The 144,179-nt window shown below is 39.7% G+C and overlaps 2 protein-coding genes across 3 annotated transcripts; both read left to right on the top strand.

Annotated features, from left to right (window-relative positions):
* Positions 1-44,840: 44,840 nt before the first annotated feature.
* Positions 44,841-62,712, top strand: LOC133563442 (ETS homologous factor-like). 2 transcript variants are annotated; one of them, XM_061917568.1, is made up of 9 exons: positions 44,841-45,006; positions 50,067-50,211; positions 50,308-50,568; positions 53,092-53,136; positions 53,222-53,263; positions 53,361-53,414; positions 53,523-53,558; positions 59,393-59,588; positions 62,212-62,712. In XM_061917568.1, exons 2-9 carry the CDS (start codon positions 50,100-50,102, stop codon positions 62,309-62,311), a joined length of 846 nt encoding a protein of 281 aa, XP_061773552.1. In that variant the 5' UTR covers positions 44,841-45,006; positions 50,067-50,099; the 3' UTR covers positions 62,312-62,712. The 2 variants fall into 2 exon arrangements, with proteins under 2 accessions (XP_061773552.1, XP_061773551.1); XM_061917567.1 differs by having other exon boundaries at positions 44,845-45,006; positions 53,219-53,263.
* A 14,350-nt stretch (positions 62,713-77,062) lies between these two features.
* On the top strand, positions 77,063-118,799 carry LOC133563443 (pyruvate dehydrogenase protein X component, mitochondrial-like). Its single transcript, XM_061917569.1, has 12 exons — positions 77,063-77,154; positions 77,253-77,428; positions 85,757-85,840; positions 88,356-88,456; positions 96,163-96,347; positions 99,633-99,731; positions 104,339-104,504; positions 105,017-105,164; positions 111,232-111,290; positions 111,369-111,527; positions 115,235-115,299; positions 117,640-118,799. Exons 2-12 carry the CDS (start codon positions 77,293-77,295, stop codon positions 117,893-117,895), a joined length of 1,458 nt encoding a protein of 485 aa, XP_061773553.1. The 5' UTR covers positions 77,063-77,154; positions 77,253-77,292; the 3' UTR covers positions 117,896-118,799.
* Positions 118,800-144,179: the final 25,380 nt, after the last annotated feature.

Below are 144,179 nucleotides of genomic sequence, written 5' to 3' on the forward strand. Positions count from 1 at the left end.
TATCAATGCGGATATCCAAATTTCTGTGGGTATCTCCAGTGTAGTGAAGCTACATTTAATTTAGAAAACCTTGTAACTAAAGGGGCATTCACGCATTGCCGGTTTAAAAAGCGGTTGGCAATTCGGCGTACTCAACCAAAGACTGTGTTAACACCAAACAAAAAACCTGGTCATCCGTCAGTCATCCACCATGAACACTGAGAACTGTGGGGGCTGACAAAAAATAAACATGGGCTGTGTTCAAAACACCTTTCACGTGTAACTAGCGCAAATCTCCGTATTTGTGCTGCAAGATCCGTGATAAAATTGTGAACCAGTCAAATTATTATTTTGGACCTTCACTACGTTAAAGTGGTAAATATATGGAGGTGGTTAAATATGGAACAATCAATGGCTCATCAATGAGCTACGGTTGATGCGGAGTAGAGGTTGGAGGACTCCACCGCCTTTCGGGGAGATTAGTGGTAATCCCAAACCAATCTGAGATGGCACCGTGTTCAAAACCAGTTGAAAAAGGCTCTCTGCCAACATCGGGACACGGTTCATGGCAATTTTAGAAACCCCATCCAATCTGGCAATGTTTGAACGCCTCTTTAGCTCACTACGTTTCCCAAGTAGCTTGTCCAACACTGTGCAGAACAACAAGAGCACCTCTCCCAAAGATACATCTTTCTTTTGCTTTTCCTGGGACTTGGACTACAAGCAAGTCTCTCAAATCCATTTAAGCGTATAGTCTCGGCAGCTCTCAGAGATGATGATGCCTAAGACACACATTTTAAGGTCTTGGTGAGCTGCGTATGACAAAACTTGGCTGTCTCTCTTTTTATGGGTTAGAGCATTTGAACCGCAGGGTCAGTCCAGCTGTGGTGCTACCATAACACTACATAAGTTGGCTACAAAGTAAACAAAAATACATCTTAATGAACCTTTTAAGCCCTATTTTCCATCCGTAGGGTGATATGGCCATGTCTAAAGAGTTAATGCAAAGGGACAAGGGGAGAAGTGGTCTGCCAGCGGGGACAATGAGAACACTAGAGCGGCTGTCACTGTTTGGTAAAACCTGGTGATCTTGCTCTGAGGTGACAGATGCTGAGGAGGTGTTAGCATACTGCCGCATTTATCACAGGGCGATAGCTGAGTGTGTACGTGGCTGTTTATACCCATCTATCTACTCCCTAAACGTAAATTAAACTAACTCTGAAGGCCTTTATGTCCGGGCCAGTTAATAAAACCGAAAGATTGATTACAATGACAGGCCATCCTTTGGGGGTTCCTTCTTTAAACTCGGACTGATTCTTGAACTCACACTCTCAGAGGTGGGTAGAGTACCCAAAAATTGTACCCAAATCGGAGTATCGTTACTTTAGAATAATATGACTCAAGTAAAAGTAAAAAAGTAGTCATCAATATAATTACTTGAGTAAGAGTGAAAGTAAGTATTCAGTGAAAAATCTACTCATGTATTGAGTAACCTGTGAGTACCCATCCATCCATCCATTTTCTACTGCTTGTCGCGCTCGGGGTCGCGGGGGGTGATGGAGCCTATCTCAGCTGAATTCGGGCGGAAGGTGGTGTACACCCTGTACAAGTCGCCGACTCATCGCAGAGCCAACACAGATAGACAGACAACATTCACACTCACATTCACACACTAGGGCCAATTTAGTGTTGCCAATCAACCTATCCCCAGGTGCATGTCTTTGGAAGTGGGAGGAAGCCGGAGTACCTTCTAATTTAATTAGTAGCTATTTTTAAATAGTTATTGGACTACAATTGTAGTTAGTGTGTATGTGGGTGGGTGTGTGCATGTACAAACCCCGTTTCCATATGAGTTGGGAAATTGTGTTGGATGTAAATATAAATGCAATACAATGATTTGCAAATCATTTTCAACCCATATTGAGTTGAATATGCTACAAAGACACTTCATAAAACCACTGTCAGTAACTACAGTTGGTCGCTACATCTGTAAGTGCAAGTTAAAACTCTACTATGCAAAGCCAAACCCATTTATCAACAATATCCTGAAACTTGGCTGGGCCCTAGCTCATCTAAGATGGACTGATGCAAAGTGGAAAAGTGTTCTGTGGTTTGACGAGTACACATTTCAAATTATATTTGGAAACAGAGGACGTGGTGTCCTCCAGAACAAGGAGGAAAATAACCATTCGGATTGTGATGGTATGGGGGTGTATTAGTGCCCAAGGCATGGGTAACTTACACCTCTGTGAAGGCACCATTATTGCTGAAAGGTCCATACGGCTTTTGGAACAACAAATATTGTCATTCAAGCAACGTTTTAATGGACGCCCCTGCTTATTTCAGCAAAACAAGTGTTATAACAGCGTTGCTTCGTGAAAAAAGAGTGCGCGTACTTTCCTGGCCCACTTGCAGTCCAGACCTGTCTCCCATCAAAAATCTGTGGCGCATTATGAAGCGTAAAATGCGACAGCGGAGACCCTGGACTGTTGAACGACTGAAGCTCTACATAAAACAAAAATGGGAAAGAATTCCACTTTCAAAGCTTCAACAATTAGTTTTCTCAGTTCCCAAACATTTATTGAGTGTTGTTAAAAGAAAAGGTGATGAAACACAGTGGTGAACATGCCCTTTCCCAACTACTTTGGCATGTGTTACAGCCATGAAATTCAAAGTTAATTATTATTTGCAAAAAAAAATAAAGCTTATGAGTTTGAACATCAAATATCTTGTGTTTGTAGTGCATTCAACTGAATATGGGTTGAAAAGGATTTGCAAATCATTGTATTCTGTTTATATTTACATCTAACACAATTTCCCAACTCATATGTAAAACATAAAATAAATATACAATTTACAGCAGCATTTTTTTTCAAGTTGAAAGTGGAACTCATGTTTGCTAAAATGTGAAAATTTCTACTGACACATATGTCAGCAATATAATTTCAGGGTATCCGCAGGGTATTAAAGTCTTAAATCCAGTAATTTGAATTCAAGGCCTTAAAATATCTAAAATGATCCCAAAATCTCATAGAAGGTCTTAAATAAAATTTTGAAAGGTTTTAAAAATCTGTGTCGATTTTTGAGGACGCTATAACATAACTACACAGCGGAACTAATTGTGCTGCACGGTCAGAATTTATGAAACACCACCAGCTATTGCTGTGCATGCGCAGCTGTGTGTTGACAGCTTAGTTAGCATAGCAGCGGAGAAAACTTAACGAAAGCCCACAGCAAAGCCAAATTACTTGTGTGAGATCGGTAAGTAAAGGTTCAACGATTTGTGTCTACTGAACGATCAATTTAATGCAGGAGTGCTCTCACTTTTTCTGCAGTCGAGCTACTTTTCAATTGACCAAGTCGAGGAGATCTACCTCATTCATATTTTTTATTTATATTTATTTATTTATGAAAGAGACATTTTTGTTAACAAGTTAATGGTGTTTAATGATCATACAAGCATGTTTAACACATCGAGATTCCTTTCTTTCATGAAAACAAGAATATAAGTTGGTGTATTACCTGATTGTGATGACTTGCATTGATTGGAATCAGACAGTGGTGTTGATAACGTCCGCATTTTCAAATAGAGGAGAAGAAAAGTCCTCCTTTCTGTCCAATACCACATGAAAGTGGTTGGATTTAGCATCTCATTTGTCCAACTTGCATAATCGTTTTTTAACACTTTGTTATGAGAGTAGCATATGTGTGTGTGGCCTTTTAATGTGTTGACAGCAGGTGAGTGACGTCAGTGAGTGTGTGGGCGAGCGAGGAGAGGGAGCGGTATCAAACTCCGTAGCTTGCTAGCTTGTGCACGCTAGCTTTCTGAGACTCTTATTTTGTTAGCACAGGTAGGATGAAACAGGTCTTTTATGGTGAAGACAGGAACTGTGCAGTCGGTCTTTAGAGTTTTGACAGCAGCTACGGCCCAAGAGTCTGTTGAAATAAAAAGTGTTTCTCTCCGTCCGTCCTGTCAGTAATTTTTTTCTTAATAATGAGCTCGCAGCCGAGAATGTTAAACAACTAACAAAAGGGAAGTGTTGGTGAAGATAGATGATTGCTCATTTTTATGTCTATTTTTTTAATGCCTGGCTTGTGATCGACTGACACACCCTCCGCGTTCGACGTAATGCCCGCCCCTGATTTAATGCATGGTTGAAAATGGTGGCGGGAAACGTATAAAGCTTTCACTACCCAGATGTACAACCATTGAGGAGGGAAGCGTTTGTAAACATAGCGGTGAAAGTGAATGGAATGATAATGTAAAAATTAAAAATATGACCGTGTCAAAAGATGCTGAAACGCCACAATCACTTGCACAACTTTACAAAAATAAACCTCAAAGGAGTGTTATGTGGGTTAAGTAACATTGACAGCCATAATATATATATATATATATATATATATATATATATATATATATATATATATATATATATATATATATATGTGTGTGTGTAGTGCCCTCCAGTGGGTTCCTCGGAGCACCGAACATCGCCGCAAGAGCCCAGATCATACTTAGAGCTCTGTTTTATTTTTTCAAAATAGTTCAGCGGGTTTCTTTCCAGCAATTGGTCTTTTTGTGTCTCTCTTGCTTTCGCTCCAGCTCCACACTCTCTCCTCCCGGCTGCTGCCTTTAAACGGAGCGACAGGTGATTAGATAACCAGGCTCAGGTGGGCCATCTACGCACCTGTCGCTGATCTCGAAGCCAGTCCTAGCACACCCCGCTTCGCTGCAGGTCCGCAGGCCACACCCCCTTCCACAATATATATATATATATATATATATTTTGTCGGTTGTTTGATATATATATATATATATATGTATATATATATATACCTGTGTATATATGTATATATACTATAAACACAAACACACCGGCCCCAGACAATTTTTTTTCTCTCAATGTGGCCCACCAAGTCAAAATAATTGCCCAGGTCTGCTTTGAACTTACTGACCTATTTCAGCTTCTATCTTCGGCGTAAACAGCCCCTTACCACCGGCTTTTTGTTTGTCAGGTAGAATGCCAGGCTCTGTTTGAATGGTGAAATGGAGTCAAACGTCACTCGTTCTTTCCTTGAATTGGTGAGTCATGTGACAGTGCTTGCTGGAAGAAGGCTCGCTGACAAATTAATACGTCTTTGCAAGCCTTAATTGACAGATTATAAGTAATTATGATATAAATACATGTAACGATATGAATGAAACTCTACGTAACGGTGTCCAAGCTGTAAGAGGGTGGGACATAACGCTGAAAATACATTGGAAAGTTAACGCTGTTTAGACATCCGTTTAAAGATTTTTCCCTTTAATATATTGATACACAATGTTGTTCCTGCTTTGTCTGCACAAGAATCAACCTTACGTTTTGATTGGACAGTTGACAGGTGTGTTTGAGCACCGCTCAGAGATCGACACAATCCTGCCCCTCAACCACCAGAATTGACAAAGTTAGTGCGAAGGAGAAAAAGTGGATGATCGAGTCAGAGAAACAAACCATTAAAACGTTGTCCTATGGTTGAACAAGCTGCAAGTGCAGTGTTTAAACAATGAACATTTATCCATAAAAATATTCAGGATATTCCACTGTTTTACTAACAGGACAGTCGAGCATTACTTTTGGTAAACATATATACATATATTGCTTGTTGTCAGTTTTGACCTCTTCCGTCTGCTGTTCAAGTACATCCATGTGCATCATAAACAAATTCCTAATGTTGTCAGGCTTTCCCCTGACAGTTTGTCTATGTTTTATTTTTTTCTTCTGCATTTGTCTGTTTCCTCTGTGTTTAGTATTTCCTGTCCTTAGTTCCTGTCTAGTGCTCTTATTTTGTCAGCTTCCTGTCTTGTTCCCTGAGTGCTGTGTTCCTCCTCAGCTGCGGTTGATTGGCACCTGGCCACACCTGTTGCCAATCAGCCCGCTCCTATTTGTACCTGCTTTGTCTTGTGTCAGTTGCTGGATCATTGTATTGTCTTTTGTATTGTCGTTGCCACATGTCGCTCTTGTCGTGTCGTTTTGTTATAGCTACTACCTGTCGTGCTACATTTTGTCCTGGTCGTTGTAGCGGTAAGCTGTTTCTGTTAGCATTAGCCATTTCCAGTTTTTCCTGTTTGCTACCCGCTAGCTTCCACGCTAGGTCCTTTTTTGTTTCTTGCTAGCTTCTATGCTAAAGACCCTTAGTTTGTTATTCCGCCCATGTGCGCGCTTTTTGTTTGTACCCTTTTGGTTTTGTTTTTGTCTTAGTATTTAATTAAATCATGTTTACTTACCAAATGCCTGCCTCCCTCCCTGCATCTTGGGGTTCAACAACAAATAACTTTGACAAATGTCTGCTTTTACAAGACATAAAAGCAGCCCAAAGTGTAACGATCTGTCACTTACTTTCTGATAGTTTTTCGTGTTTTGTACTTTATTTCCTGTTCAGTGCTCTTATTTTGTCATACTTCCTGTTTACTCCGCTGAGCACTGTTTTTGTCACACTCGCCGTTGATTGGCAGCGGTCCTCAGCTGCTGTCAATCAACATAGGTCTATTTATGTTTCACTCGAGCACTCCTCAGTGCTCGAAGTTAAAACTATGTTGGGAACATCTCCATGCAAGACTGCTTTCTGTTTATATCTTTTACTTTGATGAAATTAAAATCATCTTACCTGCTTTCTGCTCTCCTGGATTTTTGCATACTTGAGGTCACACAACTGCAGCCATGCGACATCCCAACAGTAACTTCGAGCCAGAAAATTGTGACCTCGCGAGAATCCCTGTCGGCAATCCTCAGCCGACGTTCTGGACCGCACAATTCCTGGAGGACTTGAAGGCCAGGTTTGTGCGGTCCCAGCCTACAGACGCGGACCCTCTCCCCGCGGCAACGCCACCGGCTTCGGCTCTCCGACCGGCGCGTCCCCCGCCGCCATCTTTCCTTTCGGCTCAACGGCTGGCTACGGCTCTCCGACCAGCACGTCCGCCACTTCCTGCATGCCTCGCGGCTCCCGCGGCAACGCTACCGGCTACGGCTCTCCGACCGGCGCGTCTTCCGCCGCCATCCTTCCTCTCGGCAACACTGCCGGCTACGGCTCACCGACCGGCGCGCCCGCCTCCTCCTTCACGTCTCGCGGCTCCTGCGGCTCCCTCGCCGACTGCGGCTCTCCGACCGGCACGTCCGCCGCCGCCATCCTTCCCGTCGTCTGCTGAGCTGCTTCTCCCTGCTCCTACGCAGCTTCCAGCGGCTGCTCCCCGGCTGCTCTTTTTGCCAGCTCCCGCTCTCTTTTTTGGTTCGCCGAGAGCTCCAGTGGAGCCCACAGTGAGGTCGCTTTTGTCCTCCTGCTGGGACTCGGCACGGGACGTGTCTTCGTCCCTCCTCCTGGTCCCCTCCCGCCCGTCCCTGGTTTTCGCACCGGGGGACTCCGACGAGCAGGCACGTTTTCCCGCATGTGTGAACGGTGTCTGGCAGCCACCTAGTGGAGGGGGGCCCACTATACACTGCGGTGCAGCCAGGCACACACCGCTGTCATCCCCGCCAGCGTCTCCTTCCACGGAGACATCTACGTCCCTGGCGGGCTTTCGCACAGCTCCAACGCCGGCTCCACGCCGAGCCCCAACGCCGGCTCCACGCCGAGCCCCAACGCCGGCTCCACGCCGAGCCCCAACGCCGGCTCCACGCCGAGCCCCAACGCCGGCTCCACGCCGAGCCCCAACGCCGGCTCCACGCCGAGCCCCAACGCCGGCTCCACGCCGAGCTCCAACGCCGGCACTACGCACGGTTCCAACGCCGCCAAGAGCAGCACCACGCCGGGCTTCGTCACCGCCGGCATCCGCTATTCCTCGGCCAGCATTTGCTGCTCCTCGCCCGGCGTCATCTGCCGCTTTCACGCCGCCGATGACATCTGCAACAATCACGCCTCCGATGACGTCTGCCGCTTTCACGCCGCCGATGACGTCTGCCGCTTTCACGCCGCCGATGACGTCTGCCGCTTTCACGCCGCCGATGACGTCTGCCGCTTTCACGCCGCCGATGACGTCTGCCGCTTTCACGCCGCCGATGACGTCTGCCGCTTTCACGCCGCCGATGACGTCTGCCGCTTTCACGCCGCCGATGACGTCTGCCGCTTCCACGCCGCCGATGACGTCTGCCGCTTCCACGCCGTTGATGACGTCTGCCGCTTCCACGCCGTTGATGACGTCTGCCGCTTCCACGCCGTTGATGACGTCTGCCGCTTCCATGCCGGCACCAACATCGGCTCCTCAGCCGCCTCCTGCAGAGGTATCTGTTTTGGCTGTAGCCCCCTCCGCTTTGTCTGCTGTCTCCGGGCCTGCTTCAGCGCGCCCGCCTCCACGTCAGCCGCGGATGTGGCCGTGCCCTGGGCGTCCTCCTCGCGGGATGCACTCGTCTCTTTTTCGGCCAATGATGTGGCTGTTCCGTGGCCGCCCGCCCCGCCAGTTCCAGCGGCGCTCTACGCGCCGTCGCCACCTGACTTTCCCTCGCTGGCTGCGGGGACACGAGGTTTGGCGACCTTCCACCAAATCCTCCTTCCATCCTCCCTTGCTTTGTGGACATTTTTTTCCATTTTTCTTTTCCAGGGAACATCTGGTATCTGTTCCTTGAGGGGGAGGTCCTGTAACGATCTGTCACTTACTTTCTGATAGTTTTTCGTGTTTTGTACTTTATTTCCTGTTCAGTGCTCTTATTTTGTCATACTTCCTGTTTACTCCGCTGAGCACTGTTTTTGTCACACTCGCCGTTGATTGGCAGCGGTCCTCAGCTGCTGTCAATCAACATAGGTCTATTTATGTTTCACTCGAGCACTCCTCAGTGCTCGAAGTTAAAACTATGTTGGGAACATCTCCATGCAAGACTGCTTTCTGTTTATATCTTTTACTTTGATGAAATTAAAATCATCTTACCTGCTTTCTGCTCTCCTGGATTTTTGCATACTTGAGGTCACACAACTGCAGCCATGCGACATCCCAACACAAAGTAGACACCTACAAATGTCTACTCTCCAAGGTAAATTGTAAACAATATTTTAGCGGAGACTGCGACACTTTGTTTGAGTCTTCAAACACCACAGATATACACTTATGAGTTAGAACATGGAATATAAGAATAACAAGTAGTAAAACCATTCAAAGTGTGTGAGAATTGATAGCGAAGCCTGATTTCCAGCTTATTTCTGCTCATTTATGGAAGTAAAGTGACATATTTTTCAGGGATTGCTTTTCGTTTGCAACTGATTTTTTTTTTCTCGTTTTGCATAAACAAATGATATCTGCAATAGTATTGTATTTTTAAGTTTGCTTGCAAACTGATGCTAAAGCTGCTATTAAAAACATAATGGGTCGGAATTTACTTAAATAGCACATAACATTTTAAGGTCATTTGGTGTGTCGAGTTTTGTATGAAAATAATAAAACTCAGATATCACGGTTCAGAAAACACCACCTTTTAAACTGCATGGGTGAGCAAGCACCGAGCATGTAAAAATTTGAGATATTAAAAATTAAACCCTAAAGGCAATTGGTCACAAAACATTAGTATTTTGGTCAGCTTCTACATTTTGTAGTAAGTGTGACTCTTTGTTATTGTTGGTGTTGTTTAATATGTTACAGTAGTTAAATGTGTCCCAGCATACATTACATCACATACCTGACAACTACAGTTTGGTTCAGTTCACCATATTTCCTTATCTCCCTTTATCACTATTTTTGTCCTTTGTTGCTCACTGGTAATCCTGAAAACACAAACAAAGCTGATTTAAAGAAGGTGGTGAGCCCTCACGGTCGAACTTGACTGATGTAAGCCTTTGTTTTACAAGCTACTTAACAACAGATGGTTAACTTTGAAAATTTTAAATAGCAAAATCCACACAAGTGAATTTGGGTTTGCCCGACCTGTGTGAAGTTGGCCCCCCAGCCCTCGCAAAACTCTGTTGAAATAGTCTCATTTGTTTGTGCTGGTTGGTGCAGTGAAATGGTTGTTTGCGGCATTTTTTTAAATCATATTATTTTATAGGTCAATCAAAGGTCACCTAGCCCCCCCGCCCTTCTCCAAAATAAGTCCAAATAAAGCCAAAACTTTTTGGTCTAGCTATTGTATTTTTTAAGTTATTGACTTTTTATGGTTTTTGTTATTAACATGTAATTCAGTTGTTATTACATGTAAACAGTCCTTAACTGTCAATAATAATAATAATAATAATAATGGATTAGATTTATATCGCGCTTTTCTATTGTTAGATACTCAAAGCGCTCACAGAGAAGTGGGAACCCATTATTTATTCACACCTGGTGGTGGTAAGCTACATCTGTAGCCACAGCTGCCCTGGGGTAGACTGACGGAAGCGTGGCTGCCAGTTGGCGCCTACGGCCCCTCCGACCACCACCAATCATTCATTCATCATTCATTCACCAGTGTGAGCGGCACCGGGGGCAAAGGGTGAAGTGTCCTGCCCAAGGACACAACGGCAGCGATTTGGATGTCAATAGGAGGGAAGCGAACCTGCAACCCTCAGGTTTCTGGCATGGCCGCTCTACCCACTACGCCATGCCGCCCTAAAACCACCCCAAACCAGTCCCAATCGTTTGTGCTGGTTTGTGCAGTTGAAATAGTTGTTTGTGTTGCTTTGGTTTGAGTTATTATATTTCTCTTATAGGTCCATCAAAGGTCACCCAGTCCCCCACTTTCTCCAAATCAAACATAAATAGTCTCCTTTGTTTGTGCTGGTTTGTGCAGTTGAAATTTTTTTTTGTGCTACTTTCGTTTCTGAGTTATTAAATATTTTTTCATTAGTCAATCAAAGGTTATCCAGGCCCCTCGTTCTCCAAATTAAATTCAAATTAAGCCAAAGTAGTGATTGGGGTGCTTTTGTTTTTGAGATATTACCTTTTCAAATTTCCGGAAGTGACATCATCTTGAACCTGACACAGGCGAGGCCAAAATAATCTCAAATTAAGACAACATAGTTGTAGACTTGTGCTGGTTTGTGCGGTTGAAATAATCAGTTGTGTTTATGAATTATTTACATCAAAATTTAGGATATGATGTCACAAGCGAACCGGAGTTCTACGGTTTTGAACAAAACAATGTAATTTTTGGTCCAAACAATAACACAATAGTCCCATTTGTTTGTACTATGTTTTTGTTGGTTTGTGCCATTGAAACTATGGGTTGTGTTGCCATAATTATGAATTGTTAATTACGTTACAAATAGGCATCATGAACTAAGTAAGCTTTACTACGTCTGGGGGGCAGTAGACGGACTGGTACACCTGTGGAACTGAAAGTTGTAACGCCGCTTTTGCGAGTTGTACATTTCCAGCTCTGTAGATACGACCCACAAAATTACACCTTTGGCCAATGTAAGCATGTTTAAACACTTAATGCAGAAATGCAAGGTTATATTGTCTCAACTTAACGCAAATGACCTAAAAACAAGTTAATTTGCAATGTAGTAAAATTCATTTCAGAAGTTGTATGTATTTCTTCTTAAAATAAGATCCCCCAAAAATAGCTGTTGACAGGGATCTCATCTTTTCAGTTCTCTGAAAATCAAAAGAGACCATACTCCAAAATAGCAACATAGCTACCCCAAGTGCCAGTATAAGGATGGTGCTGAGTGAACAGCTGAGAAACCAAGGCCTTGTACACTTTTCTTAAATTAAACAGACAAAATAGTGATCTGAAACTATTGGTGACACAGATTCTTCAGCTTTTCCTTCTTACGGACCAAAACATCTAGCTTTTCAATGGATCAAATTCATTTTTTAAAATATTTAATACAAAGACAAACAATATCAAGCAAAAACAAGGGAAAATACATTTTTAAAGCCTAACTCATGAACTCAAGGTATTAATGAGCACATTTGGCAGGTGGTGAAGAGTCCCTGTACATTTGGTTGTAAGAGAGCCAAGGTCTATCCATCAACGATCAGCAATTACATTAACATAAAATGCTACTGTAAGGAGTGTCACGGTCATGTCCATTTAACATGTGACCGAGCCTGCAATTAACAACACAATGGTGCTCGAATTATGTATTAAAACATAGATGACTCCCTACACACTGGCTGTTCAAAGCGTTTTTTGTCAGGAGACTTGCGTGTGCAGGTAGCCACAGAACTATGTGAGGGTAGGATGCAACCCAATATCTGAAGGGCATCACAGGCACAGAAGCTTATGGACTTTGGCCATCCAGAGCCAACTCATCTACCCAATTTGGCCGTACTGTGCAAAACAAAACAATAAAGGAATTATGTGGAATTAGGTTACAGAAATCCTGTTTATTCCTTGTAGCTGTTAAAATAGTTCATGTCACAGTGGTAGCATCAGAGACATTGGACTGGACAAGTTTTCCCTGCCACTACTGGAGTCAAACACAAATGCATGTGTACATTCAGAATCAGAATCAGAAGTACTTTATTAATCCCCAAAGGGAAATTGAGATTTTCAGCACAATCCCATTCAAGAACAGACAAACATTGCAGGGAGACAAAAAAAGGATCGCGGACAGGTCTGCCTTCTTCTGGCACCCCCTTACAAAAAAAAGGTGATAAACAGGTAAACATTGGGGAGGGAGGGAGAGTAAAAAAATAATCAGTCAGAGTCTGAACTCCAGGGAGTTGTGTCTATAGGCCTGGAGCCGCTCTGTAGGCATTGCAAGCAAATTTCAACTCCCAGGTGTTGTTTGAGTGCGTCAAATCGTAGATAAGGATTGTTGTTTTTCCAAAGCTTGTCTGTTCAAATATCCAATTTTTTCCATTTCAATAAGCCTCTCCATGATGTGATCCAACTTAAGATTCAGTTCAGAAATCGCCACAGTCTGTGATCCCATAGCTCGACCCATGCCTTCCATTGCGACAAACATGGTCTCCATGAGTGGCTGCCATCGTCTTCCAAATTTGACAGCACACCAGGGCATTGCCTTTATAAAGAAAACGAGCCTTTATAAAGAAAACAAATACGACAGCATGTTTTGATGCAAGTGGATCAGTTGTAAAAAAAAAAACTGATGAGGCCAAATTGCTCATTCGGCCATATCTTCCTGTGTCAGGATGTTCTGACATGGCACAGCAGTCTACCAGTCATGCAAATGCTGTCATCAGAAAGGTGCAATAAATACCTGGGAGCACAATTTACACAAGAGTATGTCGCCATTCCAGGTGACAAAGTTGAAGAATAGGAAAAAGTGGATGCATGTGCTCAGAACCAGACTGACGCCAGACAGTAGGCTGATGGAGATCGTGATAACATTTACTTCCTTCCTGAGATTATTTCCCATATAATAACACTTGAAAGTTACTTACCACTCTGGACAGGAATAATGGTGCCACTTATCACTTATTCCACAGCACCAGCATCACTGCAAGTTCAGCCGCTGTTGAAGCAGAGTTCAAAAACATAAAACATGAACGCTTACCTATAGGGTGGATCGTTTTATTGTTCGCCTTCTTTCCTTCATAAAAGGAAACATGTGGATTTGTTCTGCTAAAAAAAAAAAAAAAGACGATGATTCCGTTGACCCTGCATTCACTGTAGAAGAGAAGAGACCAAAGGATGCTTAACCCTGTGAAGAGTCTGATGCTGCCACAAACCCACACCCAACAGTTGAAGATGCCATGGAAAACTGGAAAGGCCAAGTATTTCCACACAAAACAAGGAAAATGAGTTCTCCCTTTATCCCAAAATGGCCGCAAGTCGAAAAAGAGTAAAGCTGCCATTGCTAAAAAATGGAAACCAAAAGCAGCCTCTTAAAGTCGACAAATCAAAAGTCTCTGAACAATGTACTAATATGACCCCCTTCATGAAACTCTTCAAACTTAAAGTGTTTCCAAATTACAAAGAAGAAGAACCACGATTAACATTCTGAATGTATTTCATCCATCCATTTGTTTTCTAGGTAATCTTAATTATCTCACCTTGTGAAATATAACTTACTTCAGTCATTATTATGTATGCATTTATGTATTTTTTATGTTATTACTTATGGAGTGTATTGTGAATAAATTGAAAACAGGAAGTGAAAAAAAGTTTTAGCAACTGTTATGTAAAAGAAAAGGGGTAAGCCTAAATATGCTCTGCTGTTTCCTACTCCTTTTCGAACATGTTGAATAGAGAAACTTGAAATTGTGATCTATCATGTTGCATGCTTGCATGTCCAAAATAAACACAAACTCTACTCGACTCTCGGTTGCTGATATATGTTAAAGGTTTTCAAATCTCTTGTATAACCTTTTTTTTTTATCGTTTCAATATCAATCCAGTTCCAATCAGTTGAAATCTTGGATTTACATTTTTTCCAAACAAAGTGGGAAATAAACAAAAGACGCACTCAAAAGGAGTGCTACACAACAGTACCATGAAGGAGCCAAGTCAGGCAATTGAGCGTGAAGCCAGCGGGAAAGATGATGATAAGGGAGCAGAGCGACAGGAATCGTCCTTGGAGCTGAGTGAACCATAGGCAGTGCAAAAGAAGGCAGACAGGCAGTGGAGAGAAACACCACATCCATGTCTTCCCTTACAGAAAAGATAAGTCCCGGGAATGCTTTAATTTATTTTGTGGAAATTTGGGCACCCGCAAAGTGGGGACCCACTGACACAGGAGCCTTTGTTTGTTTACTTACTGCTAAATGGCAAGTTGTCCCATATGGTCACTATTTTATTCAAAAACAAACTTGCAATAAAAAACAAATGTATCATGAACCATAAGAGTTTTTGTTAAATTAAAGCCAATAATGCAATTTTTGTGGTCCCCTTTATTTAGAAAAGTATCAACATATTGGTTTTGGGACAAAAACTAGTGTGGGCTTATTGTTTTTGCACACAGCAATATACAATATTATACAATATGCAGTAACATATTGTATGATTTTCATTCTATTATTTTGTCAAAATTATTTAGGAAAAGTGGTAAAAAACTATTTTTTTATTACTTGTACATGTACTGTTAATATCAGCTTCCTCTCTCTATTAACATGTTTTATCTACACTTCTGTTAATATATGATAATCACTTATTCTTCTGTTTAAGTACTTTTCATTAGTTTTGGAGGATACCACAAATTTGGGTATCAATCCCATAACAAGTAGTTACAGGATCATACATTGGTCATATTCAAAGTGCTCATAGGGACATATTTCCTGAGTTTATAAACATAATAAAGATGCTGTGATGGCAAAAAATATCGATGTAATCATAGTAGTATTGACAAGATACGCTCCTGTACTTGGTATCATTACAGTGGATTTCAGGTGTAGATACTCTATGGCGTTTGTTTACATTTTGACAGCGGTGAGCTACGGTGTGTAGTGAAACATGTTTAGCAATTCCTCGTCCTGCAGGGATGATACTTGTAAGAAACTTACTTTCTTTTTCGTCATGGAGGCGAGGACTAGTGATTTAGAAGTAGGCTAAAAAAAACTGACTCTGTTTAAGCACCTCTTCCTGAGGGTGTTTCAGTGTTATAAATTCACCTTTATCGTTAGTTTTTAAGCCAAAATGCGTCCGTTCTGCCTTTTCTTTAAACACACGGTGTCTGCTTGTAAGTACTCAGTGATAGTGCACTTCGAACATTCTAGTCCGCTCGTAAACCAGCAATAACATGACGTGACGACGGCAGGGATGCGGGGGGATCGCGGACCGGTACTTTTCAGAGGCGGTATAGTACCGAAAATGATTAATTAGTATGGCGGGACAATACTAATATCGGTATACCGTACAACTATAGACCACACAACTTTGAGGTATCTGTCACACTTAAAGGGGAATATCATCACCAAACCTTTGCAAGCGTCAATATATACCTTGATGTGGCAGAAAAAAGACCATATATTTTTTTAACCGATTTCCGAACTCTAAATGGGTGAATTTTGGCGAATTAAACGCCTTTCTGTTTATCAGTCTCGTAGCGATGACGTCAGAACGTGACGTCACTGGGGTAATACACCCGCCATTTTCATTTTCAACACATTACAAACACCAGGACTCAGCTCTGTTATTTTCCGTTTTTTCGACTATTTTTTGGAACCTTGGAGACATCATGCCTCGTCGGTGTGTTGTCGGAGGGTGTAAAAACACTAACAGGGAGGGATTCAAGTTGCACCACTGGCAACAAATCTTCCGCCAGACCCCCATTGAATGTGCCAGAGTGTCTGCACATTTTACCGGCTATGCTAAGGCAGACATGGCACAGAGATGTATGGATAACCTGCAGATGCATTTGCAACGCTTAAGTCAACTAAATCACAAAGGTGAGTTTTGTTGATGTTGTTGACTTATGTGCTAAACAGACATATTTGGTCGCAGCATGACTGCCAGCTAATCGATGCTAACATGCTACGCTAATCGATGCTAACATGCTATTTACGCTAGCTGTATGTACATTTGAAACTAGATACCCACATTTAATGCGAAACAAACACTTACCAATCGACATATTTAAGTTGCTCCAGTGTCACAAGATGCGAAAGTCCTGATCGTTTGGTCTGCACATTTTACCGGCGATGCTAATAAGGCAGCCATGCTATGGGCCACTTTATTAGGTACACCCATGCTATGGTCGAATAGCGTCAATAGCTATTTGCTCAATAGCTTCAGTTTCTTCTTCAATTTCGTTTTCGCTATCTGCCTCCATACTCCGACCATCTGTTTCAATACATGCGTAATCTGTTGAATCGCTTAAACCGCTGAAATCCGAGTCTGAATCCGAGCTAATGTCGCTATATCTTGCTGTGGTAACCGCTATATTGTTTGTATTGGCAGCCCTGTATGACGTCACAGGGAAATGGACAGTCGCATCGCAAATAGCGAAAATCAAGAACTTTAAAGGTTTTTTTAGGGATATTCCGGGAGGTGTAAAATTTTGAAAAAAACTTCGAAAAATAAAACAAGCCACTGGGAACTGATTTTTATTGTTTTTAACCCTTTTGAAATTGTGATAATGTTCCCCTTTAAAAAATATTGACATGTGAAGCCCACTTTAAGTCCTTGGTAGAGATACTAAACTTCATGCTTGTTAGAAATTTTGGACACAACCTACATAAATGGTTGCTTCATATTACAAATCTAAGGGGATGAAATTGTATAAAATCTGCCGAGATGACAGATGAAAAATTATTCTCCCTTTAGTGAGACTGACTGTAACAAAATTGTGTTTTAATATGATGTCAGAACGTATTTCACCATGAAATATCTCCTCTACGCTTATTGATATGTTGTTAAGAAAAAGCCTCGGCCATAAGAACTACCACCATCTGGACCACCAGGAAGAAAAATGAAATGATATTAAGCTTTAATCACCCTCTATTGTAACCTTCATTTCTTTTCATTTTCCCTTCATTGGATTAGAGAATCGATTCATCACTTCAGGGTGGAGAGTCGCAGCTTCATGACTTTACCTCCGCCATGCTTCCTCCTTCCACCATTATTCCTCCACCTTTATCAGAGAGCGTGTGAACAGAAGCCCAGTGAAGACGGGCAGAGCACATGCAGGCAGCGGAGGAAGTTAATTCCTGCTGTCTCACCTCATCGCTTTCTTCATTTTAGTCTGATTAGCTCCAATAACGTATCTTAGAAGTTTCAGCTGTTCAAAAGGCAGAGTGAGTGAAAGGGGACGAGCGAGAGGGGCATGATGGGGAAGAATACATCCTTTCATTCACAGCTCTTCCGCATCATTAATCCTTACTTTCTTGCAATCTTGACAATTTTATCATGGTGGTGGTAGAGGAAGGTGATTTTGGTAGTTATTAATTGTGTATGTAGTTCTCCACACAAACCCTTCTATTATGACTTTGGGAATATCAAAATGGATGCAGGTACTCTGGGAAGCAGTTTAAGATAAAAGGTAAATTACACCAGAATCAGAAGTACCGTATTTCCTTGAATTGCCGCCGGAACGCTAATTAATTTAAAACCTCTTCTCACTCCTGCGCTTACCAAAGGCATGCGGTAAAAGTAAGCATGCGCTAATTATGTTAAAACCTCTTCTCACTCCGCCACTTACCAAAGGCATGCAGTAAAAATTTGAGTGTGATGTAAGCTTGGACCTTAAATCATACTGAATAGCTCTTAATCTTCCCTTTATGCGATTTCAAATTAACGGTATGGAAATCAGCCTCTTCCATTTTGAAAATGATGACAGGGGAAGTGTCCCTCGTGACCTCACGAGTTTGACCAGGCGGTAATACTAAGCATGCGCTAATTATTTTGGGAAACGAGTTTGACCCGGCAGTAATTCAAGGCAGTCGCATACTATATGCCCTGCGGCAATTCAAGGAAATACGGTACTTTAATAATCCCCGAGGTGAAATTAAGATTTTCAGCACAATTCCATTCAAGAGCAGACAAACATTACAGGGAGACAGAACAGGATCACTCACGGGTCTGCCAACTTCCGGAGCTCTTTACAAAAAAAGTGAGAAACAGGTAAACAACGGGGAGGAGGAAGGTGACTTAAAAACAAAAAATAAGATTATATTTTCAGTCCAAGCCTAGGCCCCTGGAGAGGGGGTTCAGACTGTGTCTAAGGGGAAAAAAACTCATAGCTATAGCATATATAAACAGTGTGAAAGACAGTGTAAAGTACCATATTTTCTGGACCATAAGGTGCATTGGATTATAAGAAGCACTGCCGATGAGCGGGACTACTCAGGACTTTTTTCTTACAAAAGGTGCACCGGATTATAAGGCGCATTAAAATGGTCTTATTTACGTGGCTCACCTTCAGCAGCATCTTCTCCCCGTCATCTTTGTTGTAGCGGTGTAGCGTGCAAGGACGGTAGTGGAAGAAGTGTCAAAAGATGGAGCTAGCTGTTTTAATGACATTCACACTTTACTTGGATCAACAACGGAGCAGCATCTCCTCATCTGTGGCTCACTACTGCAACAACTCCGGAAATGTGTCCCGTGAAAAAACGTCTCAGGTCAGATGTGGACATGGCCACACGAACTGATTGATCTCAGGTCAGATGTGGACATGGCCACAAGAACAGATTGATCCCAGGTCAGATGTGCGACTACCCATAATAATTGATCCCAAGTCAGATGTGCACCTGGCCTAAATAACTGATTGATCTCAGGTCAGATGTGGACATGGCCACAAGAACTGATTGATCTCAGGTCAGATGTGGACATGGCCAAAAGAGCTGATTGAGCCCAGGTCAGATGTGCACCTGCCCATAATAACTGATCCCAGGTCAGATGTGCACCTGCCCATTATAACTGATCCCAGGTCAGATGTGCACCTGCCCATAATAACTGATCCCAGGTCGGATGTGCACCTGCCCATAATAACTGATCCCAGGTCAGATGTGCACCTGCCCATAATAACTGATCTCAGGTCATATGTGGACATGGGCCACAAGAACTGATCTCAGGTCAGATGTGGACATGGCCACAAGAACTGATTGATCTCAGGTCAGATGTGGACATGGCCAAAAGAACTGATTGAGCCCAGGTCAGATGTGCACCTGACCATAATAACTGATCCCAGGTCAGATGTGCACCTGCCCATTATAACTGATCCCAGGTCAGATGTGCACCTGCCCATAATAACTGATCCCAGGTCGGATGTGCACCTGCCCATAATAACTGATCCCAGGTCAGATGTGCACCTGCCCATAATAACTGATCTCAGGTCATATGTGGACATGGGCCACAAGAACTGATCTCAGGTCAGATGCGGACATGGCCACAAGAACTGTTTCCAGGCCAGCTGTGCACCTGCCCAAAAGAACTGATCCCAGGTCAGATGTGCACCGGGCCACAATAACTTTTTCCTGGCCAGCTGTGCACCTGCCCAAAAGAACTGATCCCAGGTCAGATGTGCACCGGGCCACAAGAACTGATCCCAGGTCAGATGTGCACCTGCCCATAATAACTGATCCCAGGTCATATGTGGACATGGGCCATAAGAACTGATCTCTGGTCAGATGTGGACATGGACCACAACAACTGTTTCCAGGCCAGCTGTGCAAATGCCCAAAATAACTGATCCCAGGTCAGATGTGCACCTGCCCACAATAACTGATCCCAGGTCAGATGTGCACCTGCCCATAATAACTGATCCCAGGTCAGATGTGGACATTGCCACAAGAATTGATTGATCCCAGGTCAGATGTGGACATGGCCACAAGAACTGAAGGAGTGTAGCCTCCTGAGGAAGTACAGCCTGCTCTGTCCTTTCCTAGTACTGTAAGAGTCATGTTGGTATGTGACATTTACAATAAATTTGGCAGAGCAGAGGTCAATGTGTGTGTGTGTGTGTGTGTGTGTGTGTGAGGAAGGAAGGGATGGTGTGTTGTTCATGTATGCCCATGTGTAGGATGAGGCTCTTTGCAGTTACACAGTAAAAAATAGTGGCTCTGACTGGCCCTTATCCAACTGGAGTAGGGAGAAGAGGGGTTGGATTTCTCTTTTTCCCCTCGCATGTTGTGCTTTGAAATGCCTATGCAAGCTATTACCAAACAGAATGTTTTATTCTAGAAATCAACCAGATTTATTTTAAAGCACACTTGGTGGAATGTAGGGGTCAGTTGTAGTTGTTTACTCTGAACATGAAGCCACAAGGGCTGCTACATACAAATTGTTGCATGTTTTTTTTCCCATTAAGTTTAAAGGGTGAGTTTGTCATAGCAACCGGCATTGGTAGCCACCTGCCTTTTGTAGACACTTTTGCTCTTTCCCTTGAGTTCTCTCTGTAGACGGGTTTGAGAAAATCTTAAGGAAAATGCAAAAATCTATACTGTTCTGTCATCCTCATACTGCTGCCGAGGTGGCATCATATTTACATAAAGGCTGAAGATTGTGTCGTTGTCATGTGGCATATTCATTCATCAACTTTAAAACATTGAAATGTGTTTATTTCTTTGTCCTTGCATCTGTGTGACAGTTTTACTCGTATTCGTATAATAGCTGACATGTGAGTTATTACTTTTTGTCCGGCACAAACACTTATGAGTTCTGAAATATTAGAGGTTTTCCACGAGCAGATCAAAAACTCTCTGACAGCATCACAAAGTACTTCGACAATATCTCGAAACAGCTTTAGATGGATGCAACATACTTATAGGACCTGATCTAAAGGTTTCCCTGTGCTAAAAAACGCGCAAAGCTGATCTAGTAATCCTGGTGTGCATTTAGGATTGCATCTCTTAAACGAGCAAAATTGCGAGCGCAACCATTCAGCGTTTATGTCTTCATGTATGTGCGGAATATATGCTGATTATTAGAATGCATGAGATAGTAGGAGATTCAGATTAAAATAATCATTACAACTCAACGCCAAAAAAACGGAAATGCTGATTATCGGTCCTGCTAGACACCGAACTCTATTTAATAATACAACTCTAACATTTGACAACCAATTAATTAAACAAGGCGACACGGTAAAGAATCTAGGTGTTATCTTTGACCCAACTCTCTCCTTTGAGTCACACATTAAAAGCGTTACTAAAACGGCCTTCTTTCATCTTCGTAATATCGCTAAAATTCGCTCCATTCTGTCCCCTAAAAACGCTGAGATCATTATCCATGCGTTTGTTACGTCTCGCCTCGATTACTGTAACGTATTATTTTGGGGTCTCCCCATGTCTAGCATTAAAAGATTACAGTTGGTACAAAATGCGGCTGCTAGACTTTTGACAAGAACAAGAAAGTTTGATCACATTACGCCTGTACTGTATATACCTTTATATACATATATACATACATATATACCTGTACTGGCTCACCTGCACTGGCTTCCTGTGCACTTAAGATGTGACTTTAAGGTTTTACTACTTACGTATAAAATACTACACGGTCTAGCTCCATCCTATCTTGCCGATTGTATTGTACCATATGTCCCGGCAAGAAATCTGCGTTCAAAGGACTCCGGCTTATTAGTGATTCCCAAAGCCCAAAAAAGTCTGCGGGCTATAGAGCGTTTTCCGTTCGGGCTCCAGTACTCTGGAATGCCCTCCCGGTAACTGTTCGAGATGCCACCTCAGTAGAAGCATTTAAGTCTCACCTTAAAACTCATTTGTATACTCTAGCCTTTAAATAGACTCCCTTTTTAGACCAGTTGATCTGCCGTTTCTTTTCTTTTTCTTCTATGTCCCACTCTCCCTTGTGGAGGGGGTCCGGTCCGATCCGGTGGCCATGTACTGCTTGCCTGTGTATCGGCTGGGGACATCTCTGCGCTGCTGATCCGCCTCCGCTTGGGATGGTTTCCTACTGGCTCCGCTGTGAACGGGACTCTCGCTGCTGTGTTGGATCCACTTTGGACTGGACTCTCGCGACTGTGTTGGATCCATTGTGGATTGAACTTTCACAGTATCATGTTAGACCCGCTCGACATCCATTGCTTTCCTCCTCTCCAAGGTTCTCATAGTCATTATTGTCACCGACGTCCCACTGGGTGTGAGTTTTCCTTGCCCTTATGTGGGCCTACCGAGGATGTCGTGGTGGTTTGTGCAGCCCTTTGAGACACTAGTGATTTAGGGCTATATAAGTAAACATTGATTGATTGATTACTCACAATGTGATTTATCTAGCCTTAAACAGTTTTGGGTCGGCTATTGCGTCTAAATGCAAATGGAACATATGCACAAAAAGCTGCACGGTGGACAGAAGGAGGCAATCAGTGCAACAACTAACAAGGGAGAGAAAAATGTTTTGTCTGCATGTTGATATTTGATGTATTTCTGTCATAAATACTAATATTTCTGTGATGATGTGGTGTCCACAGTGTACTCCGCCTTCTGCACAAATGCAGCTGAGATTGGCTCCGGCGACCCCCCGCCACCCCAAAAAGGAACAAGCGGTAGAAAAATGGCTGGCTGGCTGAAATACAAATATTTGACATACTGTCCGTCCAGCAATTCCATTTTTCAGTGTAATGATGACTTTAAAGGCCTACTGAAACCCACTACTACCGACCACGCAGTCTGATAGTTTATACATCAATGATGAAATATTAACATTGCAACACATGCCAATACGGCCTTTTTAGTTTACTAAATTACAATTTTGAATTTCCCGGGAGTTTCGTCTTGAAAACGTTGTGTAATGATGACGTGTACGCAAGACGTCACGGGTTTTTAGGAAGTATGAGCGCTGCACAGACACACAGCTAAAAGTCGTCTGCTTTAAAGGCATAATTACACAGTATTTTGAACATCTGTGTTGCTAATTCTTTTGCAATTTGTTCAATTAATATTGGAGAAGTCACTGTAGAAAGATGGAGTTGGGAAGCTTTAGCCTTTGGCCACACAAACACACGGTGATTCCTTGTTTAAAATTCCTGGAGGTGAAACTTTACTATGGATCAGAGCGCCGTCAAGCAAACATTAATCACGACGGAATGTCAACCAGCAGGTTTCGGTGAGAAAATTGTGGTAAAAAGTCGCTTCTTACCGGAGAAAAGCTGAGCTTTTGCCGTCCATAAAGCTGCCGTCGACTTCCCTGAGACATTGGCGTCAAGACACCCGTGGACGTACACCTCCGACTATCAGGTACTATTTAACTCACTAAATACTAGCAACACAATAGAAAGATAAGGGATTTCCCAGAATTAACCTAGTAAATGTCTCTAAAAACATTGGAATCCGTCCCAATGAAATCATGTTTTTGTTTTTTTAACTTATTCTTATTTATTTATTTATTCTAGTCTGTCGCTATCAATATCCTCAAACACAAATCTTTCATCCTCGCTCAAATTAATGGGGAAATTGTCGTTTTCTCGGTCCGAATAGCACTTTTTGTTGGAGGCTCCCATTAAAATCATTGGGAATATGTGAGGAGACATCACACTTGTGACGTCATCATGTGCGACTTCCGGTAAAGGCAGGGCTTTTCTCTTAGCACCGAAAGTTGCGAACTTTATCGTGGATGTTCTCTACTAAATCCTTTCAGCAAAAATATGGCAATATCGCAAAATTATCAAGTATGACACATAGAATGGATCTGCTATCCCCGTTTGAATAAGAAAATCTCATTTCAGTAGGCCTTTAAGGCTGTTTTGGAGCCAGGCAACACCAAAAGAAAAATCAATATATCCAATATAAAAAAATGTCCAGCAACTTGGTCATTCCAGGGCAGCATCGCAATTTTTTCCCAGCGTCTCTGAGCGCACCTTAAGTATGCTAAATGTTGGTTCTGTCGTAAAACAAACCGAAGGAGTGCTTCTATATTTCCAAAAAAAGGTGGTACAGAGTAAAGTTATGTACGACATGTTCCACAACATTGCAAAACACTACAGGTTGGAACATGGGGCCATATTGCGTATATGTTGGACTATAAGACGAACTCAAAATCCTTTCATTTTCTCAAAAATGGACAGTGCGCCTCATAACCCAGTGCGCCTAATGAACGGAATAATTTTGGTTGTGCTTACCGACCTCAAAGCTATTTTATTTGGTACATGGTGTTATTATAAGTGTGACCATTAGAAAGCTGTCACACATAGGAGATGATGCCAGTAAACAACACCAAAACTTTAAATGTTCCGTTGAGAATATAGAAGATTACACACGGCCGGCGCTAAAATATTTTAGAACAACTTTGGTAAGCTATGAATCTGCACCGTTTGATGGATTGTCGGCGCATTACAGATACTGTAGTCAGACGTACTCTTCATCATACGGGTATTATTATGGTATGTGTATAAGCACCGCAAATTGGCACCAATTAGCAGACATTATCTGGCATTTTTTTGCAATTTTATCCAAAAACAACTTTTTTTTTTACCTTCTGGTAGCTGATGTGTATTTGGGATCTGCATAAGTCTTGAAAATTTTCTCGCGTCCGCCTTTGCAGTATGAGCAGACCCCGTTGTTCATTTACTGTTAATATCTGCTTACCTTTTCTTTTAACATGTTCTATCTACACTTCTGTTAAAATATAATAATCACTTATTATGGTTGAACCTTTAATAGCGCGTTTTCTACCTTCAAGGTACTCAAAGTGCTTTGACACTATTTCCACATTCACCCATTCATACACACATTCACACACTGATGGCGGGTGCTGCCATGCAAGGCCCTAACCACGACCAACCAGGAGCAAGGGTGAAGTGTCTTGCTCAAGGACACAACGGACGTGGCTAGGTTGGTAGACGGTGGGGATTGAACCAGGAACCCTCAGGTTGCTGGCACGGCCACTCTCCCAACCGCGCCACACCGTTCCTGTTATTATTCTTCTGTTGTTTGGATGTTTTACATTAGTTTTGGATGATACCACAAATGTGGGTATTAATCCGATACCAAGTCGTTACAGGATCATACATTGGTCATATTCAAAGTCCTTATGTGTCCAGGGACATATTTCCTGACTTTATAAACATAATATAAATTGGAAAAAAAAGAAAAAAGAAAATGTGATGCCAAAGAATATCGACGTAATCATAGTTGTATCGACTTTATACAGGCCTGTACTTGGTATTAATAGAGTGGATGTCAGGTGTAGATTTACCAATGGCATTTGTTTACATTGTGACTCTGGTGAGCTACGGTGTGTAGTGAAGTATATTTAGCTATTCCTCGTCCTGCAGGGATGATACTTGTAAGAAACTTCGTTGTTTGTCGTTACTGAGGCGTGGATTAGTGAATTAGAAATCGCTAGAACACTGCCGACTGGGACTGGATGTTAGCCGCTAGCTAGCGAGCCATGTCTTAAAGCACCTCTTCCGGTGGGCGTTTTAGTGGTATAACTTCACCTTTATCGTTATTTTTTTAAGCCAAAATGCGTCCTGACGTGACGACGACGGGGGGTGCTTTGGGTAGGGGTAGGGTTTTGTACTGGCGGTATAGTATCGAATTATTCATTAGTGCTGCGGTACTATACTAATACCGGTATGCCTTCCAACCCTATGTGTGAGTAAGAAGTTCAACTTTAGTGCAGAACCAAATTATTCTTATACAGTACAGCATATGCAAATGTTTTTTTTTCCCACTTATGTTAAGAATATTGACACACTAATGTATTTGTGAGTCCTGCCCATGAGTTCGAACTGTACACTAAAACATCAGCTTCTCTGTTTACATTCGGATGCTGGTTCATATTTGTGTTCCATTCTAACATTAATGTCCAAAAAGAGTACTCTGCTGTTTTCTCCAAAGCCATGCAAAGAAATCCTTCTTTCACCGACATGTAATTCATGAAAATGTATTACAGAAACCTGTGAGGTTAGTAGCGTCCCCATGCATTGCTTCCCAAAAAACATTCCTTCACACCTTGTCACCATACAATGAATGCGTGTGTATACAATAGAACAGAGGCAGTCAGTATATGGGGCAACAGTGTCACCTACTGGTGATTAGATGTCTACTTTAAGTGCTTTCAAGTGCAGGTAAAGATGCATTTTTTTGCAAACTTTAATGCCATGCTTTAACACACATATTACAGGGTTCGTACTCCCTTTCCATGGCTAAATTCAAGTACTTTTCAAGGACTTTCAAGATCAATTTTACCAGTTTTTCCAGTACCCTTGCAAAAGGCAAAAACCAGTGTGAATCAATCCATAGCCTTGTTGTTTGAGGTCACCAAATGCTGCCTGTAGGAAAAGTAGGGAAAATCTGCTAAAACCTAAGCCTAACATTGAGCCAGCAGTTATCATTAACTGAATGGGGCATAGAAAATAAAGCATTGTTTCTGTAGACTATTCAATGTCATTGCTGCTTGCAAACATGTCTCCATTTGTGTTGTTTTTCAAATTTCTTGTTCTTTTTCTATCTTACAGCACTCAATGACATCGAACAGCACGGATTGATTCCCACCGCATTTGTGTTTGTAAACTGCTTAATGTGATATAAATACACGCACCCTCAAAATGTCAATTTCACTCATTTTATAACAAAACTGTTACACATTAATATATGATAATAAATTAAAGGAAAATATTTAGTTTGTTTCACAACACCTTAGTCACCTGTCATTAAGCATATCTAGCCTTATAACTGTGGCCACGATAACACATCGATTTTTAGTTGAGGGAAGATTTAAACATTGTAATTTATCAATGACAAACACTCGATTTTTTTTCTTTCATAGCTCGTAATAACTGTCCGTAACTAACATGTAATCTAGCGCTGATGTAACAGTTTAGGTATGTACCAACAGGTTAGAAAACAAAACTTAACTAACGTTAGTTAACCTGTAGGGCATCTATGTGGCTTACCTTTCATATGACTCAATTTGGTTCACGTTTTATCCAAAGTTTGTATTTTTCATTTTCAATCCAATGTTCATTAAAAAATGACAACATCCCGGCATAATGAACCGATGTACCACTGTCCTCTTAGGGGCGACACCATGACAACAACCTAATGTAAGGGATCGTGCAAAGCCAACAGATCAAACGTGTAGCTTTCATTTTTAAGGAAACTTTTCCATCAATCCATCCATCATCTTCCGCTTATCCGAGGTCGGGTCGCGGGCGCAGCAGCCTAAGCAGGGAAACCCAGACTTCCCTCTCTCCAGCCACTTCGTCTAGCTCTTCCCGGGGGATCCCGAGGCGTTCCCAGGCCAGCCGGGAGACATAGTTTTCCCAACGTGTCCTGGGTCTGCCCCGTGGCCTTCTACCCGTTGGACGTGCCCTAAACACCTCCCTAGGGAGGCGTTCGGGTGGCATCCTGACCCGATGCCCGAGCCACCTCATCTGGCTCCTCTTGATATGGAGGAGCAGCGGCTTTATTTTGAGGTCCTCTCGGATGGCAGAGCTTCTCACCCTATCTCTAAGGGAGAGCCCCGCCACCCGGCGGAGGAAACTCATTTCGGCCGCTTGTACCCGTGATTTTATCCTTTCGGTCATGACCCAAAGCTCGTGACGATAGGTGAGGATGGGAACGTAGATCGACCGGTAAATTGAGAGCTTTGCCTTACGGCTCAGCACCTTCTTCACCACAACGGATCGGTACAAAGTCTGCATTACTGAAGACGCCGCACCGATCCGCCTGTCGATCTCGCGATCCACTCTTCCGTCACTCGTGAACAAGACTCCTAGGTACTTGAACTCCTCCACTTGAGGCAGGGTCTCCTCCCCAACCCGGAGATGGCACTCCACCCTTTTACGGGCGAGAACCATTGACTCTGACTTGGAGGTGCTGATTCTCATTCCGGTCGCTTTCCGGAAATGTTTTAATTCTTTTCCATTTTAGAATTAACCTATTGAGTCCGACTGCGGAGAAATATGATGAACGTTTCCAAGCATTTACAAGCACTTCACCCAAAATTCTAATATTTTTCAAACCTTGTAAACACAACATTAAAATCCAAGCATTTTCAAGGTTTTTAAGCACCCATACAAACCCCGACACATGCATAAATGTCGCTAAATCAAAAAGACATGGCAAAGACAGTGTCGCAACATGGAAGCGTAGGAAATAACACAACATCATGTTTGTGAATAATTCATTTTCTTTCCTGTTAAATTTGTGGTGAAATGATCACTTGTAGCAGTAATTGACACTAATAAAATGATTTTTCCTCTTTTCCCTGTGGCTCGTATGCTAATCAAATTGTGAAGTATGAAAGATGACACCAGCGGGCGTGAGATAAGCAGCTAATGAAAGACAGGAGGCAAGTGGGACAGTAATGCACACTCTTGCTAATAAGTTCCTGTTCATTAGAGCATGCAAATGGTACCCTCCTCGCATCTTGTCCGTTTGCTCTGACTGACGGTTTTGACAGCCTGTCGTGTCAAATAGGAACTTTTGGTTGAATCTTAAAATATATTTTCACCAACTATTGTATAAGCCCCTTTTGTTATGCTATTGTTGGTCTGTGAAAGGCCTAGATGTGACTCAGTGTTTAAAAATAGAAGGCACTGTCTACAACGCCAGCAATTGGATGGCATTTTCTCGTGACTGAGTGGATCACTGCCTGACTCACAGAGAGTGGAGTTAATTTGACGGACTTTGATCTCTCTCACATTGTCTGTATCTGTTGCTCGTCACCCAGCGGACCTCTGCAGAAGTCGGGCCGAATAAGCACACAACAACAATCAGATGGGAAATGGGAAGCTGTTATCCTGTGGCAAATGACACGTTTGAGAAAAGCAAGCATCCGGAATAGGGCTTCTAATTGTGACAATAATGAAAAGTGCCTCGGTTTAGTTAACATCATGATCCGAGAAAATGTGGTCAAGAATTCAAAGTAGTACGCCAACAAATGCATCGTGGGTCCCACATTATACCCAAGAGGCAATTTAGTCTTTGAAAATAATGCAATTGTCTGCAGGAAAAGATAAGAAAATATCACCCACGTTACAACTTGGCAGCACCAGGGGCAACTTATCAGATGGCCTATTCAATACTCTTTATTACAACTGGAGCTATCTGCCTTATCAGGTAGGATTAGGGGTTTCTCAGAAATAATCACGGTAACACAGAACTACGTCATTATGTGAGACTGAGCTCTGGGCAGAAATCGAAATGACATCCCTGGGCAGCGGAAGGGACCTGTAGTCCGGAGCCAGAATGCCACGGAGCAAAAAGTTACAAGGGGGGACCTCCAACCGGCAGTTTCGACGCTCAAGGCCGAAATGTGCTCCTGTGACACGTAGCATCCGTGACTGACCCCTAGGGATGCAACAATTACACATTTCGTCAGTATGGTTATAGCATACTTGCCAATCCTCACGGATTTTCTGGGAGACTCCTGAAATTCAGCGCCTCTCCCGAAAACCTCCCGGGACATATTTTCTCCTGAAAATCACCCGAAATTCAGGCTGAGCTGGAGGCCATGCCCCCTCCAGCTCTGTGAGGACCTGAGTGACCTGTTTGAGAGCGTGTCTGCCCAATGACGTTATAACTGTAGAATGATCATGGGCGAGTTCTTGGTTTCTTATGTGGGTTTATTGTTAGGCAGTTTCATTAAGTGCTCCCAGCGCGGTAACAACACACAACAACAGCAGTCACGTTTACGTCTACCACTCTACCGTAAGGCAGTTCGTCTGCTGTAAACAGCATGTGACACTCTTAAACATGACAAAACTGCCATCTACCGTACATGCACCACAACACCTCCAGGCAACTTCAACCCTTTACTAATCCTCCTCCAATCACATCCCATCTACCCTGATTGTAAATAACCTAATGTAAATAATCTAAAGTATTTCTAATGTATATACTTGTTCTTATGCTGTCTGAACTCACTATGTTCTTTGCTCGCTGTACATATCCTACTAAGTAAGACCTACAATGTTTCAATGTCCATTTCTCTGTTGATTCAATTGTTGATGACTGAAGTACTGATATCAACCAAAGCTCCTCATCCCATCCCCCGGATTGTAAATAATTCAATGTATATACTATGATGATTTACTTGTGTGATGACTGTATTTTGCTGATAGTATATATTTGTACCATGAATTGATTAACGTGGACCCCGACTTAAACAAGATGAAAAACTTATTGCGGTGTTACCGTTTAGTGGTCAATTGTACGGAATATGTACTGTACTGTGCAATCTACTAATAAAAGTTTCAATCAATCGATCAATCTACTTTAGAAAGTGCAGTGCGCAACTGTGCACACAACAGCTGTAAATATACTCCTCCCCTCTTAACCAGGCCCCCCCCCACCCTACCGGAAATCTAATAACGAAAGTTCCTTGGGTGAATAATGTAAACTCACTACACCGGTATGTTTTAATGCTTTCATGGCAAGTTTACTGACAGATATCAGTAAGAACTTTACACTACTTTAAATGAAAAATGTCAACAGCGGAGGAGGAATGTCACATAACAATAAGATTGAGAAAAAGAAGAAGCTTATTGACTAGGGTGTAGACACGGACTACAAAGGCGGAGTGTGCAATTTTTCAGGATGTATGCAGATCCCAATTACAGATCAGCAAGTACCAGAAGGTAAGAAAAGTAGCTTTTGCATAGTATTGCGAAACAAAACACCAGATAATGTCTTACCTTATACACACACCATAATAATACTCGTATGTTTAATGCGCCGATAATCCATTAAGCGTTGCGGCTTCATATCTGACCAAAGTCATACTAAAACATTTTGACAGATTTTTGAGCGCCTATGTAATCTTCTATATTTTTTCAATGGATGTTGGTGTTGTTTACCTGAGTCAAATTGCCAACATACAATACCTCTTACCACGTATCGCTTAGGTTTCACTGCCATCTACTGGTCACACTGGGCTTCACGGTGGAAGAGGGGTTAGTGCGTCTGCCTCACAATACGGAGTTCCTGCAGTCCTGGGTTCAAATCCAGGCTCGGGATCTTTCTGTGTGGAGTTTGCATGTTCTCCCCGTGAATGCGTGGGTTCCCTCCGGGTACTCCGGCTTCCTCCCACTTCCAAAGACATGCACCTGGGGATAGGTTGATTGGCAACACTAAATTGGCCCTAGTGTGTGAATGTGAGTGTGAATGTTGTCTGTCTATCTGTGTTGGCCCTGCGATTAGGTGGCGACTTGTCCAGGGTGTACCCTGCCTTCCGCCCGATTGTAGCTGAGATAGGCGCCAGCGCCCCCCGCGACCCCGAAAGGGAATAAGCGGTAGAAAATGGATGGATCTACTGGTCACACTTATCATTACACCATGTACAAAAAAATTAAATTGCTTTGAGCTCGGTAAGCAAAACCAGAATGATTCCGAACATTAGGCACACGGGGTTTTTAGGCAAAGTGTCGAGTTTTGAGGGAAAAAAAGGATTTTAAGTGCGCCTTATAGTCCGGAAAATACGGTAATCTATTTTTTACTGTGTTAATAATTACTGGAATGCACATCATTAGATTCCATGGCATAGTGCCTTACCCCTGGTCCTTACTGCCAGCGCGACGAGGACAAAAATGTAATCACTGTCAGACTTCAAACCACCCCAACAACAGGTCAATACAATACACAGCGGACACCAGGTAGCCCGTAAAGACCAGATGAGTCGCCCGCTGGCCTGTTTTAAAAATAGCTCAAATAGCAGCACTTACCAGTGAGCTGCATCTATTTTTTTAATTGTATTTATTTACTAGCAAGCTGGTCTTGATTTGATTGACATTTTTAATTCTAAGAGAGACAAAACTCAAATAGAATTTGAAAATCCAAGAAAATATTTTAAAGACTTGGTCTTCACTTGTTTATTTTTTTTAATTTTTATTTGCTTTTTATAACTTTCAGAAAGACAATTTTAGAGAAAAAATACAACCTTAAAAATTATTTTAGGATTTTTAAACACATATACCTTTTTACTTTTTAAATTCCTTCCTCTTCTTTCCTGACAATTTAAATCAATGTTCAAGTAAAAAAAATTGTATCGTAAAGAATAATAAATACATTTTTATTTAATTGTTCATTTTAGCTTCTGTTTTTTCGACAAAGAATATTTGTGGAATATTTCTTCAAACTTATTATGATTAAAATTAAAAAAAAAATATTCTGGCAAATCTAGAAAATCTGTAGAATCAAATTTAAATCTTATTTCAAAGTCTTTTGAATTTTTTTTAAATTTTTGTTCTGGAACATCTAGTAGAAATAATGATTTGTCTTTGTTAGAAATATAGCTTGGTCCAATTTGTTATATATTCTAACAAAGTGCAGATTGGACAAAACATGTCATCAAACATATATATTTATTGTGAGGAATCATTAAGATGATCAGTGTTTCCACAAAAATAAATATAATTAATTATTAATAATAACAGAGTTAAAGATAAATTGAGCAAATTGGCTATTTCTGGCAATGTATTTAAGTGTGTATCAAACTGGTAGCCCTTTGCATTAAACAGTACCCAAAAAGTAGATCTTGGTTTCAAAAAGGTTGGTGACCCCTGGTTTAGACGGAGCAGGTATTATTTTTGTCACATATTTAATAAGCGGTGTCATCTCATCAGCAACATAACGCAGCAGCGCTCTAACAGCAGAACTAAAAGTCATCACAATGCTTCGATATCTCGCCACTGGGAAAATGCAACAGCGTAACGCTGATGTATTGTTTGTATTATTTTGTAGTTTATTGTCAAAATATACACTCTCATTGTCCACTTCAATATTTCTAAGATATTTCTTTATTCTAGAGAAGGGATTCTCTTCCGTGATTGGTCATTTCTATGGACACAGAAATGACGTGACCTGAAATTCCGTTTACTGCACTTAAGATTCAGTCCTACACTTCACTGAAAGTGTGAGTAAGACGCTTTATAACTAACTTTTAAGTGCAGCTTTCAGCGAAGAATTTCTTTACTCAATCAATCAATCAATGTTTATTTACATAGCCCCAAATCACAAATGTCTCAAAGGACTGTACAAACCACTACGACTATGAAATCCTCGGAAGAACCCACATAAGGGCAAGGAAAACTCACACCCAGTGGGCAAGGAGAACTCACACCCAGTGGGATGCCAGTGACAATGATGACTATGAGAACCTTGGAGAGGACCTCATATGTGGGCAAACCCCCCCCCCCCAGGGGACCGAAAGCAATGGATGTCGAGCGGGTCCAACATGATACTTTGAAAGTTCAAACTATAGTGGCTCCAACACAACCGCAAGAGTTCAGTTCAAAGTGGATCCAAGACAGCAGTAAGAGTCCTGTCCACAGGAAACCATCCCAAGCGGTGGCGGATCAGCAGCGTAGAGATGTCCCCAACCGATACACAGGCGAGCGGTCCATCCTGGGTCCCGACTCTGAACAGCCTGTACTTCACCCATGGCCATCGGACCGGAACCCCTCCACATGGGAGGGGGGGACAGAGAAGAAAAAGAAAAGAAGCGGCAGATCAACTGGTCTAAAAAAGAGGTCTATTTAAAGCAGGGGTGCCCACACTTTTTCTGCAGGCGAGCTACTTTTCAATTGACCAACTCGAAGGGATCTACCTCATTTATATATATCATTTATATTTATTTATTTATGAAAGAGACATTTTTGTAAACAAGTTAAATGTGTTTAATGATAATACAAGCATGTGTAACACATATAGATGTCTTTCTTTCACAAAGACAAGAATATAAGTTGGTCTATTACCTGATTCTGATGACTTGCATTGATTGGAATCAGACAGTAATGATGATAACGCCCACATTTTCAAATGGTGGAGAAAAAAAGTTGTCCTCTCTGTACAATACCACATGAAAGTGGTTGGTTTTTGGCATCTAATTCATCCAGCTTCCGTACACTTTACAAGAAAAACATTGGCGGCAAATTCCGTTGCTTGCTTGATTGACATTCACGGCACCCGAGGGTCTTGTGAGATGACGCTGGCACCTGCCAGTTCATTATTATGAAAACATGACAGAGAGGAAGGCGAGAAACACTTTTTATTTCAACAGACTTTCGCGCCGTCCCTTCCGTCAAAACTCTAAAGGCCGACAGCACATTTCCTATCTTCACAATAAAAGCCCTGCTTCATGCTGCCTGCGCTAACAAAATAAGAGTCTCGGAAAGCTGGCGTGCACAAGTGATGTGCACGCCAGCTTTCTGAGGGATCGCTTGTGCACGCCAGTTTTCCGAGACTCTGATAATGCTGATTATCGGTCCTGCTAGACACCGAACTCTATTTAATAATACAACTCTAACATTTGACAACCAAACAATTAAACAAGGCGACACGGTAAAGAATCTGGGTATTATCTTTGACCCAACTCTCTCCTTTGAGGCACACATTAAAAGCGTTACTAAAACGGCCTTCTTTCATCTCCGTAATATCGCTAAAATTCGCTCCATTCTGTCCACTAAAGACGCTGAGATCATTATCCATGCGTTTGTTACGTCTCGTCTCGATTACTGTAACGTATTATTTTCAGGTCTCCCCATGTCTAGCATTAAAAGATTACAGTTGGTACAAAATGCGGCTGCTAGACTTTTGGCTCACCTGCACTGGCTTCCTGTGCACTTAAGATGTGACTTTAAGGTTTTACTACTTACGTAGAAAATACTACACGGTCTAGCTCCATCCTATCTTGCCGATTGTATTGTACCATATGTCCCGGCAAGAAATCTGCGTTCAAAGGACTCCGGCTTATTAGTGATTCCCAAAGCCCAAAAAAAGTCTGCGGGCTATAGAGCGTTTTCCGTTCGGGCTCCAGTACTCTGGAATGCCCTCCCGGTAACAGTTCGAGACGCTACCTCAGTAGAAGCATTTAAGTCTCACCTTAAAACTCATTTGCATACTCAAGCCTTTAAATAGACTCCCTTTTTAGACCAGTTGATCTGCCGTTTCTTTTCTTTTTCTTCTATGTCCCACTCTCCCTTGTGGAGGGGGTTCGGTCCGATCCGGTGGCCATGTACTGCTTGCCTGTGTATCGGCTGGGGACATCTCTGCGCTGCTGATCCGCCTCCGCTTGGGATGGTTTCCTGCTGGCTCCGCTGTGAACGGGACTCTCGCTGCTGTGTTGGATCCGCTTTGGACTGGACTCTCGCGACTGTGTTGGATCCATTATGGATTGAACTTTCACAGTATCATGTTGGACCCGCTCGACATCCATTGCTTTCCTCCTCTCCAAGGTTCTCATAGTCATCATTGTCACCGACGTCCCACTGGGTGTGAGTTTTCCTTGCCCTTATGTGGGCCTACCGAGGATGTCGTAGTGGTTTGTGCAGCCCTTTGAGACACTAGTGATTTAGGGCTATATAAGTAAACATTGATCGATTGATTGATTGATTTGGACTCTTCCAACTTTAATGGTGCATATTGGGTTATATTAGGTGCAGTTAGTATCTGTAAACCACAAACAAACACCCATCAACATTCATGTAATTTATCTAAACAACAATATATATATATATATTATGCCTACAGATATGATCTAAGTAATGTACTAGAGACATAATATATTGCATTTTCACAATGACACATGAACTAGCCACTTTAGGAGCAGCAATGCTATCCTAAACAGGGAGATGTTAGCTCGTAGCATTCTGACAACACAGCACTAATAATATTAATAAAACACCAGTAAATGTTACACAAACACAGTGATGTCTATTAATAAACTAAAGGATTCTTACATAATAATTAACATACTCACATCATCAAGGACTAGAGCACCGATTAAACATAACAGAGAAACAAATCAGCACACATTAACACACCTCAAACGGGAAGCGGAAGTGACACCTACAGGAAGGAAGCGGAAGTGACACTGTCAAGAAATGCTTCAAAATAAAGTATTTTAAATGTAAATAACATGGAGAATTCTTAACATACAGGCTAATATCTCTCTGTTCTCCTAAACTGTATTCAAACCATACCTTAACCACACTTTATATACATGTTTGAAACAACAAAATGTGCACATAAATCCTCTGGTATGTTGTGTGCCTCTGCATATCGTATAAATAATACCAGGGCCCTTTTTTTGGTCCCAGTCCAGCCCTCTCCACGAAGATGCGCATCTTCAAATTCCTGCGTGATGCCAGTGCTCCTGTATGAATTTGAAACTTCGACTCTTTCCACAGAGACTGCATTTCACAGGAACTGCTTCTTCATATCTGGTGGATCCACCATGTCAGAAATGATGCAGTTTACAAAAAAGCAGGCGATTTCAACTGAATTAAAGAGGGGAAGGCTTCGATTCTTCAGCCATGTCGCAAGAATGGATGGCAGAGTTCAAGCCAAACAGGCTTTCATAGTGTGTGCACACCCACCACCCATAGGGGACCTGGACATCCCAGATGTCATCAACCAGGACTCTGTCGGACCTTATCGCCCTTGCTCAGGACCGCCCTGCCTTAAGACTCCTGGCCCCCACGGTCACGAGGCTTCAGTTCAGTACAGTGCTGTTTTACTACTGGGTCCTTAGGGTTTTACACTTACTATACTAACTTACAATGCCTACAGTTTATTTAACACAGACAGGAAGAAGCAATGTCTAACGTCAAATAGCCACTGAATGAATTTTTGACAGGAATATCTTTTGCTGTTAGTTTACACTGAATTGACTCAACGCTAAGCTACTGATTGTGACATATATATATATATATGTATATTCGCCCGGAATATATCCATCCGGGATTAGATTTATATTGTGCTTTTCTATTATTAGATACTCAAAGCGCTCACAGAGAAGTGGGAACCCATCATTCATTCACACCTGGTGGTGGTAAGCTACATCAGTAGCCACAGCTGCCCTGGGGTAGACTGACGGAAGCGTGGCTGCCAGTTTGCGCCTACGGCCCCTCCGACCACCACCAATCATTCATTCATCATTCATTCATTCACCGGTGTGAGCGGCACCGGGGGCAAGGGTGAAGTGTCCTGCCCAAGGACACAACGGCAGCGACTTTGATGTCCATAGGTGGGAAGCGAACCTGGAATCCTCAGGTTTCTGGCACAGCTGCTCTACCCACTACGCCATACCGCCCCTGTATATGTATATATACCCACACACACATATATATATATATATATATATATATATATATATATATATATATATATATATATATATATATATATAATTAAAAATATATATATATATATATACAAACCCTGTTTCCATATGAGTTCGGAAATTGTGTTAGATGTAAATATAAACGGAATACAATGATTTGCAAATCCTTTTCAACCCATATTCTGTTGAATATGCTACAAAGACAACATATTTGATGTTCAAACTGCAAATAATCATTAACTTTTGAATTTGATGCCAGCAACATGTGACAAAGAAGTTGGGAAAGATGGCAATAAATACTGACAAAGTTGAGGAATGCTCATCAAACACTTATTTGGAACATCCCACAGGTGTGCAGGCTAATTGGGAACAGGTGGGTGCCATGATTGGGTATAGAAACAGGTTCCCCAAAAATGCTCAGTCTTTCACAAGAAAGGATGGGGCGAGGTACACTATTTTGTGTGAGCAAATAGTCAAACAGTTTAAGAACAATGTTTCTCAAAGTGCAATTGCAAGAAATTTAGGGATTTCAACATCTACAGTCCATAATATCATCAAAAGGTTCAGAGAATCTGGAGAAATCACTCCACGTAAGCGGCATGGCCGGAAACCAACATTGAATGACCGTGACCTTCGATCCCTCAGACGGCACTGTATCAAAAACCGACATCAATCTCTAAAGGATATCACAACATGGGCTCAGGAACACTTAAGAAAACCACTGTCACTAAATACAGTTTGTCGCTACATCTGTAAGTGCAAGTTAAAGCTCTACTATGCGAAGCGAAAGCCATTCATCAACAACATCCAGAAACTGTCCAGAAACTGAGATCATAGTCATCATTGTCACCGACATCCCACTGGGTGTGAGTTTTCCTTGCCCTTATGTGGGCCTACCGAGGATGTCGTAGTGGTTCGTGTTGTGGTTTGTGCAGCCCTTTGAGACACTAGTGATTTAGGGCTATATAAGTAAACATTGATTGATTGATTGATTGATTGATTGATATAAGATGGACTGATGCAAAGTGGAAAGGTGTTCTGTGGTCTGACAAGTACACATTTCAAATTGTTTTTTTGAAATTTTCGACATCGTGTCCAAAGGGGAAGCGAAGCATCCAGACTGTTATCGACGCAAAGTTCAAAAGCCAGTATCTGTGATGTTATGGGGGTGCATTAGTGCCAAGGCATGGGTAACTTATACATCTGTGAAGGCACCATTAACGCTGAAAGGTACATACAGGTTTTGGAACAACATATGCTGCCATCTAAGCACCGTCTTTTTCATGGACGCCCCTGCTTATTTCAGCAAGACAATGCCAAGCCACATTCGTGTTAAAACAGTGTGGCTATGTAAAAAAAGAGTGCCAGTACTTTCCTGGCCCGCCTGCAGTCCGGAAATATTACAAACGCTAAAATAACATATATATATATATATATATATATATATATATATATATATATATATATATATATATATATATATATATATATATATATATATATATGTATACTTTATTCATCTTCAATAGAAATTCTCATTTGTAGTAGCTTTACAAAAGTGGGAACGCAGGGGAATACAAATGACTTGAGAGGCAGACATTGAAGATAAGGAAACAAAGCCTTATAGCCCAGTGGTTTGCAAACTTTTTTCAGTGAAGTACCCCCTGTGAAATTTTTTTGGATTCAAGTACCACCTAATCAGAGCAAAGCATTTTTGGTTGAAAAAAAGAGATAAAGAAGTAAAATACAGCACTATGTCATCAGTTTCTGATTTATTAAATGTATTAACAGTGCAAAATATTGCTCATTTGTAGTGGTCTTTCTTAAACTATTTGAAAAAAAGATATAAAAATAACTAAAAACTTGTTGAAAAATAAACAAGTGATTCAATTATAAATAAAGATTTCTACCCATAGAAGTAATCATAAACTTAAAATGCCCTCTTGGGGGATTGTAATAGAGATCCATCTGGATTCATCAACTTAATTCCAAACATTTTATCACAAAAAAAGTTATCATTAACATCAATATTTATGGAACATGTCCACAAAAAATCTAGCTGTCAACATTGAATATTGCATTGTTGCATTTCTTTTCACAGTTTATGAACTTACATTCATATGTTGTCGAAGTATCATTCAATAAATATATTTAATAAAAGATTTTTTAATTGTTGCTATTTTTTGAATATTTAAAAAAAATCTCACATACCCCTTGGCATACCTTCAAGTACCCCTAGGGGTACGCGTACCCCCATTTGAGAATTACTGTCATAGCCTATGGCAGGGGTGTCAAACTCATTTTAGATCGGGGGCCACACGGAGAAAAATCTACTCCCAAGTGGGTTGGACTGGTAAAATCATGGCACGATAACTTAAAAATAAAGACAACTTCTTTTGTTTAAAAATATTTTTAATAATAGTTTGTTTTACACCTATTTTTTATCTCGTTATTTATTTTTTCTGAATAAATTATGTGATAATGTTCATCAGTCAATTCATTGGTGTTAATTTTCAAACTATGAAGATAACAAAAATGTATCAAAATCAAATTACAGTATGTTATTCATGTAGTTTGATCATTTTCCTCAACTGATGCACTAACATCATGTGGTTTATTTTGTACATACGTAGGATCATCTACAAAGATACAAAGAATTGCTATTGCGACATCCAGTGGACACATTTAGAACAGCAGTTTTATTCATTCAAAAATTTCAGGTACATTTTTACACTTAGCAAACTTATCCTGCTGGCCGGATAAAACCTGTGTGCGGGCCTCACTGTCTCATAATGTTCACCATATCATCAGTTTTGAAATAATCATGGACCAGGGCGACAAAAACATGAAAGGAAATGATCAAAATTATTTTGCACATGACGTCACACCATGAAGCGGTGACGTATCAAGTCCGGTGATGGAAAAGTCCGTTCCAAGTATAATTAGTACAAACTGCTGATGACTCAAAAACGAATTGATATTATAGAAAATGCCTGCTCGACTAATTTTCACAAGCACAAAATCACATAAAGAGAACCTGTTAGTGAATTTTCCGTCATCTGGACGCTAAGGGTCCTTAAAACTGTTGGACACTCTCCTCCTGATGTGATGAAACACTTGTTTTGTTTAGAAAAAGTCACTGATGATCTCGGATTTGTCACACCTGACTTCCGTGCGTGCAGCAGAGGTTCAGTCCTCACACAGTGACATTTAGAAAGTGAGTGTGAATGGCTGTCTGTCTCTGTATGTCCCCAATGATTGACGGGCGTCCAGCTAAACAGACTAAGCTGTAGAAAATGGATGGATAAAATGTTGACTTTTGTTAGCACAACCTTGAATTGTTTTTTCCGCAAATCTTGCACTCTTCTGCCCTTTTTTAAAACCTTGCAAAGAACTCTGAAAAAATGTTTATCCTTTCAGCAATTTGAACGGTTCATCCAGCTGAAAACAACACAAGCATAGGGCATTTTTTCTTCGAGAAAGGCCAAATGGCGCCACGCATATTTGCCAACCTTGAGACCTCCGAATTCGGGAGATGGGGGGAGGGGTTGGCGGGGTTAGGTTGGGAAAAGTTAGCACTGCAAGGGGTTCTGGGTATTCTTCTGTTGTATTTATGTTGTGTTACGGTGCGAATGTTCTCCCGAAATCCTTTTTTTTTTTTTGTCATGAAAAAAGGAGGTTTTTGTCATGAAAAAGGGAGGTTTTTGTGGTTGGTGCACTAATTGTAAGTGTATATTGTGTTTTTTATGTTGATTTAATAAATAAATATATTTTTTTATTATTTTTTTTTTTTAAATAAAAATGAATAAAACATTCTTCTGCGGCCCGGTACCAATCGGGCCATGGTCCAATACCGGGCCATGGCCCGCTGGTTGGGGACCACTTATCTAGTGAATTTCTTTTGTGTCTAGAAATGTTGTAGAGTTGCGAAGAAGGGAGTGTAGCACCAGGGAGGAGATTCATACCACAATCATAGGGATGGTGTGGAGGTAACGACAAGGCGCGACACTTGCTAAAAACTTCTTTAAGGTTGTCGTAAGCAGTGGGCACAACGGACAAATCAAGGACTTCCTGGGTAACGACTTGCAAGGACCCTGTGCGAGGGCATTCGGACCGCAGACAGTGTGTATGACAAAAAATCTGGCAGTTTTAAATATGCTCTCATTGGTGTAAAATTCCAATCTATCAGTAGCTGTAATAATTAGTAATATCAAAATCAAATTACGGGATGATGATAATGTAATTTTCCTAATTTTCCTTAACTGATGTACTAACATGCGGTTTATTCTGTGCATATGTAGCATCATCTACAACAAAACTTGTCAATTTGGACTAATTTCATGAATTACACATGAAAATAGTCGAGGATACATGTTATTTCAACATATGTATGTGCACCCATATAATGCGTCCCCAGTCCTCTATCTTAACCGGGCCCATAGCTCCGCCCCCTCTGAAGTCAAGTGCACTACTGCGGCAGGGTATACAAAGAATTGCTATTGCGACATCCAGTGGACAAATTTAGAAAAGCAGTTTATTTCATTGAAAAATGTCAGCTAATTTTTAGACTTACCAAAATCCTCTCACGGGCCGGTTAAAACCTGTCCGCGGGCCTGATCCAGCCCACGGGCTGTACGTTTGACACCCCCTGGATTAAATCAACACGCGAAGGAGTAAAAAGCCCTTCACGGCCCACTGTAACCCTCTGGCTGGGACCTCAGAGGAAGCTGCTCATCCACATGCAGGTGGTGTGTGGAAGCCCCAAGTCCCGGACTTTGTCTACTGGTTTGCAGGGGAGGATAGTGTTAAATGCCAAGCTTCAGTCTACGAGGGAGGCAGATGGTGAACAGAACAATTATATTCAACATTGACGAAATGTGCCGAGGCGTGTGTCGAGTACTGAAGGAGCGTTTCTGTGAAGCACGTTTTGAGGCTTGCTTCTGGTCGGGTAGGAGCCGGAAATAATGAAGTGTGAAGTCTGAATGCCAGGCTGTACCACGTGACCGCTTCGGTACGAGGTTCAACAACTCATAAACCGCCCAAGCTACAGTTCGGGATCTGGATAGAGAATAAAAATTGTTTTTAAAATGCCAATAGAATCAAAGAATAACAGCACGTTTTATTGAAACTGATTAGCATCTTACATACTAAATAGGTAACCTGTAGTAAGTCTTTCAGCAGACCTCAGGAGGCATAATGGAGTGTGCCACTTGACGTGGGTTCTATTCTCGGCAACGTCACTTCTCGAATGTGTTTATCGCTGTAAATGTTGCGTTAAATATTGATTGATTGATTGATTGAAATATATATTTCAAACCTGCACAGTACAACAAAACTTCTTTTTTACATTTTGGCAGAGATAATCATGCAAGGCTTGAAAAGGGGTTGGATGAAGCAGATGCTTATAATATCCCAACCCCTCTCACTCATTCCACATTTAATAAACAGTATAATACAACAACAATACGATATAAACAAAAACAAGAAAAACTCATTGTACACTAACAATACCATAGTACCACTGTAACTATGAGACAAGACGAGACAAAACACACACACACACACACACACACACACTCTCTCTGACCATACACCTCCCTCCCATCGCTCTGTGCTGAGGGCATCACTCTCTTTCCTCCTCGTACTTCTTCAGTACTTCTTTTTTAAACAGTGTTTTTGTCATGATCCACGACTTGGATCATGCCATGTTCTGTTTTTGTTCTGTTTGTATATCACATCCTATTTGACGTCCCTAGTTTCTGGTGGCACTTCCTGTTTTGTTCTGTTGTCATAGTTACCCATTTAGTGTCACCTGCCTTCTGTTTGTCACGCGCACCTGATTTTTGATTATCTCTTTATATAAGCCTGCCCTTTTCAATCAATCAATCAATGTTTATTTATATAGCCCCAAATCACAAATGTCTCAAAGGACTGCACAAATCATTACGACTACAACATCCTCGGAAGAACCCACAAAAGGGCAAGGAAAACTCACACTGCCTCACAGTGTAATTTGCTTATGATGCAACAAGTGACGTCGCTATCCCGCATTGTGGTAAATATCTTTTGGATCTCGATTAGCTTCCATGCTATTTAGTTCATTTGTACCTATTTCACATGCTAGCGCTTTCTGTTCTTTCTAGCTCCCATGCTAGTTCAATTGGTTTTGTTTATAGTGCCTATGTTCAAGTCTTTTTGTTCCTAGTCTGTTTTTGTAGTCACAAAACAAATATAATATATTAGGCAAATATAATTTGTTGTTTAATAAATTATAATAATAATAAAAAAAACTAAGTAGCTCATTCTGTAATTTACATTTTTTAACTAGCCAACAGAAATCAATAGCTGGTTGTTGGAGAGGTTTTTGTCAAGAAAAAAAACACAACTAAAAATCCACTAAATCTCATTTGTTATGTACATCTTTGTCCAAGTTACATTACATTGTATTCTTCCTCTTTATGCCCATCCCTCAATGTGACAAAAAAACATTATTCAACCTGTTATATTATACGATTCTACTGTGTTGGTAAAACACGAACACACAGTACATATTCACACATAATACATACATAAACATTTAACACATATTTTTTTATATTTGGTTAACTTACCTAGCAAAACCATTCAGTCAAACATTTATTATGCTTTATTGCCATTGTACAAGAGCCATAACAGACTCAACAATTTAATGTGTCACACATTATGTGGTTAAGATACAGCTACTTGTAATTATATATTTAGCCAGCAGGTGGTGTCTTGGGCCGAAGCTTGCATTGAAGTGTCAGAAATTTCTGAACCAATTGGCTCAATGCCTCATGAAGCTTCATCTGCCCATCACGGTTATTTAATCATGACATGCGAAAAATAACAGCAGTGAGGCAGCACAGTCCTAAATAGGAGACTGATTGGCATAGATCGGGCATAGATGTGGGAGCCAGTACTCAGTGGATAGACAGGGGTCGTGGAACTCCAAAATAAGAGCACTGGACAGGAACTATAACACCACACAAATGGGAAAAAACAAAACAAGTCCAAACCTGTCACAAGGGTGTGACACATATTAACAATGAATAGTTTTTTTATTAATCCAAGCATATCTGATAAGTCCCTTTTTTTTAAATCAATCACAAAAAATAAAGTTAATATATGATGAGTAGGCCACAAAATGATGCTTCAGCCTACACCTTTTCAGTCCAAAAAAAAAAAAAATTCTTTTTTCATTCTTTCTTTCTGTTTCGTTTTTGATTATATATGTATACAATGTTATATAGAATAGAAAGTACTTTATTGAGCCCTTTATTGATTGATTATTGATATATTGATGCGTACACTTGACTGACATAAAGCCATTAAGCTAAACGAGTGTATGATTTCCTCACACACTCAGAAAATTCAATCCCAGCACTGAAAGGCTAAGCCAACAAAAAAAAAAAAAAAAATCAAAGTAATAAACGGTGCCAGGGGTGTGTTTGATAGATGTCAGCAAGCAACATGCAAATATCTCCCTGTCATAGAGAAAGGGAGTTACTCAATTGGATAAGCAGAAGGAAGTTAGAAGAATACAAATACCCATTGTTTTGGGGAAGCACCTGTCGTGTTTCAGCAATTTACACATTCGGGAGGCACTTCTCAGTGTAACACACTGGGAGAACTTTGATAGCACTTGTGAGTAAAGCTGCAGACCTCATCAGGCCTGGGTCCACCTGCTCTGGTAAGTTACCATGGAATTGTATATTGTTAGTGAAACCATTGAAAAAAATAGAGAGGTTTGATTCATTACTCAAATAAACATTAGCTTGACTTTTGTGTGACAACTCGAAATGAAAAAGAAAATTACAGCTCGTTTTGCTGTTTTCCCATTAGTTCAGTTTTTTGTTCATTTACAATCAGCATTGTGGAATTACCATGACAGTGTTAATACCAAATGTGTGTTTGCTTTACTATAAATAGCTAAGGGATACATATTCTACCAACCCTTTGTAATGCATTAAATTTCAAAATCAATGCACTTTGAGTTCCACTTTTACACTGTCAACACATCTAAGCAACTGGAAAACTTTTCAAAAAACAAATATGCATGTTTTCTTGACAGAAATTACACAACATTTTGTCAATACTGGTTTTAAAGCTAGTAGGCACCCAGCCAGTAAACACACTGCTATGGTCTGTAGCGCTCATCCAGTTTGGTATGATTCTCTTGGGGCAAACTGATCTTTAAGCGCCTTAACCTGATTTGCCAGATCTTTCTGTTTGTAATCACACAGGTCAAAGTGAATGAGTTTTATGAAGATGTGACCCAGATCTTAAAGCGGGTTTTGTTAAGTATAGAATTATAAAACACTCAATGCATGCCTGTTCAACAAAATCGTTCTCCTTAAAAAAAAACCTTGGCAAAATTATAAAATCCCCAGACATGGATGATGATCAATTAGTTGTTTCATTTTGTAGAAAGAGCAGATAACAGTATTTTCTTGCTTAAAGAAACACTAAAATAAATCAAGAACATGTACTGTGATAGGAAGAAAGAGTTGCATTTTTAAGAACAATTCTGAGGAAGCAATTTTAGAACCTTGAAAACCACTTGAGTACTTTGTTGCACCAACTCTGGCTTTTATAACAGCCTGCAGTCACAAGTGACGAACAGTACTCATCATAAATCTTGCTCCAACTTTCTCCGATTGCTCAGCTTTGAAGGTGGAAGTCTTTTAATGGACCATTTTCTTCACTCTCCACCACAGATTTTCAATTGGATTGTCATCTGGACTATTTTGCAGAATGTTACTTTACTTAAAGGCCTACTGAAATGAGATGTTCTTATTTAAACGGGGATAGCAGGTCCATTCTATGTGTCATACTTGATAATTTCGCGATATTGCATATTTTTGCTGAAAGGATTTAGTAGAGAAAATCGACGATAAAGTTCGGAACTTTTGGTCGATCTTAAAAAAGCCCTGCCTTTCCCGGAAGTAGTGCGCGTGACATCACAGATTGTCGGACTTCTCACATCCACCCATTGATTACAATCATGGACGCCAGCAGCGTGAGCGATTCTGACCGAGAAAGCGACAACTTCCCCATTAATTGGAGCGACGATGAAAGATTTGTGTTTGAGGATATTGATAGCGACGGACTACAAAAAAAAAACAAAAAAAAAACGACGGCATTGTGAGCGTTTCAGATGATTAGACACATGTACTAGGATAATTCTGGAAGATCCCTTATCTGCTTATTGTTTTAATAGTGTTTTAGTGAGATTTTAAAGATTGTAAAGACATACTTTGAGGTCGGATGGCTGCGTTGAACACACTGTGTCTCAGAGAGAAGCCGAGGAGCCAAGCTCACAGCTGCTGCAGAATGAGAAATAATCCACGGATGTTTTCGGTAAGATATATATCACAATTTTCCCATCCAAAAACATGCTGATTCACAACAAACAAAGAAACGCCGGCTGGGTCTCGGTGCTAAAGACAGCTGGAATCCACCGCTTTCCACCAACAGCATTGTTCTTTACAGTCTCCATTATTAAATGAACAAATTGCAAAAGATTCAGCCAAACAGAAGTCCAAAATACTGTATAATCATGCGGTTAAAGCAGACGACTTTTAGCTGCGTGTGTGCGCAGCGCTAATATTTCCTCACAGTCCGTGACATCACACGTATACGTCGTCATTCCGCGACACTTTCAACAAGAAACTCCCGGGAAATTTAAAATTGCAATTTAGTAAACTAAAAAGGCCGTATTGGCATGTGTTGCAATGTTAATATTTCATCATTGATATATAAACTATCAGACTGCAATTAAAGTTTTTTCAGTTTTTTGCAGTTTGGCAAGATGCATTATCATCCGGAAAAAACATTTCCATCGATGGAATAAAAAAATTCTACATGTCAATGTAAACTTGTGCATTTCTGAAGATGTAACAAAAGCCATCTCTCAAGTGCTATTACCTGATATGCAGACTATATCATGTATGGCAGGCCTCTTTGTAAATCTCATTGGAACGACACCAAACAAAAGTTCCAGAATCATCACCTTTCCCAGTGCAGAATCGCCATGCATCACTAAATATGAATATCATTTAGTCATGTATAGTGCAAAATTTGTTTTTGTTTTTTGGCAAATTACAACCTTGTTTTTTTCTGTTTGGATGGTAATTACAGCTTTCGTTGAGCTTTTCTCTATTTATAAACGGGAACAGCCCTTTTTTTAAAATGTTGCTTATCGTTGATAATAAAAGACATGACCGCGGATGTATTTTTTTCAATGCTTGTAAATAAGTGCGCTTACAATTGAGCCGATGGTAGTCACTCTATTTGGCCTATAAAGCCCTTAAAAAAACGTCCAACACCTCCATTAAAGTTTTATATACATGATGTAGGTATATATGTAATCTAGTAAGAGACACATTTCTTATTACATTTAATATTTTCATATTTGGCTCATTTTAAGCAAACGTGGTGCATTCATTTTAAAAACTCATCATGAAATATGAAATCCCCTTTTTTTTTCAACTTCATCACTGATTACTACTCACTGCTCACTGCAGACTTTATGAGAGCCGACAAATCAGCACTTACTGTACAAGGTCTGCTGTCGTTAAGATGCCGACTGCTGGGATAGTTCATACGTTCCCATTTAGATGAAGAATGACTAATAACCCTCGCAAAGAAAAGGGAAGTGGAACCAAGCGTCTTTTTCTGTCGTTTTTTACAATTTCGGGTCTGAATTGGCTTTCAAAGTGTACCAAGTTGTCAGATTACAACATCGTTTTTCTATCATCCAGGTGAGACGCATAATTTATGATGACATAGACATATTTGGCGCAAAGACTGGAGGGGTTCTTGAATCGAGGTTCACCTGTACCTTAAAACTTGAGTTTATTATAAACATTTACATTAGCTTTATTAAAGTGAAACATTATCACAATTTCTGAAGGGTTAAAACCAATAAAAATCAGTTCCCAGTGGCTTATTTTATTTTTCAATGTTTTTCTCAAAATTTTACCCATCACGCAATATCCCGAAAAACGGTTTCAAAGTGCCTGATTTACATCATCGCTATATCCACCCGTCTATTGTCCTGTGACGTCACCGCGTGAAGCCACCAGAAACAAACATGGCGGATAGTACAGAAAGGTATAGCATAGTAGCTCGGATTCAGACTCGGATATCAGCGGCGCAAGCGATTCAACAGATTACGCATGTATTGAAATGGATGGTTGGAGTGTGGAGGCAGGTACCGAAAACGAAATTAAAAAAGAAACAGAAGCTTTTGAGCCATATCACGACAGACAGCGGCACAGGAGGAAGCGTGGACGAAATTGGGGATCGTCTCCTAACCAACGATTGGTATGTGTTTGTTTGGCATTAAATGTGGGTGGAGGGAAAGACTGGATGCAAATATGGCTACAAATGAGGCATAATGTTGCAATAAGTACATACAGGTAGCCTAGATAGCATGTTAGCATCGATTAGTTTGCAGTCATGCGGCGACCAAATATTTCTGATTAGCTCTCCACATACTGTAAGTCAATAACATCAACAAAACTCACCTTTGTGATTTAGTTGACTTTATTGTTGGAAATGCATCTGCTTTGAGTGTGACAGGATATCCACACATTCTTGCCATCTCTGTCTTAGCATAGCTGTCGTCGGTACAGTGTGCAGAACAAACGAAGGACTTTCGCATCTTTTGGCCACTGGTGCAACTTGAATCCGTCTCTGTTAGTGTTGTTACACCCTCCGACAACACACTGACAAGGCATGATGTCTCCAAGGTACCAGAAAACAGTCGAAAAAACGGAAAACAACAGAATTGATTAACGTGGACCCTGACTTAAACGAGTTGAAAAACTTATTCGGGTGTTACCATTTAGTGGTCAATTGTACGGAATATGTACTGAACTGTGCAATCTACTAATAAAAGTATCAATCAATCAATCAAAGCTGATTTGACTTGGTGTGTGTAATGTGTTTTAGAAAATGGAGGGTCGTTTCACAACGTGACGTCACGGGTGAAAGGACATCGCTACGACAGCGAACAATTGAAAGGCGTTTAAATCGCCAAATTCACCCTTTTAGAGTTCGGAAATCGGTTAAAAAAACATGGTCTTTTTTCTGCAACATCAAGGTATATATTGACGCTTACATAGGTCTGGTGATAATGTTCCCCTTTAACACTTTTTGGGTTCTCAATGTATAAAAGTTGACATGATCATAAAATCACGGATGTGAAGTTGCAGCATATCATTCTAACTGCTTCCTAATTCACTGTTAAGCCTCAACCTATTTCAGTTTTTTTGTTATAACTGTGTTGTAAATAATTGTAGAATCCCAACTACCAAGTAATTGAACTGTTACTGTAAAAGACATGCAGTTATTAGCAAAGTAATTGCTGTGAATTTATTGAGACTTGTAACTTGTTTTATTAGTGATGCTGTAATGTTACTTCATATGTAATGTTCTATTGGCAGTTCTAATGTTTGGAACTATACCTGATTACAAAATAAAAACAAATGTATTATACTGATATTTTTTAAACCACTACATGTAAAAATAAATGTTGAGGTCAAATTAATGTCAGTCTTTTACTGTGAAACGGGGATCAATGTTTTAACATTTTCATATCTATATTTGATAAGATCTTGATGTCAGAACTTTTTGATGCCATATTGATGTTAAATGCCCACTGGGTTCCAATTTGCCTATCAGAATTACTGTAAAATGCATTGATATTTTCCGTAGCTGAAAAAATTCTGCTTTTCTTTTCAGCTAATACTCCTCTTCTCCAGCTGCACCCATGCCATGGTAAACCAGTGTTGCAGCAACAACATGAGCGTTACTCCACTTAACACCTCTTTGGACACTCAGATTACCACCTCTAACCAGTGGGCTTTGACCAGCTATCATCCAAATGGTGATACATACGACTCACACTTGCACACTCATCCTGTCCCTCTACCATGTCTTAACTGACAGAAAAAACTGGTAACTTCTTAATGTGATCTTCCAGTTCCAATTATGATGTCTGGATACAGAAGTGGTCGCCTCTGGACTCATGATTCCCAGCCTCAGTTCTGGAGTAAATACCAAGTGTGGGAGTGGCTGCAGCAGGTCATGGACATGAACCAGATTAACGCCTCCAATATCCCGTTCCAAAATTTTGATATGGATGGCCACCAGCTCTGCAAACTGACCTACCAGGACTTTGTTCGTGCAGCAGGAAGCCTGGGACCCATTCTTTTCCATGGCATAACACAGCTCAAGTGGAACGGTACGTCTACTCTGATTGTCCTTAAAGTGAAAGGAAAAAATGTGTAGAAGGAGAAAAGTCACAGAGCCAGAAAGGGGTGGTACTCTGCAATAGCATACACAATGTAGACACAAGGAATAAATACTTTTCAGGTAACCTTTGTGTGTCTCAACATGAACATTAAGTTCAATCAAGAATCCAACAAAAAGGCAACTGAATGAAGTAATGAAGTCATGAATCTCCTCGTAATGTTTAGCTTCACGAGCATCCGGTTTACTATCTATCAACCGTTTTATCTATGCCTGCTATCGAAGACATTATAAACACATTAAATGACGCAATAAGGTGCACAACAGGTTTGAATGAAAGGTCACAGTTCAAAGCAACACAACAAAAACTGTAGTTCTCGATGTCTCTCTCTCTCTCTCTCTATTGCATTCACAGTAGTACCTCAAATTACTTGGTTCTGGGATGGTGCGCCTAACTCAAAACACATCAATCTCAAATCACTTCTCCCGTTGTAATCAATTTGAAATCAATTTAATTAGTACTTGGCACGCGCTAAACAGCACACAACGTGTAATGTGTCTTTTTAAAAGAAACACTAACTTTCAGATAATACAGTTTGTATAAAAACATTATAATAGATAAATAAATAGTACTTTATTGATTCCTTCAGGAGAGTTCCCTCAGGAAAATTTTAAATTTCAGCAGCAGTGTACAGAATTGAGATATAATTTAAAATGTGGGACAAAAAAGTTTTTGAGTCTATTAATCCTGCACTGGGGCAGCACGGTGGAACAGGGGTTAGTGCATGTGCCTCACAATATGAAGATCCTGAGTAGTCCTGAGTTCAATCCCGGGCTCGGGATCTTTCTGTGTGGAGTTTGCATGTTCTCCCCGTGACTGCGTGGGTTCCCTACGGGTACTGAGGCTTCCTCCCACCTCCAAAACCATGCACCTGGGGATAGGTTCATTGGCAACACTATAATGACCTTAGTGTGTAAATGTTGTCTGTCTATCTCTGTTGGCCCTGCGAAGAGGAGGCGACTTGTCCAGGATGTCCGCATACTTAAGTATGGAGTTATTTGGACACTCGGGTTACACATAAGGGTTAGGGTTAGGGTTACTAATAAGCAATAATTCTGTGGTTATTGAGGGAAGACTCTTAGTTTATGGCTTACTGGTTGTATAACAAGGCCATGCAGAAAAAGGCATTAATAAGTACTTACTGATGACTAATTAAGAGCATATATATGACTAATTTGGATGTTAATAAGCAACTAATTATTTGTGAATATGTTTCCCCTACCAAACATGTATGTGTTCCCCATACTAAAGTGTTACCATAATATTTACTGTATTTTGATGATTGTATTCAACACCAAGACTGATTTCTTTAGTGCGTTGATTTTTCTTTCCATAGCAGCGCACAGCCAACTTCTGGCAACAAATGCGTTTTCCTAATTCCAGAAACAAACGCGTGTATGTGTTCTAGTCATGGCAAACGTGGTAAAAAACAACAAAGACAATTATATTTTGACAAATAAAAATTTACAGTCTTATATTTTTGATGATGAAAATACTGAGGATGAGCTATTCCTTATAGAAGCGAGCACGAAGGAAGGGTGAGATGTTGGAGCAGACGGAAGCAGAGAGTGAGGTGAAAGTGCTTTTAACACTAAATGTGGAACTTGGAGCCAAGCTATTTCGATATAAATGGATTGCTTACCCAAATTCAATGGGAAAAAAACATCCCCCGACAGCTGGACCAAAACGAACATCGAGTAAGCCACTATATATGTCGATCATGATACATGCAGCACGTCATGCATGTTATTGCAACTACAGTACTTTCGTCGTCTGGCTAGTTGTGTACAAACAAAACATGAATTGTGAGCTAATACTTTACAGATACGGTTTTTCAGTCAGTACAGATTGATGTTCTATTGTTGTGTTGTGTGTTACAAACTAAAACCTATTTTGTGTTGTCGTTGAAGCGAGCTTATCTCTTTCTGTAGTTAGCTTTTACGGCTAATTCTGAGGCATGCCGATGTGTTTGCTCTTACAATAACAATGTTGCTACAGTTTGGTTATCATACAGGTTACAGAATGTAAATTATGTATTGTTGACGGTTTTTGAACACATTTTTAAAGTGATTCGGAGGTAGAATTGATTGTTCCTATTAGAAGCATTGCCAGCCACCAAGAACAACCCGATTTTTTACATGTTAGAAAGCGAAAAAAAGAAAACCTTTTGTCTTCTTGTCTCTCGATAATTATGAAGGATTCCCAAAAAAGTGCAGCTATCCTTTAAGGGCATTTATAGGCAGAATAGAACGACTTCCGTAGGCTCCATTGTAAGTGGATTTTTGATCGCATTTATTTAAAATTAAGAATGCAACAAAAAAGAAAAACATCTTTTCTAGTCTTACAAAAGGCTTGTGAATGATAGTCAAAATTCCCAAAAAGTGCAGTTCCCATTTAAAAGAAAAACTCAAACTGTGATGTTTGTATTCTATGCTTTCTCTCACTACCTTGCAGGGGACTACCATGTGGAAATGAATCAACTAGAACTAAAACCAGAGAGTAAGAAAAATCAAATTGTCTCGTCTGGATACACATTGTAGTTTTCTAACAATTATTTCATTCAATGTTGTTTTTTTTACAGTAGACATTTCCTGTGCATTTTCAGATGTCAGCTATCCGCAAATAGGTACAGTAAATGTACACATCTGATCTTTGAGTCTATCTTTTTTTTTTAAATTCAAAATACATGATGAAAGTTTTGCCTTTAACTCTGTTTGGTATAGAAGTCTTTGACTCCTTGATCCCCCCTCATGTCTCACCCTCGCTTTCCAGCCCTGGTAAGAGTAAATAAATAAATATACACTTGACATGTGAATATTTTTACATGTCACATTTGTAAAGGGAAAAACAATCCAATGATGTATCTTATCTGTTTCTGTTCCAAGTGTCTTACAATCGTCCACAGCGAGCCAAAAAACACAGTAAGTAGAATACAAAAAACTTAAAGCCTCCATTTGGACCACAGTCTTGGGACACAAATCTTTAACACTTCATCAATCAGGGGTATATACCTTTTAGTTTACCCGTTTTGTCAATTTTTGGGGTTACCATAATGTTTGCATACATACCCATATACACAAATATAGTAAAGCGTTATGAAACCATAAAACCAAGGATACGCATATATGTATACAAACATACACACACACATACATGAATGAGCCCCTGCCGCAAAAAAATTAATTGAAAAAAAAAAACTACTAAGGAATGAATACGATTAAATTAGTGTGCGCCGCTACTATACCTTATAACAGGGGTCACCAACCTTTTTGAAACCAAGAGCTACTTCTTGGGTACTGATTAATGCGAAGGGCTACCAGTTTGATACACACTTAAATAAATTGCCAGAAATAGTCAATCTGCTCAATTTACCTTTAATAAATAAATCTATATATATAGAAAAATGGCTATTTCTGTCTGCCATTCCGTCGTACATTTTTTTTCCTTTTATTGAAGGTTTTTTGTAGAGAATAAATGATGAAAAAGAACACTTAATTGAACGGTTTAAAAGAGGAGAAAACACGAAAAAAAAATTTAAATACAATTTTGAAACATAGTTTATCTTCAATTTCGACTCTTTAAAAGTCAAAATTCAACCGAAAAAAATGAAGAGAAAAATTAGCTAATTTGAATCTTTTTGAAAAAAATTTAAAAAATAATTCATGGAACATCATTAGTATTTTTTCCTGATTAGGATTAATTTTTAGAATTTTGATGATATGTTTTAAAAAGGTAAAACATTGGACCAAGCTATATTTCTAACAAGGACAAATCATTATTTCTTCTAAATTTTCCAGTACAAACATTTTAAAACTAATTCAAAATACTTTGAAATAAGATTTAAATTTGATTCTACTTATTTTGTAGATTTGCCAGAATATATTTTTTTTAATTTTAATCATACGTTTGAAGAAATATTTCACAAATATTCTTCGTCGAAAAAACAGAAGCTAAAATGAAGAATTAAATTAAAATGTATTTATTATTCTTTACAATAATAAAAAAAAAATAATTGAACATTGATTTAAATTGTCAGGAAAGAAGAGGAAGGAATTTAAAAGGTAAAAAGGTATATGTGTTTAAAAATCCTAAAATCTTTTTTATGGTTGTATTTTTTCTGTAAAATTGTCTTTCTGAAAGTTTTAAGAAGGAAAGTAAAAAAATAAATGAATTTATTTAAACAAGTGAAGACCAAGTTTTTAAAATATGTTCTTGGATTTTCAAATTCTATTTGAGTTTTGTCGCTCTTGGAATTAAAAATGTCGAGCAAAGCGAGACCAGCTTGCTAGTAAATAAATAAAATTTAAAAAATAGAGCAGCTCACTGGTAAGTGCCGCTATTTGAGCTTTTTTTAGAACAGGCCAGCGGGCGACTCATCTGGTCCTTACGGGCTACCTGGTGCCCGCGGGCACTGCGTTGGTGACCCCTGCCTTATAATGTATAATGTTTAGCAAGCAAACTGAGAATTTTAAGTTGATCAACAGGGTGCGCTTAAACAATAGCATCAGCATCCAGGCTCAAGTAATCAACATGTTCCTGAAATGAATGCCAAATTTTGGTGAACTTTGCATCAGAGCCCTGAAAACAGTGCCTTATCTTTTCTAACCTCTACCATAACGATTTAAACAGTTCTGCGCTGCCAACTTTCTGGGGGCAGGTTTTTCCCCCAGTCGTCTCTCGCCAGACAGAAATAAACAAATATTCACAAAATATGAATATTCTAAATCAGTGGTTGGCAAATGGGGGTACGTGTACCCCTGTGGGTACTTGAAGGTATGCCAAGGGGTACGTGAGATTTTAAAAAAATACTCTACAAATTGCAACAATTCAAAAATCCTTTATAAATATATTTATTGAATAATACTTCAACAAAATATGAATGTAAGTTCATAAACTGTGAAAAAAAATGCAATAATGCAATGTTCATTTTTGTGGACATTTTCCATAAATATTGATGTTAAAGATTACTTTTTTTGTGAAGAAATGCCTAGAATTAAGTTGATGAATCCAGATGGATCTCTATTACAATCCCCAAAGAGGGCACTTTAAGATGATGATTACTTCTATGTGTAAAAATCTTTATTTATAATTGAATCACTTATTAATTAAGTTTTTAGTTATTTTTATATATTTTTTTCCAAATAGTTCAAGAAAGACCACTACAAATGAGCAATATTTTGCACTGTTATACAATTTAATAAATCAGAAACTAATGACATAGTGCGGTATTTTACTTTTTTTATCTCTTTTTTTAACCAGAAATGCTTTGCTCTGATTAGAGGGTACTAGAATTAAAAAAATGTTCACGGGGTAGATCACTGAAAAAAGGTTGAGAACCACTGTTCTAAATAAACAAAGTATTTCCATCGTTGGAGCATAAAAAAAACTGTTTACGTCTTCCAACCTTCTAAAATGTGTATTTTTTCAACATTATAAAATCTTGCTAAACATGAAATAACACCCATATAGTCAACTTTTTGTTTCACCCAATGTAGTAGCCTTGATTGTGTTCTACAGTGGATAGTCACCGGTAGCCCGAAGGATCCTCCAAGCATTGCTACTATGGCTGTCACCAGGCCACTACAAGACTAACCTGAACAAGTAAACATTAAAAATATTTTTAAGTAAATCAAGACCACAAAATAAAACAAATTATATTAGGAGGCATTTCCTGAAGTTTTTCTGATAGTTTTCTACAGGCCGGTTTACTACAACAGTAGAACAGAATGCTGAAATTATGGTTTATAGTTATAGTGTACCACTCCAAGATTTAAAGTACCAGTAGAGTGCAAAAACAGCTTGACTTTTTAGGGTTATTTGTGTTTCATTGTACCCATTAAATTATATCCAATTGTGTTTACAATCCACAAAGTATGTGAAAACACAGGTTAAACATCAGAAAATGCCACAAATTCAGTGAGTCATTTTGAATATTGTGCTCTGAATACCTTTGGCTATTTTCGGAGATCGACATCGCAGTAGTAATGTTTCTGCACTCTGACAATGTTATCAGATCAGTCATACTTGAAATATGCAAACGTTTGAAAGAGATGTGGTGTTTTTCATTCACAATCCTTAAATAAGACAATAACACATAAGCTTGGCTTTTTTATTCATTAGAAATCGTAAATAAAAATGCCAACAATTGATTCAACAGATCAAGGGTCCTCTGTTGTGCTCATTATATGCTCTCTAAAAACTTCAAAAACTCTCAACGATATTCAATTTACAGGCCTGAAAATGAACCATATATGAGCAATATTGTTATTGTAAGCGCCAATGAAGACATACTATTTTAGCGGCATATTGATAGCAGTGAGCTAATGCCAGCTTATGCTGCTACTGTTGACACACTGAGCCGATAGCTGCTTCAGCTTCGTCTCAAACTTGCTGAAAGTAAATTCTAGATTATAATTATCAATCGATCAATCAATCAATGTTTATTTATATAGCCCTAAATCACAAATGTCTCAAAGGACTGTACAAACCACTACGACTACGACATCCTCGGAAGAACCCACATAAGGGCAAGGAAAACTCACACCCAGTGGGCAAGGAGAATTTACACCAAGTGGGACGCCAGTGACAATGATGACTATGAGAACCTTGGAGAGGAAATGTGGGCAACCCCCCCCCCCCCCCCCCCGCACCCTCTAGGGGACCGAAAGCAATGGATGTCGAGCTCCAACACAGCCGCGAGAGTTCAGTTCAAAGCGGATCCAAGACAGCAGCGAGAGTCCCGTCCACAGGAAACCATCCCAAACGGAGTCGGATCAGCATCATAGGCCGATACACAGGCGAGCGGTCAATGCTGGGTCCCGATGAGCGGTCCATCCTGGGTCCCGACTCTGGACAGCCAGTACTTCATCCATGGTCATCTGAGCGGACCCCCTCCACAAGGGAGGGGGGGGACAGAGGAGAAAAAGAAATGAAGCGGCAGATCAACTGGTCTAAAAAGGAGGTCTATTTAAAGGCTAGCGTATACAAATGAGTTTTAAGGTGAGACTTAAATGCTTCTACTGAGGTAGCAGCTCGAACTGTTACCGGGAGGGCCTTCCAGAGTACTGGAGCCCGAACGGAAAACGCTTTATAGCCCGCAGACTTTTTTGGGGGCTTTGGAATCACTAATACAATACATATCAATTAATCCAGCTCTCACCTGATAGTAGACAAATGTGACCATGGTCCGGCCACCTCTATGAAAAATTTACGGAGGCGCTGACTACAAGACGGCCACGACTTGGAAATGTTTCCTCTCGTTCTGGGTAGTCCCTCTAAATTAGAACTGGGCTTCCATGTGCTAAAACCACAGGCGTAAGTGTTCTACAAAAACTTTGTCAACTTGACAGTCGCAACTAGGATAGTTAGCTCTGTTGTCAGCATTCAAGTCGTTAGCAATGGGGTCTTGGATTATCATTTCACATCCCTCAAGCCAAAGCTGTGTTATTGACGTCGGAGTAGTAGTCCATCAAAATAATTCATCTCGACTTTGGCCAGACAGCTGCTGTTTTTGGATGGTCTTGCTAGCTCGACGTTACGTCCCACTGTTGTCTTTTGAGACTGTTGTTGAAGATGAAGTACATCAAAAGGTTGTTCTATCAAAAGTTGGTCAAGATACAGTAGCCTAAATGTTAGCCGTTTGTGTTATTGTTTAGTAGTGGTCACTCTCAACCCAGAAACAAAAGTCCAACTTTTTTTCTTTTGATTGCCACAACAAAATAATAGCAAACAATATTTTTTTAAGTCACAATCTCACCCCTGTGTTTTTTAATGAAAAAAAAAACAAAATCTTTGAACACTCGCCTCACTCTTGTCTAAACGGCGCATTGACTTGCAGGACGGGTATACGTCTGGAGCAACAAACCACTCGCTACTTAGCTTACAATCTAGTTAGTTCACTTGCTGTCGCCTGCGTTCGCTCTCTGAGCCACATCGTTGGCGGCTGTCCACTTTGCTAATCATATTTGGATGATAACAAACTAAAGACTGTTAGTTCTGAACCAATTGTACTTCTGGAGTATTTACGGATGTAAACAGAGGTCACGGCACCAGAAGTATTTTACCTGAGGCTGTAGGCTACAGTTGTCAAATGGGAAACGTTTTCTAAGTTCTTTGCATTCATGTTATAGAATTGTACATGACATTCTCAATGACACTAATGTTTGAAAAATGATCCACTAAAAAACAAATAATTCTGTGGTACAGTACATGGGACACAAAAGTGTCAAAAAGAAATCCAAAAGAGGATGGTAATTGACAATAGATCTGGATGTAAAATATAGTGTAGAAATGCACCCGTCTTGATTTTAAAATGTGTCTTTCGAGGCGTGGCGGTACTTCATGCCAATATAAATGGTCTTTTCTTCTCAAAGGGTGCTCACAAGCCTGAAAATAAGACAAATACTGTACTGTATTACAATAAAAAACATAATTAAGACTTAATTAATCACTTAATTAAGGCCAAAACACATTAAGAAAAGATTTTGTAGAAATGTAGAAAGAAATGACTGTACATGAATTTTGTGTGGAACAACCCAAGAAACCTGACTTCAACCCCATTAAGCACATTTGACAGAAAACATAACAGCGGTTGTCAGCCAGACCCAATCTCAAATCTAGCATCAGTTACTTCTGATTAATTAATGTAACAAACACGTGTCCCAATACTTTTTGTCCTTTTAGGATATATTTTTTTACAATAAGTAATATACGTACAGTATGTACTTCTACAATACTTTTTTGCAATGCTCTGCAGATCCAAGGGGGACACACTTATGGGAATTTATCAGAGACATTCTACTGTACCCTGAACGCAACCCAGGCCTGATCAAGTGGGAGGATCGGAAAGAAGGGGTATTCCGCTTCCTAAAATCCGAAGAAGTGGCACAGCTATGGGGCAAGAAGAAAAACAACAGTAGCATGACGTACGAGAAGCTGAGCAGAGCAATGAGGTATGACAACACTGCCAAAATGATAAATAGAAAAATAAGAAATTGTGGGTTTTAAGGAGTTGGGTTGTAGTGAGCTATTACATTCAGTGGTTGTATAATTTACGTTGAAGGGGAGAACTGCGCATGGTGACTCCAAAGACTGTTTTATTATTCTCCACAGCTGAGTCAGCAGAAATATAGATACCAATTTATCATTGTTGTAAAAGTGACTAATCTCTATTTTTATTCGTGTTGTACTGCTCTTAATCCTTATCTATACACTAATGTAAATTCCAATAAAATAATTGCTCGACCCAATGAATATGCTCCCTTTAATAAAGCATTTTTTCCTGCAAATTGTATTTGACCTATTAGTAATATTTTGCAGATGCACTTTCCCCTGAGCTAGTCATCATAGGTGTAGATGCTAACTAACTATAGCAGTGCTTTGGAATGTTGAGCTGGTCTATCAACATTTTGACATGACTGATCAACCCTCAGTGTACTACCCAATGGTAGTATGGTATAATATACTCCGCACTACAGCTTCAACTTCCAAAATTACAAGTGAAAGCAAATCAAGCCACTATTCCCTTAGATTCTCAATGTCTTTCCTTGAAGGTCTCTTATCACCTCTAATCATCACATTAATATTTAACATTTTTTTGTGTGGAGACATGTGAACTGGCAAGGCAGTTTGTAGTATAGGATTTGCATGATGAAGGGTAAACTGATAAACACATCAGAAAAACTAAATCACAAAAAAGATTAAATATGTGAACTGTCTATTTAATTATACATACATGTTCTATGTTAGACAATTTTACTGACGGATCCACTGAGCATCAGACAATTCAAAGACAATGGATCAATGAATATTCTCATTCATCCAGGTCATTGTATTCTCAGGTCATTGATTTGAACTGATCTCGACTGGACTGTTGAGATTGTCTTGGAAGCAGGCTTCATTTGGTCATGCTAAGAGACCTCGATGGGACAGTTTTTGTCTAAAAGGCTATATACTTGTATCCTGCACCATTTACTCAGTTTAAAGCTGTCCTAGCTAAGGCTGGGAGCATTACCTAATGAAGCCTGCTCAGATGTCTTCTAAAATAATCTGAAAATTCATGTTGCAATCGATTCAATGCCCTAAGTGTACCATAATATTTGTATTTTTTCAAAAAGGTTGTCTTTGTCAATAATTAGTGTCAATTATATATTTTTTTCATCCATCATTTTTACTGCTGTTTTGTAGAAAACAAGTAACTATCTTCATTATTCTATATTAATAAGTACAAGTAATAAATACTTAACATCCACCGCAGGAGACATTGCAAAAATGCATTGCTGAGTCTATTGGGATTATATGTAAGTGCTTAAGGGGAAAACTGAACTTTTTCGTTCACAATCATTATGAAAGACATGACGACGAATGGATTTTTTTTTTTGTGCATTTTAAATATTAAATGAACGTAAATACAAGTCTGCTTACAGTGAAGCCAATGGGAACTCCTCTATTACGCCTATAAAACCTGATAAATAACCATTCAAAAAATGACAACAATTCCCAATTTACATTTTGTGACTTGAATAATAATTACCAAGTATGAGTGATATTGTTATCGTAAGTGCTATTGCAGACAAAGTAGTTATAGCGGTGACATAATCACTTCCTGTGGGCCGATGTTTACATCATCAAGTGGTCCGCTGTTTCCTCGCTTCCCTGCTCCCTGTAAGTTTATTGTAGATCACAAATCATGACTCTCACCTGAGAAGTAGATGGCTGAGGGTATAATCCAACAGGGTGGGACACTTTGGCAGCCATTTAAGACCTGGAACTGGTGAAAACAACACGGAAAGTTATTTTTCCCCTCTGCCCCCACCCCGTTCCTTTGCAAGGATTATGAGACATTTTTCATCTAAATGAGGGTATATTAACGTCCCAGCAGTCGGCATCTTAATGACAGCAGACCTTTTACAGTAAGTGATGTTTTATTGTCTGTTGGCTCTCATAAAATCTTCAGTGAGCAGAAATCAGTGATAAAGAAAAATAGCTAACTTTGTGATGCCTTTTTAAAATTAATGTGCCGCATATGCCTAAAATGATAAAAATATGTAAATATTAAATGTGATTATAAATGTGCCTGTTACTAAATTACATATATACTTACATCATGTACATAAAATCCTAATGGAGGTATGTAGGATGTTTTTTTAGGGCTTTAAAGGTAGAATTGAACGGCTCCCATAGGCTCCATTGTAAGTGTACTTTCGATTGAATTGATTTACTATTTCGAGTGCATTTAAAAAATCCATCTGTCGTCCTTCTTTTAATGTTGATTGTGATCGATAGGCAAAATTCCTATAAAAGTCCAGTTCCATTTTAAACCAGTAATATTCTTCATTAAATTTACAAAATAGTATACCCAAACATTAAGATGTTTTGACACACCAAAGTCTTATGTTTTCCAAAAAATATAAATATAAATTTACAGGCAATACTGTTTTTATTGCGTTAACTAAAATACCACCGTACATGCATAACTCAACTGATTAAAATTCAATCGAGAGACTGTTGAAATGGTAATGTTACAATTGCTGTCATGTTTTTTCCATTAATAAGTCTATACTTTTTCTCTGACAGATATTATTACAAGAGGGAAATCCTAGAACGAGTAGACGGACGCAGATTGGTCTACAAATTTGGTAGGAATGCAAGAGGCTGGAGAGAGTCAGAGAAATAAGACTGTCCTTGTATCATGTGTCGTCTTTCTTCTGTATAGTAATGAATACTGTTATTACAATGTAATGCAACATTCGCTTGACAGATGAGAGCTATTTGAAACCTTTGGCTTTAACGTTTTTGTTGACACTTCAGTGAAAGCTATGTTTACACAAAGTACCCTAACAATAAAACACGAGTAGCATAACTGTAGATCAGATAATCCCAAATAAAGGTTGGATGCCGAATATGGGAAGGATGACGATCACAGTTTCAAAGTGAAACACGAATAACATCAAATAAGCACCATGCAGCTATGAAAAATAAGCAACTTGCAATTAACTTGTAATATTTATCTCTGTATTGTCATATTTTGTTCCTCGTATGTGAAAGCGTTTGTTGAAATAAAACATCTTTTTTTTACGTCTTGATAAATTTTTTTGGGGCTGTATGCAAAAACATGCCATTAATTGGAATATTGTGGCTGAATATTGTGGCTGAATATACATGACTGAATGAATGGAATTTAAAAGGAGCTAATACAGTTGGAATTAAATCTTATATTGTTTACCATTGCCATCATGGTAAGTTATGGCTTATACTTGTATATATACTTTTCTACCTTCAAGGTACACAAAGCGCTCTGACACTAAATCCACATTCACCCTTTCACACACACAATCACACACTGATGGCAGGAGTTGCCATGCAAGGCACTAACCACGACCCATCAGGAGCAAGGGTGAAGTGTCTTGCTCAAGGACACAACGGACGTGATTAGTTTGGTAGAAGCTGGGGATCGAACCAGGAACCCTCAGGTTGCTGGCCCGGCCACTCTTTCAACAGCACCATGGTGCTGCATGGTGCTTTCAGCAAGATTTACCTAAATAAAAACCCAACAAGATCACATCAGAGTGAATAACAGAAGCCGATTGTGGTTTTGTGCTCATATGCAAATATAGAGCCTAATCTTAACTTAGTTTTACATGGCTATCGCAAACTTTGTTTGCATAGTAGGATTATGATTGACACCTCATTTTATCAACTTCTTCCATTTGTTCCTCACTGCTGTGTTCCAACTGTGTGACTTGGGTTGCTTTGGCCTTAGTGTCATCCTTCACAATTAATTAAAACAGTCCCAGTGGCAAGAAATCGCTAAAATTACGAACTCATTAACCAAAGCTTGTTAAAAAGCGCAGTTGACTGAATGACTGAACAAGATGCAGTCAAACAATGCTATATAAGTGGATGCATTCAGGATCAATGATTGCAAACAGACTGATTATACAGTTATGCCGGTTTCTTGATTGAGATGGCTAATTACATTATAGTTTCATTAAAACAGAAAAAAACACTCTATAATATTGATGCACATCTCATCCCATTCTCTCAATCATGTGCCTTTGTTTTATAATTGGCTTAGACTGTAAAAGCACACCAAGACTATTCTCAGATGTCTATTAACAAAGGTCTTAACTCATTCTCTTTCTATTCCACATCAATGTGGAATGCACTCCCAACAGGTATAAAAGTAAGTGCATCTCTATCCTCCTTCAAAACCGCTCTAAAACAACACCTCCAGGCAACTTCAACACTTTACTAATACCCTCCTCCATTCACATCCCATCTCCCCGGATTATAAACAACTCAAATGTACTTCTAATGTATTTATTTGTTCTTATGCTATCTGAACTCACTATGTTCTCTGCTGGCTGTACATATCCTACTAAATAAGACCTACACTGTTTCAATGTCCACATTTCTCTGTTGATGCAATTGTTGATGACTGAAGTATTGATTTCAACCAAAGCTCCTCATCCCACCCCCCGGATTGTAAATAATGTAAATAATTCAATGTACATACTATGATGATTAACTTGTGTGATGACTGTATTATGTTGATAGTATATATTTGTACCATGAATTGATTAACGTGGACCCCAACTTAAACAAGTTGAAAAACGTATTCGGGCGTTACCATTTAGTGGTCAATTGTACAGAATATGTACTGAACTGTGCAATCTACTAATAAAAGTATCAATCAATCAATCAATCAAAGATAGCTAAATTATGCGGCAAGTTAATAGACACGGTAGAATGACACATGTGATTATTTGTTATTTAACTAATACAACTAAGGCTGTCAAAGTTAAGGCAATAATGAGTAAATGGAAATTTGTTATGTTTCCCAACATGATGCCTGGTTGTAAAGTATTTTTAGAGTTTACTGCACAAAAACAAAAACAAAAAATAAACAACAAGTCTATGCGCATTAACTGGTTTTGAGGGTAAAGTACTTGTACCAGGCAAGTGGCAAGCTGTAGGAGCAAGCCTGGCAAGGCGATACCAATGAGCTGCAAACAAAAGAGAGTAGTAAACGTTAAACCACACTTTGGAGCAGAAAAAGTAGGAATGGGGTCAGCTGTCAAAAGGGCTAGTACGAACCTGCGATCGTTTGTTATTGTCAGTTAAATAAAGGGTTGATAATCACCGACAGGTGCAGTCTGTGGTACCGTTCTGCTGGATGATGATTTTAACATGTGCGGAGGAAAAAAACAGAACGAGTGAAAATAACAAACAGCAGGTAGGCAGAATACAACACATTTCCTTTAACAGCACTATTTGTTTTTGACCCACAACAATTGTTATTGTCATCAGTAATCTATTAATTATTTTGTTCAATTAATCGTGTAATCTATTAAAGCACTTCGTAAAGCCTCAGTGCGTATTTAAGGGAACATTGTTTTTTTTAGGGGTATCGGACTGTCTTATTTTGGCGGTCCGCTCCCTCCCTGTACTATCAGTGTCAGAGCTTGGTCCGCATTGCCGGCAGTAAGTCGAACACATTTCCAGTGAGAGTTGGACTCCGCCAAGGCTGTCCTTTGTCACCGATTCTGTTCATAACTTTTATGGAAAGAATTTCTAGGCGCAGTCAAGGCGTTGAGAGGTTCCGGTTTGGTCGCCGCGGGATTAGGTCTCTGCTTTTTGGAGAAGATGTGGTCCTGATGGCTTTATCTGACCGGGATATTCAGCTCTCACTGGATCGGTTCGCAGCCGAGTGTGAAGCGACCGGAATGAGAATCAGCACCTCCATGTCCGAGTCCATGGTTCTCGCCCGGAAAAGGGTGGAATGCCATCTCTAGGTTGGGGAGGAGACCCTGCCCCAAGTGGAGGAGTTCAAGTACCTAGGAGTCTTGTTCACGAGTGAGGGAAGAGTGGATCGTGAGATCGACAGGTGGATCGGTGCGGCGTATTCAGTAATGCGGATGTTGTACCGATCCGTTGTGGGGAAGAAGGTGCTGAGCCGGAAGGCAAAGCTCTCAATTTACCGGTCAATCTACGTTCCCATCCTCACCGATGGTCATGAGTTTTGGGTCATGACCGAAAGGATAAGATCACGGGTGCAAGCGGCCGAAATGAGTTTCCTCCGCCGTGTGGCAGGGCTCTCCCTTAGAGATAGGGTGAGAAGCTCTGTCATCCGGGAGGAACTCAAAGTAAAGCCGCTGCTCCTCCACATCGAGAGGAGCCAGATGAGGTGGTTCGGGCATCTGGTCAGGGTGCCACCCGAACGCCTCCCTAGGGAGGTGTTTAGGGCACGTCCAACCAGTAGGAGGCCACGGGGAAGACCCAGGACACGTTGGGAAGACTATGCCTGGGAACGCCTCGGGATACCTTGGAAAAAGCAAGACAAAGTGGCGGGGGAGAGGGAAGTCTAGGCTTCCCTACTTAGGCTGCTGCCCCCGCGACCCGACCGCAGATAAGCGGAAGAAGATGGATGGATGTTTTTATTAGTAAGTAATATTATACATGTTAATATAATAAATGCACATCATCAACCTTTTAACATGTATGCATTGAAAATAGGGCAGTAACAATTTGTTTTAACAACAGATTTCGTATTTGTGGTTGCCCCTATGTTTTGGGAACAATCACATTTTTTCTACACTGATACGACCCTAAATGATTTAGCAAGTTAAAGTCAACATAGTAAATTTTTTAGAAAAAAATGTGAAATAAACAGTTGATACACTTCACACTCAATCAATCAATCAATGTTTATTTATATAGCCCCAAATCACAAATGTCTCAAAGGACTGCACAAATCATTACGACTACAACATCCTCGGAAGAACCCACAAAAGGGCAAGGAAAACTCACACCCAGTGGGCAGGGAGAATTCACATCCAGTGGGACGCCAGTGACAATGCTGACTATGAGAAACCTTGGAGAGGACCTCAGATGTGGGCAACCCCCCCCCCCCCCTCTAGGGGACCGAAAGCAATGGATGTCGAGCGGGTCTAACATGATACTGTGAAAGTTCAATCCATAGTGGCTCCAACACAGCCGCGAGAGTTCAGTTCAAGCGGATCCAAGACAGCAGCGAGAGTCCCGTCCACAGGAAACCATCTCAAGCGGAGGCAGATCAGCAGCGTAGAGATGTCCCCAACCGATACAGGCGAGCGGTCCATCCTGGGTCCCGACGAGCGGTCCATCCTGGGTCTCGTCTCTGGACAGCCAGTACTTCATCCATGGTCATCGGACCGGACCCCCTCCAAAAGGGAGGGGGGGACATAGGAGAAAGAAAAGAAGCGGCAGATCAACTGGTCTAAAAAGGAGGTCTATTTAAAGGCTAGAGTATACAGATGAGTTTTAAGGTGAGACATAAATGCTTCTACTGAGGTAGCATCTCGAACGGTTACCGGGAGGGCATTCCAGAGTACTGGAGCCCGAACGGAAAACGCTCTATAGCCCGCAGACTTTTTTTGGGCTCTATGAATCACTAATAAGCCGGAGTCTTTTGAACGCAGATTTCTTGCCTGTACAATACATTTGGCAAGATAGGCTGGAGCTAGACCGTGTAGTATTTTATACGTAAGTAGTAAAACCTTAAAGTCACATCTTAAGTGCACAGGAAGCCAGTGCAGGTGAGCCAGTACAGGCGTAATATGATCAAACTTTCTTGTTCTTGTCAAAAGTCTAGCAGCCGCATTTTGTACCAACTGTAATCTTTTAATGCTAGACATGGGGAGACCCGAAAATAATACTTTGCAGTAATCGAGACGAGACGTAACAAACGCATGGATAATGATCTCGGCGTCTTTAGTGGACAAAATGGAGCGAATTTTAGCGATATTACGGAGATGAAAGAAGGCCGTTTTAGTAACGCTTTTAATGTGTGACTCAAAGGAGAGAGTTGGGTCGAAGATAATACCCAGATTTTTTACAGAGTCACCTTGTTTTATTATTATTACACTGCAGGTGAAGTATCTGATAGTGCTGTTATTTATTGTAGGGGAATTAGTTATAAATTAATTATTGATACAAACAAGTAAGTCCACAACAATTAATGGCCAATGCATTCACATCTTATTTGAATAAAGTATAACCAACACTTTAGGTTAAATTAACAAAAGGACATCTTCTATTCAAGAAATGTTCTATAAAAGTACAGTAACCAACATTTCAACGATACAATTACCTGCTAAATAAAGTTCTCCGACCTGGCCATACAGTATCTGTTCTCCGACATGGCCATACAATATCTGGCGGACATGGCGTCCCAGGTGTACAGAAGCATGTATGCTCCCTCATCCCTGTTGATGGTGTTGGCCCCTCGCTTCCTAATTCCCATAGCCTCCTTCATCCATCTCTTGGATTTCTTTCTTTCTCATGAAATGACCTCTCCTTGACATACGGAAGTCGGTGCGTTGACGTAACTTGCTCTGCTGTCACGTCGGTTGTGTTGGCCGTGTCTTTTGTGGTTTAAAGTTGTGTTGCGGCTTTATATTTTTGTGTTGATTGTCCTTGTCTTAGATTTTTTTAGCTGTAGCTGCAAAAGTGTTGTAATTTACAATATTGTCTTGAGGCGTTTGTCATGGCCGTTCTCGACCAACGCAGGTGTCCACCATTTTTGTTTTGATGACGCCACAGTAGACTGACAATAGACTTAAAGGCCTACTGAAATGAGATGTTCTTATTTAAACGGGGATAGCAGGTCCATTCTATGTGTCATACTTGATCATTTCGCCATATTGCTATATTTTTGCTGAAAGGTTTTAGTAAAGAACATCGACGATAAAGTTCGCAACTTTTGGTCGCTAATAAAAAAGCCTTGCCTGTACTGGAAGTAGCAGACGATGTGCGCGTGACGTCACCGGTGTGAGGGCTCCTCACATCCTCACATTGTTTACAATCAGCCACCAGCAGCTAGAGCGATTCGGACAGAGAAAGCGACAATTTCCCCATTAATTTGAGCGAGGATGAAAGATTCGTGGATGAGGATATTGAGAGTGAAGGACTAGAAAAAAAAGGCGAGGGCAATGAGAGCGATTCAGATATTATTAGACACATTTACTAGGATAATTCTGGAAAATCCCTTATCTGCTTATTGTGTTACTAGTGTTTTAGTGAGATGATATGGTACCTGAAAGTCAGAGGGGTGTGGCCACAGGTGTGGTGACCGCCAGTGTCTCCGGTGGGAGGAGGTAATGGTACGCAGCAGCTGCAGGAGGACGCAAGCTCCGCTCATGTCTACGGTAAGAGCCGACTTATTACCACAATTTTCTCACCGAAACCAGCCAGTTGACATGTGGTCGGGAACCATGTTCGCTTGACCGCTCTGTTCCATAGTAAAGCTTCACCTTCGGGAATTTTAAACAAGGAAACACCGGCTGTGTTTGTGTGGCTAAAGGCAGCCGCAATACACCGCTTCCCACATCCATCTTTCTACTTTGACATCTCCATTATTAATTGAACAAATTGCAAAAGATTCAGCAACACATATGTCCAGAATACTGTGTAATTATGCGATTAAAGCAGACTCCTTATAGCTTGGTTTGGGCTGGAAAAATATGTCCGCTACAACCCGAGACATCAAACGCACGCGTCATCATACGCGTCATCCTTCCGCAACGTTTTCAACAGGAAACTTCGCGGGAAATTTAAAATTGCAATTTAGTAAACTAAAAAGGCCGTATTGGCATGTGTTGCGATTTCATCATTAATATATAAACTATCAGACTGCGTGATCGGTAGTAGTGGGTTTTTGTAGGCCTTTAAGGTTTAACGTCCTTATCATTAAAATTGCTAAACTTCATATAAGGTCTACCTTTCTTAAATCCAATTATTTATTTTATCTAGATCGATTTTTGTAGTTTGATGTCAGATCGACACCTATCTTTCGGAAGGCCAACTTGCCGAACACAGATCAATATACTGTACTTGAAATTCTAAGAATATAACTCGATAAATCGATCAATTGATATACTCCTAATTGAAAAGAATGTCTAAATATTTAAAGTTCTGAGCGCTTTGGTCAGAGTTTACGGTCAGGGTTTGATACATTTTTATTCATTACACAAATGAAACCATTAATTGATACAGCAGAATAAAACTCAAAGTTTTTTTTATACTTTAATTAATCAATTAATTAAGAGAGAAGCTGCTGCATTTCAGTTGATGTTGAGCCATGAATAGCGAGCAAAAATGGACAAAGAAAAGTGAATATTTGACAGCAAGTTTAACTTCAAAACCTCCGGAAAGTGACTTTCTCGACAAGACCAAAATTATTTCAGTCTACTGTTGCAAATTAAGTTATTACTGAAACAACACAACCACACAACCAACATACTCTAAGCAACAATTGCTAAATAGGTCTCAACAGCTTTGATTTTGTGACCTATGAATATTGTAGAATACTAAGACGGTAGACTCGCTTTGCTAAAGCGTTTACACTCTCAGCTGAGCTGAAGATGATACAGGCGCACTGCAGGTATTTTTTTTTAATTGTCATTGTTAATAAATTAAAATCATAAACAATTATAACGTTTTTTTTGTATTTTTTAAGTGAGTTTGTGTGTCGAGCTTACAGCATGTGTAAAACAGTATGTTTGTTTGTGTGAAAGTGTTTTATGTGTATGTATGTATGTATGGAAGTGTGTGTGTGTCTGTAAAATATTTATTGTGTCCATTTGTGAAGTGAAACATATTTATATAGCGCTTTTTTCTAGTAACTCAAAACGCTTTACATAGTGAAACCCAATATCTAAGTTACAATTAAACCAGTGTGGGTGGCACTGGGAGCAGGTGGGTAAAGTGTCTTGCCTAAGGACACAAAAGTAGTGACTAGGATGGCGAAAGCAGGAATCGGACCTGGAACCCTCAAGTTGCTGGCATGGCCACTCTACCAACCGAGCTATGATGCCCCAATAAATAGCGGTGAATCCATATCATATAAACATATCCAATGGTCTGGTTGCTGCAATTGCAGGCTTCACGGTGGAAGAGGGGTTAGTGCGTCTGCCTCACAATTCAAAGTTCCTGCAGTCCTGGGTTCAAATCCAGGCTCGGGATCATTCTGTGTGGAGTTTGCATGTTCTCCCCGTGAAAGTGTGGGTTCCCTCCGGGTACTCCGGCTTCCTCCTACTTCCAAAGACATGCACCCAGGGATAGGTTGAGTGGCAATACTAAATTGGCCCTAGAGTTTGAATGTGAGTGTGAATGTTGTCTGTATATCTGTGTTGGCCCTGCGATAAGGTGGCGACTTGTCCAGGGTGTACCCCGCCTTCCGCTGAGATAGTCGCCAGCGCCCCCCGCAACCCCAAAAGGGAATAAGCGGTAGGAAATGGATGGATGGTTGCTGCAATTGCATCACCATCTAGTGGCCAACGAGAGTAACTCTCTGTATACTTTTATTTTTTATACTTTTTAAAAAAGCATAATGTATAACCCATCTCTACCCACCACGCAGTCTGATAGTTTGAAAAACAATGATGAAATATTAACATTGCAACACATGCCAATACGGCCTTTTTAGTTTACTAAATTGCAACTTTAAATTACCCGGGAGTTTCTTCTTGAAAACATCGCGTAATGATGACGTGTACGCTTGACATCACGGGCTGTTAGGAAATATGAGCGCTGCGTGCACACTCAGCTAAAAGTCGTCTGCTTTAACGGCATAAGTGCACAGTATTTTGGAGATCTGTGTTGTTGAATCCTTTGCAATTTGTTCAATTAATATTGGAGAAGTCAAAGTAGAAGGATGAAGTTGGGAAGGTTTAGCCTTTAGCCAAACAAACACACGGTGATTCCTTGTTTAAAATTCACGGAGGTGAAACTTTACTATGGATCACCGCGAACATGGATCCCGACCGAATATCAACCAGCAGGTTTCGGTGAGAAAATTGTGGTAAAAAGTCGCTCCTTACCGGAGATCAGCTGAGCTTGTGCCGCCCATAAGGCTGCCGTCGACTTTCCTGAGACACTGCACGTCAAGACACCCGTGGACACACACCTCCGACTATCAGGTACTGTTAAACTCACTAAAACACTAGCAACACAATAGAAAGATAAGGGATTTCCCAGAATTATCCTAGTAAATGTGTCTAAAAACATCTGAATCCGTCCCAATGCAATAGCGTTTTTTATTTTATTTTTTTCTAGTCCGTTGCTATCAATATCCTCACACACGAATCTTTCATCCTCGCTCAAATTAATGGAGAAATTGTCATTTTCTCGGTCCGAATAGCTCTTTTTGTTGGAGGCTCCCATTAAAAAGATGTGAAGATGTGAGGAGCCATCAACATGTGACGTCATCGTAGAGGCAGGGCTTTTCTGTTAGCAAGCAAAAGTTGCGAACTTTATCGTGGATGTTCTCAACTAAATCCTTTCAGCAAAAATATGGCAATATCGCAAACTGATCAAGTATGACACATAGAATGGACCTTCTATCCCCGTTTAAATAAGAAAATCTCATTTCAGTAGGCCTTTAAGCCAATTTTGTATGAGGCCAACACTTTGGCTAATCCCATATTGCTAGCATTACAAAACTAATTTGTGACTAACGACAAGAAACTACAGACACAAAGCAATTAACTATTTGAATTGTTTGAGAGCCCTACATAAAACAACATTAATATGTGTAGTTGCTGTGGTGACATCTTTCCTGTTTCCTCAAAAGTTTAAATCTGAAGACCAATCAAAAAATGTAACTGCAAACATTATTGTATTGCACTGTTTTCGAAAATGTCTGGTTATTGGTGATCTAATGTGAACTAAAAAAAAAGTGCACATACTATTTAGATAATCATACTTAAACTGTCATATCAACACACGACATCCACAGTCAAACATTAAAAGTTATTTTTTCATGTTAACAAAATCACCGCGCTCCAACACTAAACAGGCAAAGCCCGATTCTCGGCGAGCGGAAAACAAACATGTATGATGAAGTAATTGGGCATGATTAAGTTACCTTGAAATATGTTGAAATGCCAGTATAGTAACTGCCGTGCCTGACACAGGTGAGGCAAGCATAAACTGAAACCGGGTGTAGCGTTTCTGCTATTTTTCCAAGGAACATAGTCATGCACTAACTGGCTCTGTAGCATTGATGCCTAACGGTGAGCAGGATTGGTGGAAAATACATGAATGCAGTTTTGTAAGCGAAGTGATCCATGTACAAAACCAAAAACAATTTAAGTTGGCACGTTGTGTAAAAGGTAAATAAAAACAGAAAACAATGATTTGCAAATCCTTTTCAACTTATATTCAATTAAATATACTGCAAAGACAATATTTTTAATGTTCGAACTGAGAAACTTATTTTGTTACTGTAAATAATCATTAACTTAGAATTTAATGGCAGCAACATATTGCAAAAACACTTATACGGGGGCATTTTTACCAATGTGTTACATGACGTTTTCCTTTTAACAACACTCGTTTAACAATATTTGGGAACCGAGGAGACCAACTTTTAAAAGCTTTTCAGGTGTAATTCTTTCCCATTCTTGCTTGATGGACAGCTGAAGTTGTTCAACAATCCGGAGTCTCCGTTGAGGTATTTTAGGTTTCATAATACGCCACACATTTTCAATGGGGGACAGGTCTGGACTACAGGCAGGCCAGTCTAGTACCCACACTCTTTTACTATGAAGCCACGCTGTTGTAACACGTAGCTTGGCATTGTCTTGCTGAAATAAGCAGGGGCTTCCATGATAATGTTGCTTGGATGGCAACATATGTTGCTCCAAAATCTGTATGTATCTTTCAGCCTTAATGGTACCTTCACAGATGTGTACGTTACTAATGTTTTGGGCACTAATACACCTGCATACCATTACAGATGCTGGCTTTTGAATTTTGCGCCGAGAACAATCCGGATGGTTCTATTCCTCTTTGGTCCGGAGGACACGACGCCCACAGTTTCCCCAAAAAATTTGAAATGTGGACACGTCAGACCACAAAACACTTTTCCACTATCCGTCAGTCCATCTTAGATGAGCTTGGGCTCAGCAATGCCAGCAGCGTTTCCGGGTGTTGTTGATACATGGCTTTTGCTTTGCATAGTAGAGTTTTAACGGATGTAGCGACAAACTGTTGTTACTAAAAGTGGTTTTCTGAAGTGTTCCTGAGCCCTTGTTGTGATATCCTTTACACACCCATGTCGCTTTTTAATGCAGTACCGCCTGAGGTATCGAAGGTCCATAATATAATCGCTTACGTGTAGTGATTTCTCCAGATTCTCTGAACCTTTTGATGATATTACCGACCGTAGATGGTGAAATCCCTAAATTCCATGCAATAGCTCGTTGAGAAAGGTTGTTCTTAAACTTTTCGACAATTTGCTCATGCATTTGTTCACAAAGTAGTGACCCTTGCCCCATCCTTAATTGTGAATGACTGAGCATTTCATGGAAACTTCTTTTATACCCAATCATGGCACCCACCTGTTCCCAATTAGCCTGGTCACCTGTGGGATGTTCCAAATAAGTGTTTAATGAGCATCCCTCAACTTTCTCAGTCATATTTGCCACTTGTGCCAGCTTTTTTGAAACATGTTGCAGACATCAAATTCCAAATGAGCCAATATTAAAAAAAAACAAAAAACAAAGTTTTCCAGTTCAAATGTTAAGTATCTTGTCTTTGCAGTGTATTCAATTGAATGTAGGTTGAAAAGGATTTGCAAATCACTGTATTCTGTTTTATTTTAAGATTTACAAAACTTTCCAGCTTAATTGGTTTGTACAGTTGTTATTTGGCCTATTGCTATGCTGTAGCTTGCGGCCAAACATTTGGATTATGAATCTCGAATGTGGGGCAGCACGGTAAACTGCAGTCTTTATTTGTTCTTTTGGTCTAAAATAATTTCCTGAAATCAAATAAGTTTTGCACCAGGTTCTAATTTATCGAGATGCACGTGTACTGTTCTAAAACTGATTTGTAAGATAAAACTCAATTATGAAATAAAGTAATTAATTGTATGCACTGGACTCTAAATTATTTTAAACTGGGCTAATTCTCGTTTTATATTATGGATCTGGGACTGGAGGCATGAACACCCAATAATACAACGTCTTTCTTTGCGTACTTAATGATTTTTTTTTTTTTTACTGTATATTCATAATAAGATATAGGCCAATACATTTATATAATTATCATTAAAAATTACAGAATATCAGTTACATCTTAGAGATAGGGTGAGAAGCTCAAAGTAAAGTGAACTATCGAGAAGAGCCAGATTTGATGGTTCGGGCATCCTGTGGGCGCCTCTCTGGGAAGGTGATTAGGGCACGTCTGACCGGTAGGAACCCACAGGGAAGATCCAGGACACAATAGGGAGACAATGCCCTGGAGGAGCTGGACAAAGTGGCTTGGGTGAGGGAAGGTTGGGCTTCTCTGCATAGGCTGCTGCCCCTGCCACCCAACCTCGGATAAGCGAAAGAAGATAAATGAATGGATGGACAGTTACATTCATTCCGTTCAGGACCCTTCAGGACTGTGTGACAAGGGGAGGCACTTTCGTGTCTTCTGCGGTGCTTTTTTGCGAACTTCTGGATCTGCCGCTCGGGAGCCTTTTGGCCACGGAGACCAGCTGCTGGGTCTCTGCCACACCAGAGTCCGTTTGGAGGGACTGGAGGAGATGCGGATGAAGAGAAAAGGACTGTGGGGCTGGCGCTGAGCGCCGGGACGGACAAGCTTGACAGTGTCTTGGCTGAATGAGCGTGTATCGGACACCTGACTGGACACAGGCCGAGAGTTAGACAATGGTACAGAGCTCACCACAGTGTTTATGTTATTTTTATTTTTTTGTAGCTGTATGTAGAAATGGCTGGTTGCGCCAGATATGCTCTTTTAGTGTCTTTAATGCCTGTTGTGTTCTTTGATTTTTGATGTTTCCCTCTTACACACATGCTTATGTGTGCAATGGCTATAAATGTTTTTTTCTCCTTGGCCTCAGTCTAGACCCCCTTTCCAGGGGCCCTGGCTTAGAGTGAATATCATCCCCCCCCCCCTACCCAGCTTTTACCTGTTTCTCAACTTTTTTGGAAGTCGGCAGACTCGTCAGCGAATCTGTTCGGTCTCCGCGTAATGTTTGTCTGCTCTTGAATTGGATTGTGCTGAATATCTTAATTTCCCCTCAGGAATTATTAAGGTATTTCTGATTCTGATTCTGATTCTGATTCTTATTTAATACCATGTACTGTATTGAAAAAAAAAAATCTGGAAAACTTTGTGATAAAAAACATTATCCATCCATCCATCCATCTTCTTCCGCTTATCCGAGGTCGGGTCGCGGGGGCAACAGCCTAAGCAGGGAAACCCAGACTTCCCTTTCCCCAGCCACTTCGTCTAGCTCTTCCGGGGGATCCCGAGGCGTTCCCAGGCCAGCCGGGAGACATAAAAAACATTAGTTAAACAATATTTCTAAATTGTTTTCATTCAATACTTACACACACACACATATATATATATATATATATATATATATATATATATATATATATATATATATATATATATATATATATATATATATATAAATATATATATATATATATATATATATATATATATATATATATATATATATATATATATATTAGGGCTGCAAATCTTTGGGTGTCCCACGATTCAATTCAATATCGATTCTTGGGGTTGCGATTCGAAAATATATCGATTTTTTCGATTCAACGCGATTCTCGATTCAAAAACTATATTTTTCCAATTCAAAACGATTCTGTATTCATTCAATACATAGAATTTCAGCAGGATCTACCCAAGTCTGCTGATATGCTAGCAGAGCAGTAGATTGTTTTTAAAAAGCTTTTATAATTATAAAGGACAATGTTTTATCAACTGATTGCAATAATGTAAATTTGTTCTAACTATTAAACAACCCAAAAATATGACTTATTTTATCTTTGTGAAAACATTGGACACAGTGTGTTGTCAAGCTTATGAGATGCGATGCCACTGTGACATTATTGTTCCTTTTTTAAATTTTTTATAAATGTCTAATGATAATGTCAATGAGGGATTTTTAATTACTGCTATGCTGAAATTATAACTAATATTGATACTGTTGTTGATAATATTCATTTTTGTTTCACTACTTTTGGTTTGTTCTGTGTCGTGTTTGTGTCTCCTCAATTGCTCTGTTTATTGCATTTCTGAGTGTTGCTTTGGTTTTGGAATTGGATTGCATTGTTATGGTTTTGCTGTGTAGTGGTTTGATGGATTGATTAAAAAAAATAAAAAATAAAAAAAATAAATAAATGAGAATGGACTCTGAAACGCACAACGTATTCGATTCGATTCGTATTCGAATCAATTAATTACCGCACCCCTTAAATATATATATATATATATATATATATATATATATATATATATATATATATATATATATATTCTATGTACGATTATGCCCAAGTTTGCCAAGTGACTACGCTACTGCAGTTTGTCCAGCAGATGGCAGTAACCAAAACAGTTTACCCTTTAAAACGTCGTAGCGTGAGGAGTCTCAAAAGGGGTTACATGTCTAAAGCCTGTCTAATTGTATGACTGATGGTAACGAAGGTAAAGCCAAACAAAAGCAACGATCAAAAAATAATTAAATACTATCGAATATAAGTTAATTTCAGTCGGCACTGAAAACGTTCAACATTTTTCGTCAGGCATCTCCATCGGCACTCCTCTCTGTGTGAGGTCGACAACATGGCTGCTTCTTTGCTTTTAGGTCGTCAAGGAATTCTATTTGGCCTCAAATTATCCAACATTAACAAGTCGTTGTGGGCCGCACAGTCGTTACAGGAGCATGCCAGGCATTTCTTGCAGTCTTCAAGGATCTTCGGTGAGTGACAGTACACGCCGGGATCTAGTCGAAGCACACGATGTTTCGACAGCAAACTAGTCAGTATAGAGGACATTGTTAAATAAACTCCATTAAATAGTTTTACAATATTGGTAACACATGAATAGGGTTAGCCGGCTTCAATTAACTTATTCAAAATTGCCTAAAATGTATCATGACGAGGGTGGTATATATTTAGGATTGTTTATACGGTGACAATAACCATAGACATCACATTATTATTATTATTATTTATTTTTTTTACAAAAGGGATTAAGGGACAAGCGGTAGTAAATAGATGGGTGGATGGGTTTACCAAAACTGTAAATATTTGTAAAATTCAGTGATTAAGGAAACGATTTTTGTTGCCTTTTTTTCCTCTGATTATGCTTAATATAGATTGTAACAAGAACAAGAATAATGGCGGTTATTAGTTGGCCATTTACAAAAACGAGTCATACACGGGCGAGGCAGCTTTTTTATAGATTGATTTATAAACAATATTGTGATCCGGGAAGATGCCTTTTGTTGCTATTGCAAAACAAAAGGACTGCTGTCTGTAACAGTGCAGTGTGGTGGTAAATCCAGCAGATGGCAGCAGCACATTACAGTAATATTACCAAGGAACTTTGACGTGCCTAAAAACAATAAACCTTTTTTCAACCTTTTATGAGTCAAAGCACATTTTTTTTCGTTGAAAAAAAATCCAGGGGAACACCAGCAGCAGAAAATGTTAAAAATTAAACTCCATCCATCAGAATCAGCTTTATTGTCATTACGCAGGGTAACGAAATTGAGGCCATTCCATACAGTGCGATGTGTGCATGCAAGAAAACAATGTGTAAATATATAAAAATATAGAAGTGCAAAGAAAGGTGTGGAAGAGAACAGTGTACACTCTATACCAGTGGTTCTCAACCTTTTTTCAGTGATGTACCCCCTGTGAACATTTTTTTAAATTAAAGTACCCCCTAATCAGAGCAAAGCATTTTTGGTAAAAAAAAGAAAATGTTAAAAAATAAACTCCATCCATCAGAATCAGCTTTATTGTCATTACGCAGGGTCACGAAATTGAGGCCATTCCATACAGTGCGATGTGTGCATGCAAGAAAACAATGTGTAAATATATAAAAATATAGAAGTGCAAAGAAAGGTGTGGAAGAGAACAGTGTACACTCTATACCAGTGGTTCTCAACCTTTTTTCAGTGATGTACCCCCTGTGAACAGTTTTTTTAATTCAAGTACCCCCTAATCAGAGCAAAGCATTTTTGGTAAAAAAAAATAAAAATAGATAAAGAAGTAAAATACAGCACTATGTCATCAGTTTCTGATTTATTAAATTGTATAACAGTGCAAAATATTGCTCATATGTAGTGGTCTTTCTTGAACTATTTGGAAAAAAAGATATAAAAATATCTAAAAACTTGTTGAAAAATAGACAAGTGACTCAATGATGAATACAGATTTCTACACATAAAAGTAATCATCAACTTAAAGTGCCCTCTTTGGGGATTGTAATAGAGATCCATCTGGATTCATCAACTTCATTCTAAACATTTCTTCACCAAAAAATAAATCTTTAACATCAATATTTATGGAACATGTCCACAAAAGATCTAGCTGTCAACACTGAATATTGCATTGTTGTATTTTTTTTCACACTTTATGAACTTAGATCACATTTTGTTAAAGTATTATTCAATAAATATATTTATAAAGGATTTTTGAATTGTTGCTCTTTTTAGAATTTTTATTAAAAAAAATCTCACGTACCCCATGGCATACCTTCAAGTACCCCCAGGGGTACGCGTACCCCCATTTGAGAACCACTGCTCTATACTCTCTGTACAATGTACACTTTGTAGACGCTGTGCAAATGTAAACCGTATACACTCTGTACAAATGTGACTCTATACACTCTGTACAAATGTACACTCTATACCAGGGGTGCCCATTACGTCGATCGCGAGCTACCAGTCGACCGCGGGGGGTGTGTCAGTCGATCTCGAGCCAGGGTTTTAAAAAAAATAGACCTAAAAATTAGTGATCATCAATCTTCACCAAGACGTCACTTAAATGATATTCACGGTACCGGAGGATCTTGTGAGATGACGCTGGCTGCTGCAAGATCATTATTATTAAAATATGACCGAGAGGAAGGCGAGAAACACTTTTTATTTCAACAGACTCTCGCGCCGTACCTTCCGTCAAAACTCTAAAGGCCGACTGCACATTTCCTATCTTCACAATAAAAGCCCTGCTTCATGCTGCCTGCGCTAACTAAATACAGAGTCTCGGAAAACTGGCGTACACAAGCGATCCCTCAGAATGCACGCCAGCTTTCCGAGACTCTTATTTTGTTAGCGCAGGCAGCATGAAGCAGGGCTTTTATTGTGAAGATAGGAAATTTGCAGTCGGCCTTTAGAGTTTTGACGGAAGGGACGGCGCGAAAGTCTGTTGAAATAAAAAGTGTTTCTTGCCTTCCTCTCTGTCATTTTTTCATAATAATGAACTGGCAGCAGCCAGCGTCATCTCACAAGACCCTCGGGTGCCGTGAATGTCAATCAAGCAAGCTACGGAATTTGCCGCCAATGTTTTTCTTGTAGAGTGTATGGAAGCTGGATGAATTAGATGCCAAAAACCAACCACTTTCATGTGGTATTGTACAGAAAGGACAACTTTTTTTCTCCTCCATTTGAAAATGTGGGTGTTATCATCATTACTGTCTGATTCCAATCAATGCAAGTCATCAGAATCAGGCAATACACCAACTTATATTCTTGTCTTCGTGAAAGAAAGACATCTATATGTGTTACACATGCTTGTATTATCATTAAACACATTTAACTTGTTTACAAAAATCTCTCTTTCATAAATAAATAAATGTAAATGATATATATAAATGAGGTAGATCCCCTCGAGTTGGTCAATTGAAAAGTAGCTCGCCTGCAGAAAAAGTGTGGGCACCCCTGCTCTATACAGTGGGTGAAATTAATATATACATGAATATTTACATGAAAAAAACAGGATGGTTGGTGGAATGGGTTATTGCACCGAAGAGAAGGCAGTTATGAGGGTCAATGGGGCAGTCCGTTCAGGGTGGTTATGGCCCTGGGGAAGAAGCTGTTCTTTAGCCTGTTTGTCTGGGTTTTAATGCACCTTTAGCACTTCCCAGAGGGCAGTAGGTGGAACAGGTCAGAGCCATGGTGGGTGCTGTCCTTGATGATGGCACTGGGGGGGGGGGGTGCTGGAGCCTGTCTCAGCCGCATTCAGACGGGAGGCGTCATACACCCTGGACAAGTCGCCACTGCATCACAGGGCCAACACAGATAGACAGACAACATTCATACACTAGGGTCGATTTAGTGTTGCCAATCAACCTATCCCCAGGTGCATGTTTTGGAGGTGGGAGGAAGCCGGAGTACCCGGAGGGAACCTACGCAGTCACGGGGAGAACATGCAAACTCCACACAGAAAGATCCCTAGCCCGGGATTGAACCCAGGACTACTCAGGATCTTCGTATTGTGAGGCAGATGCACTAACCCCTGTTCCACCGTGCTAAAAAAATATTGGTTAAAAATATGTTAAACTGGCTGAAAAAACTGAGTGTTGCCTAAAACCAGATAAAAAATACATAAGGAATTAATAAAGACCCAAACTAAACAAAAATATGTTTTGATAAAATATAATAATGCACATACATCGGTATTCAACTATGCCACTCCAAAATAAAAATAATACACAACATGAATTAAGGCTAGTGCCAGAAGCTGCCTTAGATGTATATTTTGTAGTGTGCTGTTCATATTTGGGCGTAAAACATAACTTTTAAGAACTTTACGAATTTGAATACAGTCAAGTGAGTTTTTTTAAGATAAGAAGTCACTGTTACGTGCAAACACGGTAAAATTAGCTATGTTTTCGTTGCAGTTTTTTTTTTTTTTCAAAATAAAAGCGCTTTGCGCAAGTTACGCGACACGAGAGTGTACACAAAGCTTTAGCTTTGTACTGTCCATATAAGTACTTGGAGAGTACTAGTACTTTTCTGGTGTTGCATCGTCGATCAAAATTCCAGCTCTGTTTTATAGGGTAAAACTTTTCACCATGTTGTCTGTCTTATTCAATTTGAAAAACCTTTGAAATCATCTGTTGTTTTATTTGGGTCCAGTGTTCTTTTTGTTTTCTCCGTTGTTGTTTTTTGAGCCATCATCTCTATCGACACTCTGCTGTTCCCAACACACACACACATATACACACACACAACGCATCCACAGCACGACTCGTAGCACTTGGCAATGACACTCTCATGCAAGCTCTGTACAAAGTAGTCATGCTGAAACAATATCTGTGTATATTAAGTCCTGGGCACTCAATGTGGTCTATATTTTATACATACAGTATGTGTTAAACTTATCATGATCCGTTACCCGGGTTATGTTTAGTTTTGTATATCCGTAGTTGTTGTCTATTTCTGTTTCAGCATCATTGTCCGTTTTCTTAGTTGCCATGGGTGCTGATTTTCTTCACTAATTAGAGACCTATTCATTCCTGCCTCACGCCACAGTCTTTCTGGCAGTCTTGCTCGCGTTATGCGACAGTTTGCGTTTGGTTATTCCTACTTGTTGCAAGCCTCTTGCTCGTTCATGTGTTAAGCTTTGCAGCATTTTCCTGTGCCATCAACACGCCTGCCTTTTTGTGTTTTTGCTCTCGCTCATTGTGAATAAATAGACGTCTTGCCTGCACGCTGCCTTCCTGCCATCCTTTCTGCATCTTGGGCACACGATCTTGGTAACCATGCGACCCAGACGTAACAGTACTTGGGCGTAAGACTCGTCAGCTGCTGATAGTCTGGCGGCACTCACGTCCGCCCTCCTCGTCAGCCTCGAAGGTGGCCAGTCCGTGGACGCACCCCAGGCCATAACCAGCCATGCCCAGGACTTGGGCGTGGACCATTATGGCTGCTGAGGATTTATTCTCGCTCACATCTACCTCTTCGTCGGTCAAGTATGTGGCCAGTTCAAGGATGCTCTAGGTGCCATCAGCATCAATTCCCAGGACCCAGCCAGGAACGTTTACAGCTGCAGCACGCTCACTTCTGCATCCTCACCGGCCACAAATGTGGCCATTTCGTGGTCGCCCGCCTCGCAAGGTGCAGTGGCGTTCAACTTGCTGCCGCCACCTGACTTGTCTCCGGTGGCTTCGGGGACACTTAGCTTGGCGACCCGCCATCATGTCCTCCCTCCACCCTCCCATGACTATGGACTTATTTTTGTTTGGGACGTCTGGAATGCGTTCATTCGGGGGGTACTGTCATGATCCGTTGCCTGGGTCATGTTATGTTTAGTTTTGTTTGTCCTGAGTTGTTGTCTATTTCTGTTTCAGTATCTTTCCTAGTTTTCTTAGTTGCCATGGGTGCTGATTTTTTCACCTGAATCCGATTAATGGTCGGGACGCTCACCTGCTACTGGTTATGAAGCAGAGAGGTACTTATTCGTGCCTCACCCCACACTATGTCTGGCAGTCTGGCTCGCTTCATATGACAGGTTGTGTTTGGTTACTACTACTTGTTACTAGCTAGCCTTTTGCTCGTTCTTGTGTTAAGCTTTGCCCCAGTTTCCCGTGCCATCGGCACATCTGCTTTTTTGCGTTTTTCCCTCACTTATTGTGAATAAAAAGGTAGTTTGCCTGCACGTCACATTCCTGCCTTCCTTTTGCATCTTGAGAACCATGAGGCCCAGACACAAAAAAACTAACAAAAGGGATAATTGAAGCAAAAAAAAAATCTTTTTTTTTTCGAATCAATCCAATCGATAAATCATTGTAGCCCTAAGAATTATATGTCACATTGACCCACATGTAAGAAGGTATTTTTCTTGGGGTTTATATTTTGTTGGCAGACAATGAGCGGTAGTCCAAGTTTTAGGTATTTTTGGTCCGCGTAATTATCACTGAACCATATGCTGCTTTTAGAGTAACTACTGTCTAACATCACTATCCTGAATGTTATATTGTATTATAATTTAATAAAGGATTATCTATCATCTATTTTATTTAATATGTTCCATCATTATACAGTGTCCGTCAGTTTTACCCCATACATTCTATTTACTCTTTAATGTTACATTATTTGATTAACACATTACTCAACATTATATATATCCTGTGCTTATTACCAGTCAATGTTTCTGTCAACTTCTACACATTTGTTTATTGATTTTATACATTCACTTAAAAATGCACACAGTACAAGCTGTATAAATTCTGATATATCATTCATAAAAAAATTGTAACCTTGTTAATTTTAAACACAGCAAATGAACAAACCAGCAGCGTTTAATGAGATATGGAAAAGAGGTAGAATTTAGTAACATTTTCTTTTTCGTACTCCTTTTTAGCAAGAGTTGAGTTTTGGAAGTGTAAAAATGGGGAGTATATATATGTACCATTGTTAAGAATGTTCACGATACGCTAAACCATTATCATCCATCCATCCATTTTCTACCGCTTATTCCCTTTTGGGGTCGCGGGGGGTGCTAGCGCCTATCTCAGCTACAATCGGGCGGAAGTCGGGGTACACCCTGGACAAGTCGCCACCTCATCACAGGGCCAACACGGATAGACAGACAACATTCACACTCACATTCAAACACTAGGGCCAAATTTAGTGTTGCCAATCAACCTATCCCCAGGTGCATGTCTTTGGAAGTGGGAGGAAGCCGGAGTACCCGGAGGGAACCCACGCATTCACGGGGAGAACATGCAAACTCCACACAGAAAGTTCCCGAGCCTGGATTTGAACCCAGGACTGCAGGAACTTCGTATTGTGAGGCAGACGCACTAACCCCTCTGCCACCGTGAAGCCCCTAAACCATTATCATAGAAGTATTAATATAGTTAGCTTAATATTTAGATTAAAAAATCTCCATGTTCAAACCTGGTAACAAATATTCTTCTCTCCTGGGGGAATACATATAGTTACAACATCACTCAACATGCCAAACTGCTGCTGTTTTTTTTTCAATGCACATTTGAATTTTAGTGTACAAGTGATAAATACTTAACACTCAGTGTCAACTACACTTCAATGCAACGCATTGTTGACCGTGACTTCAATAATTATAACCTGAAACGTGCACAAAACAATGCAAAAAAGTTTCCTTGATAAAGTACGCAGCAAGTCGACAGTATAGGGCTGCACAATTAATCGTCACTGAATCGACATCGAGGTTTTCATTACTACAAATATCAATCCGCCTGTTATCTTTCAATTGAAGTAGATTTGTCGAGCCTTGCATCTTTGGCCTCCTGACCAATCAAGTGGTTACGGAAATAGCTCTCTGTGTCAGTGTGCTAATAACAAACACCAATTGTGTTGTATTAATGCACAGTAACTGAAAAACGTTTTAATGGTGACATTGTAACATGACTGAAGGAACTTCTCCAGTATGAGGCCTATCAACTTAGTTCAAAACGGGTGGATGACGATTAGAGTACAACAAGCGGCAAGGAGGGTGTAAGCAAACGTGGATTTGTTCTAATGTGTGGCAACATTGGACAATAATATTTTATGTTGATTGACAGTCTAGAAGCAACTTGACTTCCTTCACTCGAGCGGTTTTATGCATTTAAATGAAAATAATCTAAAAATCACAAATCAAATCACATTTTACTTGTTTTTTTCCTCAAAATCATGCAGCTCTAGTCTACAGTCTGTAGTGGTTTGGCTCCTCCAAATTCTAACACAATCAGTTCAGAGACACTAATCTGTTATCTATTAAATGAAAAAGAGCTTCCTCCATTTAAAAGTATTTAGAGCAAACAAACCAAGAGTATTCTGTTCCTAAACAACCATTAGACATATTTCTGCAGTCAAGGCAGTCCTCTTCGCCTCAGTTGCAGACTTTTCTGTGTCAGCGTTCAGACTGAGTCTTGCTCAGTGCTGCAAGACAGTGGAACTATATGACCCCTCTGAGTGACTACTGACTTGGTACTGTGTCCCAAAGGCAAGTAGAATATGAGTGTCTTTTGGTCTTGTGTCTTCCACGATCAGGATTTACATATCAGACATGGCTGGCCAGCATTCTACTTTTACTGTTATGCTTCATCCGCTTTGCTGTTGGGGTTGAAAAAGCCAAACCACACGGAAACCACCTTTTCTACAATCAACTGCGTTTATAGTACTATTTTTTTTTCACAGGGCAATTTATAATCTAACTTTCTGACCAGATGTTTTCAGGGAAATATATATGGGTTAGCTGTCTTGTGACCTTTGTAATTCAAATGCTGTTATCTCTATAGCTAATATTATTCTGTTATTTTCCTGTAGGTGTCACGCCAGTCAAAGTTGAAATGCCAGCTTTGTCGCCAACCATGGAGGAGGGAAACATTGTCAAATGGTTAAAGAAAGAAGGTACAATAATACACTTACAGCCAATTTTTGTTGTAATTATTCACTACCCTAAATGTGTATATTACTTCCAGTTCAGTCATTAGTGCCACAAAATCGCCAACTCGTAAATTTATCTAAATGCCTCAAATTTACTAAGTGAGAATGGACCGCAGTAAGCGCTGATAATTTTGTCGATGGCAACACATTACTCTGTAAGCCAAGATGAGCTTGCACTGTTACACCGATGGACCTCTGCTGGTTAATTGGCTCAAGCAAACGCAGCAGTCACTATTCATTACTGCTTAGCAGCACTGCTCATCCCAGCACTGCATTCGCACTTTCATCTGTCACGTGGCAACCAGCCGAGTTCCGATTGGTTGCATTGCTATGTTTCCATGTGCTTAGGGTGAGTTGCTTGTGTGAGAAAGTGAAGGATGAATTCTCACTGACAAGAAAGAAAACAATCTGGCCCCTAGTGTACTTGGTATGACTGAAAAAGCATGGGGTTTTAAAATATGATGTGTGTGATATCAATGCTGATAATAAATATTTTAATAATAGCTGGTGTGCATCATAAACTTTGGCTCAGAGTTTATTATTTTACTTATGTAATTTACCCTTATTATTTTGTCTATCCTGACATTATTTCTTATGTACATATACATAGGTAACATACATGCTTTCAGTGCTTTGTAACCATTGCTTATTCTTAGAGAAGAGGTGAAAAATATGGGATATGCTGATTGGCATCAGTAGATTTTAGTAAAAAAATTACGTGATTGCTTATTGCATATTAATGTCATTAAATGCCGATCACAAAATTTGATCCCATCTGGCTGATACTTTATTCAATTTTGGTCCCTCGGTTAACAGGCAGCTTGCAGATCCCTAGTTATGTCAATACACAGTGTGGAGCGCTCCCCTAAGTTAATAATAATCACATCCATTAAGGTAAAAAAAAAAAGCATTCGTAGGGATCATAAAGGCGCCTTTGGCAACCTTTATGGGGCTGCCCTGTTCAGACTTCGAGCACGTAACTAGGCCCCATGCAACACACACAGATTTATGTTTGTTGACAGTTAATAATAGCAATTTGGCAAGTTGTAGATACCAACGTTGCAATCATTAAATGTATAACCGATTGTAGCAACAACATGACTGCCAATTGTTAATTACTTCTCTGGAACCGCTTTTGTGGTTTGTGGGGGCGAAGTTGGTAGAGTGGCTGTGCCAGCAATCTGAGGGTTACTGGTTCAATCCCCACCTTCTACCATCCTAGTCACGTCCGTTGTGTCCTTGGGCAAGACACTTCACCCTTGCTCCTGATGGGTCCTGGTGAGCGCCTTGCATGGCAGCACCCACCGTCAGTGTGTGAATGGGCGAATGTGGAAATACTGTCAAAGCGCTTTGCGTTCCCTAAAAAGGGGTAGAAAAGCGCTTTACAAGTACAACCCATTTACCACTTGTGTGTGTGAGTGTGCACGGGACAGTGGTGAGTGACAGCAATGAACAGCAGAATAATTCCTACGGCCGACAATCAATTTCTATTTAATATAATTAGTAATTGTAAAATATGTGGACATTTTAAAACATATATAAATGTTCTGTTAAACCACTAATGGTAACTTCAGGTTTTCTGCAGGGTGTTAAAAATAGTTAAATGGATTCTGTGAAAATTCGGGCCCTAAATGGTATTAAAAATAATAAATACCATGTCCAGAGGCATTGTAATGTTTAGGATGCTACAGGTTCAGAGAATCTGGAGAAATCACTGCACATAAGCGATAATGTTACGGACCTTTGATCCCTCAGGCGGTACTGCATCAAAAACCGACATCAGTGTGTAAAGGATATCACCACATGTGCTCAGGAACACTTCCTAAAACCACTGTCAGTAACTACAGTTGGTCGCTACATCTGTAAGTGCAAGTTAAAACTCTACTATGCAAAGCGAAAGCCATTTATCAACAACATCTAGGAACGCCGCTGGCTTCGCTGGGCCCGAGCTCATCTTAGATGGACTGATGCAAAGTGGAAAAGTGTTCTGTGGTCTGCGTCCTCGCAAGTTATCTGTGGCACAGAGTTAATGAACTTCGCAGAAGTGAAGTGAAGTGAATTATATTTATATAGCGCTTTTCTCTAGTGACTCAAAGCGCTTTACATAGTGAAACCCAATATCTATGTTACATTTAAACCCGTGTGGGGGGCACTGGGAGCAGGTGGGTAAAGTGTCTTGCTCAAGGACACAACTGCAGTGACTAGGATGGCGGAAGCGGGAATCGAACCTGCAAACCTCAAGTTGCTGGCACGGCCACTCTACCAACCGAGCTATACCACATATCCGGATTTAAACCAAACATTTTTCCTGAATAATCCATAAACTTTACTTTGTAGTACAGACCTCTCTCTGTTGGTATATCATCAAAACAAGTATTTTGTTTACAAATACTGACAATGTTGTTTTTAAATTGAGTTCTCAAAATGCCGAAATGTTTTTAATTGTAGTCTATGTATGTGTACCCTTTCACTTTTGTAGGTGAGGAAGTGACAGCGGGTGATGCCCTTTGCGAAATTGAGACTGACAAAGCTGTTGTTACCATGGAATCTAATGATGACGGAATCTTGGCAAAGATCCTGGTGAGGCAGCAAATACCAATATGTTTAGGACCATCTGTATTGTTTAGATACAATATGTGCAAATATCAGGAATTATAATTTTGTTTTCCTGTGATGAGATGATTTGTGGTTGTTTTTCCACTCCCATACATGTTAAAACCTTTTACTTAAGACTATTTCTACATTGTTTGCAATGCTTTAGTAAGATTAATTCATGACATATTTTCCCTGCACAGTGACATTGTACTTCTTTTTTTTTTTTAAACATGTGTTATTGGGTTTTTACAGACACAATTGACAAAACTAAACACAAATACATCGAATGCTGTTTTACCCCGCCACAAGTAAAATTAAATATTTTTTTTAAATACAAAAAAAGAGAAAATAACAGTTAGAACATTAATAATTAAACAAAATAAAGGGACCACCGACAGATGTCAACATAAATCACAGACAGCAGCACTCCTAAATGACCTTAGAGATATGTAACAACCAACAAGCACACAGAAGACTAATCAACCATCCACATCCCAGTGGTGTTTTAATATGGCTTAATTTGGAGATTAGTTTCTCCTATATATATCTGAAAGGCACATCACAGTTACTGAAACTTTGCATTTTCAATCCAGAGAGTGTTGCAAGGAGGCACTGTTGCCTTCCAATCTAACTAAATAGTCTACTTACAGGAGTTAGTTAGTGACATTGTATTCTAAGAAGTTTTCAGCTACAGACATCTCTCATCCTTCTGTCCATACCCAACTGTGGAGTTAGCTGTTTGAATTGTTAACAGGCTTCCAAAGATTGAGCAATCAGTTGTCTTTGAAAGACACCAGATTTCCCCACATTTAACCATTATTTTATTGATTGAATAGATTATTATTAAACTCTACACAATAAAAAAACCTTTCTCCATGTCACAGACATTACCTGAAGAGACATGCTCCGAGGCTAAATTGTACAGAATAAAATTGTCGCCAAAAAAAAAAAATGATTGTCGAAATTAACCTGTGAATTTTTTTCTAAACATAATCCATTTCATTTCTTGGTTATCATTTTTTTTTTCCACATTCCCTTACTCTCTTTGTTTAAGCTACTATGAGGTTGGGAGTTTCCATAGCAACAACTGAAGAATTGGGGGTAGGGGCTTTTGAGCTGAGGCAGGAGAAGAAAGATGGCTTGCATGAAAAAACCCGAGCTCTCTTTCACCCTGTGTGTGTGTGTGTGTGTGTGTGTGTGTGTGTGTGTGTGTGTGTGTGTGTGTGTGTGTGTGTGTGTGTGTGTGTGTGTGTGTGTGTGTGTGTGTGTGTGTGTGTGTGTGTGTGTGTGTGCGTGTGCGTGTGCGTGCGTGGTTGATGATAAAACCCCACCAATGTACTACCATATTTTGTAACCACAGAGTATACTGTAATAGCTATTATTGTGTTAACTGTGCTATTCTAAGCAGCTTTTTATGTGTTTGTGAGGTCACTGTTATATGTTTGGCCAAATGCCTAGAATGATAACTTAATAGACGCCAAAGGAGACAGGATAGACTTGGTTATCATATTGAAGTCGGGGGGTGGGTCACAAGTACTGTGACCAGAGATTACTAAATCTCATCCTGCTCTGACTGTTTGCTCTACCCTGACCCAAGGTTTTTTAATCATGGATCTGCCATGGGTACAATCAATCACAGACTGTCGAAACTGACAGGGTCGCAATGACAGCAAAACACAAAGCTTCTCAACATATATCTACGTCAATACAGTTCTCACTGAAATACAAATATTTTATATATTATACTTTATCACTGATGACGTGTCCAAGCATCCCCGTGAGGTGTATTCAAGTTCACACTTAATATTACCTTGACTCTAAAAAAATACCTATGTTCAAGTAAAGGTGACCAAAATGTAAGCGCTACAGCCCAAGCAACACAATGTGTGAAAGTTGATCACTGTACAGAACTCAGCAGTTTAGGCTCTCTGGGCTTAAAACTGTTGCCAAGATAGGAATATATTCGGGAGAACTTTCAAGTCGTGGTTGTGTTGAGGGCTGCTATTTCTTACACTGGACTTTGTGACAGCGTAAGACAAAGTTAATTGCTGCTAGCCATTCACGATTGCCACAGGCAGCACAGTTTGTAATCAGCTCCCTCACACAATACTTGACACCATGATTGTGGTACGTAACAGCAATAACATTGATCGTATTGGGAGGCGTAACATGAATGTAATGAGAAATTAACTCCCCAGAATGCTCATTTATACAGCTGAAGTTTGAACCTATTTATCTCTACGCCCCTCGCATTGGCTGACTGACCTCGACATAGGAGGCTATCGATATTGCACAAATCGAAACCAAAATTAACCATTGTCGTTGTGGGCCAATCACTTTTGACTTTTGCCAGAGATATTAAGTAGAATGACTAATGATAAAGGATTTTTGAACTTATGGCAGATTGTTGTCATTATTTTTCTCCTTATGTAAATGTTTTGCAAATTTTAGCAACAGTAGTATCATGTATAATTTTGAGCTGTGATCCAAAGTTTTGGATATGCGGGGCAGTAGTGCCTGCTAGTTGGAGCAAGATCAAGACAGAAGAGTGAGTTGCTGATCCGCCTGGGCTGAATTAATGCGTGGAGTGTGTCTTGGCTGAATTAATGCGTGGAGTGTGTCTTGCTATAAAGTATAAAGTGCTCCCTTGTAGGTGCCAATAAAAGGTTAATTTGTACAATCACTTTGTAATCGTCATTCCACCGACATTACAGTATTTATACTCATATCTACAAACCCCGTTTCCTTATGAGTTGGGAAATTGTGTTGGATGTAAATATAAACAGAATACAATGATTTGCAAATCCTATTCAACCCATATTCAGTTGAATGCACTACAAAGACAAGATATTTGATGTTCAAACTCATACACTTTATTTTTTATTTTTTTTGCAAATAATAATTAACTTAGGATTTCATGGCTGCAACCTGTGGCAATGTAGTTGGGAAAGGGCATGTTCACCACTGTGTTACATCACCTTTTCTTTTAACAACACTCAATAAACGTTTGGGAACTGAGGAAACTAATTGTTGAAGCTTTGAAAGTGGGATTCTTTCTCATTCTTGTTTTATGACGAGCTTTAGTCGTTCAACAGTCGGAGGTCTCCGCTGTCGTATTTTACGCTTCATAATGCGCCACACATTTTCCATGGGAGACAGGTCTGGACCGCAGGCAGTCAGGAAAGTACCCGCACTCTTTTACCACGAAACCACGCTGTTGTAACACGTGGCTTGGCATTTTCTTGCTATAATAAGCAGGGGCGTCCATGATAATGTTGCTTGGATGACAACATATGTTGCTCCAAAACCTGTATGGACCATTCAGCATTAATGGTGCCTTCACAGTTGTGTAAGTTACCCATGCCTTGGGCACTAATACACCCCCCCACCATCACAGATGCAGGCTTTTGAACTTTGTGCCTATAACAATCCGGGTGGTTATTTTTCTCTTTGTTCCGGAGGACACCTCATCCACAGTTTCCAAATATAATTTGAAATGTGTACTCGTCAAACCACAGAACACTTTTCCACTTTGCATCAGTCCATCTTAGATGAGCTTGGGCCCAGCGAATCCAAGGGCGTTCCTTGGTGTTGTTGATGAATGGGTTTTGCTTTGCATAGCAGAGTTTTAACTTGCACTTACAGATGTAGCAACCAACTGTAGTTACTGACAGTGGTTTTATTAAGTGTTCCTGGGCCCATGTGGTGATATCCTTTACACACTGATGTCGGTTTTTGATGCAGTACCGCCTGAGGGGTCAAAGGTCTGTAATATCATCGCTTACGTGCAGTGATTTCCCCAGATTCTCTGAACCTTTTGATAATTTTACGGACCGTAGATGGTAAAATCCCTAAATTCCTTGCAATAACTTTTTGAAAAATTTTGTTCTAAAACTGTTCGACAATTTGCTTAGAAATTGGTGACCCTCGCCCTATCCTTGTTTGTGAATTACTTAGCATTTCATGGAAGCTGCTTGTATACCGAATCATGGCACCCACCTGTTCGCAATTAACTTGCACACCTGTGGGATGTTCCAAATAAGTGTTTGATGAGCATTTCTCAACTTTATCAGTATTTATTGCCACCTGTCCCAACTTCTTTGTCACGTGTTGCTGGCATCAAATTCTAAAGTTAATGATTATTTGCAAAAAAAAAATGTTTATCAGTTTGAACATCAAATATGTTGTCTTTGTAGCATATGCAACTGAATATGGGTTGAAAATGATTTCTAAATCATAGTATTCCGTTTATATTTACACCTAACTCAATTCCCCAACTCATATAGAAATGGGGTTTGTAACACAACTGCGTACATATGTTAAGTGCACAAAGTGTACAAAATGAGTGTGCTTTCTAGATACGTAATTTAAGTGCACTTAAGTGCACATCTTAAATGCACAAGTTTAGTGTGCAAATTAAGTTTACTCAGTAAATACACAATATACTGAGTGCACTAAGAACACAAGTTAAGCTCTTGAAGTCGTGAACACTCTTAATTTACAGATTAAATCTGATGCAGGTGTTTGGAAAACGAAATTTACAGGGTAATTCCATTCTTTTTTTATTCTCAGTTTTGAGTTATTCCAAATGTTTTACACTGCTTAATCAAAAAATTAAGCAGTTATTGACTTCCACAATTGATTTTCTTGATTTATTGTAATGCTTCTCAAAGCCAGAAAGTTGCCATTTGAAATTAATATAGTTTTGCATCACGTCTGTTTTCTGCGTTGAAAAAAATCACGATCAGGAAAACATGAAAATTGAAAAAAAAAAGTATTAATATGCTATCAGTGACACCCCCACCTAGAGAGTAACCAAGATGCACACTTTTAACTTGTGAACACGCCCCTCGCATCTGCTTCTCTCTCCTCAGCCTCACATTAGCTGCTCTCGATACTACGGCTAAACCCTCAATCACGGCGCACATCATGCAAAGCGCGTCTTGCAGACGCGCTTTGCATGATGTGCAGAAAAATCACTGAGTTGCAACATTGCATAAAGGTTGCAACGCGTCGGACATTTATTGGTGTCCAACATCAAACAACTCTTCTCTCAATCATGGTCATTAGCGCTCGTCTTTGACGGGACGCTAATAAGCCAAATATTATAGTCCAAGTTGTGTAAATGGTAAATAAAAACAGAATACAATAATTTGCAAATTATTTTAATCTTATATTCAATTGGATGCACTGCAAAGACAAGATATTTCATGTTCTAACTGAGAAATGTATTTTTGTTTTGCAAATAATCATTAACTTAGAACTTAATGGCATTAACATATTACTAAAAGTTGGCACAGCGGCCTTTTTACCACTGTGTTACATGGTATTTCCTTTTGAAGAACACTCAGTAAATGTTTGGGAACTGAGGAGGCTGATTTTTTAAGCTTTTCAGGTGGAATTCTTTCCCATTCGTGCTTGATGTACAGCTCAAATCAGTGTTTTTCAGATGGGGGTATGCGTATACCTGGGGGTACTTGAAGGTATGCCATGTATGCAATGCACCACACATTTTCAACATTTTGGACTACAGGCAGGCCAGTCTAGTACCCACACTCTTTTACAAAGTCCACAGTTTCCAAAAACAATTTAAAATGTGGACTCGTCAGACAGACACAGAACACTTATTCCACTTTGCATCGATCTATCTTAGTTGAGCTCAGGCCCAGCAATGCTGTCGGCAATTCTGGGTGTTGTTGATAAATGGCGTTCACTTTGCATAGTAGAGTTTTAACTTACACTTACAGATGAAGCGACGCACTGCAGTTACTCACAGTCGTTTTCTGAAATGTTCCTGAGCCGATGTGGTGATATCCTTAACACACTAATGTCGATTTCTGATGCAGTACCGCCTGAGGAATCGAAGCTCACGGGCATTGCCGCTTATGTGCAGTGATTTCTCTAGATTTCTAGATTCTCTCAATCTTTTGATAACATTACGGACTGTAGATGGTGAAATCCCTAAATTCCTTGCAAAAGGTCGTTAAGAAATGTTCTTAAACTGTTCGACAATTTGCTCATGCATTTGTTCACAATTTGGTGAACCTCGCACCATCGCTTTTTGTTGATGACTGAGCATTTCATGGAAGCATCTTGTACACCCAGTCATGGCACCCACTTGTTCCCATTTAGCCTGTTCACCTGTGGGATGTTTCAAATAAGTGTTTAATGAGCATTCCTCAACATTCTCAGTCTTTTTTGCCACTAATATTTGCAAAAAATAACAAAAGTTTACCAGTTCGAACGTTAAGTATATTGTCTTTGCAGTGTATTCAATTGAGGGTTGGTTGAAAAGGATTTGCAAATTATTGTATTCTGTTTTATTTATTATTTACAGAATGTGCCAACTTCTGCTATATCTATATATAGCATGCTCTGCGTGGAGTTGGTCTCTGCATCGGTGGGCAGGTGGCATTTGTGACTCAACATGCCGCGGTGATGACTCGCCTCACAGTGACAGTGGTTGGAAATAGCTTTTGTCTTGTCGGGAGATTGAACTGCCTGCGTTCTGTCGAATTTGGCAGTTTCCTCGAAAAGTACTCGTAATATGTCCATAAATATACAATGTGATCTTTCTCACGCTGTATTTGTCTGTGTGCTTACTGGTCGGACAATACAATTAAATAAACACAATTTAAAATCACTATTTACTTGTACACGAGACGAGGCCCACAAAGTAGCTGGCAGGAATCAAAACTGAAAGTTAACTTGACGTGTGTGCAGAGCACGCACACATTCTCCCCTACTAACCCCTTACGCCGTTACTTCATAACACCATTAAGTGAGATGTGTGTTACAGTGGGTACATAGCTCACTAAACAGGGTGAGCTTATTATGTGTGTATCTCAATTCTAAAGTGTGCTATTCTGTTGAAAGGTGGAAAATATTACTCCAGCAGTTCAGTGTTTCTGTTTGCCTCTGTGGCGTTTCTGTGTCGCAGACTTGACGGGTTATTGTTACTTGGCTGCTGCTACTTATGTGGAGTGTTTAGCGCACTTCCACACCTGGCCTTTTGTTGCTTTTGTAATGCACACTTGTGGTGGTGCTCTGCATGTTTGGATCTTCTAGAAAATATCATGCCTGGAATAAGCTTTGCCTTTTGTGACTGAATGTATTTATTAATAACTGAGTAATTGCATGACGTAATAAAGTTTTAAAGCGTACCCCATAGAAATTCAGTAAGACTCAGCACCAAAAATATGGAAATATGAATACATTAACTTTTACATCCTTGTGTGGTCTGAATACTCTGCAAGTATAACGAGTTTGTAGCCTACCTGATAATGCCAAATCACAGTCCAAATTTTAAACCACTTTGCAAATCACCTGCTGTGTTGACTGGCAACAACACTCAACTAAGACATTTTGAAAGCAAATGAAGTGCAGCAGCCACTGAATTAGACATGGCCTTTAAGTTAGAATGACAACTATTGATCAATTGAAAACGTCCAGTAGACCGTGGAGAGACTAATAAAAGGCACACAGTGGATCTTGATCAGTGGTGACAGCAAGCATAAAAACTCATTCATTTTACTACACAAGAACATAGTATGTTTTGGCCAGGTGGTCAGTAAGCTATAAAACAATGTGTTAATTATATTAGTCTTTATTTTATTCATATTTGTGATGATAATTTTTTGCCAATGTTTTTCCCCTTTAATTGAAAATGACTTTTCTCACCATCATTGCAGATAGAGGAGGGAAGCCGCAACGTGCGCCTGGGAACTCTCATTGCCGTTATGGTGGAGGAAGGACAAGACTGGAAACAAGTTGAGATTCCTTCACCAGATGCTGTAATTACTCCATCTGCAGCTCCATCTGAAACTGTTGTGCCCCCTGCCTTTCCTTCGCCACCAAAAACAGTCACCTCAGGACCGTAAGTGTTGCCTTATGATATCTACAAGTCCTTTCTTGTACTTGTAATTTCTTGTTTTATCCATCATGACTAATGTACTCCAGCAGTCAAAACAAAAGTAAAAACTTCATATTTGTGGGGTAATTTTATATGGGGAAACTGTGTATATACACACACTCCCAATCAAAATTTTGAAGTACCAGCAAGTGGAAAAACAAGTTGACTTTATATACTTAATTTTGTTTCATTCTATCTATTATACCAGATCCAATTGTATGTACAATCTACAAAGAATGTGAAAATACATTCTAAACATCACAAAATGCCACAAATTCAGTCGGCTGTTTGGAATATTCAACTCCGAATATCTTTGGCAATTTTTAGATTCTACGTCACTGTAGAAACGCTTCTGACCATATTATCAGATCAGTCATACTGGAAATACAAAAAAATTGTAAAGAGATGTGCTGCTTATTATTCACAATCCTTATGTAAGACAAAAACACATATTTGGCTTTTTTAATTCATTCGAAATTGTAAACAAATAGCTAACAACTGAGTCAACAGATCAAGGGTCCTCCATTTCACCCATTATATCCGCTCTAAAACATCCAGAAACTGCCACAAATAGTCCATTTACATGTTGTGACCTAAAAATCAACCAACTATGAGCAATGTTGTTGTTATAATTGCCAACCTATTGTTAGTGACCTAATGTTAGTTTACGCTGCTATTGTTGTTACACTAAGCCGGCGGCTGCTTCTGCTTTGTCTCAAACTTGCTAAAAGTTAATTATAGGTTATAATTCATGCATTGTGTTGTCCTGAAGTCAACTGTTAATATTATTCACGTAATTACATGATAATATTTTGTATTAGTAACTGCAATGCTTTAATTTGGAGTTAAAGTTATTTATATTTATTGTACGCTATAAAAGGCAAACAGCAGTTAGATGATGTCCCTTCCGCTAAATTACTTCCTGTTGTTTGACTTCCGGTATTTGTTCAAAAGCTAGAGATACATGTTGTGGTCTTCTGTAGTACTTTCTGTTGCCATCCTACACAGAGCGGCGAAGAAGCAATGTCTTTTTCACCATCTTGTCTATGAAGGAATTGTCAAAAGTAAATGGTCAAGCTTACAACGACGTTCTCTTCATTGACAAGATGGTGAAAAAGGCTTTGCTTCTTCGCCGCTTTGTGTAGGATGGCAACAGAAAGTACTACAGAAGACCACAACATGTATCTCTAGCTTTGGAACAAATACCGGAAGTCAAACAACAGGAAGTAATTTAGCGGAAGTGACATCATCTAACTGCTGTTTTCCTTTTATAGCGTACAATAAATGTAAACCACTTTAACTCCAAATTAAAGCATTGCAGTTACTAATACAAAATATTATCAAGTAATACAAAAATATTATCATGTAATTACGTAAATAATATTAACAGTTGACTTCAGGACAACACACTCCCCGCCTGGCCTATGTGAGGCCACTAAGATCACCAAATAACTCTAGTCTTTGGGCAGGAGTAAAACAACTTCTGTTACTGGTCTCAAAAATGTTTTTGGGGTTCCTTGGTCTGTAGTCTTCACTTCGACCTTCCTGACCAAATTGTCGATCCCGGGGAACGTGGCGGTGACCATGGGCATAGGCCAGTAGTTACGAGCAGCTTGCTTGTCCTAGAAGAGAACTAGGGCGTTTTTACACGTCTCACGAGAACACTAAATGCATCTTTTACCTTTTAGAAAAAAATGTGGCCATGGACCAAGAGGCTGGTCGACTTTCATATCATCTGAGATGTTGAAAAAAACGGAAGTTACTACAACTTTTTTTAGGCATCGCAGCAACAGTGGAACTATGAAAGTGTTTGTTTCATAATTTTTTATTATGGTTAGTTTGTTTGTTTAGCACCTAGCAATGCTACTGATGCTTTAGTGTAACAATAAAGCTGTATCGGTTTAGCACTTGCCTTCTAAAATGTATTGCTCATCCCCTTTCTGTTCGGTCTCAAAATTATAAGGTACTGAATCATAATTTTTCCAAAAGTAATCGTTGTTGGTTTTCACAAAGTCTTGTTGATTAGCATTGTGATTAATGGAGAAGGGATCTGTGGTTTCTAGTTGTACGTCACGGATCATGTAACTGGCTTACTGATTAACTCTCTAAATGGCTCGGGAGTCTCTGTGAGATTGATATTTTTTTATCTGTTAATTCACAAACTTTGAAAGTATTTTAATGTCTTAAATCTGTTATGTATGATAATAGCTTCAATATAGAGACAACTTGTTTTCCCACTCTACTGGTATTTTAAGACTGGTTGAAAAATTGTAAGAATGTGCATTTTGCAACATTTCACCCTATGGAGATTTTAGGTAAAGCGTCAAAATGGCACACAAATTAAATAAAAAAAGCGATTGGAGAAACACTTAGACAAACTTTATTGATCCACAGGGGAAATTGTCCAACACAGTAGCTCAGTTACAACGGATGGAAAGGGTAAGGATGGGAAGGATGATGCAGGTATAAAATAGACAAAAAATATACCATAGTTGCAGTATAAAATATAACATATTGTTTTATAATTATGCTTTATAATATATGCTGATATATTATAGAGAAACAGAAATATAAAGTATCCAGATAAAAAGAGAAAAAACATTTTGAGCAGGCAATTCATTGATAGCAATTTAACTCCAATATGCTGTCTGTCAGCTGATGAACAGTTTCAGACTAAAGCCTTAATGAGCCAAAGCCAAAATGTCAATTTTTTCTAACTGGTGTTTATATTTTGATTAACACTGTATTATTGTTTTTATATTAGCCAAAGCTGTGCAACCTTAATTTTTGGTTTGACTAAATACAGTCAAATCATTGTGTGAAGACTTGTTATTGTATGACATGCCCATTGTAATTACAAGACTTCGATGTTCTCCATACCAGAATAACAATTGTCATGTTGAAAACACCTTGTGTGTCCAGAACAAAAATGCTGATTTTTCAAAATTACTGTCTACTCCTGTTTACACAATAGATACCTTTAGAGAAGGACTTACACCAGAACAAATGAGTATATTTGTTATGCAAACATTTTGGGCTGAGCCTGTTGACAGATCCAGAGTTGTAAATTTGGCATTACCTTATTACGGTTGCAAGCGAGGAAAAATACCTCTGCTGCGCTATTATAGATATGTTTTCTATCTACAGGTAAGCATTTATCAGATTGCAAATCTCTGTAATAGGCTTAAAATAAAAGTGGAATATAAATAGAATATAAAATGCTATAAGAAATATGTATTTGTTTTCCAGGTTACGGCTTAGCCCGGCAGCAAGACACATCCTGGATACCCATGGCATTGATCCAAAATTGGCCACTCCCACTGGACCAAGAGGACTAATCACTAAGGAGTAATTGAATTATTCTCAAATACTTAGTTCAGATTATTTTCTTAAAAGATGAGAGGTGACTAGAACTGAAATTTAACAATTTATTCCATAAAACAGGAGTAACTGCATACAACAGAAACACCTGGCCTGGAGAGATGGTGTAGAGCTACCAAGAAGTAGAAGCAATCTCTAAAATAGTTATCTGTTTTTTGCATGTATTTGACCACATAATGTGCCTTAACAGCAGGAATCGAAACCGAAACTAAAAAATTGACATATGTGCCTCACGCACAAAAAAGCAACACCCCCCCCCCCCCCCCCCCCCCCCCCCCCCCCCCCCCCCCCCAGTGTACGGGAGATGGGACAAACCACATGTAAGTGTCAAAATACAAAAAAATACTGTAACTACTTGGGAAATCTGACTAATTTAATGCATGGAAACGTAGTGAGTGTGTGACAGTAGGTATTCACACACTGTGTGTATATGTGTATATATATATATATATATACATATATATATATATATATATATATGTATATATATATATATATGTATATATGTATGTCTTGATTGGATTATCCAGAGAATAGTGCTCGATACCGTGGTAGAGCGCAATATATATATATATATATATATTTATTTTTTATTATTATTATTTTTTTTTATAATTAAAATTTTTTTTTTTTTTTTTACTTTCACATAACCATTTTTTTGTTGCTTTTGTAAATTTTTACACATTCTGGGAATAGGTCCCTGGACACAGGGGGACTTTTAGACTTTTAGGGCGAACCCCAATAATTCAAAATGAGTAGTAGATCGTTGTATTACAATTCTCTGAAATTAATGATTTAAGGAAGTAGTTTGAATTTAGTGTTGATTCTCTTACAATGTCAATCACACTCACCATAAATATATATATTTTTAAGTTTTCTTAGCCAATCTCGGTCATGGATGATTGTATCGGAATTAGCAGCATAATATCTGGATCAAACATTTCAGCCATCAGTAAAATGTACCTGTTCTTGCTTTCCATACTATACCATTACCCCACTACTACAATTGGCCACTTAAAACATTGTTGACATCAGCAAACCACATCGCACACACTACACCATACACACAGTCTGCTATATGCTCTGAACAGTAAAAACGGGTTTAATTGGTGAAGAGAACATCTCTCCAAAGTACCAGGCGCCATCAAATGTGGCATTTGCCCAATCAATTTGGGTATGACAGCGAACTATAATCAGGTTTAAACCCCGGATTAGGACGACAAACATCCAGAGCACTACCGAAACATTTTCTGACAGTTTGTGTAGACATTATTGTGATAGAAACCGAGCAGCTGTCCGGACAGGGTTGTCTCAGACGACCTTGGAGGTGCAGATGTTAAATATGGAGGTCCTGGTCTGGTTTTGTTACATGTGGTTGTAAGGCTGGTTGGATGTGCCATGAGATTATATAGAAAACTTTCTGAGACAGTCATTTATAGACATTCAATTCACAGCATTTCTATTCTTACATCTGTGGCATTGTGCTGTAACAAAACTCCACAATTTGGAGTGGCCTCTTGTCATGGCCTGCCTAAAGCACACTTGTGCAATAATGATGTCTAAGCAGCATCTTCATATGCATTACAGGTGGATGGATTAATTTGGCAAGGGAGTATTGCTCATTAACACAGACTTAGACAGATTTGTCATCAATATATGAGAGGAATAGGCCTTTTGTTTACAAATTTGTGGTGGGTATTTACACACAGCTACCAAAATAATACACCCATGGTAAAATACAGCTAAAGGCTCCAATGCATAAACTCTTAAACAAGGAAACGATAGGATTATACAAAGCAGATTCCTGCTTGGGTCTAATCCTATACTGTCCTACCTGTCAGTATTTTATTCCATATCCGACAAGTCACCCAGGAATATCTAAAACATAAATCCAAACCTGCCATCGGTAATCAGATGCTCAATTACTATATTGTGCATGAACAACAGCCCATTGTCACTCAAAATGTTAATGAACTCTGTTACAGCTCGTTACCGCAGTGTGAATACACAAGCAAGTCAGACTTTATTTTTCCAAAAGGCTCAGTTTACTATGATTTTTCTACTCGCTATCTTATATTTATTCTCTCATAACCCTTTGCGCATTGCAAAGCAAGGTAAGTGAAGTTAAAGGAAGTCAGCGCTGTTGTCTCTGATGTCCACAATAACCTGACTCACACAGGATGTTTAGTGTCACCTCTACTCATATTTTACAGAAGTATATCATTCTTATATCCCCTTAACACCCAGTCTGTGGGCCCTAGCCCAAAGGGTCAGTTCAAGCTAAATCAAACTACAATTAACCCATGTTTAAGCAAATCTTCACCACAATGAAAGATTGAAGATACAAATATAATAGGAAAATAGTTGTCAATAATTGTAATGCATGTCCATTATATGGACATATATATGTTAAGCAAGATGTAACCCACTTGAGTAATTGAGTAGTTTTTTTTTTTTTTACTGTACTGGTAAGCTATTGTTTAACTTTATTATGCACATGCTCCGTTTTTGTTTTTTTTGCATGTTCTGCAATTATTTGATATGGGTCACCAATGGATAAGCATAGAAAACTTTTAAGCACACAAATGTATATTGTATACTTGTTTCTTTTACAAAACAATGATACTTACATGTTTTCAAACTATCACAGTCAATTGTTGCAAATAGCAAATGTGAATTTCACAAATTAATTAACCGGTTTAGCAATGCATTCTCAAATATTTTCTGTTGCGCCCCTCAGGAAGAAGGAAAATATTTTGCAACCCCCTTTCTTCACCGTGACTATAAGTAGTAAAAGTTTTTGGAAATAAATTGGTTAGAACTATATCCCTGCATAACAATGTCAGCTTATTAACATTAAAGGAACCAACACACTGGTCTTTCCTCATCTCCCACCGTGGTTACAGTGAAGGAATATGCTTCATCCTATTCTCGTACGGCAAAAAAAGCATGTTCCCCGAGGTCACACAGGCCAGCCACACTATCTGTGAAGGACTGCCTTTAAGGAAGGATGTTATTGCTGAGATCCATTCCTCAACTTATTGTAAGCCAGGGAAACTTTCCTTATATAGAGGTTGCAAAAATATTACACGCAACCTTAAGTGTTTACAGTTTTCCAGAAGTGTCGTAATGTTCCCTTTTTTCCCTTTTAATATTCTACTTACCATCAGAGAGTTTTTCATACACACTCTTTTCTTCAACTGTCTGGACAAATGCGTGTCAGTGTTTTGCTATTTTTTAAAGGTAAAATATTGTTTACCTATTTTTCCAAGGGGGGACTTCCATGTTTCCACAATGCCTTTACAAACAAAAACGTCCATCAGTACGGAAGCAAGGAGATTGTGTGCTGCAGGAAATGTAAGGATGCAGGAACAAGGGAGGGGAAAAAAGGCCAAGGACTGACAGCATGGTTAGGTCAGAGGCAGCTGGTCAAGACAGAAGATTGGATGCATGTTTGTACATTTGGCCAAGTGCACAGGATTGAAACTGACATTTTACACACAGGTGCACTAGATACAAAAATGGTCATACTTGTGTTTACCTTTTTTTATTTAAAAACTCACCAATGCTTGACTTAACAATATTTCTTCGTCACCTTTCTCTCACTTATTTGTGCAACAGTTTGAAATGAGTAAAATCTGCAATCTGACAAGAAATAGATTGTACTTAATCCGAATAAATAAGTACTAATGGTTGTAGTGTTACTCATTCTCACAGCAGTCTTGCATGGTTACAGTCATCATAGATGGCTATCTTTCACTGAGTCAAATATTCATGGAAGAAAAGGAACAGACCACATCTCCTCAGTGGCGTGTCCAGACTTTTTTTTTTCCACGGTTGGCACAGTCCGTCTACCCCAGGAGCAGCTGTATAATAGTTTGCAATGGTTACCACCACCTAGTATGGAGTGCATCTTCTTATAAGACAATTGCTGACTAGTACCAGTAGAGTGAGAAAAACAAGTTGACTTTATATGATTGTGTTTAATTGTATTCATTAAACCTTTGCACATTGTATTTACAATCCGCAATGTGTGTAGAAATACTGTCTAAACATCACAAAATGCCACAAATTCAGTCGGCTATTTTTAATATTGCGCTTCAAATATCATATAGCAATTTCTGTAGATTCTATGTCACTGTAGTAACATTCCACACTCCGACCAAATAATCAGATGAGTAATACTGGACAAACGCAAAACTTGGAAAGCTTTTTCTGTTTATCATTTACAATCCTTATGTACGACAAGAACACAGATGCTTGGCTTTATTTAATTTATCGTAAATAAATAGCTAACACTTGTGTCAACAGAGCTAGGGCCCTCTATAGCGCTCATTATACCCTCTGCAAACATCCAGAAACTGCCAGCAATATTCCATTTACATGTCGGAAACTGATAATTGACCAAATATGAGTGATATTGTTACAATGAGCGCTAACGCAGACATCATTTTTTTTTTTTGCGGCGCATAGATAGCAATGTGCTTTGCAGCTCATAAAAGCCAACAATAATAATAATTACTTTATTTGTGCATAACCAGAGTTTCCCATCTTTTTCTATTTTGTTACAACAGGGATGCATTAAATCTTATGAAGATGTCTCCTGAGGCAAAAAAAATGCCCATCCTGACTGCTCCACCTGTCCCGAGTCCTGCTCAGAGACCAGCAGCTGTTCCTCCACCACCAAGCAGCAGGCCCAACATACCACCTCTATCTGTACCAGGGAAACCTGGAGCACCGGTTGGTTTTCTATTGTCTAACACAGAATATATACACACACCTACCACTTAAAGGCCAAAGGTCACTGTCGCCCTCGTTCACTTTCTGGCTCTCGCTAATGAATAAAACATGTATGCACATCATTTTAATTATACATTGTCAAAAGTCATTCAGTTAATTGATTAGTTCTGGTTTAATCATTTTGTGGTCCAGTATTTGTACTCTGGAAATCAATTTGCCATGGGATTTTAACTTGGTTTCCTGATTTTAATGTTATTTAGAACAATGTTGTGTTATTTTTTTCACATCATAAGATTTTTTTTTCTGTAAAAAAAAATGACCATTTAATATCTGGTGGTTTTGAGTAATTCTTACCTACAACCAATTAACTGTAACAAGCTTGTACAGTTTTGGTCAACCTGGTCCAAGTTTATGATTGATTTGAATTACATTGCACATCATTCGTGTTTCTGTCTGCTGATTTACCTGTTGACTTACAGAAAACACTCTTTTCACTCTTTTATTCTCCTCAGGGCACTTTCACAGAGCTCCCAGCCTCAAATGTCCGCCGCGTGATTGCTCAACGACTAACTCAGTCGAAAACCACCATCCCCCATGCTTATGCCTCTGTTGACTGTAACATGGCAGCTGTCATGGCGCTACGTAAAGACTTAGCCAAAGGTAAACAATACGTTTGTGTGTACGCTTAAGCAGGAACGACACTTGTTCATGCTCATTATGTTCAAATTTTACTGAATTTTCAACATTTTATTTGAAGATGAGAATTTAATATTTTCCACATGACTGCTCATTTGGCGAGTGCAGTATATAACATTGATAGAAACATTGGTACATATCTGCTCAATTATCTTACTAAGTACACTTTGATTGATTGATTGATACTTTTATTAGTAGATTGCACAGTTCAGTCCATATTCTGTACAATTGACCACTAAATGGTAACACCCCAATAAGTTTTTCAACTTGTTTAAGTCGAGGTCCACGTTTATCAATTCAATTATTCCCAACAATTACAAACAAACCAGATTAATGCCGATTAGGGTCTCTTTTTTCATGGAGATCAATTTAGATCAGAGATGTTAAAAAAAAAATGTTTGGGGCCCAAATTTCCAGAAAACTAAGGACTGCATGTAGGCCAAACTTCTTCCTTCACTATTAGTCCTCTTGTTTATATTCCGTAGAACCAACATCCTTGATGGTTTGGTCCGTTTTTTCGTGAAGAGGTACGGAAGCGCTTTGCTATTTTTAAAAACTTTCTGCGAAAAGTTAGTCCAGGATTATCTCTTATGGCAGCCCTCTAAGTGGTTTTAAGAATCTGCTGCAAAAATACCACAATAGCTATTGCCCAAATGATTAAAGAAAACTTTGAGGATCACTACTAGTATAAATAAGTCGAACAAATGATTACTGACTGCATCCAAAGTGAATAAGTTACAGCAACACAATAGTTAAATAAATCATATTATGAAAAGTAAATGTAAATGCCTAAAATTTGAGGACTTAAAGGGATGCCTTGAGGAACGCCTTAATTATGTAAAGCACAATTTTGGACCTTATTCAACATGTACCGTGATGCATACAACCTTTACTCTGAAGTTAAACCTCCATCGGGACAATCATAATTTAAGTCTTGAGTTAGACCTGACTTTTGCTCTAGTCTCCCTTCATGAATTTAGATTATTTAACTCAAGACTAGGACAAGTCTGGGTATGTTTTATGTAGAGAAAACCATTTTAATAAATTCTGGTATAAAATTTGAAATAGCCTCGAATTTGGGCTTAATCTCTGTACGGGAAGCCAGGCTTATGAGTCAAAGCACACCACAAGTTATTGATCTAATTGTGCTGCATTTTGCAGTGCACACAATAAACACAACTTACCGTCAACTTTTTAATAAATGGGTTGTACTTGTATAGCGCTTTCCTACCTTCAAGGTATCATATGTCCCGGCAAGAAATCTGCGTTCAAAGGACTCCGGCTTATTAGTGATTCCCAAAGCCCAAAAAAAGTCTGCGGGCTATAGAGCGTTTTCCGTTCGGGCTCCAGTACTCTGGAATGCCCTCCCGGTAACAGTTCGAGATGCCACCTCAGTAGAAGCATTTAAGTCTCACCTTAAAACTTATTTGTATACTCTAGCCTTTAAATAGACTCCCTTTTTAGACCAGTTGATCTGCCGTTTCTTTTCTTTTTCTTCTATGTCCCACTCTCCCTTGTGGAGGGGGTCCGGTCCGATCCGGTGGCCATGTACTGCTTGCCTGTGTATCGGCTGGGGACATCTCTGCGCTGCTGATCCGCCTCCGCTTGGGATGGTTTCCTGCTGGCTCCGCTGTGAACGGGACTCTCGCTGCTGTGTTGGATCCGCTTTGGACTGGACTCTCGCGACTGTGTTGTATCCATTGTGGATTGAACTTTCACAGTATCATGTTAGACCCGCTCAACATCCATTGCTTTCCTCCTCTCCAAGGTTCTCATAGTCATCATTGTCACCGACGTCCCACTGGGTCATTATTGTCACCGATGTCCCACTGGGTGTGAGTTTTCCTTGCCCTTATGTGGGCCTACCGAGGATGTCGTGGTGGTTTGTGCAGCCCTTTGAGACACTAGTGATTTAGGGCTATATAAGTAAACATTGATTGATTGATGATTGATTGATGGAGGGAGCTGCCATGCAAGGCGCTAACCAGCACCCATCAGGAGCAAGGGTGAAGTGTCTTGCTCAGGACACAACGGACGTGACGAGGTTGGTACTAGGTGGGAATTGAACCAGGGACCCTCGGGTTGCGCACGGCCACTCTCCCACTGCGCCATGCCGTCCCTATAATAAATAAATAATAAATACTTCCTTAAATATCAAAGTTGAACAACTGCTATTAATTATTTTTGAAGGTTTGCATTTGTTGAACAAAACTTTGGGATACAGCCATGTGAGGTTTACCTTCACAATGTTGTGATGTATTCTTAGAACCAGGAGTACATAAATGAAAGTTGCATATAACTTGGAGTAGTCTGTGTACATCTTAGATAGTAGCGTTGATTAGCTGTCCTATAGAAAGACCTTTACCCACAGTGTCTAAACAGTTGGCTACACGAGTCCACATGTCCAAGCCAAGGAGACATTCTGGGCTGCTACCTTCACCGTCAGCTTGGAAAACTACCATGTGGTTCAGTTTCTGAAAAGCGTATCATGGTTCGTTCCAGAAAGTCACAATAAATATTTAAATCCATGTTACCCTCAATGAACTGTAGTCCCAAAGTGCCGGGAATCACTCATGCAGCCTCAAACCAATATTGTACACCAACATGCAAGTCTGTAAGTAAAACGGTTATCTTGGTCATGACTTGTGTTACCAGCTATTTAGACATTAATTTTGTAAAGTCTTTCCAAAAATGCAATGAAGTTTATCACTCGAGACTCACTTCTTCCGCTATATTATGTTGCAATTGTCTCTGTTAGTATCTAATATGTCACTCCAGATGATGGTGTTGACATTATCATGAATCTAATTAACTCTGCAAAGGCATGTTGCTGTGTAAATGCACACCGATTACACACAGGATCTGTTAGAAAAGCACAGGCAAATAAATGTTGGATATGCTGTTGGTTCTGGCAAATCTCTGGATAAAAGATCATTTTTAATATTGGTTTAGGAGCATGGAAATAGTTTACGCACTTTTGCGTGGCGAATGATGCTCTCAAGATAACCAAAAATATTATTATTCAAAAATCATCATGGGACTAGAGATCAATTCAAACATAAATTACTGACAGCAAAAAAGTGTGGCAGTGTTGTACAGTATTTATATTCTTAATACGTGGAACCTTTCCTAAAAAAACCACAAAGAAGTTTTTCTTTCTCACCGATGTCACAAACACAGTTTTGGAATACTCCAAAACAAGTAGGTACAAATGTGAAGTGAAGTGAATTATATTTACATAGCGCTTTTCTCAAGTGACTCAAAGCGCTTTACATAGTGACACCCAATATCTAAGTTACATTTAAACCAGTGTGGGTGGCACTGGGAGCAGGTGGGTAAAGTGTCTTGCCCAAGGACACAACGGCGGTAACTAGGATGGCACAAGCGGGAATCGAACCTGCAACCCTCAAGTTGCTGACACGGCCACTCTACCAACCGAGCTATGCCGCCCTAAATCAAATAGTAAATCCTTTAAAGTCATAAAGTAGATGCACAGCAGCAGACAGTGAACAGAAATACAGGCAGTAAACCCAACACTTTTAATTTATGATATTGCCACCAGAAGAACAAAAGAAACAAAAGTTTACCAATAAAACAAGGTTATCCTTCCTCAGAGTGCCGTAGCAGTGGTGGCGGAAGAAAACCGTGTGTTTCTCTGCCCTCACGCGATGAACTCGCTGTTTTCTTCCGTTGCTCGCACTGTAACTAGTACATAAGAAAACTCATGTTTATGGATCTAAATATATTTTTTAATTCATATATAGTGACACATTCATAACCACGGAACGTCATAAACTGGGGACTAACTGCATCTATTGTGATCCACATCATCGAAATACTTCCTTCAATCAATCAATGTTTACTTATATAGCCCTAAATCACTAGTGTCTCAAAGGGCTGCACAAACCGAAACACAAACCACTACGTCATCCTCGGTAGGCCGACATAAGGGCAAGGAAAACTCACACCCAGTGGGACGTCGGTGACAATGATGACTATGAGAACCTTGGAGAGGACGAAAGCAATGGATGTCGAGCGGGTCTAACATGATACTGTGAAAGTTCAATCCATAATGGATCCAACACAGCCGCGAGAGTCCAGTCCAAAGCGGATCCAACACAGCAGCGATAGTCCCGTTCACAGCGGAGCCAGCAGGAAACCATCCCAAGCGGAGGCGGATCAGCAGCGCAGGGATGTCCCCAAGCCGATACACTGGCAAGCGGTCCATCCTGGGTCCCGACTCTGGACGAGCGGTCCATCCTGGGTCCCGACTCTGGACAGCCAGTACGTCATCCATGGCCATCGGATCGGACCGGACCCCCTCTACAAGGGAGAGTGGGACATAGGAGAAAAAGAAAAGAAACGGCAGATCAACTGGTCTAAAAATGGAGTCTATATAAAGGCTAGAGTATACAAATGAGTTTTAAGGTCAGACTTAAATGCTTCTACTGAGGTGGCATTTCGAACTGTTACCTGGAGGGCATTCCAGAGTACTGGAGCCCGAAATGAAAACGCTCTATAGCCCGCAGACTTTTTTTGGGCTTTGGGAATCACTAATAAGTCGGAGTCCTTTGAACGCAGATTTCTTGCCAGGACATATGGTACAATACAATCAGCAAGATAGGATGGAGCTAGACCGTGTAGTATTTTATACGTAAGTAGTAAAACCTCAAAGTCACATCTTAAGTGCACAGGAAGCCAGTGCAGGTGAGCCAGTATAGGCGTAATGTGATCAAACTTTCTTGTTCTTGTCAAAAGTCTAGCAGCCGCATTTTGTACCAACTGTAGTCTTTTAATACTAGACATGGGGAGACCCGAAAATAATACGTTACAGTAATCGAGACGAGATGTAACAAACGCATGGATAATGATCTCAGCGTCTTTAGTGGACAGAATCGAGCGAATTTTAGCGATATTACGGAGATGAAAGAAGGCCGTTTTAGTAACGCTTTTAATGTGTGGCTCAAAGGAGAGAGTTGGGTCGAAGATAATACCCAGATTCTTTACCGAGTCGCCTTGTTTAATTGTTTGGTTGTCAAATGTTAAAGTTCTATTATTAAATAGAGGTCGGTGTCTAGCAGGACCGATAATCAGCATTTCCGTTTTTTTTGGCGTTGAGTTGCAAAAAGTTAGCGGACATCCATTGTTTAATTTCATTAAGACACGTCTCCAGCCGACTACAATCCGGCGTGTTGGTCAGCTTTAGGGGCATGTAGAGTTCGGTGTCATCAGCATAACAGTGAAAGCTAACACCGAATTTGCGTATGATGTCACCTAGCGGCAGCAGGTATATGCTGTAGAGTGCAGGGCCAAGATCGTTTTGGTTTCACTAAGTAATGCCTAAATTAGAAAACATTGGTCCCTACCAGAACTTTCATACAAATCCTGTAGACGTGCTGGAAGACATTTTAAAACAGCTGGTGAATAAATGAAGCCCATTATTCATAAACATTGATAACTTCAAACCAGTAAAGATTTGTCACAGTTGTATTTCCAACAAAACTAGAACATGTACTGCCATTGTACTGTTTTAGAAATTGAGCAGTGATCTGTACTGACAAATTAAAAAAAGAAATATTTACGTTTTGCCAAACAAGTAAGCTATCTCTATTTCGCCCCTTCCTGTCAATGAAGAAATTGGATGGCCCTTTCAGACCGATTACTAAGGTTTGTATGTACTGAGGGATTCGCTCTCCGGTTGTTTTCACAGACAGTCTTTGTTCAGGATCTCACAATTTCACGCTTAGTCCAGTCATCATGCGGCTCACAATAGCAGCACTCATAACAGTCTGCTGTTACACTAATGGACACCAGAATAAAGAGACAGTAGATGTAGACCAAATTCTGGCCTTGTGGTATCGTGTGTGTCGAGGAGATTATCAAGAGTTTACGTCACGTTTGTGTTTTAGTTGTCTTTTTGACAAAAGACTGAGTTGAACTTATGCAGCTTAGACAGCCCATTACCAGCTGTCTGGCTATCTTTGTGACGCACCAAAATGACTCACAGTTTGTTGTCTATTTGTCTTTTCAGAAAATGTCAAAGTTTCTGTTAATGATTTCATTATCAAGGCAGCTGCAGTTACTCTTAAAGTAAGTATTGTTTAAAATACTCTAATTGTTGTGACACTGTGTTAATATATGTATATTTTTTTGGTGTGTAATAACTAGGAGCTACCAGAAGTGAACGTGAACTGGTCAGGCGATGGACCCCTGGCACTTGATTCTATTCACATTTCAATTGCTGTGGCAACCGACAAAGGACTCATTACCCCCATCATCCGAGATGCTGCAATCAAAGGAGTTCAGGAGATCTCAGCGAATGCAAAGGTAGACATCTTTAAGAGTGAGGATTAAAGCATGAATTTATTGTGCAAACACCAACAGGTCGTTTTAGTGGCTCTTCATATCTAAAAATGCGTACATCTGGCCTATTGTGCAGTTGTATTCATCTTGACGGCCTCTGGGTTTTCTTACCAGTATGATATCTGACCATGTGCAGTTAAACTTTGCATTTCCGATTCTCCATTCAGATGTGTAGATAATCAGTTCGCTATTATTATTTTAGAGGCTGTCCCAGTGTTTGCTTCAGATAGACAGCAACTTTGTAGCGATCGCTTCTTTGTCCTAGTTCCATCTGGTTCCATGTGTAAATATGCAATACTTGCTAAATAATAACATATACCGTATTTCCTTGAATACATGTAATATGCGCCTGCCTTGAATTACTGCCAGATAAAACTCACTCCCCAAATTAATAAGCACATGCTTACTTTTACCGCCCGGTCAGAATTCGTGACATCATGGGTGACGTCATTTTCAATTTTGCGGAGGAGTTTTATTTTTGCTTTCACTGTTCGTAAACCAGGGGTCTTGTTCCACAGCCATACAGATCACACTAATGGTTGTGATATAAAACAATTTTAACATTTAACTAATATGCGCCACACTCTGTGAACCCTAACCAAATAAGAATAACAAACACATTTCTGGAGAACATTGGCTCTGTAACACATTATGAACGCAACATAAGAATTACCCAGAATGCTGTGCATACATGACTCTTGGCTATATTATACACCCCGCTAGCACCAAACCCCCTCTCTTCGTGTGTGGGTTGGGGGCGCGTGTATAATATAGCCAAGAGCCATGGATGCATTGGAATTCTGGGTAATTCTTATGTTGCGTTTATAACATGTTACAGAGCCAATGTTCTCCAGAAATGTGTTTGTTATTCTTGTTTGGTTAGAGTTCACAGAGTGTGGCGCATATTACTAAGAGTTTTAAAGTTGTTTATATCACAACCATTAGTGTAAACGGTATGGCTGTTGACTAAGTATTCATTGCAATTTCGTATGAGAAGCAGTGAAAAGCATGTGTCCTATTGGCACGCAGATAGCATGATGTAAAGGTGGGCGCGATGACATGCTGTAGAGCAGTGGTCCCCAACCAACGGGCCGCGGCCTCAAAATAATTTGTTATTATTTTTTTTTTATCACACTCAATCTTTTACTGCATGCCATTGGTAAGCGCAGGGGTGAGAAGAGGTTTTTAAGTAATTAGCGCCTGCTTACTTTTACTGCATGCCTTGAACAAGCGCAGGAGTGAGAGGAGGTTTTAAATTAATTAGCGCCCCGGCGGCTATTCAAGGAAATACGGTATAAACAACTTATGGTCAAATAAAATATTCACGAGCATTTGAAGAAGGCTCTATGGCAGAATCATGATAGCTGACTACATTCAATAGCATGCAAATTAGTCGCAATAGTGTTTGGTACTTGGAGCAGTTTAAGAACGCAGAAGTCCCACAATAATTTGCTTCGTAAGTCATAATTAAAAACAAAGTGGTGTTAACTAAGTAGGGGATTTGATGTATTCATGAAATGCTGTTTTATTTGGGTATTGATTATAGTCCAATCTGTATAATATCTGCATGCTGGCTTGCATGTGCGCACACAAGGTAATTTCAACAAAAAAGTCTTTAAAGTACAAACACAACTCGAAAATACATATTACACCAAGGGACCTGTAACAAATCTCTGCCATTATACTTCATTGTATGCGACCAAGACATCTGTCTGTTGTTATGCTTTTCCCGTCTTCTTTAATAGCTCTATAAAACATAGTCTTATATTAGTGATTGGCAGAGGTAGACTAAAAGAGTGTGTTTTGTAGCAATGTTTCTTATTCTTTACTTGAATTTAACAGTATTATTTCTTTTAAATCAACTGCCGCACATCCTAATGTTTATTTTAGTTGTTTATATATTTTGGTTACCTCATTTAAATACGTTCTATTGAAAAATATTAGAAACAGCCCAGAGTGTGATTTAGTAAGGCTCTATATACCACTGTAAAGTAGAATCGCAATAATAAACATATTGGTATATTAACGGAATACCTCTCGAACACTGTTGATCAAAATGTGTATCTTTTGTACAGGCAGAACTTCTAAAACAATATAACATTTTGCAGGATGTCATAAAGTTGTGGCCAGTCAGGACATAAGAAGAAATCAAATCAGTTTTCCTGAACAACTATTATGGTAGACATGCCAAAGGCACAAGTGGTAGAAAATAGAGGGATGGAATTTTTTAATACAGTATATAATATTTGGACTGCAAGAACTGGAGGATTCAGTATGGTCGTCTGTGAACACATTTCTTGTTTTTGTGTTACATTCTGTATACAAACACATGTGCCGTATTTTTCGGACTATAAGTCGCAGTCTTCTCCACAGTCCAGCGGGTGGGTGAGACCCGGCCAAACCAAAAAAATATATATATATTTTTTTTTACATTTTTTTTTTATAGTTCGGCCAAGTCTCACCCCCGGCCAAACTACAGAAAAAACGCGACTTATAGTCCGGAAAATACGGTATAATTTATTTTTTGATATCAGGGGTCCCTGTAGTATTTTCAGTTTAGGGATGTAATGGTATGAAATGTTTGTCTCATGGTTAAGGTTGGTTATCAATGTTATCACTGTATGGTTGAATGGTCTCACAAAGTACTTAAACACACACTGAATACACTAAACACTAAATATGTTTCATTGAGTAAACAACAGACACAAAATATACTTTCCGTGGCAAAGGAAACATTTAATACTCTTCTGGCTTCTTACGAGCCATATTTTTGTTATTTGAGTCTTCAAATATGTTGATCCTCTTTTGTTTTGATTTGTAAAGGTTTTGGAGTGTTTTTTTTAATTATCTGTAAAGGCAAAATGGCAGTTGCTTGCTTCACTTCCTGACTTTTGTGACGTCACGTCAGTTAACTTCCTGGTGTTAATACCTCTGTGTATGGACTGTCTTAAAAGAGAGCAAAACTGTAGGTTAAATGTGCTATGTTGAATAGCCCAGTTGCTCACACAGCAATGTGTCTTGTATTAATGTTAACATTTAAGATAGCTCGTGATTAGTGTGCTAGCTGCTTCTCTTGGAAATGAGCAGTACCTCAGCGAGTTTTTCAAAGTATGGTAACAATTACAACAAGTTTTACGATCCTGACAATTTTAAAACGTATCACTAACTTTTGGAACTTCTACCGTTGTTTATCATTATACTAACCGGTTCATCCCTTGTGCAGTTTTAGGTAAAAAAAAACAAAAAACACATGCATTTGAAAAGAAACATCATAAAATATTCCTAACAAAACATGATTGCTTGTACACATTGTTTTACTAAAACAATCCCATGGCCAAACTTTATTCCTTTTGTTTTCTCTGATGTTACTACAAACAGTCACGCTGTGCCACAAAAACCCATGACGACAATATTTGTTAGTTTTGTTTGCCAGATTCCTCATGTTCCCTTCTAGGTCTTGTCATTTATTTCGACATTTTTTAATATACATTGATGTGGTGTGGTCATATAACAGAAGCAACATATAGCCATTCTGTATCTGAGCTTTTAAATTATATTTAGGTCCTTAGTTTTTTGTTTGTGTTTTACATTTTATACATACAGTATGTGTGATAGCCACTTTGATTAAAATATTTTAGGATGAGGATTTAATGATTTCAAATCTGTGACAGGCATTGGCCCAAAAGGCTAGAGATGGAAAACTTCTACCCGAGGAGTACCAGGGCGGCTCATTCAGGTAAAACAAAGAAAAAGAAAATGTGTGATAAAATAATACTAAATGTCAGTCTACTTTCATGCATTATTTAGTCATCATGTTATGTATTCTGGGCAGCACGGTGGAAGAGGGGTTAGTGCACCTGCCTCACAATTGGAAGGTCCTGAGTAGTCCTGAGTTCATCTTTCTGTGTTTGCATGTTCTCCCTGTGACTGTATGGGTTCCCTCCGGGTACTGCGGCTTCCTCCCACCCCCAAAGACATGCACCTGGGGATAGGTTGATTGGCAACACTAAATTGGCCCTAGTGTGTGAATTTGGTCTGTCTATCTGTGTTGGCCCTGTGATGAGGTGGCGACTTCTCCAGGGTGTACACCGCCTTCCGCCCAATTGTAGCTGAGATAGGCTCCAGCGACCCTAAAAGGGACAAGCGGTAGAAAATGGATGGATGGATGGGTTATGCATTCTTGATTGTGTATGAGTGAGTTCTTGGTCTACATAGGCCATCACATCAGTTGCTATCAATTGCTGAAAATGTTTGAGTCATTAGAATTAATGTTGTTGTTTGGACGTAGATGGGGGTTCTCTGTCAGCCAGGAGCAATTAATTCAGCACCCGTGCAAGCATCCCTGATCATTATGTACACTATATTTTCACAATATGATTCACTGGTGAACACTGTATGTTATTCATACTTACCGGTAGATTGTTTTATTTTTCATGCATGCATTGCATATGTTATGTGCATGTGTATGTCTGCAAGGCAGAAAACCGTAAATATCAATATAATACGTTTTTCAAAATGTAGAGACAAAGATAAAGATAGATAGATATACAATTTAAGTCAGAAAATGACATACAAACTTTGGCTTGAATTTTGGTCCAGATTTATTTGAACCATTTTTTTCAAGGGTGGAAGGATTATACAGCATACATCTTCAAAGATTTTAAAAAGCATTGGGTATACAGTTTGGAATTTATTTTGGTGTAACTTTGAATTGCATCAAGTCAGAATTCTGCATACAGGCTCAATATTTTTTATTTATTGAAATATTTATTTCAAACATGCACACAACAAAACTATTTTTTTTATTTTTTTTTTACATTTTGGCAGAGATAGTCATGCAAGGCTTGAAAAGGGGTTGGATGAAGCAAATGCTTATAATATCCCAACCCTTCTCACTCATTTCACATTTAATATAAACAATATAATACAAAAACAATACTATATAAACAAAAACAAGAAAAACTCCTGTACACTAACAATACGATAGTACCACTGTTACTATGAGACAAGATGAGACACACACACACACACACACACACACACACACAGGCCCAAACACTCTCTGACCATACACCTCTCTCTCATCGCTCTGTGCTGAGGTCATCACTCTCTTTCCTCCTCGTACTTCTTCAGTGCTTTGTTTTTAAACAGTGTTTTAAATTGTATCATGCTAGAACGTGTTTTTAACTTGTAGACTAATAGTCACTAAAATCTAATAGTAAGTAATGCTGAAGGTTCCAGAATGACTTTTATCTTGACAAAGCCAAGATTTGATCTTGACTGAATGTAGTTAAAAGTGTCTCTTTAGCACCTTAAAATATGTTCATTTGACAACACTCATTACTCGACCAGGAAAAGTGATGGAAAAGTCCAGATAACTCTGAAAAGCTAAGAAGGCAAATTGTTGATCAACACAAAGTATTTTTGGAGTTATTTTGAATGACTACAGATTCCAAGATTCAAACAGCTTAAAGGTGAACTGCACTTTTTAAAATTGTGCCTATCATTCACAATCCCTATGTAAGACAAACACACATGTTTTAATTGTTGTAATGCATTCTAAGTCGTTAAGTACGGCAAGTACGAGGTGGCTAACAATTTAGCTGATGGGAGTACACTATTGTGCCCATAAAGCCTTTTAAAAAAACATCCAAAAATTGCCAAATTATTAAAATTGTCCATTTACATCTTGTGATTTGAATATTACCAATATATTAGCGATATTGTTATTATAAGTGCTGTGTCATGTGATCATGACTGAATGTAGCTAAAAGGGTTTCTTTAGCACCTTAAAATATGTTTATTTGACAACACTCATTAATCGACCAGGACTATAATGGAAGATTAACTATTTTCAGCAGTGCCGTGACCAGAGAGAGCTGACTAGATTGTGCTGCTATATTGACTGGTGAGCTGCTGCGTATATCATAAACAGTGAAAATATATAGATGGAACTCCACATCTATACATGTCTACTTTACGGGATTCATTTTGTCCCTTCTATTATGCCATGTCTATATAATTTTGTCTTGTTGTTCTGGTGCTATTTATCCACATGCAACTCTTTCTCCCTTAGTATATCCAATCTTGGGATGTTTGGCATCAGTGGCTTCAGCGCTGTGATCAACCCACCACAGGCGTGCATCCTGGCGGTCGGGACTTCCAGGGAAGAATTACGCCTCTGTGAGGATAACCAGACCCTGCGTACCCAACAGCTGATGACTGTTACCTTGTCTAGCGACGGGCGGCTTGTGGATGACGAACTGGCCTCACGATTTCTTGACAGGTTTCGTGATAACCTAGAGGAACCTCAGCGCATGGCTTTAGCCTGAAATATGATGACCGCAAATTGGAAATAAAGCAGCCATGCGTGAGAGAGTTTTGGGAAAAAAACATTTCCTGTCATGTTTGGTTCATGGCTTGGTGTGTGGAAATACATTTGCACTCGAAATTATCCAACCATCATTGTAAATAACATCCATCTATTTTCTGTAACGCGTGTCATCATTAAGGTCACAGCTGAGCGAGAGACCATCCAAGCTGACTTCTGGCAAGTGGGGTACACCCCGGACTGGTCGCCAGCCTAACAATGCACATGTGGAGAGACAGGTACTCACACCTGTGGACAGTTAAGTTTCTCCAATTGAGATAGTATGCATGTTTTTGCAATGCTGGAGGAAGCCTGAGTACCCAGCGAAAACCCATGCACACACCGGGAGAAGATGACAATTCCACACAGATGTTCGGATATTTTAATTTATTTTTGTTTTGTTGCAAGTTTATAAAATTTGCAAATAAATATAATCCAGAATGAGGATTGAATCGTTTTGAGTGCATCTTAGCAGGCTTTGGAATGAAATAGTCCCGCTCAGCTTCTTTCTGAGCGTAGTCCCAACTCGTAATTTACATAGCAGGGTGCAGTAACATTAACCCTTCTTTCATACTACTACCGGTACTAGTTTTGGTATGCAAATATGTCATTATGTTGTGTTTGTACAGTGTGAAAATAAATATTAGTATAGCACTTAAACCATATTTAAAAGTGGATTTGTTGTGATATTTATTGCAGACACGGGAGTCAATTCTTATTACATTCAGCATTCAATACATTAACATAATGTTAGAAAACTAAAAAATAAATGTCAGGTTGCCTGTTGGTGTCCCTTATGTACAAACAACTTCAAAATGATTGTGTCTGTTTTAACATGCAAAATAAAAGATGCTAGTATTTATTGATGAAGGATTCTTAATGAACTGTACTTTAAAACTCATTCAACCATTCCGTCCAGCCTCCCGGTGTAGCAGAGGAAAACCACAGATGTGTTTGTGTGTGTTTAATTAAAATATTAATAGCTTGAGTAGTAAAAACTAAAAAAAATCTTATGTCAATTAGGATAATATCCTCTGGCAAACATACTGGTCATCTGATGCTGACAGATGTTCTTATTTGCCCCAAGTGTGAACCAAGCAGCTGTTTATGTACAGTTCCGCGTTAGTAGGTGGAGCCAATGCATTTGTTAAGACGCTCCAAAAATGGACAATGCTGTGATCTCACACTGGTGCTTGTTCTGGTTGCCAGTTCCTCATGACAACATAATGCATACTTGCCAACCTTGAGACCTCCGATTTCAGGAGGTGGGGGGTGGAGGCCGTGGGGCAGAGGCGTGGTTGGGGTGGGGGGCGGGGTTAAGAGGGGAGTATAATTCACCAACTCAAGTATTTCATATATATTTCATATATATATATATATATACCGTATTGCCTTGAATTGCCGCCGGGCATTTAATATGCGCCTGCCTTGAACAACTGCCGGGTCAAACCTGCTTCCCAAAATTATTAGAGCATACTTACTATAACTGCCGGGTCAAATTTGAGACGTCAAAAGAGACGCCTCCCCTGTCGTCATATTCGAAATGGCGGAGGCAGCCAGGTCGGCAATCTCTACCACTCAAAGAGCCAATTTGACCCATTTAGCATTGACAACATTAGCCGCAAAACTCTTTTGAAATGTATAATGAAATTACACAGCATAAAGAGTTTTGCTTACTTGTACTATTGTGTAAACCAGGGGTCTTGACGTTCACCAGCCCCACCGGTTACACTGAAGGTTGTGATATAAACAAGTTTAACACTGTTACTAATATGTGCCAGACTGTGAACCCACACTAAACAAGAATGACAAACACATTTCTGGAGAACATTGGCTCTGTAACACATTATAAAAGCAACATAAGAATTACCCAGAGTGCAATGCATCCATGATTCTTACTGCTTATATTATACACCCCGCTAGCAACAACCCCCCCCCCAACCTCCCGCCTCTCCGTGCATCAATCGATGTGGACGGGGTTGGGGGCGCGGGGGTGTATAATATAAGCAGTAAGAGTCATGGATGCATTGCACTCTGGGTATTTTTTATGTTGCGTTTATAATGTGTTACAGAGCCGATGTTCTCCAGAAATGTGTTTGTCATTCTTGTTTGGTTAGGGTTCACAATGTGGCACATATTAGTAAGAGTGTTAAACTTGTTTATATCACAACCTACTGTGTAACTTGTATCACCCAGTATGCCTTCCAATCTCGTCCGTGTGACGATAGAAGCAGCGAAATGCATGCGTCAATTATAGGTTATTCCAAGCCTTCAGTTCTGAAAATAATAACCTTAAGAACGTTTTTTTTTTTTTAATTAAATGTGCTTTTTGTGATGGTAGCCGCACATCACACTCAATGTTTTACTGCATTCCATTGGTAAGCGCAGGGGTGTGAAGAGGTTTTAAAGTTATTAGCGCCTGCTGACTATTACCGAATGCCTGGAATAGGCGCAGGAGTGAGAAGAGGTTTTAAATTAATTTGCGCCCCGGCGGCTATTCAAGGAAATACGGTATATATAAATATATATATATGTATGAAATACTTGACTTTCAGTGAATTGTAGCTATATATTTATTTTATTATATATATAAATAAAAGATATAGTTGAATTTCAGACGGCACCTATCAAATACACAGTAATAAAAACACAATTGTTCTACAACCTGTACTGTGCCTGATTGTTACTAAAATAATACCAACAACACTTACCTTTCACTATTTGAGTAACCTTTGTTCTGCCATTTGCGTACTGGCGAGAGTCACTTGTTGTCAGGTGCGCAACACCACATAAATCGTTGGCCAATCAAAAAGCAACCCCATAACGCTATAGCCAACATTCACCAGGAGATGGCGACAGACAACATAGAATCACTCTATTACAGACGCCTCGTTCTTCTGCTTCGTCTCCTTTTGTGTGCAGTTTTTTATTAAAATCCGTAGATGTTGTAACGTGATTGGGCAGGCAAGCTGTTTATATAGTGGGAAAGCGGGCGCGAAAACAGGCTGTCCCCACATGGAGCTGGAGGGGGCGTGGCCTCCAGCTCCGCTGAATTTCAGGAGATTTTCGGGAGAAAATTTATTCCAGGAGGTTTTCGGGAGAGGCGCTGAATTTCGGGAGTCTCCCGGAAAACCCGGGAGGGTTGGCAAGTATGACATAATGTATAGTTCATACTACCACTTCTTGAGATAAAGTCACTGTTCAATCTCCACCCATGTACCCAAGAAGTACATGGACGCAAGAAGTCTTCAAGTAATGCATTGACATTTTATGTCGTTATTGTGACCAGAGCTGAAGGATTTGTTTCTTATGGTTGGTTAATAGCGGTTTGGAGAATATGGGGAATAATTATGTTACAACCTAAGAGCCAAACATATTTACGAAGGACACAGGGGATGAAGTTTAAGTCAACTGATTTTATTTTCTATATTGACAGTTTTTTTTAGTTACTCAGTGTTCATTAAAGGCCTACTGAAAGCCACTACTACCCACCACGCAGTCTGATAGTTTATATATCAATGATGAAATATTAACATTGCAACACATGCCAATACGGCCGGTTTAGTTTACTAAATTACAATTTTAAATTTCCCGGGAGTTTCGTCTTGAAAACGTCGTGTAATGATGACGTGTACGCAAGACGTCACGGGTTTTTAGGAAGTATGAGCGCTGCACACACACACACAGCTAAAAGTTGTCTGCTTTAACGGCATAATCATACAGTATTTTGGACATCTGTGTTGCTGAATCTTTTGCAATTTGTTCAATTAATATTGGAGAAGTCACAGTAGAAAGATGGAGTTGGGAAGCTTTAGCCTTTAGCCACACAAACACACGGGGATTCCTTGTTTAAAATTCCTGGAGGTGAAACTTTCCTATGGGTCAGAGCACGGTCAAGTCAACATGGATCCCTACCAAATGTCAACCAGCAGGTTTCGGTGAGAAAATTGTGGTTAAAAAGTCAGTTCTTACCGGAGAAAAGCTGAGCTTGTGTTGTCCATAGCTGCCGTCGACTCCCCTGAGGCATTGGCGCAAGACACCCGTGGAGACACCCTTCCGACTATCAGGTACTATTCAACTCACTAAAACACTAGCAACACAATAGAAAGATAGGGGATTTCCCAGAATTAACCTAGTAAATGTGTCTAAAAACATCGGAATCTGTCCCAATGCAATCGTGTTTTTTTTTTTTTTCCCCCTAGTCCGTCGACATCAATATCTTCAAACACAAATCTTTCATCGTCGCTCAAATTAATGGGGAAATTATCGTTTTCTCGGTCCGAATAGCACTTTTTGTTGGAGGCGCCGATTATAAACAATGTGAATATGTGAGAAGCCATCACACGGGTGACGTCATCGTCTGCGACTTCCGGTAGAGGCAGGACATTTATCTTAGCACCGAAAGTTGCGAACTTTATCGTGGATGTTCTCTACTAAATCCTTTCAGCAAAATGATGGCAATATCGCGAAATGATCAAGTATGACACATAGAATGGACCTGCTATCCCCGTTTGAATAAGAAAATCTCATTTCAGTAGGCCTTTAACAAAAACCTCCCGTCCTTGTAACTGCTTCCCATTAGCTGTTGGTGTAATGTACAGTACTTACACTAATTATATTTTACTACGCAAACACTTTAACATGGCTGCAGACTCACCCGAAAATATCCAAAGAAAACTACCTACAAACATTGGAGGTTCCACAGAGAGATGCAGTGATCATTTTGCTTCTTGTGTGTACTGTATGTGCATAGACCAGTGTTTCTCAAATGTTTTCTGTTATGCCCCCCTAGGAAGAAGATAACCTTTTTGTGACCCACTTCCCCCACTTTCTGCTGCGACTATAAATGGTATAATTTGTCTGTGAAATTTTTATAACCACAGGTGGGTAGTAACGCGCTACATTTACTCCGTTACATCTACTTGAGTAACTTTTGGGATAAATTGTACTTCTAAGAGTAGTTTTTATGCAACATACTTTTACTTGAATATATTTATAGAGAAGAAACGCTACTTTTACTTCGCTCCATTTATCTACATTCTACTCGCTACTTTTTTTTATCGATCTGTTAATGTTTGTTTTGGTTTATGACAGAGCTTCAAAGTAGAATCTACGCATGCCTGCGTTTCACCAATCACATGCAGTCACTGGTGACGTTGGACCAATCAAACAGAGCCAGGCGGTCACATGACCCGACTTAAACAAGGTGAAAAACTTATTGGGGTGTTACCATTTAGTGGTCAATTGTACGGAATTTGTACTGTACTGTGCAATCTACTAATACAAGTTTCAATCAATCAATCAATCAATGAATGCCTACTGAGCCTATGGTGCTGTTAAGTTATTGTGGCTCAATGTGCCTTATTTTTTTTTATTTTAATGTACTATTATTTAAAATATATTATTGTTTTAATTGCTTAAAAGATATTCCTGGCTCTGAATTTTTATGTTTTTGTGCATTATTTGTTGTCGTAATCAGGTTACTCAGTACTTGAGTAGTTTTTTCACAACATACTTTTTACTTTTACTCAAGTAAATATTTGGGTGACTACTTCTTACTTTTACTTGAGTAATAAATCTCTAAAGTAACAGTACTCTTACTTAAGTACAATTTCTGGCTACTCTACGCACCTCTGTTTATAACTACACCTCAGCGTAACACTGTATCCTTAACGTTTAAGAAAAAAGAAAAAATACTTAAAGCAAAGAGTTACTTTACTAACATTGTTTTTTTTTTCTGCAACAGAAAACATTTAAAATGCATCAATTTGTCTTGAAATAAAAAATGCGTATCCATATTAAAACTTAAAAAAATTTCACCGACTTCAACCATATTATACTGAAAAATAAAATTAAATAAATAACACATTCAAATTGATCGGCAACATTTATAGAAAAAAAAAATAACCTACAAAACCAAAATAGATGCAACAATTTGTGCTGTTTTTTTTACAATCAAAAAGAGGAACTCAGGATTGATGGCTACAATGAGCACATTTTAAAGAACAGTTTTTTGAAGCAGGATTTGAAGCATAATACAAATGAAGCATGTTCACTAGGGTCTGAGAAAGAGGTTGCACAGTCTCCAAAAAAGAACCCCCAGGTTCTGTGACTGCTTTTTTCCTCAGGCCGTAAGACTCTTGAACACATCATAATTAAATTATCCCCTCAATTCACCCCAAAATGGATTAACTCGCTTGGATAAAAAAAAGACAATATCACATACATGTGGAAAAGTGCAATATATTTATCTGTACAATAATCTATTTATTTATTTATATATATTTATTTATTTTATATATATATTTGATATATTATTTATATATATGTATTTAATTAACGGTGGAAGAGGGGTTAGTGCGTCTGCCTCACAATACGAAGTTCCTGCAGTCCTGGGTTCAAATCCAGGCTGGGGATCTTTCTGTGTGGAGTTTGCATGTTCTCCCCGTGAATGCGTGGGTTCCCTCCGGGTACTCCGGCTTCCTCCCACCTCCAAAGACATGCACCTGGGGATAGGTTGATTGGCAACACTAAATGGTCCCTAGTGTTTGAATGTGAGTGTGAATGTTGTCCGTCTATCTGTGTTGGCCCTGCGATGAGGTGGCGACTTGTCCAGGGTGTACCCCGCCTTCCGCCCGATTGTAGCTGAGATAGGCGCCAGCATCCCCCCGCCACCCCAAAAAGGGAATAAGCGGTAGAAAATGGATGGATGGATGGATATTTAATTATATATGCACCTTATTGCTTTTTTTTTTTATCCTGCACTACCATGAGCTTATGTAACGAAATGTCATTCTTATCTGTGCTGTAAAATTCAAATTTGTTTGTTTGACTGTAAGTTACCAAAATGACAAAAATAATTATTGATGGATGTTTATATAAGTTTCTGGAAATGTAGGGAATGGGATAAGAAACAACTGATTTGGCCTGATCTCGATCATTGCTACCATATTACCTTATGTTTTCGGTGTGTTTACTTGCGGCTGCGCCTCCACCCACAGAGACAAAGATAGTAGAAGACTGACAAGGTTTCTGTAATTTCGCTAAATTTAGCTTGAAAAGTTATTGGCATATTTTTTATCCACCTTTCACAAAATATCAGAAATCACCATCTGGATTCAGGACAAGGTCTGGTGGAGGTCAGAGCTGTGAATTTCTAGTTAGTGTTAGTTGTTACTAATGGAGATTTGCAGCTTTTTTTTCCTTATATTTTGGTAATCATATATATCTTACACCAGGGGTGCCCATTACGTCGACCGCGATCGACTGGTCGATCTCGGAGGGTGTGTCAGTCGATCTCAAGCCAGGCATTAAAAAATAGACATAAAAATGAGCAATCATCAATCATACCAAGACTTCACTTTCGTCAGTTGTTTGACATTCTCGGCACCCGAGGATCTTGTGAGATGACGCTGGCTGCTGCGAGCTCATATTTAAGAAAAAAATCACTAACAGGGCGGACGCAGAGAAACACATTTTATTTCTAGAGACTCCGTACCTACTGTCAAAACTCTAAAGAGCGACTGCACAGTTCCTGTCTTCACCATAAAAGACCTGTTTCATCCTGCCTGTGCTAACAAAATAAGAGTCTCAGAAAGCTAGCGTGCACAAGCTAGCAAGCTACGGAGTTTGATGCCAATGTATTTCTCCCCCGCCCTCAGCGACCGCTTTCTCACTTGCTTGCCCACCCGCACACTCACTGACGTCACTCACCTGCTGCCAGACATTAAAGGGCCACACACATACGCTACTCTCATAACAAAGTGTTTAAAAACGAGTATGCAAGTTGGACAAATGAGATGCCAAATCCAACCACTTTCATGTGGTATTGGACAGAAAGGAGGACTTTTTTTTTCCTCCATTTGAAAATGCGGACGTTATCAGCACCACTGTCTAATTCCAATCAATGCAAGTCATCAGAATCAAATACACCAACTTATATTCTTGTCTTCATGAAAGAAAGGAATCTATGTGTGTTAAACATGCTTGTATTATCATTAAACACCATTAACTTGTTAACAAAAATGTCTCTTTCATAAATAAATAAATATAAATTATAAATAGGAATGAGGTAGATCTCCTCGACTTGGTCAATTGAAAAGTAGCTCGCCTGCAGAAAAAGTGTGAGCGCCCCTGTCTTACAAGATAAAAAGTGGTTCTGTGATGCCGCAAACTTGTACATTACAGTTTTTGTTTATATTTGTATTGACACGATGCTACGCTTTAAGGACAACACATTAAAACAATCTGCAGGCTGTGGCAGCAGTTTGCTTTTTTTTTTTTTTTAAAGTCTGAACTGTCTCGTGTTCTGCATTTTTGGAATATTGACATGTTTCTAAACCCTCATTCTATCCCAATTTTCACAACAAATATATGATTTTAAAAGTAGATAACATTGGAAATGTGTCCCCTTACACTTTCTTGCCTCTTTAGCTGTACTGGTGAATCCAAGCAAGACACCTACTAAAGACAGCAATTCTGACATTTTCCAATCATATAAAGGACATTTTCTGATTATCAACTAAATACAACCACAGAGTGACCAGGTTTGTACCTGCTGAGAATTTTTAAAATAAAAACATGCACGCAGTTGTAAAGACTCAGTCAGGAGTGTAGGTCACTCTCGGTTACGCAGCATGTTGCGGTGTGGTGGGGGCTGTTGCTATGGCAACTTTAGTGGTTAGACCTGCAGTTCTGTTGTGCCAATATCATTTGAAGGTAGGGACATCTGAGCGGTGCTGTCGTTTGGTGGATTGCTGCCCATCCAATACCTGCCAAGAAAAAGCACGATCACAGACACAAAATTGATGCGGCGTTAAAATTGAAATGCGCCCCGTGGAAATAAAATTGAGAAATGCACGATGTAATATTTTTTTTACAATTAGGGAACATGTCCTTCACATTGATCTAATTAAATATTTAATCAATACAAATAAAACAATTTATTTTAACTACTTTGAACACTGGGAATGTGTTTCCTGCCCCCTCATCATGTAAAATATTTTTACATGTAAGTAATATATTCAAAAACATTTTTATTTTTTTTACATATTTGTGTTGCACCTTGGGCTTCACGGTGGAAGAGGGGTTAGTGCATCTGCCTCACAATACGAAGGTCCTGCAGTCCTGGGTTCAAATCCAGGCTCGGGATCTTTCTGTGTGGAGTTTGCATGTTCTCCCCATGAATGCGTGGGTTCCCTCCGGGTACTCCGGCTTCCTCCCACTTCCAAAGACATGCACCTGGGGATAGGTTGATTGGCAACACTAAATTGGCCCTAGTGTGTGAATGTGAGTGTGAATGTTGTCTGTCTATCTGTGTTGGCCCTGCGATGAGGTGGCGACTTGTCCAGGGTGTACCCCGCCTTCCGCCCGATTGTAGCTGAGATAGGCCCCAGCGCCCCCTGCGACCCCATAAGGGAATAAGCGGTAGGGTAGAAAATGGATGGATGGATGGGGGTGTCGCAACTTATCTCAACAGTACTTTAAGTACATTTTCTGACAAAAAAAAACTTTATTTAAAATTCACACCCACGTCTTGTCCCTGGGTTTTCACATCCGCCACCAGAAAATGTGAAATATAACATAAGTCACATGGTCCACAGCAAGTTACAGTGGGGCAAAAAAGTATTTAGTCAGCCACCGATTGTGCGAGTTCACCCACTTAAAATGATGACAGAGGTCTGTAATTTTCATCATAGGTACACTTCAACTGTGAGAGACAGAATGTGAAAAAAAAATCCAGGAATTCACATTGTAGGAATTTTAAAGAATTTATTTGTAAATTATGGTGGAAAATAAGTATTTGGTCAACCATTCAAAGCTCTCACTGATGGAAGGAGGTTTTGGCTCAAAATCTCACGATACATGGCCCCATTCATTCTTTCCTTAACACGGATCAATCGTCCTGTCCCCTTATCAGAAAAGCAGCCCCAAAGCTTGATGTTTCCACCCCCCATGCTTCACAGAATAAATCAGAAACTGATGACATAGTGCTGTATTTTACTTCTTTATGTCTTTTTTCAACCAAAAATGCTTTGCTTAGGGGGTACTTGATGAATGTTCACAGGGGGTACATCACTGAAACAAGGTTGAGAACCACTGTCTTAGTAGATCACATGCGACATGCCCATGCAAGTTTATAGTTTGCACACGCTCTTTGGTGCATGGTATTTGGATATAAGCAGATCAGGCCTTTAATTTTTTTTAGAAAAATTCAGCAACAAAGCATCCTTGTATTAAATAACAACTTCTGACAAAATTGCATAAAGACGATGACTGCACTGTTTGAATTGAGGTCTACTGTGTACATAAAGTACAATTTAAATGTTGACATTCACCGCTCTTTTTTTTTTTGTTGATTATGCATTAGCACAGAACCGTGAGTCTCACAATCTTACCTCCGAAACCACTTGGCTCTCCAAGTACCACCATAATGACCAACATTTAAATACAGTAGCGTAGTAGACCTAAGTATTCATTTAAAACAAGGCAGTGGTTTTATTTAACAAGTATATTTAAAGGCCTACTGAAATGAGATGTTTTTATTCAAACGGGGATAGCAGGTCCATTCTATGTGTCATACTTGATCATTTCGCGATATTGCCATATTTTTGCTGAAAGGATTTAGTAGAGAACATCGACGATAAAGTTTGCAACTTTTGGTCGCTAATAAAAAAGCTTTGCCTGTACCGGAAGTCGCAGACGATTTGCGCGTGACGTCACTGGTTGTAGGGCTCCTCACAACCTCACATTGTTTACAATCATAGCCAGCAGCAGCGAGAGCGATTCGGACCGAGAAAGCATCAATTTCCCCATTAATTTGAGCAAGGATGAAATAGTCGTGGATGAGAAAATTTTGAAAGACTAGAAAGAAAAAAAAAGGCGATTGCAGTGGGAGCGATTCAGATGTTATTAGACACATTTACTAGGATAATTCTGGAATATCCCTTATATGCCTATTGTGTTACTAGTTTTTTTGTGAGATTAAATAGTACCTGAAAGTCGGAGGGGTGTGGCCACGGGTGTGTTGACGCAAGAGTCTCTGAGGGAAGTCACGGCAGCTGCAGCAGGACGGAAGCTCCGCTGATGTCTCCAGTAAGAGCCGACTTGCTACCACAATTTTCTCACCGAAAACTGCCGGTTGACATGTAGTCGGGATCCATGTTCGCTTGACAGCTCTGATCCATAGTAAAGTTTCATCTTCGGGAATTTTAAACACCGGCTGTGTTTTTGTGGCTAAAGGCTAAAAGCTTCCCAACTCACATCTTTCTTTTTTGACTTCTCCATTATTAATTGAACAAATTGCAAAAGATTCAGCAACACAGATGTCCAGAATACTGTGTAATTATGCGATTAAAGCAGACTACTTATAGCTTGGATCGGGCTGGAAAATAATGTCCGCTACAACCGGTGACGTCAAACGCACACGTCATCATACCGCGACGTTTTCAACAGGCCACTTCGCGGGAAATTTAAAATTGCAATTTAGTAAACTAAAAAGGCCGTATTAGCATGTGTTGCGATGTTAATATTTCATCATTGATATATAAACTGTCAGACTGCGTGGTCGGTAGTAGTGGGTTTCTGTAAGTCTTTAAAAGTTTTGAACACTAACATTACACAACGTTTGAAGAGTAACTCTGTGTTTGAATATTTAATTGCTTCTTTGACGTACCACTAGATGGAGCCACCGTTTGAGAATCCCTGACGTAGAACAAAGAGAGTCCACCAGGTCAAATTCCTTGCGTGTTAAACACATTTGTCCAGTAAAGCTGATTTGATTGCTTAGAGAAGGTATTTATGAATTGGTGTACATGTACCACTAGTGGTACACCAAATAATCACTTAAGTGTTTAATATCTTATTTTCCTATATTCAAACACAGTGTTACTGTTCAAACTGTCTGTAATGTTACAGTGGCCAAAAATATTAAATATACTTGTTAAATGAAACCTCGTCCTTGTTTTTAATCATCAATCAATCAATCAATGTTTACTTATATAGCCCTAAATCACTAGTGTCTCAAAGGGCTGCACAAACCACTACGACATCCTCGGTAGGCCCACATAAGGGCAAGGAAAACTCACACCCAGTGGGACGTCGGTGACAATGATGACTATGAGAACCTTGGAGAGGAGGAAAGCAATGGATGTCGAGCGGGTCTAACATGATACTGTGAAAGTTCGATCCATAATGGATCCAACACAGTTGCGAGAGTCCAGTCCAAAGCGGATCCAACACAGCAGCGAGAGTCCCGTTCACAGCGGAGCCAGCAGGAAACCATCCCAAGCGGAGGCGGATCAGCAGCGCAGAGATGTCCCCAGCCGAAACACAGGCAAGCAGTACATGGCCACCAGATCGGACCGGACCCCCTCCACAAAGGAGAGTGGGACATAGAAGAAAAAGAAAAGAAACGGCAGATCAACTGGTCTAAAAAGGGAGTCTATTTAAAGGCTAGAGTATACAAATGAGTTTTAAGGTGAGACTTAAATGCTTCTACTGAGGTGGCATCTCGAACTGTTACCGGGAGGGCATTCCAGAGTACTGGAGCCCGAAATGAAAACGCTCTATAGCCCGCAGACTTTTTTTGGGCTTTGGGAATCACTAATAAGCCGGAGTCCTTTGAATGCAGATTTCTTGCCGGGACATATGGTACAATACAATCGGCAACTTTAATGTCAACTTAGGCCAAATACGCTACTTTATTTTAATGTTGGTCCATATGGTGGTACTTGGAGAGCTAAGTGTCTTCTGAGGTGTTACACTGTGGGGGAAAAAAGTTTGCGAAACGACCGGATTAGACTGTTTAGGTGTACCTAAATGTTGTGGTCATGTACAAGAACTGGTGAAAGGATTTCCTTCATCCACGTGATCTCACGCTTAACGTTTGTTCAACCGTTGTTAACAGGATTTCCTCCACTCAGCCCATTGGCCTCACCGCCAGCACACTCGTTTTTTTAAATGTCCACACTTTTCAACTTAAACTTAAACCCATCTTGCAGACATTTTATTCAAGGACACATCACTGTTTATCACACGTGCAAATTTATATCAAAGGTTTGTGGAACTTATGACAAAGAGCTTTCCAGTTGTACAGTACGTACGATACCCGATGACTTGACTTAATATGTCGGGTCAAAACCAAGCAAGGTTCTTGATTTGTTGATAAAAAGTCTCGCCTTTTTACCATGAATTATTTAACAGACCCTGACTTAAACAAGTTGAAACACTTGTTCGGGTGTTACGTGTTAGTGGTCAATTGTACGGAATCTACTGCTCAGTCAGGTCATTGCTGCATGTTAGAGTGAGACACAGCATCGAGAAGGAAAAGTAAACAAGCTACACCCATCCATCCATCCATTTTCTACCGCTTCCCTTGAGAGTTTGCACTGGCTGCCTGTTCATTTTAGAATTGATTTTAAAAACTTGCTGTTTGTTTTTAAATCTTTACATGGACTGGCCCCTCAGTATATCTCGGACCTCATCTGAGGTCCGAGAGCCAAATCCAGCTCGTGGTGCCCTAGAGCAGACTTAAAACCAGGGGAGACAGGGCCTTCTCATTGGTCGGCCATAAGCTCTGGAACACTCTGCCCCTCCATGTTCAAACTGCTCCCACCGTGGAGTGTTTTTAGTCTCGTCTTAAGACCCACTTTTATTCTTTGGCTTTTCACACTACGTGAGTTGTGTTGTCCTCTGTGTTTTTAAAAATGTTGATGTGTCGCAGGCTGAAGCACATCTTTGTTGACAGAAATGTTGAAATGTAATATTTGTTCTACACATTTTTACAACATTAGAAACCATTAGTAAATCAAAGGCTACTCAGAAGGTGAGATAACTCATGGAAATTACTGGCTTTTAATGATCAAAGGTAGAGATGTGTCTTATTTTATTAGATTTATTACAATCTTTTGCAAGCTAGGTAATGTTTGCTGTGGTCTGGAACAAAATGGCACACAAACAACTATCTGAAATGCAGCCAATATTCCATACAGATAATGTGTCAAGAGACATGCAAAACTAAATTATATACAAAGAGGTAGTAAAATATATCAAATTAGCTCAAATATGCCTACAAATGAGGCAGAATGATGCAATATTTACATACAGCTAGCTTAAATAACATGTTAGCATTGATTAGCTTGTGCATTCACGTACAGCATGAAACTTCTGGTGGACAAAATGAGACAAAGAAGGAGTGGAAATTTTTACATGTGAACAAACTGTTGTGTCACAGCACACTGGTGAGTTCAAGAACCGCCGAAATCAGTAGGACAAAACAATATTTACCAAATACTCGTGTCAGTGAAACATACACACAAACATATTAAACAGTGGGCTTTCTATCAATTGGTAAGGTTTGTGTCGTGTGTCCTCAAACAAAAACATTTGTCCATTTTTAATCCTATTTTTAAAAATGCTCCAGGGTGGCATTAAAGAGCCGCGGGTTGCTGACCGACCCCCGGCATAGAGGCTGCACACAGAGCACACACTGCACAAGCTACATACAGTGGGGCAAAAAAAGTATTTAGTCAGCCACCGATTGTGCAAGTTCTCCCACTTAAGCTGATGACAGAGGTCTGTAATTTTCAGCTTAGGTACACTTCAACTGTGAGAGACAGAATCTGAAAAAAAAATCCAGGAATTCACATTGTAGGAATTTTAAATAATTTATTTGTAAATTATGGTGGAAAATAAGTATTTGGTCAATAACAAAAATTCAACTCAATACTTTGTAGTATAACCTTTGTTTGCAATAACAGAGGTCAAACAATTACTATAGGTCTTTACCAGGTTTGCACAAACAGTAGCCATTCCTCCATGCAGATCTTCTCGAGAGCAGTGATGTTTTGGGGCTGTCGCCGAGCAACATGGACTTTCAACTCCCTCCACAGATTTTCTATGGGGTTGAGGTCTGGTGACTGGCTAGGCCACTCCAGGACTTTCAAATGCTTCTTACAGAGCCACTCCTTCGTTGCCCGGGCGGTGTGTTTGGGATCATTGTCATGCTGGAAGACCCAGCCACGTTTCATCTTCAAAGCTCTCACTGATGGAAGGAGGTTTTGGCTCAAAATCTCATGATACATGGCCCCATTCATTCTTTCCTTAACACGGATCAGTCGTCCAGTCCCCTTAGCAGAAAAACAGCCCCAAAGCATGATGTTTCCACCCCCCTGCTTCACAGTAAGTATGGTGTTCTTGGGATGCAACTCAGTATTCTTCTTCCTCCAAACACGACGAGTTGAGTTTATACCAAAAAGTTCTATTTTGGTTTCATCTGACCACATGCATTTCTCCCAATCCTATGCTGTATCATCCATGTGCTCTCTGGCAAACTTCAGACGGGCCTGGACATGCACTGGCTTAAGCAGGGGGACACGTCTGGCACTGCAGGATTTGATTCCCTGTCGGCGTAGTTTGTTACTGATGGTAACCTTTGTTACTTTGGTCCCAGCTCTCTGCAGGTCAATCACCAGGTCCCCCCGTGTGGTTCTGGGATTTTTGCTCACCGTTCTCATGATTTTTTTGACCCCACGGGATGAGAGCTTGCATGGAGCCCCAGATCGAGGGAGATTATCAGTGCTCATGTATGTCTTCCATTTTCTGATAATTGCTCCCACAGTTGATTTTTTTCACACCAAGCTGCTTGCCTATTGTAGATTCGCTCTTCCCAGTCTGGTGCAGGTCTACAATTCTTTTCCTGGTGTCCTTCAAAAGCTCTTTGGTCTTGGCCATGGGGGAGTTTGGAGTCTGACTGTTTGAGGCTGTGGACAGGTGTCTTTTATACAGATAACGAGTTCAAACAGGTTCCATTAATACAGGTAACGAGTGGAGGACAGAAGAGCTTCTTAAAGTAGAAGTTACAGGTCTGTGAGAGCCAGAGATCTTCCTTGTTTGAAGTGACCAAATACTTATTTTCCACCATAATTTACAAATAAATTCTTTAAAATTCCTACAATGTGAATTCCTGGATTTTTTTTTTCACATTCCGTCTCTCACAGGTGAAGTGTACCTATGCTGAAAATTACAGACCTCTGTCATCATTTTAAGTGGGAGAACTTGCACAAACGGTGGCTGACTAAATACTTTTTTTGCCCTACTGTACATAAAGACCTTGACCAGCATGGCCAAGGCCTGTACGTGGATAGTGTCACTTCTTGCACAACCTCCAGGAATACTTTACTTCGGTACTTTGGCTTATGCCTATAATCGCTCTTATCTCACAACAATGTTCCCCAATAAAATGAACTGAAATTCCATTATTCCCTTTTTGAGTCCCCAATAAAACTCCACTATTTCAACATGTTACCTGCTTTTTAATAAGAAAAACAAACATCTAGATAATGAATATTGCATCTAAAACAACTACAGTACTTTTATGAAGTAATTTCATAATAGTTTACAGCATTCACCTTAAATATAATCTGCACTTCTCTTGGAATTTTGCCCGATATCGACAACCCTTATGTGCGAAAACAACACGTCTTTCCATTTCCTGTGCATTGCACATATCGAAACATTGCTGTTAAGAGGCTATTAACAGAGCAGGGGATTTCCTATAAATCCCTCTAAAACTGTTCAAAAACCTCCAATTAATCCAACGAGTATCTCCTTCAAACTGCTACTCCTCATCGCAAAAAAGTTACTCCATATATTCATGGATAAATGTCCGTTGTTTAGACAATATTTTAATGTTCGAATCCTGGATGTGGATTATTTGTGGTAGCCCCTTGGTCATCTTCAACAAATCCAAAAAGATATTGTAGCATTTCCTTGCTGGCAAGAAGACTCATTGTGTTAAATCGGAAAGCAACAAAATTAGAGATATTCTTTATTTCCTCCTATTGTAGAAGATCAGGCTGACATTGGATGGTTGTTCTACATTATTTAAAGAATTATGGGTTTCTTCCTTCAAATATGTTAAAGGGACTGATCTCCAATTTGACCTGAACAAGAATGACATGTTTACTGTTGTCTGCAGCTTTATGCTAAAAGATTTACGGGCCTCATTTGACTGTTGCATTTTTTTTTAAATCTAATTATTTAATTCTTTTTTTGTGTGTCTTGCAAAAAATAAATAAACATTTGATACGTGACCAGGTGTGACATTCGCTACACTAACTAGTGGTTGGAAGGCTCGTAACCCGAATACTGGCTCACAACCTCAACTGCGGTGCAAACTTAATCTACGGATTTATTTGGTTCTTGACCAAAGTCCAAAATTTAGTAAAAGCTTGTACACTCGATGCAGTTTTGTACAAAACCCAGTCATTTGTATACTCTAGCCTTTAAATAGACCTCCTTTTTAGACCAGTTGATCTGCCGCTTCTTTTCTTTTTCTCCTCTGTCCCCCCCTCCCTTGTGGAGGGGGTCCGGCCCGATGACCATGGATGAAGTACTGGCTGTCCAGAGTCGGGACCCAGGATAGACCGCTCGTCGGGACCCAGGATGGACCGCTCGCCTGTGTATCGGTTGGGGACATCTCTACGCTGCTGATCCGACTCCGCTTGGGATGGTTTCCTGTGGACGGGACTCTCGCTGCTGTCTTGGATCCGCTTTGGACTGAGCTCTCGCGGCTGTGTTGGAGCCACTGTGGATTGAACTTTCACAGTATCATGTTAGACCCGCTCGACATCCATTACTTTCGGTCCCCTACAGGGGGGGGGGCGTTGCCCAGATTTGAGGTCCTCTCCAAGGTTTTCATAGTCATCATTGTCACCGACGTCCCGCTTATGTGGGTTCTTCCGAGGATGTCGTAGTCGTAGTGGTTTGTACAGTCCTTTGAGACATTTGTGATTTAGGGCTATATAGATAAACATTGATTGATTGATTGATAACCGGACACAAAGCTCCGCCCCCTCTAAAGTCATACGCACACCTGCGGCAGTGGAGACGAAGAATTGCTATTGCGACATGCAGTGGACACATTTAAAAGAGCAGTTTCTTTCAATCAAAAATTTTAGTATCATGTTAGACCCGCTCGACATCCATTACTTTCGGTCCCCTAGAGTGGGGGGGTTGCCCACATTTGAGGTCCTCTCCAAGGTTTCTCATAGTCATCATTGTCACTGGCGTCCCACTGGATGTGAGTTTTCCTTGCCCTTATGTGGGTTCTTCCGAGGATGTCGTAGTCGTAGTGGTTTGTACAGTCCCTTGAGACATTTGTGATTTAGGGCTATATAAATAAACATTGATTGATTGATTGAAGTTAGCACGTTGTGTAACTCGTAAATAAAAATAGAATACAATGATTTTCAAATCCTTTTAAACCTATATTCAATTGAATAGACTGCTAAGACAAGATATTAATGTTCAAATTGAGAAAAAACATATTTTTTGCTAATAATTATTAACTCAGAATTTAATGGCGGCAACACATTGCATAAAAGTTGGCAAGAAGCATTTTTACCACTGTGTTACATGGCCTTTCCTTTAAACAACACTCAGTAAACGTTTGGGAACTGAGGAGACCAATTTTGGAAGCTTTTCTGGTGGAATTCGATCCCATTCTTGCTTGATGTAGAGCTTAAGTTGTTCAACAGTTCGCGGTCTCCGTTGTGGTATTTTAGGTATTTTCAATGGAATACAGGTCTGGACTACAGGCGAGATGAGGAGCTCTTGCTCCGTTATTGATATAAGTAAAGTCTGAATGTCATTAAAACAGTTAGCTCCGTCTTTTGACACTTCTTCTACTCCCGTCATTGCACGTTAAATAGGATCGTAAATAAAAATGGTGCATCCAGAAGCGACTATCAGAAAGCGGCTTGAATATGTTAAAGTTAAAAGTTAAAGTACCAATGATTGTGACACACACACAAGGTGTGGTGAAATGTGTCCTCTGCATTTGACCTATCCCCTTGATCACCCCCTGGGAGGTGAGGGGAGCACTGGGCAGCAGCCGTGCCGCGCCCGGGAATCATTTATGGTGATTTAACCCCCAATACCAACCCTTGATGCTGAGTGCCAAGTAGGGAGATAGTGGGTCCCATTTTTATAGTCTTTGGTATGACTCGGCCGGGGTTTGAACTCACAACCTACCGATCTCAGGGCGGACACTCTAACCACTAGGCCCCTGAGTAATATAATCTATGTAACATTTTGACTAAAGAACCACCATTACATGTTATGTAGACTACAAGGAAGTGTTTTTACTTTAGAAAAAAATTATAATATATGACACTTTTAATGCGCCCTATAATCCAGTGCGCCTAATATATGAAAAAAAAAATACCATTCATTGGCAGTGCGCCTTATTATCTGGTGCGCCCTATGTTCCGGAAAATACGGTACAGTAAGAACATATTATATATATATATATGTATGTGTTCATTTATATTGTGAAACCATTTTGGTCATATATTTTTTGGAATTCATAGTCATTTCCAAGTGCCAAAAAAGATGTAAACATTAAGTGCATCACAAATTGTGTCGTTAAAGGGGAACATTATCATAATTTCAGAAGGGTTAAAACCAATAAAAATCCGTTCCAAGTGGCTTATTTTATTTTTTGAAGTTTTTTTTTTAATTTTACCTATCCCGGAATATCTCTATAAAAAAACTTTAAAGTGCCTGATTTTCGCTATCTGTGAAGCCGTCGTCCATTTTCCTGTGACGTCATCCAGTGATGCCAATACGGATAGCACAGCAAGATATAGCGACATTAGCTTGGATTCAGACTCGGATTTCAGCGGCTTAAGCAATTCAACAGATTACGCATGTATTGAAACGGATGGTTGGAATATGGAGACAGATAGCGAAAAAAGAAATTGAAGAAGAAACTGAAGCTATTGAGCGAATAGCTATTGACGCTATTCGGCCATGTTTGCCTTAGCATCGCCGGTAAAATGTGCAGACCAACGATCGGAAGTTTCGCATCTTGTGACACTGGATCAGCTTATATCCATCGATTGGTAAGTGTTTGTTTGGCGTCAAATGTGGGTGGAGGGAAACAGCTGGATGTAAATGTAGTTTCAAATGTACGTACAGCTAGCCTAAATAGCATGTTAGCATCGATTAGCTGGCAGTCATGCCGCGACCAAATATGTCTGATTAGCATATAAGTCAACAATATCAACAAAACTCACCTTTGTGATTTAGTTGACTTTATTGTTGAAAATGCATCTGCAGGTTATCCACACATCTCTGTGCCATGTCTGCCTTAGCACCGCCGGTAAAATGTGCACACACTCCGGGACATTCGAAGGGGGTTTGGCGGTAGATTTCTTTGACTTTATCATTGGAAATGCATCTGCTTTGAGTGTTGCAGGATATCCACACAATCTTGCCATCTCTGTAGTAGCATAGCTTTTATCGGTAAAGTGTGCGGAAGAAACGACTGACCATTTCGTCGGCTTTCCCCACACCCTCGTATTTTGAACGAATTTCGTCCAATTTCTTGCCACTTTCGCATCTTTTGGCAACTTGAATCCCTCCCTGTTAGTGTTGTTACACCCTCCGACAACACACCGACGAGGCATGATGTCTCCAAGGTCCCAGAAAATAGTCGAAAAAACGGAAAATAACAGAGCTGAGACACGGTGTTTGTAATGTGTTTGAGAAAATGGCAGCTTTATTACCAAGGTGACGTCACGTTCTGACGTCATCGCTCCGAATGCGATAAATATAAAGGCGTTTAATTCGCCAAAAACCACCCATTTAGAGTTCGGAAATCGGTTAAAAAAATATATGGTCTTTTTTCTGCAACATCAAGGTATATATTGACGCTTACATAGGTCTGGTGATAATGTTCTCCTTTAAGATACAGCTGTGTGGAATGATATATTTGGCCAGCATTTGGCCAAAGCATGCATGAAGCTTTGAGAAATTCTCTAACCAATGGCTCAGGTGGTTCAAAATTCTCATCCGGTGTTCATCTGACCATCACTACAGAAAACGCACTCAAAAGAAGTGGACAAACAACAGCATATAAAAGCCACTGGTTTAGGTGAATGTCTGTAGAGGCCAAAGGGAGAGATGATCACAGGCGGTGTGGAAATATCTTTGGTTAAGAGTGAACTATCAAACAATCCACCGGCAAAGACTGTGGCTGGGGGCACGGTTTAGGATCGAAGACCAAATTGCTAATTGGCTGCAGTTGTGAGTGAGTGGCTCTGCACCGGAACCCTCAAAACCAAAAGAAAGCAGATAGGCGGCAGCAGAGCAGAAAAACACCACCGTTTTTTGTTTCCACAGATGAAATCATGTTAAGCTCTGTGTAAACTTTGTCCTCAGATAATATTAAGGAAAAATAATCTGCAATACTGGTTTGGTCACCCTGCTCCACAGCCACTGGGTGTTTAAACAGTGGCTTCTTAGAGTTTATCGCGCGGTTATGGACATAAAATATGACCTGTGCTTGTCACATTGTGCATATTTAGTTCACCGGAGGGGAAAAAGGCACGTTTTATGAAAGGAATGCTGAGGAGGTACCAGTTCTTGGCCATTGCTCAGATTCCCGACCACGAAGACGTCTGAAGGGAGACTATGTGTGTGTCCTCACTGACTAGCTGTCATGGAAATGTTTTACTTTACTGCATTGTCAGTGTCAGCAGTCTCGCTTTTAATTTAGAGCTCAGTCTTTGCCGATATACAAATGGTTAGTAAAATAAAGTGGGAAAACACACCTAGGAATTATGCTTATGTTAGTTTACATTCAAACTGTTAAGTAAAAACGTCAAAAAGTTAAATTGCAAAGCAGTTAAACATGATTTTTGAAGTTCACCTCATCATAAATGTATCTGCGTTGCGTAAAAAGAACAGTGATAAAATATTATGGACATTCCACGACACACAGGTGATTTCTAAATCGGTTCTTCCATGGTAGCCTCTTTTAAAAGTGATTCATCAATCTCCTCCAATGTTACATATTGACTTTCTGTCCATCTTTTAGTTTGTGTCAATGATTTTCCAGATACAGAAACTAGGGCAGACATTGTTTTGTTAAGGAAGACAACTTAGCCTGGTGAATCATTAGTTTTTAGCACCAGAAAAAAAACTGTATTTTTTTGACAAATAATGTTAAATTTAATTTACAAACCCTGTTTCCATATGAGTTGGGAAATTGTGTTAGAGGTAAATCAAAACAGAATACAATAATTTGCAAATCTTTTTCAACCCATATTCAATTGAATGCACTACAAAGACGAGATATTTGATGTTCAAACTCATAAACTTTTTTTTTTTTTGCAAATAATAATTAACTTAGAATTTCATGGCTGCAACACGTGCCAAAGTAGTTGGGAAAGGGCATGTTCACCACTGTGTTGCATCACCTTTTCTTTTAACAACACTCAATAAACGTTTGGGAACTGAGGGAACTAATTGTTGAAGCCTTGAAAGTGGAAATCTTTCCCATTCTTGTTTTATGTAGAGCTTTAGTCGTTCAACAGTCCGGGGTCTCCGCTGTTGTATTTTCCGTTTCATAATGCGCCACACATTTTCGACGGGAGATAGGTCTGGACTGCAGGCGGGCCAGGAAAGTACCCGCACTCCTTTTTTACGAAGCCACGCTGTTGTAACACGTGCTGAATGTGGCTTGGCATTTTCTTGCTGCAATAAGCAGGAGCGTCCAGGAAAAAGACGGCGCTTAGATGGCAGCATATGTTGTTCCAAAAGCTGTATGGACCATTCAGCATTAATGGTGCCTTCACAAATGTGTAAGTTACCCATGCCTTGGGCACGAATGCACCCCCATACCGTCAGAGATGCTGGCTTTTCAAATTTGCGTCGATAACAGTCTGGATGGTTCGCTTCCCCTTTGGTCCGGATGACACGATGTCGAATATTTCCAAAAACAATTTGAAATGTGGACTCCTCAGACCACAGAACACTTTTCCACTTTGCATCAGTCCATCTTAGATGATCTTGGGCCCAGAGAAGCAGGCGGCGTTTCTGGATGTTGTTGATAAATGGCTTTTTCTTTGCATTGTAGAGCTTTAACTTGCAATTACAGATGTAGCGACAAACTGTATTTAGTGACAGTGGTGTTCTAAAGTGTTCCTGAGCCCATGTGGTGATATCCTTTAGATCTTACGTGGAGTAATTCCTCCAGATTCTCTGGACCTTTTGATGATATTATGGATCGTAGATGCTGAAATCCCTAAATTTCTTGCAATTGCACTTTGAGAAACGTTGTTCTGAAACTGTTTGACTATTTGCTCACGCAGTTGTGGACAAAGGGGTGTACCTCACCCCGTCCTTTATTGTGAAAGACTAAGCATTTTTTGTTTTTATACCCAATGATGGCTTCCACCTGTTCCCAATTAGCTTGCACAACTGTGGGATGTTCCAAATAAGTGTTTGATGAGCATTCCTCAACTTTATCAGTATGTATTGCCACCTTTCCCAACTTCTTTGTCACGTGTTGCTGGGTATAAAATTCTAAAGTTAATGATTATTTGCAAAAAAAAAAATGTTTTTATCAGTTTGAACATCAATATGTTGTCTTTGTAGCATATTCAACTGAATAAGGGTTGAACATAATTTGCAAATCATTGTATTGCGTTTATATTTACATCTAACACAATTTCCCAACTCATATGGAAACGGGGTTTGTACAAGAAACAATGACCACGATGATGGTGCAAGTGTCTTTGTTTGGGTGTTTGTATTCAACCAGTTTCATATAGTAACTGTTGCTAAGGAAATGGCGGTCATGGTTTCAGTTTAATCTCCTGCATTAAACAGAAGTAAATATTGTATGAATGAAGTCAGAAAGAAATGTGAGTTTTTTTGTAACACAATCAGAATTTTATGAAGTAAATCCAACAAGACATGTTTAAATCCATTATTCTCTTGTGGATATTAGTCAAGGTTAAAGGAAGTTGGGAGGCCAGGGAGTTGGAACCACATTGTCCTCAGTGTCTTTCTTTCCCCGGCACGTTAACTTATAGCTGATAAGAACATGACCAATAGCCACAGTTCTTTTGGGGTATTTTCTGTCATTCGTCACACTTCCTGTGTTTCACTGGAAGGTGTGCCATTTATAGTCATTATGTACATATTTAAACATGTCAAAATGTTGACATGTCTTTTTAGTTGTTGTTTTTTTCGGACTATAATGTGCAATAATTTTATATCTGTATATGTATATATATTCATATGTATGTATCTATGCATGTGTGTGGATATAAATATATATATATATATATATATATATATATACACATATATATATATATATATATATATATATATATATATATACATATATATATATATATATATATATATATATATTAGAGATGCGCGGATAGGCAATTATATCATCCGCAACCGCATCACCAAAGTCGTCATCCACCCGCCGTCCACCCGAACCAACATTTTATCAGAACCGCAACCGCCCGCCACCCGCCCGCTGGGTGGCGGGGTTTGCTGCCAGCGGGGTGTATAAAATAGTCAGGAATTGTCATGGATACAAAAGATTCTGGGTATTTGTTGTGTTGCGTTTATGTTGTGTTACTGGGAGGATGTTCTCCCGAAATGTGTTTGTCAATCTTGTTTGGTGTGGCTTCACAGCGTGGCGCATATTACTAAGAGTGTTAAAATTGTTTATATCACAACCATTAGTGTACTCTGTGTCACCCAGTATGCCTTGCAGTCGTGTGCGTGTTGCTGTGGAAGCCACACACAACATGATGCTGGATTGACAAGCAGATCGTACATGTTGTAGTAGGCGACAAAGTCAATGGCTTCATAGCACGCCCTAATACTTATTATCTGGGTGACTGCCGGCAGTCATTCTAGAGTATAATAGCGTCTCCTATTGTCTTCTTCGCTTTATGACACGGGTCTTAAATGGCTCTTTGAATGGCAAAGGATACCGATCCCAGAACCATGTATATCAAAAATTTCCGGATGGTTCAACCGCCACCTGCCCGGATCAAATTAAAATCTATTTTTTCGTCATGTCACCCGACCGACCCACGGTTTATCCGCGGACTCCGCGGATGAGACCGCAAACCGCGCATCTCTACTATACAGTATATACATGTGTATATAGATACATCTCTTATTTTATATATTTTTTTTACTATTTATATTACCAACTTGTATATGCACTTTAGGGCAGTGGTTCCCAACCCGTGGCCCGGTACTGGGCCGCAGACAAATTGGTTTTATTTATTTTATTGTTTTTAATGAATTTATTAATCAATCCAACAAAACAATGCATAACAATGCAATCAAATTCCAAAACCAAACCCTACCCGGCAACATTCAGAATAGCAATAAACAGAGCAATTGAGAACACACAATACAATTTTAAAAGTAGTGACACAAAAATGAATATTATCAATATTAGTAACAATTTCAAAATAGCATTGATTAAAAATCCCTCATTGATATTATCATTCATAGGCACATTTATAGGGACCAGCGTTCCATTTTGGATTCTATCTTATTCTTTAAATGTTTAAGATTTAGATCTCTGCTTGTATAAAGGTTTGGTGTAACACGTATTCCTAGGTATTTTTCATACATTTTTTTATTTTATTAAATCAACATAAAAAACTCAAGATACACTTACAATTAGTGCACCAACTCAAAAAAACCTCCCTTTTTCATGACAAAGGAAACCCCCAAACCCCACCCCCCGCCGGGCCGAGGGACAAATTATCAAGCGTTGACCGGTCCACAGCTACAAAAAGGTTGGGGACCACTGCCTTAGGGGATCTGCTCCAATTTCGTTGTTCTTTGAACCTGTTCACTGCAATAATTCTTTTCTATTCTATTCTAAAAGCTTTAAAGCCGTTCATAGTTACAAGTTAGCACTGCTCGTAGACTATAATTGTTGTGGTCTAATTTTTTAAAAATCTATGAGTACAACTGGTTGAACTGTGTGGCTGATAAAGAAACGAAAATAACTTAATCTAAACTAAAAGGCACATAATGTTGCTGAGAGCTTGACGATTATTGTGACTTTAAATTATGATAAGTAAGAACCATACAGAGATAAGAAATTGATAAAAGGTCCCAAATGCTTCGGGCAAACTTTGGATCAGACTAAAATTAACTTGTCGCACATTCCAGTTGCCCTTTGTACCTCAGGCTATAATATCATGTTTATAATAATACATATTTACAGTGTTTCCAACACATTTATTTGGTACCACATTATAATGCATCTAGTCTGCCAGAGAATAAAAAGACTGAGCAGGATCAAACTACGGATTTTGTTGCTTTATTCATAGTAATCAAACCTATCCAGATATTATTTTTCTGAAAAGGGACAAGCAACAAATCTAATGAAG

This window comes from Nerophis ophidion, linkage group LG12 (genome assembly GCF_033978795.1).
Source record: "Nerophis ophidion isolate RoL-2023_Sa linkage group LG12, RoL_Noph_v1.0, whole genome shotgun sequence".
Lineage (NCBI taxonomy): Eukaryota > Metazoa > Chordata > Actinopteri > Syngnathiformes > Syngnathidae > Nerophis > Nerophis ophidion.

Excerpts from the sequence above, each read along its gene's own strand:
- LOC133563442 (XM_061917567.1), top strand. The coding sequence starts at position 50,100 with ATGGTAAACCAGTGTTGCAGCAACAACATGAGCGTTACTCCACTTAAC. Across the intron at positions 53,415-53,522 it reads ACCCTCGCTTTCCAGCCCTG|TGTCTTACAATCGTCCACAG; the intron begins GTAAGAGTAAAT and ends TTCTGTTCCAAG. Across the intron at positions 59,589-62,211 it reads AAGCTGAGCAGAGCAATGAG|ATATTATTACAAGAGGGAAA; the intron begins GTATGACAACAC and ends TTTCTCTGACAG.
- LOC133563443 (XM_061917569.1), top strand. The coding sequence starts at position 77,293 with ATGGCTGCTTCTTTGCTTTTAGGTCGTCAAGGAATTCTATTTGGCCTC. Across the intron at positions 104,505-105,016 it reads CAGGGAAACCTGGAGCACCG|GGCACTTTCACAGAGCTCCC; the intron begins GTTGGTTTTCTA and ends TATTCTCCTCAG. Across the intron at positions 111,291-111,368 it reads CAGCTGCAGTTACTCTTAAA|GAGCTACCAGAAGTGAACGT; the intron begins GTAAGTATTGTT and ends TGTAATAACTAG.